Below are 121,896 nucleotides of genomic sequence, written 5' to 3' on the forward strand. Positions count from 1 at the left end.
TGAGAAATCAAGGTGACAAAAATGGAGCTGTGTATAATGAATGTAAGGAGATTCATTTCTATTCCTTTTCTTCAGTCTTCACAGTTCATGGATGATCTCACTTTAAGCCATGACTTAAAAAAAACAAATCAATATTTAAGATATTTACAATCATAGATGGTTATTAGGAAGAGCTAAGAAAGGCGTTTTAATATTTCTCAGAATGCTTCATTTTCGTGTCTTCTGATGGGATTTGAAACATCACTGGTGCATGATATATCCTCAGTGTAAATAAATACCAAGGCTACGTAGTGACTGCAGCAGAAAAAGAAGGAGAAAAACAAAACAACAGAACAAGGCAACACACTTTAACAATCTAGTGAGTAGTTCCCATCTACCCATTAGATAAAGTCTTCTTAGCAACTGCAAGCGTCATTGGAAAGGCTGATCACTTGGCCATGTAAACCCCTTAATTGGGTTTCTTGGGGTTTTTCTTCTCTTTTTTAGGCGTGCACATGTGCGCGGAAATTATCCCAAACAGAAAGAGTCACCATGTTGGAAAGCAGTGTTATTGGACCGTCTCCTTCTGGCAAAAATCAACTGCAATAGGCCCACCAAAGAGGTTGCTGATGTTGCGATTCATAAAACAAGGCTAGAAACTTGATGATCTAAGCCGTATTTGTTTACAATAGCACGTGGAAGGCTGCTATTTTTTATAGGGTATAAATCTTATTACTGTCCAAATAACATGTAAACAGTGGTTTTTAGAATAATCACACTTATGCAACACTTGTAAACACATTATTCTGTTTCCTGCCATTAGCCGAATACTCACAGTTACCAGGATTTGTGTGCGTGTAAACAACATTGTAAATGTACTTATGGAGGTGTATGTGGAGGTCATTGTAGTTCTAATCCATTATGTCTGCTATGTCCACTGAGCAACCCAAATGGCAGTCGACTCGGGCGGATCCGCCCTCATGTCGCCCTCAGTGTCTCACTCATTTCGGCCATGCGCCCAGGATACGGCCCGCCTACAGACTGGGCACTGTCAAACAGCGAACTCACTGCTGACACCAGGCGGATCCGCACATCGAACGCGCCTTTCCCCCCCCAGTTCAAGTGGCTGGTGCCGAGGCATAAAAAGTATTTTGGTTTACAGAGTATCTGCATGTCTTGAAATGTGTTATTAAATAAAAAACAGTTTTTGATATTTACGGTAGCATTTCCTTTTTTCAGAAATACCTATTCAATGTATTTACAGTCTGTAATGACCTCTGGTTTTGAGATTACCGTATAATTTGGCTTTTTGCCTTTATTAGCTAGTCAGGACAGATATACTGGAAAAGGGGAGAGAGAGAGGGGACAATATAGGCATAGTCCACCTTCGGATAAAATTGCGTATGGGATTTACAGGAAACAATGCATTTATGTTCCCCAGTGTAACTAATTTTATCAGACATGAGTGTCACTGATAACTGCTGGCTCTCTTACAACAGTAGCAGAGCTGTTAAATTACTGCTACTAACCCAATTTTTCTACTTCTGCTGCTTCACAGTAAAAGCATTTACCTGGTGAGGGTGGCTTAAAGGATAGGTTCAGATTTTTTCAAGTCTTGGATGAATTGAATGTTTTATTAATATTAATAAAGTCAGACTGGTTATAAGAAGTTTTCAAGCTCTTAAAGAGCAATCTAGATGTTGGTCAGCTAGATTTTTGATATTTCTGTAGCTAGTTTTGCCCAGAGCAGATCCGTAACGGGTCCGGAACGAATGAGCCACTTCATGAAGGGATCCAAATCGGATCCGGACCAGATGAGCTGCTTCTGATGATTCTTTCATGCAGCTGGATCCATGTAAAATCAACATGTGACATAAACTGGGGCACAGGAAAGTGATACAAGAATATGTTTTGTTCTCTTCGTAAAAACTGAATTAAAAGTGTCCAACAAAGCATCAGAACCATCAGTGACAGCCTCCGACAGCGACAGAGGGGTTGATATCAGAGTGCCTTCCTTGTCATTTCAATGAAAGTTCTTCACTTGAGTCTGTTAGTGTCATACGTGCGTTTGAGGAGCCTTCAGACCAAAGAAACGCCCTGCGTTGGGCAGTTAAGAGCTGTTACCACGTCGGACCTCTCAATGCGGGCCAGTGCAGAACAGAGCGGTCCCAGAGTGCAGCCTTCTTTCTGGGCCCAGTTAGAGAGGAGCGTGTGAGCGGGAGCCTCTCCGTGCCCAAACAGGTCCAGCTGTTCAGGCTCATAGCCCAGCGCTGCGCCCAGCTGCCTCCACCCCCGACCTCCTCCCTCCTGCAGGAGGCGCTCCACCTCTTCCTGTCTGTGGGGGGGTAGGTTGATGTACTGACGGTTGTCCTGCTTGCTGTCCCTCTTAGTACCTGTGGATACAACAAACAAAATTAGCTTACCATTTGGCTATTTGTACTTAAAAAATGATAGGAACCGATTTTCAATAATAATAATAATATTTAAAATATTATTAACGGATACGATACTCCAAATTAAATGACAGACTTAAAACACAGGTCTAACGATACCTCTTTTTAGAAATAACAAGTCCAACAAGCGTGAAATTAGAAAGCTTCCGTGCCATTTCTCTTGTGGGGAACATTGTGAACTTAAAGGTACCCTGTCGAGTTTCTCTTGTAAATAAACAAACTTATATAATTACTAGGGCTGTCAAAGTTAACGCGATAATAACGCATTAACGCAAATGTGTTTTAATGCCACTAATTTCTTTAACGTATTTACGCAATCAATCTTCCGGTGGTTCTAGCGGGCTCCGTTTTAAAGCTAGAGTGAAGATACTGGCATCATATGAAACTACAAAACCTAAGGAATCCATACTAACATGTATGAGGTTAAATAACGCTCCAAACTTGCACAACATTTTGGCAAGGAAAAACTGTCATGGCCATTTTCAAAGGGGTCCCTTGACCTCTGACCTCCAGATATGTGAAAGAAAATGTGTTCTATGGGTACCCACGAGTCTCCCCTTTAAAGACATGCCCACTTTATGATAATCACATGCAGTTTGGGGCAAATCCTAGTCAAGTCAGCACACTGCCATGTTATGATTTGAGCATATTTTTTAAGCTAAATGCAGTACCTGTGAGGGTTTCTGGACAATATTTGTCATTGTTTTGTGTTGTTAATTGATTTCCAGTAATAAATATATACAGACATTTGCATAAAGCATCATATTTGCGAGAGTATTAAATACTTGACAAATCTCCCTTTAAGGTACATTTGGAACAGATAACAAAATGTGTGTTTAATTTGCGATTAATCGCGATTAACTATGGACCATCATGCGATTAATCACCATTAAATATTTTATAATCAAATTCCTTAAATAATTTACAAAGCCAGTTTTTTTTTTTTTTAAAGTAAAGTTTATAAAAAAATGTAAACCTGCATTGATCACTAGCTAGCAGCGTTCCTCTTTAATGCCTTTTGTTGGCTCCGTTTTTGGTGCATTACTGCCACCAACTGTCATCATTGGAATAGCCTGAAGCTAGCATCATGAAAGCATGTACATAGGCGTCTTTGTGCGTTTGCATAAGATACAAGAAACAAATAGGAGACCAACTCACAAAAACACTGCTCAAATAGCGCTGCTAGTGGACAAATACTCCACCTTTAAGACAAAGTGGAGGAAAATAGTGTTCTGTCTGGAACTGAATTTCCCTTTATCTAATACAATCTGTTGGAAACTGTATCATGTCTGCCTACATCCCTAATGAGCTCTGAGAGCAGCCACAGGTGAGCGGAATCAGCATGCAATCAGTGCTCCCTATAAGTAGGAGTGGAGGAGAAGACCATTTCTCCGTTTGCCCTGTTACCAGCCATACCTGATCCCCTGCCTCCAGCCCTCGCCACTTCGGTCACTTTAACACAATCCTCTATATTAGAAAGTCCCACATCATTTGAGGTTTTATAAACAAGGACTCTGTCTGGCATACCTTTGCTTGGCTGGTTGTCCTGTAGGCTGTGAGAGTCCAGAAAAACGCCGCTGTCACTTTGGAGCTTTTCTCCCTCTGGAGACGCTCCCAACTCAGCTGCTCGGGCCTTAGAAAGAGCCCTCTTCTGTTTACATGATCTCCAGCTGAGAGGAGCAGAAGAAAACAATGTCAGTTAAGCTACCCACAGGGAGCTATTTTTCATTGCAGAGCCAATCGTATCATCTTTATTACTTCCATTTAAGGACCAGGACCCGTCCCTAGTGAAAACTCACCATTTATAAGCCACATAAAGAAGCAGGCCCAGCACCACGGCAGCCAGGACAGACACGTAGGCCAGAATGTTGTTGTTGCCTCCCTCGTCCTGCGGGGTAAACTTGGGCACACCAGGGGAAGTACTGGTCTCCCCCATCTCAACATCTGTCCAGCTAGGAGCATCAGACCCACCCAGAGGAGGACGAGACAGAATGTGCAGCTTCTTATCTGTTGAGATTGAGAAAAAAGGAGAGACGTGTCAGCGGCAACTGTATCTTTGCATCTGCACATGTGCACATCAGAAACACATTTGGGCTGCATAAATTAGGGCCTGAAATAATTCCACAGAAGCCTGTACGCCTGATGTAATGATAGCCTCAGTCATCCCGGTCCCCTGGGGTTTTGAAACCTTTCATTCCCCCTGTTTCCAGCCTCGTTCTGCCTCCTGCGGTCTGCCTATTTTAGGTTCAAACGCTACACGGTACTGTGCTGACCTCTCAGGGGTCAAAGGGTCATGATATATGGACCAAGAGTGTGTACAGATGACCTTACTCCTGGAGAGCGTGTGTAGCCATTTGGGAGCGAGTAGACTAGTTGTCAGGGTCAGCAGCCTCCCTTGGCCTTAAGGTTCTTGGGGGCAGTTAACCTTAAGACCTGTCAAGCTCCTACCAATTGGATTACAGCACTTAAGTGGGCTCTTTTCTCACTCCTCATGTTTCTCAGCTCAGAGTGTTACAGAGTGTTCAGATGAGGTGTGGATGCAGGTGTTGACCACATGTCCTTGGATTCTCACAGACCCTCCCACTCCCTGTCACCCTCCCTTTAGCTCATTCTTTTATCTTTTTATGTTTTACTATTGCTGCCTTCCCCTGCATTAGATATTTAAGGGAAAGGCTGGCACTACTACTGGAAAATCCCTTGAAAAACCAAAACCAACGATGCATTAGTCCGTCTTTCGATACTTTTCAATTTCCTTACGCCCATTCGTTCCTAGTGAAGACATACATTTTTAAAAACTGGTTACAATTTCCTGTTTTAAACAGCAGGGACGGTAGTTTTTAGCAATCTTTACTCAAACAGGAGTAAATTGTGTTTGTTGTGGACTATTTTCAGTTGCGTATTTGGTGCGCTAGTAAGAATTTACAGCAGCAGGACAATGACTGTAGGATTGATTCAAAATGAACTGTTTGTTTGTAGGATCAATTTATTGTTTCTTGTCCTTTAGAGACGATTAATCGATTAGTTTTCAACTATTAAATCAATCAATTCTCTGTTTCCAGCTTCTTAAATGTGAATACTTTCTGGTTTCTTTACTCCTCTATGACAGTAAACTGAATATCTTTGAGTTGTGGACAAAACGAGACATTTGAGGACATCATCTTGGACTTTGGGAAACACTGATCGACAGTTTTCAACATTTTCTGACATTTTATAGACCAAACAACTAATCAGATAAGCAAGAAAAAAAATGTAACAATGAAAATAATAGTTAGTTGCAACCCTAGTGTCTTTTCATGGGATTTGTTGACTTTTATAGAATGTCACCAAACTCATATTTAAAAATCCAATGTATGTTCTGAGTCTAACTCTTCCTTCCAACTCACCCATGCACAGTGTGTCAGAGTTGGGCATGCAGTGTCGGATCTCCACCTCGCTGTCAGAGCACTGGGTGCAGGTCTGGCAGGGTTTGGTGCTGATATGCTCCTCAGAAAATGTTCCCCTGCTACAGGTCTGGCAGTTTGTGTCTCCCTGTAGGCCACACTCCCGGAGAGCACCCTGGCCACGAGTGCATTTGGAGCACGGGGCACACAGGCCGTGGTCACTCAAAAAGAAATAGCCGTTGTCACATTCACATTGGGTGTCTTGAATGGCAGAGCAAGAGGCAAACATGGGAACACTGGGTGGGCATTTGGCGCAGGGACGGCAAGGACCGAGGCCTTCGGATATGGAAAACTTTCCTGGAAAAAACAGATAACAATATCAGTGTCAGTATGGAGAAACTGTGTTTCTCTCACACATATCAGAGATGAATGATGAGACATTACCGTTTAAATCTTCCAGCCTCTTGCACAGATGACAGACATAATGATAAGGCAGGTGAAACATACTCTACATTGGTGCAGTAACATTAGATTATAATTGCTTACCCTGTGGGCATGGTGTGCACTTGGTATCCTCTTTCCCACACTCGACCTCCACTCCGAAGCCAGCGGGACACAGACTGCAACACTGGCCCGATTCAGTGAACTGGCCGCTGGCACAGGCATCTCCCAGAGTAACCTACAGTAAATAAAATGACAGTCAGAAAACATACCACCACTGTGTGACTAAACAAATACTATCTTATGTCTTAGAATCAGCAGTCACGGGGTTCATATTTAACTTATGGGGCCGCCAAACAAGAAAACCACAGACGAGTTTTTTTCTTTGTCCAAGGAGTTTTCTCCTTTACACCACATGTGGGAAGAAAATCACACACACACATCCCGCCCCTGTGCAACTGAAGAAGCGGGGAACTGGGCGAACTGAAAATGGCCTTTTTTTTATCTTTCTATCTGCTTCAGTTTTCACCCTTAAAGTGCTCCGAGTCCTTATCTGCAAGTGGGTAATGGAGAGCCCAGCTTGAGTTATGACATGAGGGATAGATCAGACATTCCTAACGGCCTGTGCAGCGGGGCTGGTGCCTGTCAGGAGTGGCTGGCTTTAATCAGATGGCTTTAGACCAGTGGAAAGAATAAGATATAAAGGGGGTGAAGGAAAACACTCCGAAAAGGAGGAAGGAAGAAGTAAAAAGAGCTTCCGCCCTCCCACTCGTTCCAAATCAGCGCGAATGACAATGTGTGACTGTGTGTGTGAATACAGTGTATGTGTGTGTATTTCTTGACATCAGAAGGAGGCGGGGGGTTGGGGGGGTTATAAAGGAGACGGTTCCAGCCCCAGGCGAGGGTGTCAGTTAACCAAGGCTGCCCAGCATGCAAGTGTCTGTTTGGGTGAGAGAGGGCCTTTGAAGTCGCAGGTGTGTCTATGCGAAGGTCAGTATTTCGCTAACTCCCTCTGAAAGATGGCATCTTAAACATGCACACATTGAAGGCCCGCTCCGCCCGGGGGCTAACAAGAGCAAACAGATGTCTAACAACTAACCTCCTGCAAAGGGGAAAGTAACAGCTAAACAAGCCACGGATGTCTCTCTTTGTCTCTGAAGTCTGCCAACAAACACGTGTAACGTGTAGGGACCTGTAGAGCCTCCAACAAAAAGGCCATCAGCAGAAACACACACACACACACACACACACACACACACAGACACACACACCGTACCATGCCCCCAGTCGCAAAACACTGAAATGTTCCATGCTGATACTACAGGAGGAACAGCTTTGAAACGGGGCTCGCCTCGGTCCAAAAACAACAACCAGTTTTTTACTGCGGCACTCACAGAGGAGCCTGATGATATCTGAGCAGCAGCCACAGAACCCAGATCAGAGGTATTAAGGTGTCGGGGTGGTGGGATCCAGCAGGCAGGAACCAGTAGGATGTTTGGAGTTGGCAGACTGTGACCGAGCCTGGACCGTAATAACTTGTAGCACTGGTAACTCTGGTTGATCGTCTCCATGTGACAGATGGAATACTAACCAACCTCTTAGCCCTCAATCTATGCTTTGATAAACATTTGGTGACAGTAGCTCTGTAATTTATTTTTACCTCCAGCTTGGATTTCTGTCGTTTCACAAAGCCTGGTGGAGCTCTGTAAGCCTGCCTGGAGGGCAGGAACCGCCAAAGGTTTGGCACTTCACCCAGAGGTGCCCGGTGCACAATGAAATCTTTAGTACATGCCCCCACTAGAGACGAGTGGGAACAGTGATCTACTCAGTGGAGGTATGACTAAGTCATTATCTACTATTAGTGTTTATTGGTATGAGAAAATATGTGCAATTAATATTTATTACACTTAATACTGTAATGAATCAAAAAAGTTTACACTGTATGATTCCAAACTATCATTAGAGAAAATTAGACATAATAACCCATAATTAAATAAAAAAGTGAGTTATGCTTCCTTCCTTTTATGCTTTTTTTAGGTTTTGTAACATCAGAGGACAAAATCAAACTTGCTTAAATGTACTTTAGTGGTACATAAATCAACAAAATCCTACTTTGGTGTAATATAATTTGCATGCACCAAAGAGTATGTAGTCTTCAGAGAGTCTGGAGGGAAAGGAGGGGTGGGGGGGAGGCTGCAGTTGCTTTTTCCATTTAGGTAAGAAGCTGCAATCTGAAGGGATTCCCCAGTGAGAACAGACGGACCACCGAGGAGCACTGCTCAGTGCTTTCAATGGGGCTCTCAACTCCACCACGGCTGCCGGAGTCACTCAGTCATCGCGGATCACACACACACACTTCATTTCAGCCTCCTCTGTGCCTGAGACATTTTCTGTGCCCTTTTGAAGTGAGACCACTTTTGAAGCATGTAGGCTGGAGTTTTAATCTAATCTGCGTGAAAAATAAACACACAAAAGGATGCTCTCTCTCTCTCTCTGTGTGTGTGTGACGACAGTGACCCCGTGAGCCTTCACAAGCTGGCTGTGACGACGGCTACACACACAGAGGTATTTGAGCAGCCTGAGCTGAGGGAAAGTTGTCAAAAAACTGCACATCCATCCCGTCTGCACTGATTACTGTCATTAGTAGACAGGGAGCATGAGGGACAAATTAAAGGACGCACATGGGTTTCTCGTTTTTTTTTTCAGGCAGAAATGCTCACCCACAACTAGGATCTTAAATCAAACATGACAGCGTTTGTTAACCTTTTATCTACTGATTTTCAACTCACACTAAAGAGCTGAGAGGTGGTTCAAATTCCTAAATGATGCTGAAGTCTGCCCCCCAAAGAAATCTGCTTAACTACTCTATGGAAATTCAAATGACTGTGGTAATAAACTAAAGTACCCCCCCACCTACACACACATACTTAAACACACACAAACACACACACACACACACACACACACACACACACACGCACACACACACCACCACCACAAACTGGGAGAAAATTGTGATAATTGCTTTGCTCCGGATATCCAGACCCCAGAAAGCTGGGCCACGTTTTCACCAGGAATTGTCGTAAGCAACAAATATGGCAACATGTACAAGGAAATGCAGGCAAAATGAGTGAAGACTGTCCTCACATACTGTAGGACACAATCACCTCCTGCACTAAAAACACCCAGTGAGTAATAAGAGAATCATTTGCCTACACAAATACTTTTCAGTGGACTAAAGCGACTTGAAAAAGTCACTGTGCTCTGCTTGTTTGAAAAAACAACATCTTAGATTTCAAACAGAAACCCTTTTGACATCACACCCCTTATAATAGGAAAGAGATACACATCTTTCTAAAAGCTCTGAAGTTTTATCTAAATACTTTGATCTAACAAAAGTGCTTTGACTCCGAGGAGCGTGTCCAAACATGACTACAAGCCCCATGGGCTTTTTGAAGTAGATGAGTGTCAAATTATTGTCTGCAACTGTTGAGTCAGGGGCCTTCTTTTCACACTGATCCCGGCTTAATAATATGCTATGAAATGCCACTGAGGCTATAATTTGTTCATAAAATACATCATTTATCAGCTGGGTGGGTGCATAATCTTGGTTAATTGTGTGCTCCTGTGTTTTGTTCTTTTGGTTCCTTCTCTCATAGTGTCTGCACATACATATACTGCCAGGATATGTTTTGTGAAAGTCTGTGTAGATGTAATAATAATAATAATAATAATAATAATAATAATACATTTATTTATATAGCACTTCCTTAAAACAGATGTTACAAAGTGCTTCACAAGACAATAAAAGCAGATAAATAAAGTAAAAGATATGGTAACTGTTAAAACAGAACATCAGACAATAAAAGCAGATAGAGTAAAACACATATGGTAACATGTACAGTAGGTAACTATAGGCCACAGTCCAAAGACAAGCAGCAAAATACCTTCACTTTGGTTCAGTCATAAGAGACTTTACAAAGAAAGACAGGATGAGATTGAATCTGAAGTCTCCTCTCACTCTTTCCACAGTGATTTGCCAGCTATACAGAATGACAACAAACACATTGACCAACAGGGGCTGTGTGTGTGACACAGCAAGCCTTAATGAAATATGGCTCTGTGGTGTAAAACACATTTCCTTTGGGAACAATGGTGTAATAAGACTCAGCTCGGCGGGTGAAGCTCACAATGGCTGCTTATTATGGTGTTATGATGAGAGTGAGAAATAAGAAATCAGCACATGATATTGAGTAATGGAAGTTATATGTGTGTGTTGGTAAAAGCAGTAAATTAACTTTTTGCTTACGTTCAACAGCAGAAGCGCGCAGATGACAAACAGTCTCATGTCTGCAGTCTCCAAAAAGTCCTCCTTTGACTTCCAGACAGATTGGTGCGTCTTAGTTTTCAGTCTGCAGACTCAACAATCGCATAAAAAGTGGCATTAAAAGTTCCACTTCTTTAAATCTAAACGTGGAAATAAAACAAAGCAACTTGTTGGTTCCGCAGACAGACAGGAAAAGTTCGCTCATATAGTCCAGTAGAGATCAGATGTGTTTTTACGCAGCTTCAAAACGCGCAGTAATCCGCAGATTCTCCCATTTGCTTCTTTCAATGCATCCTCCCAGGCTGATACCGTGTAAGTTAACACAAAGTTTCTTCTGTTTCAGCTGGCAGGATGCACGGACTGCCACCTCTTCCCACAGCTTTGCAACAGATGAGGCAGGAAAAAAATCTCCCAAGTGCGAGCAGCTTCTCCAGCCCTCTCCAGATCTCCTGGGCCTTTTCTCCTCCCATCTTCTCAGCTTTCATAGCAGCTCTCTGATTGGCTGCATCACTGCTTGTAATAGAAGTACAATCAGCTCTGACTTTTACAGTATGTGTGTGCTCATATGGCTGTTATACCATCATACCTGCTGCTGGAATCAACAAATAGATGAAAATATTACCTTATATTATATTATAATTATTATTATATTATATTATTATATTATTAATTATGAAAAATACATGAATAAATAGACAAAATACCAGTGTAATATTGTAAAAAAAAAAAAAAGTAGGCTACATTTTACAAATTTGAGGTACTTGTACTTTACTTGAGTATTTACATTTGATGCCACTATTTTTCTTTACACTACATTAATTTGTCAGCTACAAAAACTTTGCAAGCATATTGTATTGTTATGTATTAAACTACCTAACATTATATAAAATACTTAAAATATATTACTTTGACATTAAAGCATCAGTAATCAAAACTCACCTTTTTAGAACTGCTTTTAATGTGTAATTAATATTGTGTGTTTTTATATTTTTATATTTCTATGATGTCCTTGTTTTTATGATAATTTTATCTGTGTAAAGTGTCTTTGAGTATCCAGAAAAGCGCTATATAAATAAAATGTATTATTACTATTATTTATTAGTAATAATAATTGAGTAATATAATGTATAATGTATATCACTCATAGTTGTTTTACTGCAGTACTTTTACTTTTAAAACACTAAGTACATGTTGCTTCATGTATCTTTACTTTAGTCACATTTTCAATGCTGGACTTTCAATGCTGGGAGCAGCGATGTAATAGAAGAAGTACAATCAGGTCTGACTTTACAGTATGTGTGTGTGATTATATTATATCTGCTCATATGACTGTTATACCATCATACCTGCTGCTGGAATCAACAAATAGATGAAAATATTACCAAGCAGTAATGTATGGAGGCCCAAAATGAAAAAATACATGAATAAATAAACAAAATACCAGTGGAATAATGTAAAAAAAAAAAAAAAAGTAGGCTACATTGTACAAATTTGAGATACTTTCATTTCATTTTTTCATTTAAAAATATTTTTCGAACATGTAGAATACAAAAAAATAAATTAAATAAAAATAAATAAAAAGAATGATCATACCAACAAGTGGACAGTCAGAAACAAGTAGTATTTACATACAATGAAAAGCACAAGAAAAATAAATAGTCAAACACTTGATGCCTTGATTTACATATTCGAAAAGGCTTGTACTTTACTTGAGTATTTACATTTGATGCCACTATTTTTCTTTACACTACATCAATTTGTCAGCTACAAAACTTTGCAAGCATATTATATTGTTACGTATTAAACTACCTAAACATTATATAAAATACTTAAAATATTACTTTGATATTAAAGCATCAGTGTATAATGTATATCACTCATAGTTGTTTTACTGCAGCGCTTTGACTTTTAAAACTCTAAGTACATGTTGCTCATAATGCTTCATGTATATTTACTTTAGTCACATTTTCAAAGCTGGACTTTTACTTGTAATAGTGTATTTTTTTCACTGTGATATTACTACTTTCTACTTAAGGATCCCAATACTTTCTTTACCACAGCAAAATATGTAAAAGAACCATGAAATAGTGATATAACATATTATAAAATGCTGCTTCCTTTCACAATAACATTTTGTCTCTATTTACTCATAGGAATATTTGTTTTATTATGTCTTATTTATCTATTTGTTTAATGTTTAACACTTTGGGTCATAGTTATATAGCATAATCGTTGCTGGCAGTGATGGAAAGTGATTAAGTATGTTTAGTATTGCACTTAAGTACAATTTTGAGATACTTTACTTGAGTAATTATTTCTGAATTATGACATCTTAAATTTCTGGTTACTTTGCAGATTCAGATTATTAATACAAAATATAATCAAATATCAATTATGATTTTTTTAATTTTTTTTTTATAGATTATACTACCCAGCTTTATATAGCGTAGCTAATAATAATGTAATGAAATGCACCATTCTGCATAATGAGTACTTTAACTTTTGGTACTCTCAGTATATTTGAATGCTAATACTTTTGTACGTTTACTCAAATAACATTTTGAATGCTTTTATGTGTAACAAAGTATTTCTACACTGTGATATTGCTAACTCTACTTGAGTAAAAGGTCTGAGTTCTCTGGTTGCTGAGACCTCAAGGTGTCCTGTTGGAGTTAAAACATATACTAAAGAATTGGAATAGATCTATAATTATGTTTTTAATTCATAGTAACAAAATGTGTGAAAAGTTTTTCATATTATGAGTTAAACTCTCAACTATATATATTCATCATAGTGAAAAAAGCCCATATGTGGATCCTATAAAAGCTCATTAAAGGGAGCTCTGTGACGCGACACCCTTTTACAGCCCTACAGGGACACTTACATAGAGCTGTGATCAGTTGTTATCAGAAACAAAAGAGAGCATGCGAATCAAACAAGATGCTCTTAAGAAGAAGCACATGTTTGATCTCAGCAATTCAAAAGATTAGAAAACCAACGCAGGCTAAATTACACACCTTGTAAATTCTAGTGAATGCATGGCAGGGGGGCCGGGAGACTTCAGAGGAAAACAAATGGAGAGATCTCTCAGACACAATACTACTTGCATTTCAAAGCCTGCCGAGGGACGAGAGGAGACGGAGAGGACGTTCCTGCTCTGATAAAATCCTCAAGCCATATTTACAACTCTCCTTTCTCTCATTCATACACACAGACAGATAACAAACTCTTACTTACTTACTTAATTTAGATTATATGATCCCTTAAAAGTTAGTATGCATGGCTTAAGTGTCATCCACACTGACGCTTATCAAGCAACTGGTGTTCAGTATTGAGTCAGAAAAGTCTTATTTTCTTAAAACAAGTGAAAAAAACTTTGTTTCTGTTTTAAATGTATATGCTTATTTGATAATATATTATATGTTTGCTCAAATTAATTGTAAAATTTCCATCTTGCCAAGTATTTTTTTGTCTATTATTGGGTTTTGAAATGTCTTATTTTGACATGTTTCCAATAAAAACTAATTTGCTTTAAGATTAATTTTAGAATAACGAGTAATTTTTTAAATTCTAGCGCAGCCTTATTCTGTCTCGCTTCAAAATATTAACACTCATTTCTGGAAAATTCTTAAAGCAAGTAGATTTTTATTGGCAACATGTTGTTGTAATCTTATGACACTGATCATTTTTCCCACTTGTTTTAAGAAAAAATGGCTTTTAGGATAAAAACCACTTAGTAAAATGGAGTTTTTTTTGCAGTGCATTAGAGAAAAACATCAAGGCAATCACACAAATAAACAGTTCCCCTCACTTCTTTGTTCTTTACATCATGTTGCTGCAGGGCTGCAGACTCTTTATCTAAGGGCCGAGTTCCTCTGTGGTCATACATGGGTGGGAACGATAAGGCAGCTATAAAAAAAACATGATCTTGTTGTCCTCAGGCAGAGGAGAAATGGACCAGAGGGGTGGAGAAGAAGGAGCGGGGGGAGGGCTGAGGTCGTTGACGTAGGCCTGTTTGAGGGCTGTTGCGGTTCTTGGCAGGAACAACTTGAACAACACCAAAATTGCAGCATTTCATGTCATCCGTCCCCTCCGCCTGCTCTCAGGTCTGGAGGGGTCAGAGGGAGATACCGCCAATAACCGAGAGCGAGGTGTCAACCCCTCCCACCATTGTCAGTGGAGCCACATCAGAGTGACTGCATCCCTCCTACTCCACTTCCCTTATTCACTATTCTGTGGTCTGTATTTGACTGGGGGTCTAGAGGTCGGGTTTTATCACCCCTCCCCACCCCTCTGAATTGTACCCCCGGAGGTGTTTATGGGGAGGCCGACAGGATGTTCGGCCCACCAGGAGATCAAAGTCTCCTCTTCAAGTAAATGTGCCATTGCTGCTCGCTGTGACCTTTTCAACTCAAACAGGGTTAACATCACAGACGCATGCGAAGGCTGGGATTACAGTAGAGGAGCTGGATGATCTGCGTTGTGGCAGCGGATCAGTTTCCTTCCTGCTGTGGTTCACACACAAGAATCAGAGCTCGTTTTTCAGTAATGGGCTGATCATCCTCAGGATATGGGCAGCGGTTCACAGAAAAGAAGGATTCCTGAATAGAAGTCACAATTATTGGCCATATTAGGACAATTTCAAGAAGGAGCATTAAGACTCAGACGGACAGACAGTCACTGATTCACCCATGTTTACGTTACAAGGAGCACAGGCTTTTTAAAAAGTAAAGTGTATTTTCAACATCTTCCAAGAACAATACAAAAGCTAAATAGTCTAAATACAAGGCAGTGCTTTTTTGTAGAACTGAAATCAGGACATTTAAACAACAAATAATACCAAAAACATCATCAACCCACGTTTGTGATTGTAAAGACCCAATGCTGAAAGGAAGCCTCTATTTTGAGCTCCATAGATTAATCTAAAGACTCTGAGTGTTACAGCATAATTAAGTGAAATATCACATTCATGACATTAAGAGCAAAACAGAGCAGCGTCAACATGAATTGATATCAGTTTGCACAATGGCAAAGTAGATGATCAAATGTGTAATTGAGCAGCTGCTGATGCAAACAATCCATTATTTTCACAGATGAGATGAGACACAGTCGATCTCATCTTACAGTTGAATAAAATGTGATCTTAGACAGGCTGAATGTACTGATTTTGTGATTTCCCAGGGTGGAAAGCAGATGAAAGTAAACACCATTTCAAATACAAGTTTCTTTTATACTTGCTTACACTAAAGGTTATTCTGAACATCCCTTCCAAAGACTAGGTAATTTGTGTGTATGTGCCATGTTATGGGTATTGCATTCGCCCAAATAGTTCCCTTTGTCTCCGTCCTGTCATGACGCTGCATAACAACTACTTTGTTCCGACCACAGCAAAAGAAGCTGGCAGGAAGTGAATTCCTCTGAAACTCGCTCACAGACTTTGTGCTCACATGTTTCAGAGTCATCGTGTCTTCAGATGTTTTTCAGCGCTTCATAAAACAGAGTACAATACCAGTACAGGCAAGTATGTGCGTCCAGCCAACAGTTTACTGTGTTCATTAACAACATAAGAGTCATAGTAGAGTAGTAAAGTGGGTTTAAATCAGATCAGCAGGGGTACAGTCTGACATATATAGTGATCTTACATAGATGATTGGATTTCAGTGTTTATACATGGCTCTAGACACAAGCTAAAAAAGGCACTTTTCAGAAATAAAACAGGGATATAGTCGTGTGGTGAACAGTAATAACAAAAGACACATGTGTAAAGGTCTTTACTCCATTGTGTGTGTAAGGCAACAGGAGGCACTCCTCTTGAGCTGCAATGCATCCAAGCTCCACAGTTATGATAAAAAAGTGAATATATTCACATACTTGACCATTAAAGCAGTTATTGCTTTAATTGTAACAGTTTTACATTGAGCCTAGAGGAATGCAGGATTATACACTGTGGTATTGCGGTGCACTTCTGCTGCAGCAAATCCTGATGTCGACCGCTGAAGATCACAACACAGCATCGGTTCACTACAGTGATCAGTTACCTCCTGTATATCTTTTTTTTTTTACAATCCCCCGTGTGGCATTCACCAGTATTGCAATATGGAAATCTCGATTAACATCTACAGCAGTTTTCAAGTTTCCAGGAGTTTTAAGAAGATGCCATCGCCAAACCAATGACTTTGGGACATTCAACAGACAGCACATGGCTCGCAGCTGCTCCTCTGACAAGAAATAAACCAAGAACACGGAGCCTGGAGAGTTCACGGCATTACTCCTCTCTGTGTCTGACGCTGCGTGTGCATCAGCATGAGTCACATCCCTGAAACATGACTCACTGTTCAACAGTGGGTTCAAACACCGAGCTCTTGTCCACCCACAAAAATAAGGCCACTCTTTGGAATGATGCTGATTAAAAAACAGTAAATGAAATACACAATAAAATATCAAATCAGTTAAGAATTTTAAAAAAGTGCACAGTGTATAGTTGCTCTCTCAGAGAGATCAGTGGCTGAGTGAGGAGGAGAGTTTCCCAGCGTGTAAAGGGAACAAAGGCCTTGTTGAGTCTGGCGAGCATCTTGGCGGGCGTAGGTGTATGCAACCTACAGAGTCCTCAGAGTTCCTCCACCATTGCTCATCTCATTTGCCAGCATTCCCAGTGGGATTATACTCGGTTTCACCAGCCGACACCTGAGTGATGCGCCGTGTGGAGCCCCAAATGCGACGGGAGAATTGTCCTGAGCGAACCTGAGGACGGGAGCGGAAACATGTTAATCTTCACTGGAGGGCTAGAAACGGAGATGTCAGACAAGAGACGCTCAATTATCATCTGAAAAACCTGGTTTTCAACAAGCACTTAGCATATGATTACCCCCCCTCCTCCTCCTCCTCCTCTTCCTCACACACTCACACATACAAACATACACCGCCACCCAACTCATCTCACAATCACTTGATGTTCTCACCTCCTCTGGCTTCCCGGCCCCCACCACAATCAACTTCCCGTCCTCCAGTCCCACCAGGATGTGGCTGCACTCTTTAGTGACAGACACGCTCCTCACGGGAACCTTCAAGGCCAGGGGCGCTACCGGAGCGTTCAGGCTGTCAAACAGAGAAGAGTTTAGCATGAAGAGCTAAACTTAAACTTAAACTATACGTGCAGCATTATGAACAAACTATGTTCTCTTTACCTGCATAAATCTCGTATGTGGAGGCTGCCCTCCGCGGTCCCCAGGATGATGTGCTCAGACACCAGGTGGAGAGCAGTCACCTGCTCCTCCATGGTGATGGAGGCCAGCAGACAGCAGTTTACAGAGTAAACATGAATGGAGTACTTGCCCTGTAGGGAAGAAGCAGCATTTTGGTAATGGCATAAGCAGGTTAAGAAACTTGTGTGTGTTTGTATACGCACAGTACTGTATATATATTAAAGTACCTTTCTATTAGAGCGTTCCTCCAGCGAGGTCTGCACCACTATGTGGCCCTCCATGCCCACCTGGAGCTCAGAGATGTGGGCGGGTACACAGCTATCACCAGGAGGCCGCAGCGTTCGCAGGAACTGGCCTCGTCGGACCGTGTGCACTATCACAGTCCCATCCTGACACACAGTGAACAACAACGGAGGGTCAGTTAAGATGCAATGAACTGTTCTCTACTGTTTTGTATGTTTTTTAGTTTCACTATGCAAACCAAAGCCACATGGACTCACAAGTTTATTGGAGTCTTGGCAACCATGCTACAACTTTTGGCAACAGAGAGAGTCTTAATAGATCAACGTAAAGATAGGCATAATGGACTTGTATGTATCTTCTCTAATTTAACCCGTTAGGAGCACAAGAAAAAAGCTCAAAATGAGATTCAGCCAAAACTGTGGTTACACTTTCCAGGTTTGAACAACGGCTGTGCTAGAAGATGGCAACATCTGTCTCTTCATACCTATAAAGTCTGTGTTTTGGGGTTGTTTCCTGTAGCGGGTACTGTACAGATTACATCTCACTTTTAATGAGCCACATCACAGTTTGCTTGGAGGACATCCAATTTGTGTTTTCACACACGTAAAAGTTATTGACGTTGAACAGCATTTTTCACACCTGCACAAAAGTTTTTATATAATTTTATAGTTTACTATAGAGTGGAAAAGATTAGTCGATTAATCAATAAGGCAATCAACAAAAAATTACTTGTGGAAAAGTGAAGCTTCTCAAATATGGGAGTTTAAAGCTTTTCCTTGCCTTTCATTGTTATAAACCAAACGTCTGATTAATGAATAATGAAAATAATCAACATTATTATTTTCTTTTACTTATTTGTGCATATTCAGTGTTTCGCATCAACGTCATAACTGTTCATAGAGTGTGATATCGCTGACCTTCGACCCTGAGACAGCCATGTCCAGTTCAGTGCTGATGGCCACACAGGTGACCTCCTGGTCGTGGCCACAGAGAATCTGCACCGGCCGAGGAGACAGACCGCTGGAGAAGCCACCCTGAAGGACAAAAGAAAAGGAGAATCCATATGTGAAGCCACAACTTCTTTGACTGCTGCTTCTAATCATGCAAATGTGAGTGAGCCTAGATGAAGACAGACAGATCTGAAGATGTTTACCTGCTGTAGAACCTGCCATACTATACAGGATGTGTCCCTTGAACCAGAGATGAGGTAGATGCCACACAGATCCAGAGCCAAGCAGGTAACAACGTCTTTGGGGAACACATCAAAATACAAACAAATATGTAACATATGTCGAAACAAAGCACATTTATAAATTATATATATATATAAGTTAGACATATGACACTAAGAGCTTACCGATGTGCCGGCAGATCCTGCCCACCAGCTTTCCCTTCCCCAGCTGGGTGACACGGAGACTGCAGTCCCAGTGTCCTCCACTGAACAGCAGGCGGCCGTCGTTGGACACCACCAGCACCTGAGCGCTGATGTCCACCCCGGGAGAGAACGGTCCGCTCAAGAATCGCTGCGTTCTGCACCACAGAAGGAAGGTTGGAAAGATCAAAGTTAAAAAAACAAGAAATGAGAGTGAGCTGTGGCCTAAAATGTGGAGGAGATTTATAATCGGCACATTAAACTGTCATGACATCTGCAAATTACAGCCTGCAGTGTTCAAATGGTTCTGATTTATCTTGCGTTTATGTGATCCAGGTTCAAGGTCAGTTTAGAATATTTGAATTAATTAAAACAGATGTTACGCTTCCATCCAGCTGTCAGGAAACTTTTAAGCATCTTTTGAAATGACGTTAAGTAAGTGGGTTTTCACTGACTCGGTTGAGAATTCCTGAGTAAAACTAAAAACATCCATCAGATAAATAGAAGAAGTAAATAAAGTACTAAGAGGCTTGTTTTATAAAGTTAGCTAATGACATTCCTGGGAGATTTTGGTAAACAGATATTTCACAGATAGTCATTCTAGAAGTGGGATGATTGTGTAAACCACAAAAACTTAGATATGGGCGTGTGTTTCCTGAGGGCACTCACTTGGGATTAGTCATGGTCGGGTCCTTAGTGAAGGTGAAGTAGTTGGCGATGTTTTTGTCGTATGGCAACCAGCTGTGTGTTCCTATCAACCCGGTTGAACTCACAGTCACCTGCAGAGAAAAAGTGCCATAATATAAAAAATGATAAACCTCAACTATTTCAAATTAGTGTGTTGTTGTTGTTATGTCTGTGTTAAGTTTAACATGTGGCTCTTATGAAATCTTACCAGTATATCTGATCCCTGGATGATTGAGGAGCGATTCTGGCTCTTTGGTACCACCGCCTGGATCAGAGGAAGGCCATCGCTTACCACCTGAAGCACACACAAACACACATGTTAATACATACAGTTTTTTTTGGGGGGGAATAATGAGATTGTGACAGAACCCACCTCCACAAATGGCCGAAGTTTGTCAAGCTGCTCAAAGATGTTCGGGGGCAGAGTGTCCAGGCGGGCCTGCCGCCTAGCTGCGTTCTCAGATGACATACGAGGAGGATGAGGCTCCTGGTTCGAGAAAGAAACATGATATAAAGCTGCTGCTTTTTATGCAGAATTGTATTGATAATCAAGGCTGTGAATTAGTCTGTGAGTTCAGTTGTACCTTAAGGAGCTGACAGGGAGTCTGTCCAAAGTTGCTGATGATGCCCTCCAGGGCCTTACGCTCTGTCTCGTTGGCAATTGCATCCAGATCTACGGCTCCTGCAGAGGAGCCAAACAAGAAGTCTCATTCAAGAGCACAGAAAAACACTGTTCACTGTTGTTGTGTAAAAACTGAAGGGAAATATGGGACATCAGGAGAAAACACTGTTGAAAGAAATCATCACAAGACTAGCAGATTCCATGCATCACTAATCAGTAAGACAGAGTTTTTACCCTCGTATGTGCAGTAGTAGAAGACATTGAGGGCATTCACGGCCTCTTCGCCTCTCTGCTTGTAACCAAAGATCAGGTCAATCCACTCATGGAGGTGACTGGACACATGCTCACATTCCTAGATATTTAAAATACAAGTTGTTGTCATCTTGAATCTTGAGTACATCTTAATACAGTATGTTAAAAAAGTTTTAAGACTCTGTATACTGTTTGTGTTGACTCACCAGGGCTTTCCTGTGTTGCCTGATGAAGTCTTCTCTTGATGAGGCCCAGCGAGGCAGCAGAACATCTGCCACCGGGTCTTGAGATATCTGCAAACGTCCCAGGTCGAAGCCTACAACAATAACGCAGCAACGATGCATTAGATCCTTTCAAATATTTGTATCAACATGCAACAAAACGAAGCAGATTAATTTGCTTCCTTACCGTTCATGTTCTGCAGGACTTCTGGGTAGTAGAAGAACTCCGGGATGAGCTCTTTGACGTCAGCTGGGCTCTCAATGCGAGCCTGCCAGGCCGCTGCCACAGAGTGGAACTGTCTGTCTGCGCAGTCAAACCTAAACAGTGAAGACATGTTCCGACATGAGACTGCAGAATAGCGGGACTTTTTTTTTTCCTGAAATATAATGCAGTAGTAGCCGGCGTCCCCAACCTGCCACTCTGCAGCTGGATATGCAGAGTTGTGAACGGCTCCATGCGGATCATGTAGTGCATGACTCCTGCTGCATTAGAGTAGTGTGTGCCATAGTGGAATTTGTCGATGGTGCCTGTTGAGTCCTCAAAGCTCTCATACCTTTGGGATAAACAGAAGAAATGATCATTGATTAAAGCATTTTAGCTCCTTATCTATAACGTATGTTTCCTTGGTTGGCTACTGATCTGCAAGCCTTTTTAATAAAACCAAAATCCCATCGTTATATAACCACTTACTTTTCTCTGACATTCTGTGCATGGCGTGCGTTGACCACACCGATTGGTTTGGACAAGTCTCTGAAAACTGATGGGTCCTCCAGATCCAGAATGGGAGAGGTGTAGTCACACAAGATCCAGGGGAACTGAAGAGAAACAAAAACACAACTGCAACATGATGCCTTTTCACACTGGAAGTGGATAATCTTTTGTAACCATAGGATACAAATCTCTGCAACGTCCAAATCAGTTTGTTATTTACAATATACATTAATATAGAAATGCACTGAGCTATATCAACCTATATACATTTATTTTATTTTATTTGAATTTAATTTAATTTAATTTAATTTAATTGTATGATGGGGGGTGGATTGTGGGAATGTTAAATATTATATATATATACATATATTTAAGTAGTGCACACTGTCCGAGGAGATGGAGTGTACTTACCACAGGATACTGCGACAGGTCATTGTAAGTGCGTCCAGAAATGGTGTTCAGTTGCATCAAGTACTCGAAGTTGGAGATTTCTCTGCAGACCCATTTCTGTTCAACGCATCAACATGACATTGGTCCAACACAATAAGCAAAATTCTGATCATAATAATAGAGATGATTGAATTAAATAACTACCTGTGTGAGCCCAGATGCCTTCAGGAGCTCTTGGGGGGAGCGAGAGCCGAAGTAGAACAGGTTGGGAGGCCGCAGCCCCAGGATCCTGGAGTACACTTTGTTTCGTACCTACGTAAGAGGGCACACATGCAAGAATTAAAAAAAATTAATTCTAATTACAGCACAGAAGGAGTTACATTTTGAACTGACCATCACCTTTTTCCTAAAGTTGATGAAGTAATGAGCCTGGTCTATGAAGAACAGCTCCAGTGCAGAGCGTCGCAGGTTGTAGCGCCTCAGATGGACTTCTCTGAGCTGAGACAGCGGTCTCTTGAAATCAAACCCGATTCCTAATGACACAGATATTATTCACTTCTGTAAAGACCCTTTGAAGAATAGTGAAGGTGTGATGTTCATGATCACATATCTCCTTACCTTCCTCTGTCTCTTCTTTCTCACTGCTGCCATCGTAGAAGTAGAGATGGTGCGTGGTAACCTCCAGACGACCCGGCACGACCGCCACGATGGTGATGAGCTCGCAGTCCTCAGACAGAACCAGTTTTTCTCTCTGACTCTCGTCTTCTCCCTCCACCCTGACAGTACGGGAAAAAGATTAAACCTTTACATATTATATATTGTGTTTATGGCCCACAGTCATGCAGTAAGCTGTAGGCACTGGCACAAAAGTCATGCGACTTAGAGACTCACTTGTTATCCAAAAAGACGATGTCCTCTTCCCCTAGCTGATCGTCCTCCATGTAGCTTACTTTTGCCTCCTTTGCAACAGCCAATGGGAGGGGTTCAGAGCTACGAGGGCTGTCAGCTCCTGGACATCACAAAAACCAAAACATCTTTACTGCATTTTGCTTTCATAACAAAAAGAGCAAAGATAATATGTTTATACCCAAGAACATACCCATGTTGTCCCTCAGGGCACTGGCCTCAATGTGAGGATCATAGTTGAAGTTGGGAACAAGTTTGAGACGCATCTTTGAATATGTCTCCGCATTGGACAATTTCAATTTCACCTCTGGTTGAACTCTGGCAAAATAAGGCAAAGGGAAAATGACAATTTAGCAGCGAAAGGACAGTATAGTTTCAGATAAATGTCTCCTCTCATACTGATATTCATGTAATTCTTGGTCAGAGAGATTTTTGAGAAAAAATACTGATTAAAAGTCAGAGGTTGTCATACTTGTTGGCCCATGCTCCCCTCTCACTGGTCAAAAGCCTGCGAAGAGCTCTCCAGTGCTGCCACACCACCCCCTGCTGGCTGGAGCTCAGCTTCTGCAAGCTGTAGTACCTGCTGTTCTCACTTCTGACTCGCTTCATACAAGGATCCACGATCACTTCCTGCTTCCACACAAACAGACGCAATGTTTCAGTAATGTGAACGGTTTAACTCAAGCTGTTATATGACAGTGTTTGTTGCATGAAGATTGAAAGTTTTATAACCTGAAACTTGGACTTGCTGTCTGATCTTTCTTTGTCCCGTCTAAAGGCCGTACTCATCAGGTCATCGAAGCAGGAGTTCCAGAAATTGGACATGATGTCGTGGCTCCTCCCAAACGTGTCCTGCTCATACTGCACCATGGTGGGCTGGACCTGGAGGGGGATTTACAGACATTAACGTACACACTAGGAACGAAAAATGTCATGGACATCTCAACAAAGTAAAAAACCTTGATGCAAACATCAGGATACTCTAAAAATGTATGTTTAAATATGCAAATGAGGCATCATCTAATGCTAATTTTTGGTGAATTTAGGAGAAATCTACACGTGCAAATAGACAAAGTGTTGTAAAATATACACCTAAATGTGTATTCTGGATGTTTTCTTTCCAGTAGTCTGAAAGAAGACATGTTATGGAAGCAAAATAGCCCAAAATCTCACCAGTAGATGAAAAACAATGTTTTTGCCTGAATTGTCTCCCCTTAACAAAAATAAAATTACATACAAATTATAACTTGGACGATAAACTTACACTTTCAAGTTTCCCCTAAGCCAGAGTTTAACCTGGTTCATTATTTTCTATGTAAAGGTACCTTATATCAGTTCCTAAAGGAAGAATACTGCATGTTAGATGCATAAAACTCACTGTAGTCTCACTGTACAAATGAGAGCTGGAAATACACTTACCCCTTATCTATTTATTGTAATATTAACTACTACACTTCTTAAACTCCTCTCACTGCCTTATCACTTCATGCTAAAAACATGAAGTTGCATAAACACACAGAAACATATACAGAACCTATACATTCATTTATAACAAATAGGCCAAACACATAAACACTTAGACATACATGGTTGAGAAATCAACCTGGGGCCAAGTTTCAAAAACTGTCATTGGCAGCCAAAGTTATGTCACACTGGATAATGTATTGCGGGATCTGTATACAAAAGTAATCTAAACAAAGCAGATTTATGAACGTGCACTGTCACACAGAGCGATGATAAATCCACCCCTCAGCTAGTGGTGAGCACGTCTGGCATTCAAGTTTGAGTATAAACTGGTCTCAGCTTAAAATACACTGAGGGTCAGCTGGAAAAGGCTTTAGGGAGTTCAGGGTTGTTTGCTCTACTTTCTAAACTTGTGATAGTAGTTGTAAAAATTTGGGATTAGATTTCTCAGCCACCCATCAGGAGGCAACTGATCACACCAGGAGGCAAGATTGTGAAAATCCTGAATGTACACTAATGTGACAAAGAACAGAACCAGCAGTATCTCAGAGAGGATGGTTGATTAGTCATACCAAAGACTGCAGAGGAGGCTTTCTAGACTCCCTAAGCAGATGATAAATGGCATCTATTTTTAAATGCACAGCCAAAACACTCACCTGCTGCTGGTAAAAGCCTTGCCACTCCGCTGTGTGACAGAAGGCCTTCAGGTCCTCGGCGAAGGTGGTGCTGCCGTTAGTGATGGGCAGGTTGGGCAGTAGCTTTTGGATGGTGACGGGGTCAGCGTGCTGGTCAAGCAGCGTGCGCACAATGGGCACAAGCTGGGAGAAAGTCTCCTCATGTGCACTGTCTGTTTTGTCCATTACGCCTCCTGGCCACAGGGGGGCACCCAACTGCCCCAGCAGGAAGCACACCTCCTCCCAGCTCAGACACAGCACAGTCTGGAGGAGGCTGTGGAGCTTCACGTAGGCCATCACACACACCTGGAGAGGAGCAAGAGGCAAATCAGAACATATCCATACAGTGTATAAACAAATCCATCCATCCATTACATCCATTTTCTGTAATCACTTATCCTATTCAGGGCCTATCAAAACAACATGGTAAAAATACTCCACTACAAGTCAAAGTTCTGTGTTCAAAATTATACTTAAAGGTCTTAATGATAAAATTTTTATGTAGAGAAATATAAAAAAAAAGAAAACAAACTTTTATAGTAGAAAGGTGCCGAAAAAATATATGAAAAAATAAGAAAAATATATAAAAAATATTATGATTGTGAATCATTTTAAAACTTTTGGCGGGTCCAGAATGAACGTTTTGATTATTTCTTTGTAAGCTATCTGACGTTTGGTTCCCACTTGTAACAGGGCTTGGGAGCCAATATTAAAACAACGTTGGTATCTCTGGGTTGTCGGTAGTCAGTGGAAAAAACGTATAAATGGCTGAGATTGACGGTAAGTGCCTGGCAACGACTTGTTGTGAAGTAAATGCAATGGAACGGGGGAGGGAGAATGAGACATCTACTGACTGAATGTTATCAATGTTATCAACAGCACCTTGAAGTAAAAGCACGCCAGTATAATCAGCAAAAATGTGCTTAAAGAAATAAATCATAGATTAGAAATATAAGCACTCATGCAGGAAAATGGCCCCAGTGACTGTTATATTATTATATTTAGTATTATTGAATTGTTAATACGGATGCATTTTTCTACAAGCAGTATTGTATTGATGTATTTAGACGAGGTATAGCTATTTTTTATATGTTGTATAGTTTAATCTATAACATACGATCATATTGTATAAGCTGATGATATGCTTTATATGAAAAATCTCTATCTGCAAAGTAACATGTTAACTACAGCTGTCAGATAAATATAGTGGAGTAAAAAAAGAGTATAATATTTCCCTCTGAAATGTAGTGAAGTAGAAGTACAAATCATCCTAAATCTGAAATACAAGTACCTCATAATCATACTCAAGTACAGTATTTATGTACTAACTTTCATTCCACCAGTGGAGTTAATAAAGCTATGTTACTGTCTCTTTTATTTGTATATTTCTGGCTTGTTTAACTCCCAAGAGACGTGTAGCTGTGATGTCAGGGTGCAATTAAGTTAATTTATTTCAAACCTGATACTGTTAAAACCAAATGGCTTAAAGGGGGAGCTGTACTCTTTTGGAGATGAACAGCAGCATGTGATGGAAAGCCTTATGGTCAGTTCATTTATGACCCACAATCCTACAGCGAGAGCAGCAGCAGCAGCAGCAGCAGCAGCAGTCATAACTCTGAGAGGAGCTGCCCTTTCATACAGAACACTCCCTCAGAGGAATGACGACAATGTCTTTGAAAAGAAACCCGTAGAAGGCCTGGTATTTCTAAACTGGCTTTATCTGAGTTCGCTTATCGACTAAAATAAATACTGTACACCCCTTTAGATTTATGTCCAGCAAAGTTCAGTCGCACAGGTGTTTGGGGTTGTGAAAGACATGTACGGTGAGAAACGTTTTATGGTTGGTGTACTGGCTGGGTGATGGACAGGACAAGTTGTGGTGGCAGCTGACCTGTGAGTGCTGCTGTCTGATGTATCCTGTTATTATACGCAGGCCGATCTGGGCCATTTCCTTCAGTTCGGTGTTCCCGGGGCTGCCAGGGGTGCTATGCCAGGCCTGTAACTTGTCCAGCAGGTTCACCACCCCTTCAAATATCTGCAATACAACAACAACAACCGTCAACAAAGGACTCAAACAAAAAGGCAAGACCTGTTTCCACACCTTGCGTCATCTACGACAACCTAAACCCATTCAGTACATTGAACACAGCTAAACCCGCATTTAAAAAGGTGATTCAGACGCTACCTGTCCTACACCCAACCATCACTCTCCACCCTTCAGCCAGTAAGACAGGACGGAAACGTTTACCCATGACGTTAAACATAGTAACAAACCACACCCTGCAGCTGCTCTGTGTTTAATGTTGAACTTATATCTCTGATGTCTTCTGCTTTACTTACCCATAACCAACTAAATTACATCAGCACATACTGTCAATATAGTCTGACATTCAAAGATTTATTGTGTATCTTAATAATTTTATTTTATAGCCCCAACATTAATTATAATAGCTTCTTTAAAAACTAAAGTCAAATGACGCCATTACTTGGAGGACAACACCCTTGATTGTTCGGCACACCGTGTCTGGCACCGGCTCAGTCACGGCAGGAATCTGCTGCATTTTTTTTTTGGCAAGAAGACATTGAACTGTTGGTCTGACTGGACTGAACATTTGTAATTCATCAGTAAACTAAATTCCACTGGTGTTGGATAAGTAGGCCTATTTATAGAAAGCAAACATGCAGCCTGCCTTGCATTGGTATGTAGTATGTAAACTCCTACTGTCAGTACTGCACAGACACTGAAATCACATGACTGCTTCTGTCGTACTAATGTAATTCTCAAGGTCTAAAGTTTACTAAAGATACCCAACATGGTGAATGTTTGTGATTCACTTCTTATCCCAGACCCAACAAAACTAATTAAAGGAATAGTTCAACATTTTTGGATACGCTTTCTTGCAATAGGGTTAGATAAGGTCATGTCTCGATGGTAACCAAAAATGGGGGAAATTTGCAAATACTTTCGATTTGCAACCTATCCTGACCTTAACCATTCAATGTCAATGCCTAACTTTAACTGTTCAAGGTCAATGCCTAACCTTAAGGAGAGGAAAACATGCACATTCTCAAAATTGTTTGTGGTGCTGGGAGTAAATTCCCTCCAATATGTACTTTTTAAAAAAAAACGACTTGCTCCCGCACACACTTTTCTCTGCTTTATTAGTCAACGTTTCGGTCAACAAGGACCTTCATCAGGACATTAAGAAGATACAATTGTGGTGTGTGTTCTTTTAAACACCACCAAATCAATGTAATTGGATGATTGGAAGTGTCTGCCATCCCTATTGGTTGAGGAAGTGACATAATCACATATCCAACATGCCTAACCTTAACCATTCAAGGTCAATGCCTAACCTCAACTATCTGAGTTCAATGCCTAACCTTAAACGTTCGAAGTCAATGTCTAACCTTAAAGGATAACTTTGGTATTTTTCAATCTGGACTATATTTTTCCATGTTTTTGTGTCTAAGTGACTAATGGGGACACAATGAAACTGGTCCAGTATTGAGGGAGAACTCTGCAGCCACCAGCTTCTAAACAGACTGTAGTTTAATCATTCGGGGCAACCTGGCACCGTCAGATTACGTCCAGTGAAAGTGCTTGTTTTGGCCAGTGACGGGCTCAGATTGTTATTATAAGTGTCTGAACATTATAGAAAGAACCCTACAGAGAAATGAAACCTTTTTTTCAAATATTTCGCTTCCTGTTTGTCGGAAGAGACAACAATGGAAACGTGAGTGAGAGTAGAGAGAGGAGTTGTCAGAGTTTGTTGTTTTGGAGTAATGAAAGTGTAGCTTAGTGTTATCTAAAAGAGTTTCGATGTCATGGTTGAATAGTTAGATGATTTCGACAATATGCGAAACAGCGAGCTATCAGCTCCGTAAGTAACAAAACAGGCCTGCCAGAACTTAATGTAGTTTTTATTTCTTGGCAAGACGTGAGAGAGTGGTATCATTCTTCTCATCTAACTCAGCAAAAAAAGTGAATAAGTGCATTTCCCAAAATCTCCCTTTAACATCTTGAGTTTAAATATAAATTTTTGCACATTTCATTTTAGTAATCCATTTATTTTGTTTGTAGACTGCTTTATGGTGGTTTAAACTAACTATGAACTCAAACTTTTCTCTCTTTTGAGATATCTGATTCACATATTTTATATATATATTTCATATACTAGAGTTGAGCGGCATCATAGCCTGTTGCTGCACTGTATGTGGACAAGATAAGGTTGAAAGCTGAAAGCATGTATGAGGAAGTACAGCAGGTGTTATTAGGTCCATACTGCTGTAATATCATTAGTTGGTTTTGGTTCGGTTTGGTTTATTGACAATATTCTTATATAGTTGTACGATATAATATCAGACTTTGTCTGGGATAAGAGGGCTTATATCCTTCACTGTCACTTGTGTATTCACACAGTCAACCAGACTTTATCAAGAGGGCTGTTCGATAGTCATGAAATTAGCCAAAGCCCAAGCAGGATATGTCAGTGATATATTTGTGATGTACCTTTTCACTCCACAGCGTGTGGTTGTCTGTTCCCTCAGCAAACAGGACGTCCTGCAGCAGCCTGAGGAGCCGAACCAGACTGGGACAGAAAGGCAGAGTCACTCCCTGGGCGTCCCTCAGGTCTGACAAAGACGACTCCAGCATCATCTCCAACAGACTGGCACACAGAGTGACAAACACAGTATGAATACATCGCCCCAGTGTGACACAATAACATTTCTGGATATGTACACAAAAGGTAGCACAGCTGAAGGTGTGGTTTAATTTGTTTTTCCATTGCGGGACAGCTTCACTGCCAAGTCAATGTTGTTTGTTCAGGAGGAGTAAATTAGAAATCATTGTCACTGACCTGCGTTTGATGTCATCAGGAGGGCGGACCAGTTGGCAAGAGGAGCCCAGTTTGGTGAGAACAGAAAACACCTGTCCTCTTTCTCTCCAAACAACATCCTCAGCCACCTCCGCCCCGCTGCGGTTCCACAGCACGGAGAAGACGATGTTGGTTAGCAGGTTGCACAATTCCTCCTCAGGGGTCTGCTGTAACACAAACAAGACTCAAATAACTTACAGAAAGACAATAAACTCTCATAAACTAATACTAGTCTTGATGTGTCAGTGATATCTGAGCCGAGGAAGCAGCCATACCTGTGGGTTGGACGTATTGGAGATGGTGTCTCCAGTTGGAGGGTCTGTCCCGTAGCTGGTATCGTCCAGCACGTTGGACAGACTGGAGCTCTTCCTGGGTCTGTCAGGTGGAAAGGCTTTGCAGTGCTCGAGAGGAGATGGAGTGTTTGTCAGACTATCTGCAGGAGTGTGTGTGCCAGTGTCTCCCATGCCGCCTAGCTCCATATCAAACGGGGTACCAAAGGGGGACTGGGGTTGGTAGTCTCTCCCCTCCTCGTCAGGGCGAGACGTGGGGATGTCAACCGCATTGGAGGACGAGTGGCTCCCCTGGTCCACCGAGTCAAACGACTTGAAATGGAGGGAGCCGGTGAAGTTTTTAAGCGGACCTCCACCTCCGCTTGGAGGCGACTGGGATAAATCAGAGAACTCCTCAGAGTTGTCCCGTGGGCCACCTTCATCCTCCTCCTCCTCGTCCTCGATGTCCTGCGAGGTGTGGTACCTCATGAAGATGTCCGGGTGCGCGTCCTCTATGACCACAGCCTGCTCCTTGTGCAGCGGCGGCCGGTAGTTCGGCTCGCAGGAGCTGTGGGAGCTGGAGCCTGCGATGCTGGCGGCGTGGGACTCGTAGCACTCTTTCACGTAGAGCTTGGTCAGAGCATCCTGCCAGCCGGGCTGCTTGGCGAGCTGCTTCACGTAATCGTCGTTGGAGTAGATCAGATGGAAGAGCTGGGGGTCATATCAAAGAGGAAGATGATGATGATTCATAATGGAGATGATGAATATAGGATGAATCTTTTGACTATGGTAGTTTTAGCAGAGTATAAATGGTGTGAGCAGACTGACCTTGCGGCAGATGTCTAAGCGGACAGTGAGCTCAGCTCGATGGGACAGCCAGACCACAGCCAAGAGGTCTCTGAAGTTAGGAGTCGCATCTGTGGGGCAGCAGCAAATTTCATTGCATTTTAAAGTTTACATATATTTTATTTATTTTATGTTTCTGCTTGATTTAAGTTGCTTATTGTACAATTGCTTTTGGGTTTTATATTTGCTTGTTTGTTTACTTTTGTTAATTACATTAATTTTGTATTTGCTTATTGAAGTGAGATTCCTTATATAAGCCCCTTGGGGTAATTTAATCTCACCTGCACAACTACTTTTCTTTTATTGTTGTATTTCTGCTGCTTTGTTTTATTGCGCAAACAATAAAAATAATAATACAATAAAAATCTCAAATCTCAAAAGTCCTTGGGAACCTATTTTAACACCTTCCTAAACCTTCATAAATTCACTTATTATCTTCCAGAATTAAAAGGATACTGGTTAAGATTTCTGTATTTGTAATTTTTCAACGCTGTTTCTCATCAGTTTTCTAAAGGTAATATCAGGTATTTCCAACATTTATGCACCAAACACAACTTAAAGGTAACATTTACAGGTTCGCTATTTCCTATTAATGTCTTGGACGTTTTCTGTAGAACCTAGATCCTCTAGAAGAACGATGTAATTTAATTTTATAATAACGGGAACATCAAGACATAGTCATGAGTCTGTTAAGTTACCAGGGAAACACAACTGTCAATAACACCACACAGTCCTGATAAAGCAGATGAGTTTTTGAGAATAAACTCTTTTACTTTTATCTTGAACTCTGACTTTTGCTTATAAAATGTTATTGAGAAATACTTAAGATTTTAAAGCAAATTTCCAGGTGCTTTAACATTTATAAAGGTCTCTTTTGTCATCCATTTCTAACTCACTAGACTAGAGACACAGAGCTGTTTTGTTATTACCTGTCGCTAGGACCTGCTCGTACAGACATCGCACTGTGGTCATGGTAACCGGGATTTCATCAAGGAAGCAAACCAGGCCAAGATATCCGAAATCCTTCAGCTTAATGCGCTGCTTGTTGCGCTCAGCCACTCGCTCGCTTTTGAGGATTTTGTATAAAACCTGCAATATCGAAGGGAAATTGTTTAAAGAGATTTTTTTTTCTGTTTTGAAAATATAATCACATGGGAGTTTGCAATAAAAGGCACAAATCTGCTCTCACCCTAAAAACCCTCTCTCTGGCCTCGTCTCCGTAGCTCGGCGTGAGCAGCAGGCAGTACAGTTGCTCCACGCCCCACTCCAGCAGCACGGCTTGCACCAGCTCACGAAGAGGGCTGCTCCTCATGAGGTCATAGAGCACATCCAAGGCCCTCACCACCTGATTGAGAGAGGAGAGAGGCATGAGGAGAGAGGAAAGAGGTGAAGGAGGTGGAGGATAAAATACCAAGAAATGTGGATTAGGGAGGGTAAAGCTTTAAGTGGTACCAGGACGAGTTTGAAAGTACGGAGATGCCAAAGCATGAGAATAAAGCAGATGGATGATCAGGGAGGGTTCATTTGGGGATTAGAAGTGAAATATCACGCTGATAAGGTCAAATGATAACAAAATTAAACACAGATGAAACATATGAGCACTACCTGCTTCTCCTCTCCGACAGTCAGGATGTAGGCGAGGACACTGTGGAGCTCCTCTGGTGAAGGAGACTTGAGAAATTCTTTCAGCAGGGAGAACAGAGAGGACTGAATCGTCTGCTTTTCCTCAGACAGAGGGCTGCCATCTTTCTCCGCACTGTGACCAACGATATGAGTAAAGAAATAAATCAATTATCTTCTTGTGAAAAGATAAACACATGGTTTAAAAAAGATAGGAACAAGTATGTTTTTATTCTAACTTTTAAACCACTAAAGTCTTAATATATATTGTGGTGGACGTCTGTGTCTTATTTTGAAGGTCAAAGGTTCACCTGTAGTATGTGCGAATGGTATCCAGAACATATTGGACCCCGTACTTCCTCTTCAGGCGCTGCTTGCCTTTGTGTATCACAGACCCCAGGTACTGCATGTGGGCTGTGGGAAGAAAAAGAATGCTTTAGTCATCTCCCTCCAATGTCTTTGACATTTAGAAATGTCAAACCAATAGGCGAGGTTGTACCGAAAGAAGTGCATTCATTTACAAAACAGAGTACAGAAGTGCAGCTTCAGGCACAGATTCACTTTGAATCCTCGCCACAGCCTGAACTCGACACATTAATGTATTCGATCTCTGCTTTTAGCCTCTCTCTTGCTCCTTTCAGTCTTGCATATACACATAAAAAGGGACGCAAACAGCTTCGGCAGACATGAAAAGCTTCACAGGTGTATTAATCGACAGCAGAGTGGCTGCGTGTGCCTTTACCCAGACAAACGGCAAAATGGCTTTTAGTCCAGATGCGGAAATCAAAGAGCAGGTGGTTGTAGAGCTGCTGTAGAAGTTTGCTGTTTCCCTCGTTGAAAACCTGCTCCAGCAGCAGCTGACAGGCCATTAAGACGTTCTTGTCGATCATACTGCCGGGAACCTGCAGAAGAGGAGGCACAGAGGAGGGGTGTTAAAGTGTGTTTTCATTTATTTTATCAGTGCACAAGGGTTTGTGTAGCGCCTATTTTTAGTAACACTTGAGGCCGAAGAAGTGTTGAGTGCACAAGTGTTTGTGTTCAGTGTATACCCTTATGTGTGTTTCTGGCTTTGCCACTGTCAGACATGGCAACCCCCATGTGATTATTGAGACATAGCTTCCTAACAGGATGCTCCACCTTAACACCATGTATTTCAACATATCCTGTCAGACAAAAAGCACGTCTGTGCTGCACCAACGTATCACCTGATTGGCTGCTACCAACAGAGATTCACATTAACGCTGTGTGACAATGTAAACTACTGAACTCAAACACATGTTATCATCAATCTGAAGAAATCATTTCTACTACAGATGCTGTAATGAATTAGGCCTACTGCACCTTTAGAGGGCTCAACAAATCAGAAAAACTGTTGTCCATCACAAATAAATGGTGGTTTGTCTTTAACGTAGCTCAGCATCAAATACAGCTGCACTTTGCCATCATGGTGTACTTCACAATATTACTCAATAACGTTTTTTTATTCAAGTTACGCTCGCTTGAGACCCACTAAGCAGATTAGAAACTGACATTTATCAGCAAATTATTAGACCAAGAATTGAGAACAGGAGTGACAACAGTGCATCACAACTCACTGTTGCTTCCATGACCTTCATATGAAATGTAATTTTTCGATTTTGTTTTAATCTACATATCATCATTTCCAAGCAACAGATTTCATAGTTGACACCCTTTGTTCTCAGTCAGAGAGACCACGCACTCTGCATAATTTCCCCACACAAGCATGTGATACTGTCATTTTCAAAGCACCACTGCGGTTTCAACAACACCGTACCCACTCATTACGCAGCAATTACACAGCAGAATTACAATGGGAGAGGTCAAATATTCACTCTCAGATGCTAATCACTTCTTCTCGCAATTAGTTCCCACTTGCTAGAGCGCTTACTTTGCTGAGCATGGCTCCGATGGTGCTCGGCCCGTGGCAGTGCAGCAGGCTCTCCTGATTGACGGGGTGATGACGGATCAAGTTTTTCACCATCAGCAGGAAAGCAGCGATGCTGTTTCTCTCTAGTCTGCCCTCTGAGAGAGAAAAACAAAATAGAGCAAAACAACTTTTAAGATTTCCTGTGTTACCCACAGTTGTATTCCTGCATTATTAAGCACTTTACTGGCATTAACATATCTCAGGATGAGTCACTGTTTGTCTCATTTATCTCATTTCGTTCACGTTAGACTTTATGCAGACTAAGGTGCACTGGGCCACTGAACTGCAACTCTTCAAGCAAATGCATGCTGCTTCTGACATTTAACCTATTAGCATTGATTTCATAACCTTTGCTATGTTTGTCTGTTATATATTTTAGTATGTGCCTCTTATCTGACTGTCTTGCACCGCCTGTTTGTCCTTCGTCGTGCACCGTGTGAAGACTCTGACTCAGAACTGCACTGACACTCATATTTAGCATTTAACACGTAGCCTGGGATTACAAATGAACAAAAGGAACCAGGAACAACAACACAGTTAGCCCTCAAAATGCAGGAGATAATGTATTCATGATACCACAACATTGTTTGACCTACATACATCTTATATCCAGACATGAGGGTAGTTTTGTTTGATTTGCTCAGGTTTTGAGATACCTAAAAACAGCAACATCTCCTTTCAGAGACAATGTACCTGTCCCTATAAATTTAGGTGAAGGCATTATCACTGCATCTAATATACAGTGCAAGAAAAAACTAATACTGTGTGTGATATCTGAGCTAAACATGACCTGACCTGGTGACTTGTTCAGTGGCAGCAGCATGGCAGTGGGCCCTCTGGGGGAGGTGAGCTCTGGTCCCAGCAGATGGTCGGAGATCTCCTGACTGCCGCTGTTAACCTGCTCGGCCTCACACACCTGTTCCAGCAGGGGCAGCAAAACCCCCATACCTCCCAATACGTTTATAACATCCTGCAGGGAAACAACACACACAATAGTCCTATTTAGACCAGAAATGGAATCAACAAAGGGGAGCTGTCCAAAAAGGAAGCAGCATGACAGCAAATAATGGAATTATTTATTATTTCACTTCTTCTTTTTTTCACCGCAGCCGAGTTGAATCATACAAAAGGAAATGTTTCATATCTAACCTTGATGTCCCAGTTCACCACCCTGTGTCCTGTGAGCCTGCCATCATATTGGTGATTGGGCGACAGGTCCAGACATATCTGGCTCTTGAAGGCCTGGAGAAAGCATCATGCACACATGTAAACATGAGTATTTTACTAGTGTTGTTTATAATTGACCTGATAAAAGCAGTTTCAGTGGGTCACCTGTGGAGTGTAGTAGAGCAGAAGCCTACTGTTGAGATCAGATAACTCGCCCTCCGCTTTGAATAAGGACACGTGATTGGGGCCTGTGATGGAGACCAGAAACCAATGTGGGTCATTATGCAAACATTACTTGATGTACAAGAAAAAACTACTCGTAGGAGTATTCTGTGATTTTCTTTGCTTTCCTGTACATGCGATTGAACTCTGGAAGAGCGAAATGCTGAAAAAGTAAAAAGTCTATAATGTGAACAATCACTTTTGCATTGCAGCGGAGCGTGACCTACCTGCAGCATGCAGCGCTCTTGTCTGTGTCGGCTGCAGAACCTCGTGGCAGATGAAGGCGGTGCCCAGGAGCCCATCCAGAGACGTGGGTGTCCCCCACTCGGTGTCCTGCAGTCCTGCTGGGATGGTGTGCACCTGGGACTCTCCCATAGGCCCCCAGCGGCCTCCTGCAAAGGTGGCTGGGAAGGACTGGGAGCGGATGAGGGAAGGGCCATAGGAGGGGAAGGCAAACTCGGAAGACGTTGGGCTCGAGGACGAGAAAGAGGGCAGGTTGGGGGAGGTGGTGGTGGTAGTGGTCCGGTGGCCTGCAGATCCGATGCAGCAGGAGGTAAAAGGCTTCGGGAGTCAGGTTCAGGTCGGGGAGAGAAAGAGGAAGTTAGATTAATAGAAGGGAACTACTCAGTTTATGGCCAGGATACATTAGACACAAGTTTCAGTTACCTCATTGAGAGATGGGAAGCGGAGCTGAGCAATTTTACGCAGCTCTCCATCGATGTAGATGTTGACCAGGTTCTGACCAAATGGACGACGGCCAGGGATGTGGACTATAGCCACTGAATGCTGTGACATGAAAGAGCAAGGACAAATTTCTACTGGTGACAACACTGACAAATTGGGTGCTTACAAAGATACATTTTTGTATTGAGAAACTGGAGCAACACAGTCTCACAGTCACAGTTGACAGCTTTTATTTAACCATATTGATAGACCTCTCTAGCGCGTTGTCTCTTCAAGAGGTACACTCTTCAATTTCTTACAGTAATTACGCTCCAAGGTGACAGGCCCAGACAACGCCCTTGTGTTTATTTATCCTTGATCGAATCTATTTTTATTTGGGACAGACTAAATGAGGACAGATGTTGGCCAAAACCCTGGCTGTACTATGTGTGTCACACTCACCCAGCATGAGTCAGCTAGTGGGTACTCTGGCAGAGCGACAGCCATGTAGTCTTTCTTAGTGCAAACAGCCACCACCAGAACTGCCTCCATGGTGAAGAAGGCCTCCAGCCCGGTTCCACTTGCTGTGAAGAAACTTCACAAAAGAAAACATATCCTGTCAAAGAAATTGTACAATGCAGCCAAAACGCATATAAAAGCTTGCAATTCAACACAAACGTGTCTTTCTACCTGTAGAGCTGCTTCCTGCGTGGTCCTTTTCCCATTTCCCCTGATACAGAGCAGGATCGAGGTTTACGCTTGTTGGGGAAATCCATGTTGAGGCAGAACCAGGCGTGAAAGGCAAACCCGCTGCCTGGCCAGCGCTGGACCGTGGGCACCATAATACCAGCCATGGGGGGAGTGAGATCAAAGTACTGCAAGGCGCTGTCCTGGCCTTCTCTGGCCGCCATGGCCGAGAGCACTTGGGTGATGCGAGCGCAGTAGGGGTGCACCTTCCCCACCACTGCATCATTGTCCTGATCCACCCGGAGCAGTCTGAGCAGGCTCTTCAGCTCCTCTGGTCTCAGACACAGGGAGCCCAGGTCCTGCAGGAGGCCCAGCAAGGCGTCCGCACACTGCCAGTCAAGATTCTGGGGCTGTGAGAGCACTTGCAGCAGTGCACCCACCATGTCCGCCTCCACGGCCACGGTGCGACAGGATAAGGAGCCACCACAGACGGTGGCCAGCCACTGGGCCACCAGCAGCTGGAGGTCCCTCTGACCCGACAGGTCAGGCAGCCACTGCAGGAGCAGCAGCAAAGGCTGCTCGTTACTAATGCCAAGGTGATGGGCGTGGGCGTGCTCGCCTTCCACTGCCTGGAGACAGAGAATGACAATAAGTTGTGGTCACATGGACAATAACTTCAGGTTAGCTTGCAACACCATTTAAACAGGAACAAGGTCATCAATAAGAGCTATTTGACTGAGGAAATGTGTGTTTCACCATGTTCATCAGCTCCTGCAGCAGCCGTTTGGTGGGTTGACCTTGACTCTTCAGCACATCAAACAGCTGGGAGTAGCCAATTCTCTCCTTGAAAACCTCCTGAGGGGGAAAGAGACAGAAATAGGCTTGAGAAAGCTGCTCCACAGGGGATAACTAGTTGGCACACTTCCACACATTGGAGGGAATAAAATGAGATTTCTTAAATGCATGGAAGACAGCTTTCCGCATCAGGCTCTCATAGTATAATATGCTTTAAAACACATGTACAGTAGTATGAAGGACATATGATAGGACCATAGAGGATCATAAAGGGCCTTACCTTAGCAGAGGGAGAGTTACTCATTATGGCTGTGAGGACTCCTAAGGCGTGAACTGTAATACTGTCTGATCCTTTCTCCCAAACCTACATCAAAATAATGATTGTGTTAGAATAATGTTCATTGTGGCATGGCAGAACTACAAAAACGTGCTTCGTCATGAGCTGACGCCAAAAGCCTGAAAAAGATAGAAAAACAATCCAACTGCACCAAAAGAAAGAAAACAATTCTGAGGAAATCTTCCACCAAATGAATGAATTATTATTCCCCACCACAATTATTGGAGCCGACTGGGTCAAAGTAAGTGCACTGCTGGATCGTTTGCTAAACAGTCGCCCCTTTGTTAAATCACTGATAGTCACATCCCAGCATGCATAAACCAAAGCCAACCACCAAGAAATAAAAAGACTGAGGCAATCCCCAGCTGCTGCTGGAAATTAGGCAACATCAACACCCCAGGACACGAGCCAGGTCTTTCACACAAGCACAACCGAGCAGCCAGAATACGAGGAAAAGAAGGAAAGACATGCATTTAAAAAAACAACCATTTCATGCATCATGAAAAACACAGCATGCTCTTCTCGCCTTGTGTTGTCAACAGGAAATTCAGCCTCTAATTAATGTGGTAGAAAATCAACACTACCACACAAGCGAAAGTTAATCCTCCAACTGATAAGTTGAATCTTAACTTTTCAACGTGCACAAAACCAGCGCCAGCTTGTCCTTTAGTGTATTTCAAGTTGGATTCAAAATAACAGTAAATCACATGTAACACAGGCTGTTAAGTGGATATTCCAGATGGACAGATATGACAGATTAAAAAGGGAACTCCAGACAACAGTTATCACGTATAGCCGCTTCGCTACCTGCTTTATTTACAAATGAGTGTAAGCCAGACTTCCTGCCCAAAGCTTCCTGTGTAAATAGCTCAGAGCAGCTAATGTGTAGAGAGAAGGCTGAGTTTCCTGCTGACAGACCAATATCAACACCAAAGTGGGAGGGAAAGTACCTGGTCCACTTCGACCTCTGAGAGTAAACATGTAGTAAGGTCACATACAACCTCACACTCCGGGTTTCGCGTGTTGCTCTGAAAGAGCTGCAGGACATACACACACACACACACACACACACACACACACACGCACGCAGGCACACAACACAAACCAAAAAGACAGACAATTAGACAAAAACTGTCATCTGTGAGAGGTAATGGAGACAGGTATGACTGGTCTCACCGCAGCTGCAGAGGGGCACAGGTGCTGTAACCATGTGGGGAAAACAGAAGCAGGAAGCATACACATTTTCTTTGTGATATTTCACATTGAAACAGCAGATGTGACATCCAGGCGAATAAAAGAAGAAATAGACATGACATAAATGAATAAAAGAAAGGGTGACAGAGCAGACAGACACATTTTAGACGGACGGGGGGTCTGACCTTGCTGTTCTGAATGAGCCTGAGGATGTGTTCAAAGCAGTTGTTGTTGAGGAACACGGCCTGCAGAACGGGTCTGTCAGAGCACTGCAGGATCTCAGGAACAGCAGCTAAAATCGACAACAAGGAGGATATTTACTATTCTCAGACACTGGGAAAATTGATTATTTGGCCTTCATACTGATTGAGAGAGATAAAAAAAGCAATGCTTTATGCTCAACCTAGTGGTCATGCTCTTACTTAGCATTTGTCTCTGGAGGGAGAGGAGGCTTTCTTCCCAGCTCTGCTTCTCCTGCTGCTCGCTGCTAAGCGGACGATTCCAGTTGAGGAGCTGGAAGTAGCTCTCCAATATCGTCCTGATCTCCACCTGCCGCTCCGCAGGGCTGCTGGAGTGCAGGAGGTGGATCATCGCCGTCAGGCACTGCAGGGTCAGCCGCGGGAGCGCCGTGCTCTTGGGTTCAGGGGAGGTTCGGCAGCACCACGCTCGCAGGACAGAGAACAGGTCCTCAAGCGAGTGAGGGGTGATGAAGAGAAGGCCATTCTTCTGGGAAGAAAAAAAATATGGACAACGTTGTAATCAGTTTTAATCTGCACTTGTAGTGTTTTAACAATAATCACTGATGAAGAGGACAGATTGGCTAGCAGACCTTTCCTCCACTGATGACGGCACCCTGGAGGTGAACAAATCGGAGTGTGAGGAGCTCTGGGATCTGATCGCTCTCCTGGAGACTTTCTGTGAACATTATTCAAGCCAAGAAAACAATGTTATGCAATACTTTCACTTAACCACAATACAGAAAACATTAACACAGCACTGTCAAAATAAAGTGTACTTTTTTATTTGTAGTAATAAGAATAAGTGTCAAATGTTCATGGTACAATGACTCAGCAAAAACGTTGTGAAAAAGACAAACCCAAAGCCTTGCTAATTGGCTAGGAATTACACAATTAGCTCTTAACATTTCTAATTAAATGTTAGTACAGTTCAATGTCCCTAAAATTTGGACATACTGAAACTTGCCTGGGCTGAGATTTCCCACATGGATAATAGATTAGTGCTTGCTGATCAAATGGGCTTCTATAATTAGAAATGCTTGGACTCTGGTGATTGAAACATGATAATTAGATGCTGAATAATTAAAGTTTTTCAGCCAAAAGCGAACGCTCTGACTGACTGGACTGACCAGTTATTTTTCATTATAAGCAACACAGCGAAGAATGATTTACTAGATTTAGAGAAAAACGAAAGGTCAGGGTGTTTCACGTCAACGATGACAGATGTAAGCTTAGCGGTGGGAACAGTCTGATTCTTGTGGTATGTGAGGTCTGTCAGAGATCAGAATGGTAGAGCAGACGAGAGGGAGTGTCTCACCGTGGAAGAGAACCGGCAGCTCCTCTGGCAAGGCCAGCGGGGAGAACTTGTACTTGTTCCTCTCCGGCAAGCTCACCTCCTCCCTGCAACACACAAAGCATCAAGTCACCGCATTGATTCACATCACGCCTAGTCAGTCAAGGACTGCCTTGAATACTGCTGGCACTAATGAAGCATGACTTCGAGGCTTAGAGGCAGCAAGACACCACACAAAGGTTGGGCAAGATGTTAAATGCACAAGATAGTCTTTGGGTCTTCTCACACATTCACACATCCGATCTCCAGGGCGAAGTAGCACCCACTCACCCTGCCAGGCGTCTCCTCCACGTCTGATAAGGGTCAAACAGACTTTCACACAGCACGAGTCCATACTTCACAACCATCTGCAGAGACGACTGCTCCCCTTGTCCCTTCTTCAGCTGTCCAAAAATAAATAGTTAGGACACACATTCATATCTAACTCACAGATACACCTGTCTTGGACAGTCGTCATACGACAAAACAACACATTCCAGTATAATGAATAGAAGGTCGACTACACCCACTTCTCTTTTCAGTGTAAACTAGTTCTGTTACTTCTGTGTGAGAAAATTTTACTGTAAGCACAATGCATTCTGTATAGCTTTACTATGTCTCTACTGTATAGCACATTTCTGTACAGGTTTGGCTACAGGGGCGGCGCGTAATAATCTTGATATAGTGAGCATGCAGTGGAGCCAAGCCCTGTCATAAATCACTGAAATCTGTGTCCTGTTTGAGCTACAGTTTATAATAGCCTTACCTGGTCCAAACACAAATTCACAAGCTTGATGGTCTCAAAAACAAATTCAGGGGTCTCTTCTGGGTTGACGTTCTCCATATTCCTAGAAGTAGAGAGGAACTTGTGCAATTTAGTGTTAAGAAAATCTGCCTGATGCTTACCCAATATGCAAAAGAAAAAGAAAAAAAGCAGTGCAGAGCGGCGGCTGTGAGCCAGCCAGTGGGGCACGCTCACATGCATGAAAAGGCATGCGCGGCCGGCACGGCGATGTCAACAAAGCAAGGAGAAGCTTGAATTACAACACACAGAGAGAGAGAGCGACTGCTCAGGTAGAAATTACTCCTCTATATCTTTACATAGCAAATAGTTGTTTACTGCCATATTAATGCTCTGGATATCGTATAAAGCGCCAGCATAAAGGAAATTGACAAGACAAAATGACCTCATTTTGTACATTACCTCAACTCAAGTACATTTTTATTTACAAAAAAGAAACGGTAGTCTCTTTAGTCTCTGGTAACCGCTTGAATATTGTTTTACTACAAGCAGTACTACCACAAGGGAAGAAATGTTAAATGACCTGCAACTGGCATATACACAGCAGGCTGGGAACCTCACCTGCAGACAATGATGAAGAACTTGATGAGGAGCAGGGGGTGAGGGGTGGTGCCGTTGGGCTCGGCGGGGTCGGAGAGGTGACCTGTGCTCTGCCGTAGCTGGTTGCCGAGGATCTCCAGGACCTCCTTGGGGAGCAAAGGCACCTCCGAGCTGCACTCCTCCAGCCTGGGAGATGGGAGAGGAGGATGATGGGAGGCAGTAGCAAAGAGGCAAAGGTCATTGTAATAGGGGCTGCGTTTACACATAACAAAAACATGTCAAAATGCTATCTCTACAGAAAGGTCAGAGTTCATCCTGCTTTGGGGAATATAAACTGGTGGGAGCTTCTCAGTGTGGATTGTAAATAACTGTTACTACTCACCCCCGAGGCTCCAGTGACTGCACATCGATGAGCGTCTCAAAGGATGCCACGAACGCCTCCAGCCACTGCTGCAGATAGCTCACGTCTTTCTGCAGGAGGGAGGAGAGAACGCATGAGCCAAGGCCTTCACGCCTCCAGGCATATGATATGCAGCCTGCAGTGTTAGTAAATAATAGTGAATGTGGAAAAAATGTGTGCAGTTACACAAGAAATATCAATGGAACATGCTCTTCTTTGCTTGTGCTCAGTTGTGCGAGCATTTAACTGTGACACACTGGCTGAGAACATAGTACTGACTAAACCATATGACCTGTTTTTGTAACAGGATGTTGCAAAGAGATGTAACTCACAGACACATGAGCCAATTCTTTCCTTTTTCAAAACAGGGAGGTTGAAAGAAACACAATGTTCTTTTCTTTTACGTCCATTTCAGTCATAAATTCCAAACATTCATTACTCTCAGTATACATAGGTCTCGCTGTACGCACGTCATTGTCTTGTCATTGCATTACTGTGTCCTTATAGTATAATTTAAGACGGTCTCAATTGTATGTGAGGATGTTTACATACAAACAGCCGTTATCACGGCTTTAATCAGCTTCTGCAGCGCGACATATCCTGCCACTCTTCCCTCCTCACGTCACTCTCTCAATCTTGCATAGACCAAATAACACAAACGTCACACGGGTCACCGGAGAAACATCTTTAAACTGGATATAAATATTAATGAACGAGTCCCAGTGGTGCTACTCGTGGGAACCCAGTGTTTCAAAATCAAATTACAAAAACACAGGATATCTAGAGATGTTCCTTGATGTACCGTGTGATGGAACAAGCAAGTAAGACACTGTTGCTGATATATGAGGCAGCTTCTGCAGAGCAGGCAGCATGAGTTGTCTCAGGCTGACTGACTCATTGTGCACAAATAACACAGAGTACAGCAAAGAGCGCATGGTATCACAATAAATCAGGTACTTCCCCTTTAGCCAACAAGCAAATAGGTCAAATTTGAGCAATGTGTAGTGTGCTGCAGTTGAGGTACGGCACTATGACAAAAAAAGTATACAGCTCCAACATACATACTGTAACTGTAGTTTAATGTGTTCCTCTAGAGAAATGGAAATGCAGTAAACTCTGAAAACATTTCTAATGCTGCATTAATGTTAAATGTACATTACCAACTGGCATTGACTCATGAGCCAGTCCATCTCTCATTGTATGTGGCCGAACAGGTTGCCAGGTTCCTGTGAACCCGGTCTCAGATGAGCCTTCGGTGTATAGTCTCCAGCCAGCAGCTCAGAAGCTGCACACCGCTCTGCTAAACCAGCACCAGCGTCTGACTCACTGCGTTCTGGCCTTCCAAACGTCAAGCGAGCAACCAGGAAATGACATGTCATTTTAACCGTTGCTTATTTCCTTCATATGCCGCCTCCTCATCAAACCCCTTCCTCTTTTGATTCTGCTATAGTTGTAAGCAGATATGAGGGATGTCTATTTAAAAAAAAAAACTTCCCACATCAACAATGAAGCACTGGGACTGTGTTTATGCTTTCAAAACTTAAGATGTTGCAGGAGAAACACTGAAATTCAGTTTTCTCTGTTGGAATATATGACACTGACTGAGCCACACAGGCTGACATGTGATGAGTTGAAGGAAATCTTAGCATGTACTCTGAGAAAACAGGAAATGTAACCAAGCTACCTATTGTTTTGTGCCTCCAACATCTGGACAATCAGGTATTTGAGACTTGATTAGGCAAGGACACAGAGACATATTTGCAACGCCCCTTCAGCTTTGTTTTACTTTCCAATAAAAGAGTCAGTAGCGGAACGACTGAATCCTCCCTAAGGTTAATCATGATGTAATAACAGGTTTTGTTAATGACACTTAATCATCCTGTGTTGTTGTTGTTGAGGATGATAACCTGCACAAGTCATCAATTATTCCTGTCAACTAGAAGTCACAATGTACAAGGAAACAGAATAATAATAGAGGTTAATTGAGTGACAACTTGGAATGTAGGAGTTTACAACTATGTATTATATAACAGCCTTTTTTCACCTTGTGAGTCTGTGTGTGTGTGTGTGTGTATGTGTGTCATCAAAACGTGGTCCTGGAGTGGGAACTACTTCTTTTGTGTGCCTTGCATTGTCTGTCTGTCTGTGGACATATTTTGTCAATGAGATAGCGTCACAACCATGCAAGATACAGTCATAAATCTTTCCAGGTGCGCAGTTGAGATCGAAATGAAGGCTGAGTTTGAAGATGGGTGTGGTCCGAGCAAGGACGCCTGGAAGCAGGGGTGTAGGAATTGGGGCAGGGCACCCTTAAACACTTTACGCCCCTGGCTCGATTTGGCATCGCATGGCTAAATGTAGCAAATAAGCTTTGCTTTCTAGATTTGCAGGAAACAAAGTATAATTTGTTTCTGTTGCTTTGGCGTATTGTTAAAGTACACTCAAGCTGCAGGGTGTAACTGGCTCAGCTAGATTTTTAGCTCGTAATAAATTAGATCACAGATAGGAAGGGAATCTGGTTTGCTAATGAGAAGTGAAACCAGGGGAAATACATTAAGCTTTTCTGCAATTAAATTGGTCCAGACACCTGGTTTATGTCTGCACCCATGACCTAAAAATCACCCCTTACAAAATGACTATTGATCAACACCTCAGAAGAAATACACATACTTTGCATTCAGTTTTTCCCCTCAACATCGCCCATAGCAACTATAGCTCGAGGATGTGTTCGATAAAGACGCTGTTAGAACAGATGTCACAAGCCAACCATGAGGCACCAACCCCTATAAACTGTGTCATTTATCTCCGTTTTCTCTGCACATGGCCGGGCAGCTGTGCCGCTCTCTGCTGCTTGGCATTCTGCTTCGCTCCAGCTTCCTGCACAAGTGAAAGCAAAGAGCACTTTGATTTTCCTGGTTGGCCCTTCTGTTGGTAAACAGGGGAGGTGGAGGCACACGAGGGATTTCAATCGCAGGACTCAAAATGAGCTGCAGGGATGGCTGTTGTTGTTGTTGTTGCATCTCTCATATTGACGTGAATCATATCAGTAACTGAGACAAATACACAGTTTGGTGAGGGACAGCGTGACGACAAAAGCCAGGAAATGTGACTTGTTGTCTGTTCAGAGCGAGTAGAGGAGGTGGTTTCACAGCTGTGTGGCTGGGTTGCAGTCTGGTTGTTACTGTGGTCCATCACTACCGCTGCAGGCTTTAATTAGTTCCTCTAACGGTCTCTTAAGCTAATGATCAGAGGATAATCACACACTATTTCTGTGCCTTACATTTAACATATCAACTCTGTTGGGAAAAATGCTTTTTCGTGTCTCAGTTTCATCCAGAAAGTGACATCCAGAGGGTCTGTAGTTTACCTCAGTGTGTCTTCAGTCAGTAGACATTGTGTTAACCACATGAGCTCAGTAAAGGCGTTCTTACTGCATCACTGAGTCACATATCCTGCTTACTTAAAAAATTGCCCAAGTTGATGTCCTTAAATAGCTTGTTTTGTCTGATTAGCAGTCCAAAACACTCAGAATATCAGAATATTCTCACAACTGACAAGCTGGAACGAGGGATTTTTGTCAATTTTTTTGCTGAAAAATGACTTTTTTTCAATTATCAAAATAGTTGAGATCAATTTTCTGTGAAGCGACGAATCCATAAATCGACCAGTTGTTTCAGCTCTACCTGACTATTGATGCATGACTATTTTGCGAAAAACCTACCAGTTTATTTAAGAAACTAGTCTTGATTGAATTGCCGTTACCGATAACCATCAATAGCTGAATTGATTGGTTGATTCAACTATTTTAACAATCTAACTTTTATCCAGTTAAATATACCAAATATTTTCTGATTCCTGCTTCTCAAATTTGAGGCTTTGATTGTTTTTCTCAGTTTTATACAACTGTAAATAGAATACAAGTGGATATTCTAGCAGTTTTAGGACAAGACAGACAACATGACGACACAACTTTGGTAACTCATCACCAACACTTGTCATTAAATTGGTCACAGTTTTGAGCTAAATTACCTATTAATTAATTGCTAAATTCATCCTCAAAGTAATCAATTTAAAAAACAAGCATTAGTTGCAGCCCAACAACCAGCAAAACAATATGGATTAAACCGTTGTCAAGTCTAACAGTGTTACTGTATTATCCCAAAACGATACCCGTACGGCTGTCTTCAGACACGATCTGACAAGTTGAGTTACTCCCTCGGTGATTAGATCACACTCTTCTGTGTACGTGTATACCTGTCAGGCACGAGCATTTTATGACGGTCTGAAAGCCATTCTCAGATGAGATATGGCGCTTTGAATTGTGCCAGTGAGGTGGTATTTAACTCCAGCAGAGACGGAGTGTTGATGTGCACTGAGCATCGCTTGGCTTTACGTGCTCTCATCACACTAAAAACTGCAAAAACCTTACAACAAAGAAGCATTTCCTGAGTGAACATTGTGTGTTTACAGTAATTTATAATGCTTGTCTATGACGATACAATGTATCCATACACCATTGACGTGTCGATAGCAAATAATCAACGCTCTGGAAGCTCTTATCCAGAAAACCATATACTGTATCTATCGTTGCCTCCCTGTTAGACAGAAAATTTCTCATTTTGGGCCAACTTTATAAATAAGATACGGTTCTACTTTATCACAATGGCTGTTCAGTCCTGAACCTGAGCTGGTCTAACAATCTTGGTAGGGGTGTGTGTGATTTCTTGCACAATCAAAGGAAGCAGAGCTCCTTTATCACCGACAGGCCGGAGCACGTTTTGCTCTCTTATTGCAAATACAGAACGACGGCATGTAGTACTCAAACATGTTGGATTAATCGCAGCTTTATTAAGTTCTGTAACTCCCATAATCTAATCTTCTAATGACTTTACGACTGGAGATGCTGCCAGGATACAGAGGCTGATGAATGCAGAAAAAAAAGAACACATGAAGACATCTGAGGAAATCCCATCATAAACAGAGATGTACAAGACTGAGATATTTACAGCCTCCAGGGTGTGTTTGTTGTGACTCAAACAGAGTGTCAAGCCATTGTCACTATACGTAAAGGCTTGTTTGCATCACTAACAAAAAGCTTATTAAACAGAACTCAGGTCTCTTGTCCGGTTTGACTCATTTGCAATAGTCAAAACTTTCCTTGATGATGTGTGACCAATCATAAAACAAGGCCTGTGAGTCGGAGAAGGGAGGTGTCATCATTAAAACACCATGTTAGTTTCTACAGGAGAGGCTGGCGATTGTTCTCTGAAGTGGTTCTGCTGCCTTTCTGCAGCCTATTGTGTTCCTATGAGTCACATAAGGTGGTGGCGTTAACTACTGGGCTCTATTAAATCCCTCTGCCATCCTTCATCGCAGCTTGTCAGTGAGGGCAGGTCATTTGCACGCATGCAAAATCTACAAGAAAGCTCGGAAATCTGTCGTTCTCTGGTGGGAGACTATTATAAACTTTGTTCCTTTAGCCTTGAGGGCAACTGATGAGAAATAGCTGAGAGCCAAGACGCAGCTTAATAAGGAAGTGTTCTCGCACATGGAAATGCTAGACAGCTGTCACAGTCACATTCAAGGGCACACCAATTACTCTCTCTAGCAATGGGTTATTTGTGACAGCGTCTATAACTTGTTATGTTTGTTAAAGACTGACACAAACAGGAAAGTCCAGTAAATCTGAAGTCGCACATGCAGCAGCAGCCGCGGGGAGAAGTAACAGGGTGGATTAGAAACACACTTCCTCTGGGATGTGTCCACAAGGGTAGTATAATGACAGTAAATGCTGCAAGAGGTGTGTCACTCATGCAATTAGAGCACTTTTTTGCAGATATTCCAGCACTGACTTCTGCCCTGTTTATAGGATTTGGCTTGTTTCCTAGATTGTAATTAATTCTACTCCCTAAATTAAGAGATATGCATGACTAGACTGTATCCTTGTAAAGAAACATGCCCTTTAGATCCACTGTGATAATAAGAGAGGAGTATTACAGACAGTGCATGCATCTTGTTTTCTCTGTCCGCAGGCATGGAAGACAGATTGCAAACACATTAAATAGTAATACTTAAGTTATTCACAGCCAAAACTGTCTTTTTCCTTCAAGATGGCATGAAAGCATATATGTGCAATACCCTTTCACTGTTCACTTGTTTACATGGTTATAACTGAGATGTTGCGCCTTAATGAACCAAAGGAATGAGCTGCAGTCACACCCACAGGGGGGCAACATTTGAGACCAAAATACACTCAATTTAGGATATTATACCAAAGTAGTTTCCACACCAATTGTTGTTTGTTATTTGATTATATTTTTTAATTCATAGCCTGTTTGACCATATATATATATGTATATGATAAGAGTGTATAAAAAATGAAAATTTGATTATTGCATAAAAATAAAAATAATTTTAAAAAGTAAAAAAATAGAAAATAAAATAATAAAAGAGAGAAACATTTTTGTTATTAAATAAAATAGTGGACTTAGCTTAAAAATAATTATAATTTTAATATGGTCAGAGAACACCCATACGATAAGAGTGTGTGGAGATAAAAATTGGATTATTGCATTTTAACTTTTACTCAAATAAAACATAAATATGGGGAAAACTATAATGTTTCTGTGGAATTACATTTTCAAGTCATTTTCATTTAGTCTCCTATGGGCTTCCAGGAACAAGAAGTAGCCTCAGTGACAGGATCAAACACACTTCATAAAGTGTGTTAATCTGCTTCAAAATACCATTATTAGGCTATACTTAATGCTTTTCAATAACTTGAATGGCTCAGTGACACAATCATATGATATGATACGAGTGTTAGTAGGCAACATTTGAGACCAAAATAAAAAACACCCAATTTAGGATATAACCAAAGTAAAGTTTTGACACCAATGTTGTTTCTTATTTGATTATATTTGAATTCAAAGCCTATATTTGACTCATGGAGGAAGGAACGGGAACAGGAAGTAGCCTCAGTGACACCTGCATCACAGGTATACAGGATCAAACACACTTCATAAAGTGTCTTAATCTGCTTCAAAATACCATTATTAGGCTAAACTTAATGCTTTCAATAACTTGAATGGCTCAGTGACACAGTCATATGAAATGAAACTAGTGTTAGTAGGCTATATATGCACAGGGCAGCTTTCCACCACTTGGTAAATAAACAGCTGCTGTACAAATAAGCGACTTCCTCATGTAAAACCGTTTACAATAAACGATATGACAAACAACACAGCAGCAGTAACAGACCCAGATCACACACACACAGACATTATGATCATGCTATAAACTTGAGGCAGAGAGAGAGAGAGGAGCTGCAGCAGCAACAGGTGTCACAGTCAGGTCTTTCGCACACTCACCTTGGTGTAATATAACATCCACAGCTCATACAGCCTTTCTTTCGATGCCATCCCGCCGCCCTTGTGGTTGCTCATTATGTCCCTTTTTGTGTTTTTTTTTTGTTAATAAACCATGAAACTGGTGAGCATGGTGGTGGTCAAAGCCTGGAGGGCTGTTTGAAGTTGTTTCCTACAAAGGCAGCAGCAGCAGGAGGAGCAGGAGGACGCGACACGCTCCTGTCAACCATTCCTGCAAAATTACAGCCACAAATAATCCACTTTCTGTGTCAAAGTTATCAGGAAAAAAAGCAAAAACATGCGTGGCCCACGGTGCTGTCGAAATTATAAAAGCAGGAACAGAAATGCGTGGAGATGCATGTCTGGAGGAACACCCATGTCCGCATTTAGAGCGAGCTTGTTGCTGCTGTGTGATGTGATGGTTCCTATTAGAGAGAGTTTCCCACGGAAGAGACTGATGCCACCCGATCGACACCAAGAAATGATCTGCTCTGCCTCGAGTCAGTTCAGTCAGCAGTCCCGTGTTATGTCAGTGTGTGATGAGCAGCACATTATCATCAACTAGTGTCTGACTCTATATTAACAAGACATACAGGGAAGAGTTCACTGTAGATCATGATGCTCTCAGGTAGGCTGGTATTCTTAAAGACACACACACATAAACACACCTCCTCACAGGACTCCTCGAACTACCTGACACAGGGGAAGTTTAACTGCATGCATTTATAAAACATTATCAAAAAAAAAGAACTTATTTGTTTATTTACTTTATTATTATTACTTTCTTATTTTTATATTATTACTGTTTTTTTTAATTGTATTATTATTATTATTATTATTATTTTATTATTTATGTTTTATCATTGTTATTATTTCTTTTTTATTATTATTATTATTAATTTTCTTAATTATTTTTTCAATTTTGAATGTTGAAGTTGTTTTCTCCAATGTACTTAATGAGTTAGTCTATAAGCTCAACTACTTAAAAAATTGGTTTATAAACTATTGTAATTACAACCTATAAATTGCATAATAATAATAATAATAATAAAGAAACATATCAATAGGAATAGACAGCCTGTGACCACACATGTACATGCAATCATATTTTTTCTGAATTGTGCAATTTCTTTAGACTGAGGATGAAGCTGTGACTTTGCACAGCAAGCAACATTCAGTACTGATAACATGAAGACACACAAAAACACAACTGAACTTCAGACTCTAACAACTACTCATGATGGTTCCTAGTACATTAACAGGCTGTAATAAATCATTATTGCACATAGTTTTATCATATTGCTGATGAAGACTGTTAATCAATCATCCTGTAAACACCGAGAGACCTAAATTGTTATGTACAGTAACTGAAAGATACTGAAAGCAAAATATAGGAATATATACAACTAGCCTATTACTTCAGTAAAAGTGGGTAGCAGTAGAAATATACACAAATGTCAAAATTAAAAGTGCTCATTTTGAAGAACGGTCATTTCCTCACTCCCTGTTTTTTTTTTTTTTTTGGAAATGCATCAACTTTTAAGAAGTATTTGGATGTTTTAAGTGTTTCTGGTGGTGTTTTGGCCAAACTGTAAACCCGTTGACATGGTCTGGCAACAGCTTACCCATTTATCCAAAACACTTCACACACCTCTCTAAAAGAAAAATTATTATGATATGATAAGACAAATATATTGAGTGTGAGCTGTTGTATTTATTTTAAATAAATTCTATTAAAAAACACTTCTTGCAAGAGGAGTCAGGTTTATTGAATGCAGTTGGGTAATTTCTCTCGAACTCTGACAAAACATCATATTTGACGAGTTTATTATATATATATATTTTATATTTAGCCATGTTTTTGTACGTAAAGCACCTTGCAAAGTGGCAATTGCTTAAAATTGTACTAAAGCAGAGAAAATGCACTTTTTCTATAGACAAGTGGTGTGTCTGTTGTACTGAGTGGATAGTTTAGACAACTTTTTCCTATCTGCTATAGTAAACCATAATATAACAGGAGTTAATTCCTCTCTTGATGGACCACTATCACGTACCACAAATGGGCCATTTATTGACTTATTATTATCATGATCTTTAACCTTGTTAGGACCTTTAAAACAACCAGGTTTGTGTTGTCACACACTTGGTCATTAGGAGGATGGACACAGTGAAGCTCGAGGCAGCTGTATTACCATGGCGATGGCCTACATTCCTAACCAGGACCTGACACTGTGACCATCAACAGGCGGGACAGTGTGCCAGTCTGTCCTATGGATTCCCTTTAATGTATAGGTCTGCTAATAGTCCATAAGTATGTTTAATTACTATTCAAAAATACCCCATAAGCTACTGAAAGTTAAATTAATTCAAGTATTAGGCCTACTCCATGTGCCAATATAGACCTCAACATAATTGATCTTGTTTTAAAGGGACTGTTTGTAACTTCTTACACGTATAAATCAATCCGGGTCGGTGTCCCATGCGCGCTCGCGTGTGGCTACGCTGTTCAGACAAGACTCCAACACAAACTACACGGAAGCACCAAAACTGCAAATTTATATCTAGTGAAGCCCGTCTTGCAAAACAGTGTTGGCCGCAGTCGGAGGACATGGGGAAGACTGTAGCTTTGGTCTGCAGGGCCGGAGTCTCTGCTGTACTCTGCTCTTCTGCCTGCCTTTACTCACGCACCGCACTCGTTCTCGCTATTTCGCTCCACACTCACGTGCATGCGCGCACACTACACACTGCAGGAGAGTTAGTTTAGCTTTGACAATATCTAGTGAATGTACAGTGGACGTTTGTGCAGAAATAAATGCTGCAGCTCCTCCAGACCAACAAAGATCTCCTGTGTCTTGTGAAGTGACGGGGCTCCGCAGCGAGAAGCGTTATCGTCTCCGACTAAAACTCTCGTGTCTTCCCTGTTCCCTCCGGTCGCGGTCGGGAGGCTGAAGCAGGAAAAGCCAACACTAGGATCAGCATTGATTCATGGAGAGACCTTCGTCTGGTCAGCTAACATTACTGCCAAGCAGGTGAAATATAGAGTGATATTGTGGTTTTAGCTGACGTGTGTCGCCTCACTGTTTTGAGCGACGCTCGTTCATGTCTATGTAGAGCGAGCACAAGCGTGAGCCCGACGCTGACTTTCATTGACTTAACAGCCACAGGTGTCGCTGTTAACAAGCATTTCTGATTCTTACAAACAGTCCCTTTAATATTTGTAAAATCTCATTATCCTAAGTAGGAATTTGATTTTCAAATACTCCAAATTCATTCAATTTAATTCATGATTTTAAAGACATTTGTCAACAAAACACAACAATAATCACATGATAAGGCAACAGGCCACTGCAATCGATGTGCTCGACGGTCGTTTCTACATCCTCAGTCAGGGCCGTTAATGGATTTCAGAGCGCATCAAGCGGCGTGTAGAGATAAACATGGAGCGAAATGTTGGGTCGCTTCAGGAGCAGGCTCTGAAGAGAAAAGAGAGGCTGAGAGCCATCAGAGACAAACAACTTTACGTAAGTATCTTGTTTTCTGGTGTGTGGTTTCGGATAAATGCAACATATCCTCTAGAAAACGCCTCGTTTTGTCTTTAAGGTAACTTTAGCAGACTTAGCATGTAGCTAACGTTAGCATCATCATGTAGCTGGCAAATCAATCAATAACTCTGGTTCTTAGCTTTATTGTTGTGCTGTGAGAGGATGTAGGTTTAGATATTTAATTCAGATCTAGTTAAGTTCAACATGTATGTTGTTTGTAGTTGTAGTTTATCTGGTTTTGCAGGTGAAGCTAATTTCTGAAGCTAACTTGTGTGGATCAAGCTTCAACTAGTGATGTCTGGTGAAGTGGTGTTACAGTCAATTAAGATGATCAATTAGCTTATAGATCCTCTGTGTGAAATAATATAACCAAACAGAAATCACATGTTCAACAAGCCTCTCAACAAGGCTCTTGATGGTATTTAATATCTACTTGTGTGGTCTTTTTTTCCCCTTAGAGACAATAACAAAGTGATTTAAGCTCTACTCATGTATCACAGTTAATATCTTAGCTAAATCTTAGTTAATAAGAATGAATGAGAACTAAAAACGATGTTTTTAACTGCCACGACAATGAAAAACACACCTGTGGATGAATATGATCAGCTTCAACTAGTGATGTCTGTTACAGTCAATTAAGATGATCAATTAGCTTATAGATCCTGTGTGAAATAATATAACCAAACAGAAGTCACATGTTCAACAAGCCTAACTTGTGTGGTCTTGTTTCCCCCTCAGAGACAATAACAAAGTGATTTAAGCTCTACTCATATATCAAAGTTAATATCTTAGCTAAATCTTAGTTAATAAGAATGAATGAGAACTATAATGAAAAACACACCTCTGGATGAATATGATCAGCTTCAACTAGTGATGTCTAGTGAAGTGGTGTTACAGTCAATTAAGATGATCAATTAGCTTATAGATCCTGTGTGAAATAATATAACCAAGATTCAAGATGTTTATTGTCACGCCGGTTATACAGGTACAAACGTGTGAAAGGCTTTTTGCTGGGAAGCTTCATTAAAATAATAAGTTATATTACAACTATAAAAGGAAATACTTTGTACAAGGCATATTAAGAACATATACAGTATATACAGTATAAGATATATGATTGAGGTACCAAACAGAAGTCACATGTTCAACAAGCCTCTCAACAAGGCACTTGATGGTATTTAATATATACATATCACATGTTAATGCTCCTCTACAGACTGAGCTGAAGCAGCAGCTGTATTTGCTTGTAATTTAAGACAAATAGTTGATGTTCAGCAGTGCCTTTAACAGATAGGTCCTCAATATCTTGCTGAAGAGGCTGGTGGCGACAGGGAAGGAAGATCTGCTGCCTTAAAGAGATAGGAATAATTTGATTTAAAAGAAAAGGTGTCTGTTTTCAAGTATTTAATGACAAAAGCACACCTTTTTTTAAAATACACCAGATATTTAGGGCTGCCACTGGTCATTAAGGTCTTGGAATTTAACTTGTAACACATAGATATATTTTTCAGATGGGGAAATTGGAGAATTAGTAAAATAATCTAGAGAAAGTCTGAGGGAAATTTCCACTGATCAGGCAGTTTCTGAAGAATATAACATCTATTTTGCAACTTCTATCACAAACTTATTACATTAAACAGCTGTTTTTTTAACAGTTTTCTACACAAACTTAACTACTCTTGAGATGTTTGTCGACTTCATAACCATCTACAATATTTATTAGGGCTGAACGATTTCAATAATTGGGATTATTTTGACTGATATTGCGATATTAGGAGAGAATGATAATTTTGACGTCATTCTCATTTTCATTGAAAAACATAATAAAATTATTATATTATCTTTTCAGGGATCTGTAACAAACAAAAGATTTTTTTTTAAGCCTGTAGAATATGATGTGTAGGCCAGGACATCTCTGCAGCACGACAATATTTAATTTAAAATGGTATTTTGCCACACTTTTAACTTTTAACAAATATTGCACCTTCTGCGATTTTAATATTTCAGTAGGCCATGTTGCTATTTAGATAAAATTGTGATTAAATGTGCAGCACTATTATTTATGAAGCTGAAAATAACAATAGCTGACCAGGATGAACACAAGAGAAAGACCCTCCTATGCCACTCAGTTTTAAACTGGACACTGTGACAGTAAAAACACACTTATTGTGGAAGGTGGAGGAAGCTTAGTCAAAAGACAGAAGTGAAAACTGAACTTTTACTGATGCAAAAGAGGATTTGATTGAAGAATGCATGAAAAGTGCAGATGAAAAACTGTGTAGAATCTGTGAAAAAAAAACAATAGCAACTACAAAGAGCAAAACAATAACAGCACATCTCTGTGTCCACTACCACACACTGAACAGTGAAATTTGTAAGAAGTGTTTGAGAATTTTATCGTATCAGTTATTATCAAGATGACGTATGCTGAGCAAATGTTACCTGTGATTATAGTACTATCAGAATGCCATATCAACACACACCTTTGGTCTTGACCCGTGTATTATACAGGTCTGAGAGCAGATTGTTGCACCAGAGTTTCAGTTTCTCAGCTGGGCTGCTGTCTGTGTTGAATCATATAAACATTACACACAGTTATTCTGCTCCGCTATGACAATCTTTCAGTTCTAGATATGAACTCTTCTTGCAACAGGAAACACTTTTCAATGTGCAAGCCACTGTTTTGGCAGTTAGGGTAGCTTGTGTTAAGCAGAGGCATAATGGCTAGCAATATTTGATAAATGACTCGACATTCCTGAAGCCGGGGGTTGTTTTCCTTTTGTGCTGCAATTCAGGAATGAGTCAGTCCCCTGAATTGTTCTAGCAGGTGAACAGGAAACCTCTTCAGGAAAATGCACAATGGGAGGGGTTTGATATCTTTGTTATCACTTTTCACTGGGGGTCAATATCATTTTTTTCTGCATTTCTGCAAGCCTATTTCATCATGTGTTTCCCCGTTGTTTACGTGTGGTTGGTTTAGTCACTTTAATGATGGCGTGATGATATTTCAACAGGGGCGAGAGCAGGAAGATGGGGAGCCAGAGAACAAAAAGGCGTCACTAGAGGAGCCTACTGAAGTAAAGCACAGGTTGGTTCATCACACCACACACAAAAATGTTTATTTGTTTGTTTTTGTTTTATTTTTAATCATATTCTTAAAAGCATATCATGATTTGTTCAACTATATCTTTCTGTAGCTCGTCCCTTTTAGCTGAGTTTTTTTTAAAGCTGCACAAACGGCACTGAAACTGATATGGAAGTGTACACCATCAGAGCATTTATCTGAACACCGTCTTCATGTAACACAGTGCAGGTCATGAGATGCAGTGTTTACACTGGGCTGGATCACAGCCTCCTGCTATTAGCTGCTCAAATATCCTGCAGCTCACTCAACTTTGTGTTAGTTAGTTAGTCGGTAAGAAGGAGCAGCCATCGTTCCCGTCCTACAGGACCTTCTTTTTTCCATTGTTTATATTTAATGACTGCACTGACGGCACCGAGGGAGTGCCGCTTTATTTCCTCCAGTCCAACAGGACAGATCTCTCTCATGAGAATGAGAATAGCAGCAGAGTTAAATGCTTAATTTAGACAATTGTCAGTGAAGAGAAAAGTTCAGTGTTGAATGTACTCTGGGGTTTCTTTCTAATCGGTGCTTTGAGAAATCAAGACACGCATTTGTAGCAGGGTGTGAGTGTAATGTATCTTGTATTAAAATTTCATGGGGGATCAAATTGCCAAACTCAGGCATGAAAGAACACAACAATCAACATGTTTGCCCTAAAGTTATTGCTACTCAAATGAATGAACCGCAAGAAAACAGTAGAACTGTACAGTCTTTTTTTATATCCCTGTGTGTTATCATACATTCCTCCAAGCCTATTCCACAAAAGGCACCAACTGCACCGTGCAGCTTTTCCTGTTGCATCTTGTTTGGTGTTGTCATGGCTGCTGTTTTTATTTTTAGATAGACAGACAGGTAAGTCAAATATGATTCAAGGAAGTTCAAAAGCCTCTAAAAATATTGATATGACTAATTACATGTTATCTCTGTAGTCTTGTGTGTTAAATGAAAAGGCTGATGGTTGTCTGGAGTTATTTTTTGCTCTGGTGAATGGAGCAGGTAGCTTGATATCAGAGTAAACATTTGAACACTGCTGCCCCTCCTCCTCCGCCACAGTTCACTCTAAACCTTTTCAGAGAGCCACACTTGGGTCAGCGCTCTCAATTCATCACTGGCTCTCTTTGATGCCACAGCGTGCTTGAAGTGGAAATGTGTAAACACACTTTAACGCTTTGGACGCATCAAACTAAGAGACGGTTCAGAAAAAAAGGAAGGCAGAAAATTTACACACGCACACAGTCTGTACATCCTGTTTTTTTTGTCCTGCTGGTGGTGGAACATTTTTTAGTCTCTGTTGGATGTTAATGGCCGCAATCATGTCAAAAATGTATTGACTTCCACTAATTATCCATGACAAAGGATCCTAAAGATTATGGCGCATTTGAATCTGCTGTAATATTCACAGTCCTCATATGATGTATCTTAATGTTATGGTGACCTCTTGACCTTCCCTTTTGCACCACAACTTCCTCCAAAGAGGACCTTTGTCTATTTGCCTTATTTACTCTTTCATCCAACACCATCTTTAGACCAAACTATCAATTTTGTACGAAAGATGAATAACTGCAAGAATGTAAATTTCTCTTCTCTGGCTGTACAATTAATCAAAATTTGATCGAAATCGCAATATGCCATACTGCATTTTTCGCAAAATTTGTCAAAGAGAAGATGTGTCAAAATACCATTTTAGATTAAATATTGTGGTGCTGCAGAGATGTCCTGGCCTACACATCATATTCTACATATTTAAGAAAACATCTTTGTTTGGTAGATCCCCACAAAAATCACATCATAATCATTTTAATATGTTTATCAGTGAAAATGAAAAATGACGATGTCAAAATTATCATCCCCTCTTATATCGCAAATCATATCTCAATATCAGTCAAAAATAATCGCAATTACATATTTCTTCAAAATCGTTCAGCCGTACTTGATAGTCATGGCTCTTTGCACAAGTGACACCCTTCCACCAAAACGTCCACTTCCACACAATGCGTTTTTATAATGCAGCCCAATTGCAATTAACCAATAGAAAATAATGCTAAGATTGTGCTGAGTACATTCATGCTTCCGGGAGGAAAAACTTGTTGATGACATATTGTGCGCATCCTTATTTATTTATGTTTTTATTTCATCACAATATGATCTATTGAAGGCTGATGGCTTATTAGTTAGTTCTGGACAGATGCCTTCTGGCGTCTCCAAACTCCACGCTAAGAAACTTGCTGTCAGGGCATCTGGACTTTGTAACACTGCGACTGTGGAGCTTAGGTTGACAAAATTATTGAAATCTTTAAATTCATTTTTTAGGCCCTTAGGACAACCATTGACGTAGTTTCCTTCTGTTTATTTAAAGAGGACCTATTTTGCTTTTGTGCTTTTTCCCCTTTCCTTTAGTGATTTATATCGTTTTTTGTGCATGTAAAAGTTCTGCAAAGCCCAAAGTCCACACCAAATGGAGTTACTCTCCCCCACAGAAACACCGCTCCTGAACATGCCTGAAACACCTTGAAAAGTCCCGCCTTTTTATTCCATAACGTGGTGATGTCACCAAGTAACACATTAGCATAATACCTGCGTAGCGGCTAGTTTGGCACGCCCTCAAACAAAGCTAGTTAGAGCGGAGCTGGAGCGGAGTCCGAAGAGTTTAGTTCGGTTGATCGATCACAACAGAGTGGGCCAGCGGACCAATCAGAGCAGACTATGAAAAAATTAAAGCATTTGCCCCTGAAAATGAGAATAATAGGTCCTCTTTAATTAATTTCATTATAGTTATATAAACTCAGTTTATCCAATATTTATATTAAGATTTTGCTTTACTTCAAATAAATTGTTTAAAAAAAACACATTTTATTATTTGATTAATTGTGACTGAAATATGATTGACACAAGAGTTCAATTTAAGGATGAGATGGATAGAAGGACATAGTCCTCTTCAGGAGGCGTAGAGAGAGAGAGCGATGTGTGAACTAAGAGTGGCCCTCAGTCAGCCAAAGGCAGAACATGACTAGCATTCCTGCCCATACCCATACAAGGCATCGGTCTGTCTGTTAGCAGCAGGGGTGTGATGAATGTATCAAGAGTGTACTCTCTCGAGCCTCATCACAAATCCGTGTTAAGCTCAGAGCAGCTGATAACTCTCTTGGTCCGTGCCTCGGTCAGACAATAGTTTACCTCTGCTTCTGGACTTTCTGTATAATACGCAGAGATGTCAGCTAAGCTTGCCAAGAATTCCTCCGTGTAGAGATGTGATGAAAGACTGCGTAATTCAGCATCAAGGACAGCATTCCTCAGCTGTTTGCTGCTCTCCGCAAGTCTGTGCCCAGGAGCAGGTGGAACATGTTAATCAGACGTGTTCATAGGAATAAAGAGGGACATTATGCCCAACTTAGACATTAGATGTGCAGCTGTGTAGGGTTTGCAGATGGTCTTTTATGCGTCTTAATCTCCGGTGGCATAGATTTGCCTACACTGCCACCTCCTGGATGGTCACAAGAATGTGGGGAAAAGAGTGTTAGCTGATAATGCGTATTGTGATTTGTGTCCTCAGAGAGCTGAAGCTGAGGAATTACACTCCAGAGGATGAAGAGCTGAAGGAGAGGCAGGTTCCCAAAGCCAAACCAGCATCAGGTGAGAACTCTTCAATCAGATGATTTCAAAGTCACCTTGCTGTTGAGTACTGTTCATATCACATTGCCTCTAGGGAAGGTCATAATACACGATCAGCTACTTGAGTATTGCTCACAGACTCCTGCTGCTGTTATCACATATTATAAATGACTGATGATAAATATTCTTTGTTTGCAGTGGAGGATAAAGTAAGAGACCAGTTAGAGGCAGCTAATCCAGAGCCCATCATTGAAGAAGTGGTGAGTACTCCTTTCTGTTTAGATGTGATCTCTTTTGTTGAAGAAGCGTAGTAGTTGTTGTTGTAGTAGTTGTTGTTGCCAAATTCAGCTGTTTTCTTTCCTCAGGATTTGGCCAACCTCGCCCCAAGAAAACCAGACTGGTAAGATGTTTTTGAAAGTTATTGTAAGGTGCATACAAACTATAATTAATTAATTAATTATAATTAAAGATAATTTGTTACTGACGTTGTGTTTTCATTGTGATTCTGCATCTAGGGATCTAAAGCGTGATGTGGCAAAGAAACTGGAGAAGTTGGAGAGGCGAACACAGAGAGCCATCGCCGAGCTCATCCGTTAGTATATTTTCCTATTTTGTGTTTTTGCGGTTTATCACTGACTTTTCCTTGACACCACAGAGACGAGCATGTCTGAGCTAGGGCGTGAATTATTAGGCTAATTGCTTTGTGGTTTCCAGATTCCTCAGAGGCTTGAAGCCATCAGATAACATCAGTGGTGCGATTCCTCCACCGATGTGTGATCCACGTTCTAATAATAGGCAGGAGCTTTCATGGAGAGCACAGAACACGTTTAAATGTAAATTGGTTTTACCTCGTTTTCATGTGTGACATTGAGAGTACAGGTAGCCATATTTTGAATTAACATGCGAACTCACAATAACCCGATAAATATGTTTATCGTGGCATGTAAACACAAACCTCTTTCAATTTGGTTTTAGCTTTCTGTGCATACTCAGACAGCCTTACAGCTACATTTTGATATAAATCTGCCAGCAGTGTGTACTGTCTGTTGGTGGGACAACAGGGACGCTTGATTACAGGGTGTCAACGATGCACTAAACCTGAATAAGACTACATGTTGACCGTACAGGTTTTTCAATGGCCGATGCCGATATTTAGAGAGCAGGGCGACTGATACATAATGCCGATATCATCTTTTTCTTTTTTTTTCATCTGATAAAATACAACAATTTCATAATTGAATAACTTAATATAACCCAATAATTTAACAAAATTGCTGAATGAACATTTATTTAACACTGTTATTGTCTGCATTGTGTCTGTTTGCTTAAGTAGATCTGCATTCTGTCTGCAGTGCTCTTAATTTAAAGTAAAAAAAAAAAATCTATTAACTAAATTAAATATAATCAATAAACTAAACCTATGTAAAAAAAAAAAATTTATGAGTCAAAAATAAATAGTGTTTTAGTGCACTTGTCAGCAGATAGCAGCATCTCCTTGTTTCTGAGAGAGAATGAAAATTTGCAAACTTAAATAAATAAACAATGTTAGTTTAGTGGCCTTCCCTGGTGTAGGCTAACTTCGTTCCACAGTAACCACATTGAGAAGACTGCCTGCAGATGTGTCTGCAGACCTGCAGCCTGTCTGCGTCTGTCAAACTGGCCTCGTGAGTGCAGGCATTGGCCAATGCCAATGATCTCAAAATGGCATTAATTGGCCCTATTAATCGTTACTACTGAATAAGACCGTACCCAGAGTTATGGCCAGTATGCAGGATCTACACATGAATGCAACTAGCGATTGATTGATTGATTGATTGATTGATCAGACTGACAGTGAGTGTTTGTGTGTCCAGGGGATCGTCTCCGAGGCAGCGAGGAGGAGTTGGCCGAAGCGGTGGGAGCAGTAGGAATGGAGGAGGGAGACTCTGACTGAATCCAGGATGTGACGGGTAAATGAAAGGAGACGACAAGAGGGATGGCCTCAGTTTACTGGGACTGTGTTGTCACATCTGAGTTGTGCTCAAAGAGACGGACACTTTTCATCACTGCAGGGAGTAAAATAATGTGTCAGGTCTTCATATTTCGTAGTGAGTCCTGCTTCATTGCATTATTACATATTATTATGTAGTAGTACATTCCGTGTGTGTAGTTTATTGATGTGCATTTGTAATGTAACATCAATATCTTGTAATTTTTATATTTTCAAGTAAAATATTGTGAATTTTTTCAATTATTATTTTCATGCATTTTTCCTTTATTTGAAAGTTGGGGTGGGCGATATGGATAAATCCTTTATCACAGGATATGTATTGAAATGTCATATTGATATATTTTGTGATATTTACACTGACGCCAAAATCATTAAGGCTGCAACTAACGATTATTTTCATTGTCGATTATTTTCTCAATTAATCGATTAGTTTGGTCTATAAAATGACAGAAAATGGTGAAAACTGTCGTTCAGTGTTTCCCAAAGTCCAAGATGACGTCCTCAAATGTCTTATTCTGTCCACAACTCAAATATATTCAGTTTACTGTCATAGAGGAGTAAAGAAACCAGAAAATATTCACATTTAAGAAGCTGGAATCAGAGAATTAAAAAAAAAAAGAATTACTCAAATTGATAATCAAAATATTTGGCGATTAATTTAATAGTTGACCACTAATCGATTAATTATTGCAGCTCTAAAAATCATATAAAAATCTTTATAAAATAATAAATTAAAGATAAAAATATTTCCAAAAGCTAATTGTTTGCCAAATTGCCCCAAATGGCCTCATACATCCAGAGATGCTTTTGTGCTACGTGTCACGCCTAATTATATTATTAATGTTTTGTTGTTGAGCATCTAATAAGAGAAAAGACACTTTTTAAATACATCATATTTATTCAGAAAAGTATCTGAAAATTCACTCTCTAGTCATCAAGTGACCCCTAAGCACTCATGGTAGTTACTGCAACATTAATTAATGTCTTGCTACTATTTAATCAAGTTAGCTTTGATCCAATGGGTGATAAATATGATGAACAGATAACAATAAGCTGTTTTTGGTATGACATTCACTAGTGATATCTATTGCAAGCACCTAAAAACCTGTTCTGAACTGAAACGCTCCTATTCTTTCACAATAAAGTGCATCTTATATCGTCTCCGTAGGCCCAAACTGTCTCCTCGATTAGGAGGGTATTGCACCGTTCATTATATTACCACTCTTCTTAATACAAGGCCACCTGCTCCCTTCAATCGCTTTCCTCTGTTCTCAAAAGGCTCTAAAGAGAAACAGAAAGCATTCAATCACTGCTCTTCCAAAGTTCACAAAAACTACACTAATATGTGACTTAAGTGTCATTGAAATGATTAATAGCCCATACTTTGACTACAAAACAGATTCTCCTACACACTGCAGTCTTCAAAAACATTGGAGGTGAAGCTCACAAACTACAGACATTTATAGCAACATGATTAATACTGCAAAAAACGGAGGTGTTGATATTGTGGCTCTGGAAGCTTGTTGAACGTGATGCTGCTCTAAACACTGTGATGATCAGCGAGAAAAGCCGATAAGATAAATCCTGGATTTTGGTATTTAATAAAAGGAAACTGATATTGTAGTTCAAGGAAGCATCTAATCTTAGACCTTGGGGGAGTCGGAGGTTGTTTTGGCTCTCAGAGTGGAAGAATAAATACTCCTGCATGCAGATTAGCTGATGATGATGACGGGTTATCGCTTGTCAGAAGCAGAAAATGGCAAAGAGGTGGCCTCAATACCGAACCTCAATCCGAGGCTGGCGTTAGGGTGCCACACAGATTTAGCCCTTGAGCAGGATTGCTGTTGATTTTGTTGATACTGTAGCGTTATGGTTGGTTGGTTTGGTAGGGTGGGTGATAATCTGACTGGTGCATTCATGGCTTCCTGGTAATCACTGGGAACAGGGCTTTCAGTCGCACTGTCCTCCACCAGATTCGATCTTCCTGGCTGCAGGACCCAGCTCCACCTTGCACACCCTCTGGGCAAACTTCAGTGAGCACAATGTCTCTCCCACATTACTATCCAGAGCAGACACCTTTTAGTAGAAACAAAACAAGCATCAACAAAGACTCAAAATGTAATTTGCTGCAAATATGTCACACTTCTAAGGCTGAAAATCGATACATTTGGAGCAGTAATCTCACCTGCACCACCATGACAGTCTTGCTGCCTTTGCCCAGGGAGTCTTGTAATAAGTACGTAAGGCGGGAGTTCCTGAAAGGGATGTGAGTCTGCCGAGCTCTCAGTGCCTGAATGACGTCCCCCAGTGACAGCAGGGAGCGGTTGATGTTCTGGGCCTCTTTCAGCCTCTCACCCTCTGCACCAGACTTCCACACCCTCTCTGAGCCAGCCAGGTCCACCAGGTTCAACTTGCCTGAGGTAAGAAATGTTAATTCAGAGTTATGGTGAAATGATAAAGAGAGAACCCACATTGGTCTGACTGAATCCTGATCAGAAGCTTCTCTTTCTCAACCTTCCTTCCGCTCAAAGACGGCAGATATTCACCATGGTATCCCTTGGGAAATATTGTTTTTATTTCAGCATTATGCAGTAGTAGCTCAGCCCTCAGCTTTAATAAAACAGGGATTCAAAGACGAATGCCAAAATCTCATTCAGATTTATAGCAAATATTAATAATAAATGCACTTTCCCTGTATAGAAGGAGAAATGCATTATGTGTGACTGACCGGTGGTTTTGGAGCCGGTGGCGAGGTCAGTTCCCTGAACGGTGATGCAGAGCAGAGCGTGGGAGCGGGAGCTGTGCTGGTTCATCTGAGTGCCGAAGGTGATCCTGTTCCTTCGGGCTGTGGCTAAAATCTTCATAAAATTAAGAATAATCAGCATAAATGTAATGGTTTATTTTTGTAGCAATTGGTAATTCAGTATCATATCAGCAGTGGTGGAAGAAGTACATTTTCATTGAGTAGAAGCAGTAATACCATAGTGTAGAAATACTCTTTTACAAGTAAAAGTCCTTCATTCAAAACAGTTTACTGAAGTAAAAGCACAAAAGTATAAGCATTCAAATATACTCACAGTATAAAAAGTAAAAGTAGTCATTATGCAGAATAATATATTATATTATTGGATTATAATTGTTGATGCATTAATGTGTTCATCACTTTAATGTTGCAGCTGGTTATGGTGGGTCTTATTTTTTACTATATATACTGCCGGGAATCTTGTGAACTTCCCGCAGGGATCAATAAAGTCTTAACTTATAATAATAATAATAATAATACTAGGGATGTCAATCGATTGAAATATTTAATCACGATTAATTGCAAATTAGTTGCCCATATTTTATCTATTTGTCAAGTATTTAATACTCTTATCAACATGAGAGTGGAAAAATATGCTTACTTTATGCAAATGTATGTATATATTTATTATTGGAAATCAATTAACAACACAAAACAATAACTAATATTGTCCAGAAACCCTCACAGGTACTGCATTTAGCATAAAAAATATGCTCAAATCATAACATGTCAAACTGCAGCCCAACAGGCAACAACAGCTGTCAGTGTGTCAGTGTGCTGACTTGACTATGACTTGCTCCAAACTGCATGTGATTATCATAAAGTGGGCATGTGAAAATCACAAAACCAGTTTTTCCTCGCCAAAATTTTGCACAAGTTTGTAGCGTTATCACATTAACTTTGACAGCCTTCAATAATACATCATAATTTATTTGTTGATTACATTTTGTATTATTTATCTGAATCTGCAAAGTAACGAAGGGTTTTCAAACAAATGTAGTGGAGTGAAAAGTACAATATTTTTCTCTGAATTGTAGTGGAGTAGAGGTATAAAGTAGCATAAAATGAACATACTTAAGTAAAGTACAAGTACCCTAAAATTGTACTTAAGTACAGTACTTGAGTAAATGTACTTTCGACCACTGCATATCGGTATAGATTGTTTAAAACAGGCAGTGTCACCTTCTTGATGTGCTGAAAGCTCTTCACTTCGATGACCCTGAGGCCCGGCACATGCAGCTGTCCTGTCCCGTCCGGGTTGATCTTAATGTCCAGTTTCTCTCCGTCCTTACTCAGCAGGTCTCTGAGAAACAAAATATATAACGCCAACAATAAAACGAGCAGCTAGTAGTAGGTCTAAAAGGAGATCCAAAGAAAAGTGCAGCATACCGTACCTTAGCACCTCGTTGTAGATCTCCACAGAGCTGACGGTGACCGTGTAAGACCACATGTCCTTCCTCTCCTCGATCTCACTGAAGAGATGTTTCAGGGCTCGCTGGTTGATGCCTGGGTTCTCCACACTGCCCTGAGAATCAAATGATACTCAGCATGCAGCTTACATCATGGACCGAATACCTGTACTGGTATGTCATCACTCTTTTCCTCCAATAATGCTATAAAACTAGAGAGCATACCTCCATTGTATGGGTTTTTCCAGAGCCAGTCTGTCCATAGGCAAATATGCAGACCTGGTAGCCATCGATGCAGGACGTCACAAGAGGCTCAATCTCCTGAAAGACCTGAAGAGAACCAACGAAGGGTTAGGAGTTCTTGTTACGGATATATTTCCTGCATTATGCTGTTCGTTTTCACACCTCTTCCTGCGACGCCTGAGGGTGGAAGACCTTGTCCAGTTCAAAGATGCGACCCTTTCCTTTGTTCAGCACAGTGAGCGAAGACTCGTTGTTGGAGTCCGTCGTCACCACCACAGACTGGCCCTCCTCATGCTGGTCCTCCTTCAGCACAGGCTTCACACGACACAGCACCCGGATGTTTCCTAAAACCAGAGGGGGCCAAGTTAATGATGCAGATTTATTTTCTGCAGTGAATTTTATTTTGTCTTCTCTGCATACCCTTAAGCTCCACCAGCTGCTCGTGGTACTTCCTGCGCAGTGCCACCTCCTTCCTATATTTCTCCAGGAGGTCTTTGTTGGCTTCAGACATCTCACTGAGAGCTGCTGTAATCTGCCAAAGACAAAACACAGCAAAAAAAGTTCTTCACTAGGCTTCGCTTGTCCCCTAAATACATAGAGTAGACATCGTGATGTGACGTCATGTACGTACCTGTTTCTTTGCATCACTGATGGCTGCTCCGTAAAAGTCCGAGAAGTTTCGAACCTGACTCCTCAGACTGGTGTAATCGGTTTTCATGGAGCGTAAAGTTGGAGGGAGTGCTGTCAGACGTTTCTGCAAGCCTGACAAAAATAAAAACGCCATTTAGAATCACGCTCAAAAAGAGTTTTGTCTCGTTTGGCATGTTGGGAAATGCACTTATTCGCTTTTTTGCTGTGGGTTGGATGGGAAGATTGATTTTGACTATTTAACATGTTATATTGTGTTTGTTTAATCTGTATAAAAAACCAAAGTGTAAAACGTCAAGTTGCGTTTTTATACATGGGTCATGTGTGAAACTATTTCTTTGATAGGTGCTGTGACTTCCTGGAGTCTCCACTGGTTGCCTGGCAACCTCACAGTGATGACAAGGAAGTCCAGGAAGTCATCTGCTTCTGGCCAAGAAATAATCAATCAAATAACTCCCCTGTAAAAGTATGTTTCGTTTTTACACTTTGGTTTCTGTGTGAGGAGATATAACATGTTAATTAGTGTGATTGAGAGGTCATCTAACTCTCCACAAGAAAGCGAATAAGTGTATTTCCCAAAATGTTCAACTATCTCTTTAAAGACATTTTCTCTTTCTTCTCCGCCTGTGGTGGTTTGATCATTTTAGTGTAACTCACTGAAAAACTGGTCCTGCAGGTTCTGAAAGTGCTCGGCTGAGCAGGTGGCTGCAGCCTTCACAGCCTCCTCCTTCCTCTCCTCCAAGTGGCCGATCTCTTTCAACAGCTCCTCCCTCAGTTTACTGATTTCTCGCTCATACGCTGCAATCTGTAAAAAAGGTTCAGCACAGCGATTTGTCAATCTGTCAGCTCGACTGGTCCAATCTGTGCAGGCACAGCTCTGTAATGAGTTCATCTGTCAATGAAATTGATCCGAGTTGTGAATTTCCAGCAGCAAAGTGGAAACTTACTCCTTCTAACTCTTTGATTTTCTCCCTTTTGATCATCTGTTCTCTAAACACTGTGCGGTTTATTTACCCCTCTGGACTTGTTCAATTCTGTCACTTTCAGATTTTTTAAATCAGATTTGATGGCATCAGGAGGAACATCTAGGATTTGGTGCCAGCTTCCTCGCCTCCTAGTGGCCAGCAGCCTTCAGTAACAATATGTGAACTGATGGATATTTAGCATTATTATGGAGCATTATTGTCAAACTCCCACATTACAATTTATGTCCAGCTTGTTGCTGCCTGGGACACGTTCAAAAACTGGTGTAGCACAATTATTTACTTCTAAAAACATAGACCCAAGACAATAGTTTTATACAGCATGTTAAAATCTGTGTATTAGTGTGTATGAACACTTCACAGCAGATGTGACAGATAAGAATTCCCACCGAACTAGTTAAGCGTGAATGGCTTGGCTTCTGTTTGTTACCTTGTGCTGCAGATTACAGCTGTATTCATCGGACTTCCTGATGTGTTCCTCCAGCTGTTTGCACCGCTCATTCTGATTGGACAGCTTATCAGACAGCAGCTCGTTCCTCTGTCTGGCTTTGGTCAGCTGCTTTAGTGTGGCCGGTGATTCCACCTCCACAGTCTGGGTGACATACTGAGAGAGAGAGAGAGAGAGAGAAGATATCAGATTAGAGTCATCTACTAAAGATAAGGAGGCCATGTGTTAACAAATCTCACTCTCAGGTCAGATTTACCTTCACTGCTGGCTCCTTGCCTCTCTCTCTATCCAACTCCAGCTGCAGCTCCCTCACTCGGTCCTCTCGTTTCCTCAGCTCCTCTCCTCTCCTCCACTCGCTTTGTTCGCTCTGTCGCTCCAGATGTGAAAGCTGATCAGCACGCTGCTGTAGGGACATCTCCAGCTGCTGCACTCTGCTGCGGAGGCTTTCATTCTCCTAGCAGAGCACATAAAAAAACAATGTCAATTTTAAAATATGTGTGTTTGCAGTCACTTGGGTAGCACGTCAGTGAGCTCTCAGGTGTGCTGGTGTGTCTCACCTTGATGAGCATGGTGCTGGACTGGGACGGGATGGCTGACAGCTGCTGCAGGAGGCCTTGGGTGACGCTCAGGTTCTGCTTCAGACTCTCGTTCTCTGCTGACAGACACAGAACCCGCTTCTCCGAGTCTGTGGCCCCCTGAGGACATGAAACATGAGGTTCAGCATAACAATGAGAATGCATCAATGCAATTTCAAAATGCTATTCTTCTCATACATGTATATATCTTTGGAGATGAGGGTTTCTTCATCATGAATTTATATTAAAGGTGTTATACAAGGCATGCTGACTGTTGTGTGACTCTTTTACAGCATTACATTTCATTCAGTGCGTGTGTGGGCAGATGTGGCAGCTTTGCTGATGGCGTGGAAAGTGACAAAGACTTAAGTGACAAATGATTAAATCAATAGTTCACTGCGCTTACGGTGGCTGTTCTCAGTCTTGACAGCTCCTCCTCGCGCTCCTCTATGCAACCCTTGAGCTCATCGATCTGTGCAAGAAATGAGAGGGTTAAACCTTTAACGGAGGACAGTTTTTAGTCCCACAGCGGGGAAATTTGCAAAATTTCCTGTGGGATTAATAAAGGATTATCTTATCTTATTTTTGACTATAGACAAGTTTGTCTCCCTATTTCATTCCATTATTTATAGCACAATGTGAACGTGATTTAATTCTGCAATTCTGCTTTATTTATAAAGATATGCACGTAATTCTATCTCTATAATTTTCTTTCCAAATTCTTATGGGCATGAAAAAAAGCACATCATAAATTCTAATCATTAAAGTCATTTTTAGAGATTTTGTAATGAAATATAAATTTGAACTCAATAAACTCTATTTTTGATCAATTATTTATGGACTTCAGGTAACAATTTTTCCTAAATTAAATCAATATGCAGCTGCCTACCTGCTGGTGAAAGGCCTGTATACGAGAGTGTCTGTCCTTTTCCTTCTGCTCCAGCTGTGAGTGCATCAGGCGGAGTTCTCCTCTCAGCTTACTCCTCTCACCCTGCAGACCGTACAGAGACTCAACCAGCCTGTGGACCCCAGCTTGGGTCCCTGCATCACTGCTGGACTCACCTGGGGGACATAAATAATAAGAATCAGCCTCTCCATCATCATCATCATCAGCCTGAATACTGACGGCATAACTAACAGAAATCATATTCTGTCATCTTTGGACCCATATTCATATTAGGCCACCCAGAAATAGAACCAGCCAACATCCTCTGACCTGTTTTCTATATGTTTTCAGGTCTGACTAATTTCTACAGTACGCTTGAGTGCTTGTGTGTAAAATTAATGAACGTTAAGTTTGCACTTAAAGCTCTTTCACACACCATGTAGCCACCGTGCATTGCAGTGAAGTTAACATTATCGTTGCCGTGTTTCAACTCTCATGTCTCCTGAGCAACTTCTCCTGCAGCTTCTCACGTGCAGCCTGGAGCGAGGAGAAGGAGGAGGAGGAAGGTTTATACGATGCAAGTTGCAACAACCTGCTAAAACTCCTCTATTGTTCATCAGACAGGAACCTGAGCAGCATGCTCCGACAGCATTTTAATCACTTTCTTCCTCCTCAATGATTTATCAGCCTCTGTCACCTCTGATTTTCATTGCAGGGCCTTATTCTAATTCTATCAACACGCCATGTCAGGTTTGCTGTATCACAATGGTGCAGGGAGAGGTGGTGATGCCAGGAAAAAAAACATGGAGAGGCTACAGCTGTGCATCAGGGGTGTTAAAAGAAACGTGATAACTCTGCAGAGGCACGGAGATAGCTTTTTATATTTGAAAACCGCATCTTGAAATGATGAAAAACTTGTTTCCTCAAACTGAAAAACAGATGATGATCTCTTGTTACATTCTTGATGAATGACCACTGAATGGAGCCCTAGCCATTCATTTAAATCAAATACCGAATAGAAGATCACAACACAGCCAAAATGCACATCCAAGAGACATCACTCCTCCTCCACTTAGGCCTGCACGTTGCATCACAGTAAACAAACAGACCAAATGGCCTTGTAACACTCGGGACTCCGGGCTATATTTAGTCCAACACAAGTACACGTGGCGCCTTGCATGTGCCAGACCTTGTAAGTGCATTTGCAGGGAATAAAACAGCACTCTCAGACTTGTTTTATTCATGACAGAGAGCCACGGAATCACTATCCAAGTACTAAAGACCCTTGCCACAGAATTATGTATCTGACGTCCTGCGACTAATGAGAGCCAGTGAGCACGAGGTCCTCTCCTTAAACACGCCTACACACTGAGATTCATATAACCCGGTGTGGTTATCACACACGTTGTCATACATAATGAAATGTTTCTCTGAGGCTGCATCAGTCAACCTTGAGGACAGAAAGCTGATCTGTCTACAGCGTCATGTGCTTGTTAACATGCATGATGTAAAACAGTGCAGTTGGTACGGCTATACCTTCTGCTCCGAGGTCAAAGAACCATCTGGTCAAATCTGAAACACAGCAGATACCCACATCTAAAGCTTTGAGGTCAGTGCTAGTCTGGCCTCTTGACTTAAACAAACGCCCACATAAATCTAATCAGTCTGCTCTTCTGCTGATGACTCTATTCTTCTATAAAAAGGTGTACTGGTTGAAAAAAATCTAATCTTGAGTGAACCAGCAATGGATAAAACATATTATAGGACACTGAGTTGAACTACGTAATGACTCCCTCTCAACTCCTGCTCACGGTTTTATACAGTAATGTAAAATTATTGGATTTCCACAACTGTAAAACGCTGGAACACTCTCATGTATATTATGTAAGCCGGTGGATATACACCTATTATGAGGAGAGTGTGAAATTGGCTCTCTTTATTCATTGTCCTCCTAATCCATCTTCCTCCATCCATCACATGATCTCATCCAATCTCAAGTGTCATATCGATTGAAAGATATCTCTAGTCCGCAAAGTGCCATTTTCTGCTTCTCTTGTCACACCAACCAATCTATTTCTGTGTTATTAAAACAGCCTCTTGACCTCTCTGTTTTTCATCATGTAAACCCATCCATCTTGCCCCTTAATTTCACCCTCCCCCGATCCTTTCTTTCCTCTCTCCTTCCTCTCTGGGACAATTCCCTTCCTTCCTCACCCTCGCTCAGTGGACTGGGGGTCTGCTGCAGGCTGATGGCCTCCTCCAGGCTGCTGATGATGCTGCTCTTGTCCCTGAGGCGCTGGCGGTAGGACGCTCGCAGGGCCTTCATCTGCCGTCGGTGCTGGATGCGGTGCCTCTTCAGCTGGACGCGGTACTGGTCGGCCTGCTGCTGCAGCTGCTGGAAGTGGGAGTACTGCTCCAGAAAAGTCAGCAAGTGGGACATCACCGCCACCAGGGGAGACTCCGTCAACTGGGCAGCACAGACACAAACAAAGTTAAACACAGCAGAGGCTCCTGTTTGGGGAATTTATGCATCAGGTGAGCAGCTCACTCAAGGTGATGACACAGTTTCGTTACCTTTGCTGTTGTTTCCAGCTGCACCTGTGAGGCCCTCCTCTTCTCAGTCTCCTGCTTGAAGGACAGAAAAGCAGCCAGAGGAGTGCATGCTGGCATGTCTGGGCCATCCTCCTCACCTTCATCACTCAGAGACACTTCATCACTGTCACTGCTACTGCCTGGATGACAACAAAACACATAAATGTTAAAGAGTAAAGGTATGTATGTACTAAATAATCAATTAGTAGAAACTCTCCATATCGTTAAATGTTGTATGATTCTTCTATATCATATGACAGCCTTTATGTTGGACTATAAATAAACGCTATTTGAGCACTCACTGGATTCACCATGCCGAACATAAGCCTTTTTTCCCTTTTTGGAGGTGTGGCCATCTCTCCTCCTGCTCCCTGTTTCCATGGAAACAGGTCCTTGCTCCTGAGCCCAGCAACATACATTTAGGGTCAGACAGTTATACACAGGCAAAATATTTACACATTTCATACAAAGAAACGCACACAAAAGGCAGAACAATGACACCACTAATTTCTACATCCTTTAAGATTGAGCCTTTTTTGAACTGTCAGGTGGGACATGACGCATGCATGTTCCCCGTAAAAGAATATATTTATCCTGACAGAGGACCCCCGAGGCTGGACATGATGTGGCTAGACCTACGTCTGAGGAAGATCCCTCCAACGCTTCATCCTCCTCCTCCTTCTTAAAGACAGTGTAGAAGATGTAGACTAAAAGGGAGTAGAAGGCGTACATCTCTACGCCGCCCAAGAGTCCCTGCAAATGACAGATTAACTCAGTAACCACATAGATCTCTAACATGCAGCAGAAAAGCAGACAATATTCAATTTCTTACCCTGATATTACTGCAACACTCAAGTCTTGACGATGATCAAAAGGATGCATGAATGTAAAAACGTGTCTCGACACATCAGGACTTCTCCAGAGACTACATTTATTTTCTATTTTAACCATCACCCCATTCCATCACGCTGAAATCTCTTTTACCTTATCACATATCTTGTCCTCTTTGATGATGAAGATCTGACATCCCAGTCATTTGTATTCCCCTTTCACACTCCATCTGTGCTGTCAATGACAAAGCTTCCCATGCAGCCCTTGTTCTCAGAGCTGCAACAGCATCCCAGCTCCTGTGTGACTCCCTTTCTGCCGTTCTCTCTCCTCCCCCTTTCTCCTCCTCTCCACTTTGCTCCATCTAGAGGCTGCATCTGCCGCAAGCATGCTCAGTGCAGTTTCCTGATCCGCTGCAGTGGTGGAGTGACAGATTCGGTATGGAGACAGATTGAGCCGGGTGATGCTGATACCAGCGGCCAGACACAGAGGTTGGAGGAGATGTGTCAGGTTTCCAGGTGCTCATAAAGATCAGAAACTGCAGCATATATACTGAGATGTTTGCAAGGACTCTAAAACAGCTGAACACTTGAACATGAGCCAAGAGATCTTTGAAATGCAATGTGAAATGACATGACAGGAGTGTTTTTTTGATAAACATTTACATTATTTATTTAAGTCAACTCAATCTTCTTTTAGTGTATATTCACAATTTCTGTGTGCAAAAAGCAATTACATAAAAGAATAAATAAAAGTACAAGTAGTGACATTTTTAAAACACAACATGAACTCAATGATGAATCATTAGAAAAAAGCACAAGCACCACAATCAATCTGGCACCCCTAGCTCACAAGTGTGCACAAAATGATTAAATGCCTTGTAAATGTCCCTGGTCACCTGTGCCCGGCAGGTCTGACAAAAAGCCATTGTCCCACAAACAGGAACACAGGCCACAGATACTTGTCGTTATACTGCAGTAAAACTGCTGAGGCCGCTGCTCACAACTCTGAAATCCTGAGAGAGAATCTGCAGTGTCCACTACAAATCTGTGGAAAGAATATGAATATCTTGCAAGGACAAGACTGTGGACAAAGAGTTTCACAGATGAGGTCATTCCTGTTAACATTACAGCCACTAAAAACCAAGGAGGTAATACAAAAAAGTGCATTGATAAGTATCAAATGGGCATGATGAGGTAAGAGCTTAGACCACTGCAGATATTGAAACAGTGATACTGCTGAGGCTGCAGAACAAATAGGACTCTGAGGCAGCTGGATGTTTTTGGAATCTACAACACAAAGTGTTAGAGAGATGTGCCGGAGGATGTCAGTGGAAATTCTTGGAAAAAAGATCACAGCAAATTAAAACGCCCACATGCTGGCTGCATTATATTCAAATTGAACAGTATAATAAATGCCAGCCAGGCACTCAATATGTCTGAAAAAGGATATTGCTGCATCACAGTGAGGCAGAATGTCCCAGTGGGAACATCAGTTGTAAATGTGGTCATGTACTCTTATGCAAATGAGTTTGTTCAGTGGTATCTGTGTCTTGTCTAATCTTGTGCTTTTATATTCAAATTCAGTTCATATGAAGTTCAGCCAAGGTGTATGCTTAGCAGATAAGTAAATTACAGTAACACACACAATATGGGACTTCATTGGTACTACTTGGGAAATTACAGCTCCAGTTTGACTTTTCATTACCATGTAGAAGATTTGACTTTTTCACTTTTAAACACAAAGTGTGATACTGTATGAAAAGCAGCTATCATTATATTCATTTTTCCATACATCTCAGCCCCAATGTTTTCGCTCAATAAGAACTGCTTGTATTCTGTCCTGAAACATCTGTATAAAATATAAAAGCATGTTATTCTGTAGTGCATGTGACCTCCAATTTAGTAACTAATACTGCAACTAACATGTTTTCCCTTTTTTGATTAATCTATTGATTATTTTTTGGATTCATTAAATAATCAAGTCATCTACAAGGCATACAAAAATGTTAAGAATGCCTGTAATTTTATAATAATAATAATAATAATAATGACGTAACACAGAGAAAAACTGAATATCCTCACATTTGAGAAGCTGGAAGCAGCTATTATGTGGCATTTTTTCCAAAATAATTTAAATTATTGCCTTTTTTTTCCTGACGACTGACTAATCAATTAATCAACTGTTCAGTTCAGCACTACTGGAAACTTACGTTAAAATATAAATGTATTTTAATATGTTACTTATGTTTATAGTGGTATGTTGTGCTCTCTGTTCTGTTACACTATGAGCTTTTTTTTATGAACGTTTGTTCTAATGGCAACGGGAATATAGTTATGCAGCCCAACTAAAATCTTCCTAAAAATGTCCTGAAATGTTTTGAGTTAGGCACATTAAATTTGCATAGGTCAGTTTTGTCACTCTGTACCACTTGACAGACCATTAATATACACAGATCCTGACTAATCATGTCAACTGATTTACTAAATTGTCGGTCACGTCCAACAGAAACTTGCTGAGGGCCCGTGTAGAGGCCCAACAGCCAACAGACATGGAGCCCTTTAACAGCCACTTGATGAGTCCCTCAGTTGCAGCTGGAGAAATGAGCGGAGCAAAAGTGTCTGTTCTGACCCTCTGAGCCACGAGCAACGGGAGGCTGAGGGCCACACCGCCAAAGCCCCCTAAAGCATTACCGGCAAACAGACACACCGTCAGGCAGCAGGACAGGGAAGACAAACCGAGGCAGCGTGTCATCAGTGTGAGAGCATCTGCTGAGAGCCAGTCACACAGTCCCAGCAGCAGACAGGAGCCACACAGGAGAATATGTGCTGTGTTGTGGTCTTCACTGAGCCACAGGAAGTCGAAGGAGACCAGCGCTGGAGCCAAAACCTCGCTGGCCCACTCTGCTTCTCTCTGGATAGAGGCGGGGTAGGAGCTGCTGGAGGGGTGCAAGATGTTAAGTGCTGCAGAGAGTCCAAGCAGAAAGAGGCCTACTGAAGGAGCCCTGTGATCCTGCAGACAGGTGAAAAATTACAATGTGAGAAATTTTACACATGGAGTTATTGATTCTCTATTTTCTAACTAAAAGTAACAGAGATCTAGGCCTTTTTGGTGGCGGGTAAACAAATCTATCACAAGAAGGTGGCTAAGTCCAGTACCACCCTCATTGGATGATTGGTATGGGATAATCCTTGAAATATTTAAAATGGAAAAGTTGACTTACTCTTTGAGGACCCAAAAGGGCAAATTTTACTGGATTTGTAATAAATGGATTGAATTTATAACCCCCATAAGAGTAGACTTTGTATGACTCCACTGACTTTTTTTTTCTCTTTTCTTCCTTTCCTCTTCTTGCTGAGAATACTAAGAATGTAATGTTAGTTCCCATGGTTCTATAGTTATGTCTTTAATAGAGTGTGAGATAGGCATATGTAAGAAAGCTAAATGTAACTGCTGATAGTTTGATTGAGAAGTATGCATGGGCATGTAGGCTGTATACGCGTGAGTATGCAACTGAATATCGATGTGTATATGTGTATATGTGTTAAATATGGACTTGTGGAACGGTTTACATGGCCACGTACTTCAGAAAGTGAGGTTGGAGGGACCCACAGTTCTCCAGAAGACTGAGTTGACCCACAAGTACGGTGGCATCCGCATGCCTCTTTTTGGGCATATGCATATAAACTGTACATGTATCTTAAAACGGGAAAAGAGTTAAGTATAACTATCTGTAAAGTTTTTGTATACACTGTGATAATGCCTTTTCCAAAGAAAAAAAAAAAAGAGTAACAGAGATCTCAGCCCTGGGGTGACCAGAATACATACAGTACATTCATTATGTATTACAAATAAATATGGCAATTTAGCTGCATTATGCCCAACAGATGAAAAGTATCAATTATCAATTAGTCAATTAATTATTATTTTTCTTTGATCAGTAGATAGAATTGTCAATAAAATGTCAGAAAATAGTGAAAAATGCCCATCACTTTTCCCATTTTCCCAGAGCCCAAAGTGACATATTGAAACTACTTGTTTTGCCCAAATAACAGTCCAATATCAAAAGATAAACATTATTATTATCAGTGGTTGTTGTTTTTTTCAGTAGATTGACTTTTAATCGATTTTCAGGCCTAAAAGTTTAAGTTAGTAGGTTGTAACATCATCTACATTGGCACTACACTGAATGACACCTACCTTAAAGAGTCTGTAAGAAGAGAACAATGCTGTGGCAGACAGAAGGATGTTGGAACAAGATGTGATGAGCTCTGTTACACAGGACGCCATTGATCCTGATGAGTCCTGTATAGAACCACTGTGTTGTTTTTAATGAACGTGTCTGAGGTTAACTACTGAAACTGTTGCATGTATCTGAATGTCGGATAGTATGTTATAAAGTCAGATAAACGCAGAGCAGAAAAGAGCAAACTTTAGCCAGGAACACTAGCACGTTTGTTTTGACACGTGACAGGTCCGGATGTGTACAGTGCGCAGGCTCCAGAGGATGCCTTCAATGCTGCTCGTAAACTCTGCTATTATATCAGCAGGATCAAAAATGTATCACTGGCACAAAGTGGATTTCTGATTTTAACTTATGTTCTATGAATCACTTGAGGATTGATTTCTACTGTTTTATCATTCTCTGAAGCAATTTTGCTTTTTTTTTTTGTATGAGACTGTGCTCTACAAATAAATTCTAACTTGAAATACATTTTAGTCTAGGCCTATGTACGTAAGGCCTACATATTTATAACAGAAAGCTATCTATATTTTGTTAAACCAACATTTTAAATAGTGCTGTTGCCTATACATGATGATAAGCTAAACTTTTTTTGTACTAGGCCAGGGGTCAGCAACCTTTACTATCAAAAGAGCCATTTTAGGCAAAAAAAAATAAATACATAATCTGTCTGGAGCCGCAAAACATTTGATAATTGTGATGAAGGTAACACAGTTTATAGTGTAAGTATAGTATATATGTCTAATGCAGTGAGGGCCAAACTGCAAATATACTACGGAGTATTAGGGCCACATTGAGGGAAAAAAATCATAGATTTCCAGAATAAAGTCATAATATTACGAGAATAAAGTCATAACTTTACGAGAAAAAAAGTCGTAATATTACGAGAATAAAGTCATAACTTTACGAGGAAAAAAGTCATAACTTTACGAGGAAAAAAGAAAATAACACGTAACATTTCTACTTTAGAATATTATGACTTTATTCTCATAATATTATGACTTTATCCTCGAAATCTCAGATTTATTTTTTTTCCTCAATGTGGCCCTAATACAAAGCCTCTCGAGATAACTTCTGTTAATTGATTTGAGGCTATATTAAAATAAATTGAATTGAATACACCGTCGTACTATAGACCTACAACAATGATAAATAAAATTGAAAATGTAAACAAAAAAACAGTTTTTCATTTCCACTATTTTTTTTAGAAACCCACAGGGAGCCACTGCAGAGTGGCTAAAGAGCTGCATGTGGCTCCAGAGCCGCAGGTTAGTGACCCCTGACCTAGGCCTATTATTTTTAACTCTGTAAAAAAAAGTGTCATTGGATTTCAGATCATTAGCAAGCAAAACCGCCTTATCAGGTTCTGTGAATTAAAAGCAATTTTCATATCTAGCAGTATGGCAAACATTATTTTTTTTTTGTAGAAAACAATAACTAGTCAGTAAAAACCAGAGGGGGTAATAATGCAATAGGCTCAGAGGAAGATGTTTTGTTATATCCTCCTCTAGTAGCGGTACCTGAATGCAGCTAAAGTTTGAACAGTATGGCGGCGGAGTGCTTGACGACCATCACAGAGCCTTGGATACGAGAGAGACTGCGACTAAAACACCCCTTTCTGGGTGAGATATCTCATGCTAACACACACGCTGTGTAGGAGGGAATACCAGCTAACTGTACGGGTTTAAACCGTGGCGTGTTTAGCTTTTGTTTTGTAAAACAAATGACTTTCCTGTTAGCCTTAGCATCAGCGGCTAAGCTAACCACAGCTAACATAACTGTCACAGCTGCTACAGAGCAGAAGCACATACACAGTCTCATTTATACAGACGTTATATCCTTTCAACAGGTGATGTCCGCTCACTGAGCCTCCCGGGGACGTATGAGGAGAAGATTAGACATCTGGGAAACGCACTGAGTAACTTTGTCCGTCTGAAGTCTCTGGATCTTTCCTGCAATGCGCTCTTCTCCATCGAGGTGCGTTCAAAGTCCTCAATAACATCCTACAATAATGGAACCAAACTGGGAAAACAAAGTTCGGAAACTTGTGTTTGGTGGATTATTTCTCTGTTGTTCCAATGCTAATGGTCATTGTATTTTACATTGTTGGAAAGCCTGTTTATTTACCTTTACAATGATGTCCAACTTGTAAGGATCATGCATTTGTGGGATGAGCAGCACAGCTGATTATATGGGTAGCCCACAAGTGAAATTTGCCAAAATGCTCTGCCAATGGTAAACAGTGTATTCTCCTGTTGGTATTGACTCTTGTTTTGAGTTGTTTGGTGGATTGGATGATTGAACTCTCTATCAGTAACAAGGAACAAACAAGACTTATTGGCTATTTTACACTTTATTCATTTAATACACCGTCAGGAGCCTCAGTAGCGGTGGAAGATCCATACGCAGCCACAACAGCCTGGCACCTCCTCCTCATGCTGGTTACCAACCTGGTCAAACGTTGCTGTGGGATGGCGTTCCATTCCTCAACCAGGATTCACTGCAGGTCAGCCAGCGTGGTTGTGTTGGTCACTCTAACACGTACAACACGTCCAAGCTGATCCTACAAGTGTTGAATTGGGTTGAGGTCTGGACTCTTGGCAGGCCGTTCCATTCTCTCTACTCCCACATTGTGGAGGTAGTCTGTGATAACCCTGGCTCTGTGGGGGCGAGCGTTGTCATCTTGGAGGATGAAATTAGGTCCCACATTGTGGAGATATAGGATCGCCACTGGCTGCAGAATCTCATTCCGATATCTCACTGCATTGAGATGGCCTTCAATGATGACAAGCCTTGTTTTGCCAGTGACATCATTGAGGGAACACACAACCACGCTGGCTGACCTGCAACGAATCCTGGTTGAGGAATGTAATGCCATCCCACAGCAACGTGTGACCAGGTTGGTGACCAGCATGAGGAGGAGGTGCCAGGCTGTTGTGGCTGCGTATGGATCTTCCACCGCTACTGAGGCTCCTGATGGTGTATTAAATGAATAAAGTGTAAAATAGCCAATATGTCTTGTTTGTTCCTTGTTACTGATAGAGAGTTCAATCATCCAATCCACCAAACAACTCAAAACAAGAGTCAATACCAACAGGAGAATACACTGTTTACCATTGGCAGAGCATTTTGGCAAATATTTCTTGGGCGCTACCCACATAATCAGCTGTGCTGCTCATCCCACAAAAGCATTATCCTTACAAGTTGGACATCATTGTGAAGGTAAGTAAACATGCCTTCCAACGATGTAAAATACAATGCCAATTAGCATTGTAACAACAGAGAAATAATCGACCAAACACAAGTTTCTGAACTTTTTTTCCCCAGTTTATGTTACAAGGTCAACGTCCAGTTATCCCCTTTTATTTCCTTTTTTGTTACACATTATTATGAACGTCATCTTATAATAATTGTTGGCTGACACCTTTTAAAACTGTATTGTTTCCTCTTTAGGGGGTTCAACATTTGAAAGTGTTGGAGAGGCTGATCTTATACAATAACCGCATACCTTCCCTTGAAGAGGTTAAGGTGTTGTATGAGCTGCCAGCTTTGAGAGAGCTAGACCTCAGGCTCAACCCTCTGACTAAAAGTTACCCACAATACCGCCCTTGTCTGGTGCATGCAATGTCCAACCTACGCAAACTAGGTAAGATACTGTATAGCCATGTTTTCCCAGATTTTGCTAATCAGTTTTCAGCTTAACTGAGTGTCCTCCCTTGCTTTCTAGATGGCTGTTCAGTCAGAGACACCGAGCGCAAAGTTGCCATAATGCAGTTCTCCTCTGACTTTCTACCTCAACAGAAGAGCTCATCCTTGAATCAGGTTGCTGACCAAAGGTACACCGATTATCAAATGCTTGAGTTTAGGTGTTTCAGCTCAACTTTGACCCAATAGAAGGTCTACCAATGATCTTGAGAACATGGAAAACAAACCTAACTGATTTTGATGTTTCTTGGGTCTAAAATAGAAGCTTTGGGAATGTTTGTATGGGTTGTCTGCACAAAAAAGGGAGTGACTCAGGACAGGTGCCAGTTTTAAAGAGCAAAAGTGTTGAATCCCGGGTGACAAAAACACCCACTAAAAGTTGCATTTATCAAAATTAACTCCTTTCCGCTATTTGCTTGCGCTCTATCTTTGCGGTCTTGCTTGTGGTTCCCAGAAGCAGTGATCAGAGACTGGCTTTAGTTGACCGCTTAACCAAGAGGCTCTCTCTCCTGACCGACACTGATGATATTGTGTTGAATTTTGTTGCGACGAATCATGGAAGCCAAAGTGAAACTCAGTCCCACTCGGTTCACAAGAAGGCAGAAGGTGAGATGTCAACTTCGAAAAGCAAATTCTCAAATGAATACCAAACCAATAGTATTTTTGTTTTGTTTTCAAACTTCTATTCATTTCAAACTGTCTCCTGTCTCAGAAAACAAAGAGGACGAATCAAATGATTTTACAGAACAGAGGAGTTCTACTCCAAAACAGGTGATTTTTATTTCATTGTAGGTCAAACAATATTATCAGTAGTACATTTACATTATCATATATACTGCATGTGCTATTTTTCTTTCTTTCTTTTTTTTCTTTTTAGGAAAATGCTAAATCCATCCTCAGGTATCCCCCTACAAGCTATGGTAAGATTTTGCAGCGCTTTCTGAAATATAGAATTAGTCAAGTGCATGTTAGTGGTTTATTAGGACAATGGAGATTGCAACAGTTGATATGATGGGTACAAGACTTTGTGGTTCAATGGTAACTTTCTCTTCTTTAGCCCCAGCTTTCTGTGGATCAAGTAAACCATGACCCATGAGAGATTAATCAAAAATTATAATTTTTTGTAATTGTATTCAAAATCTGATTTAGGGATTTGAATAGGTAATCCGAGCTGGGTGAACACGGGATAAAATGTGTTTTTTTGGAAATATAAAATATCAAAGGGCACTAAATCACAGTTGTATCCTGTCTTATCCACTAGGTGGAGACAGGAGACAATTTGTATTTATTTATAATCATGAACATCAATGGTAAATTAATATCAGTGTTTTATTATGTCATTTGTTATTTGACCAGATAACACAGCGTCCAAAGGGCCACACATGAAAGAATCATCTCATAAAAGAAGCTCTACACCAATAAAAGAAACTGAAAGACCAAAGGTGTCCTTTGGACCCTATGTAGAGAAACACAGACCTGTGCTTGGAAAACAAAAGCAAAAGGACTTTCCCAAACAAACCAGACAAGCAGCCAAGGGACATTACACCCCTAATCCTGGTAAGAACAATGTTTGTACGTAAAACAATCCTTTGTCAGACATTAATACCCATCCACAAATACACTTTCTTGGCATGTTGTTGAATGGGTGTTTTCAACCTTTTTCCAGATCAAAGTCATCGTCATAGTTCTTCATTAGCTAATATCCGGCCTCCCAGTCCACGTCGTCCTGGTTTTGACTTGTCTGACCCCTCCAACCCCATCTTACATCCTCCAAGATTGACCTACTCTAGCTTCAACAAGACAGAAGGGGGCTCCAGCCTGCCGCAGCAAGGGGAAAAGAAAAAAAGGGTGGGAAGTGAATTTAGTGTTACTATTTCAGATTCTGAATACTTTTTAATTTGTTCTTACTACTTGTAAACATCTTAGTCGAGGTTGTTTTTTTCTCTCATATCAACTAATCTCTTATCTCGCCTCCCAGGGTAGTTATAGGAAACCCCTGGAGATGCTCCTCAACCTCGTGGACAAACACTGGACGGGAGAGAGATCGCTGCATCATAACAACAACTTCCTGTGTGAGTTGGGAGTTTGGTTTTGGGAATGTGGTATCTGATTACAGGAGCCTGAACATAATGAATGTCTTCTCATCATTTCTATTTTTGGCTCTAGCTCAGGCAGTCCAGATCCTCTCTATGATGGAAAATGATATTTCCAGTCGGGAGGCTGAGGTCAGGACCTTAAGACGGGAAGCTGATGCACTGAGCTTTCAAGCGGCTGCACGGGAGGAAGAGCACAAAACTGAAGTCCGCAACCTCTCCGGTCAGATGGAGGAAGCTCGAAGTGCAGCTGTGAGTGGATTCAGCACCAGAAAACAATGTTGAGCTTTAGGAGGCCTTAATGGTTTGATGAGCATACTGTATTTATTGTCTTTACTCTAAAACAGGGCAAACTAAACGAGCAGCTGAGGATCGTCTTGGAGGAAAATGTCGCTCTACAGAAACAGCTTATCAAGTTAGAACGACAGTATCTCAAGTCTATGATGAAAAGTTCACCCATTACTCAGATTAAAGGTGGGTGTAACCGCCAGTGGGAGATGCATACAAGTGATAACTGCTGTTTTCCTTTGAAACTCTCACGCTTTGTGCTTGCACACCCTTAGAAGCTCAGACAGAAGTGGAGGAGCTGAGGAAAGAGATCGAGGGGTTGAGGGAGAAAGTGCAGGAGGCTGATAAAGTCAAGGATTTGTCAGATATGCTGCAAGAAAGCCACAGGTAAGAAGGTCTGGCCATCTTAGTGTTGGCACTTGCTGTATCCACACACCCACAGCAATAATGTTCTCACACCTAAACCAGCCCTACTTTGTTAGTTGTATGTGATTTGTGTCTGTGTGTGTGTACTGCAGATCCCTGGTGGCTACCAACGAGTGTTTGCTAGCGGAGCTGAAGGGAAGTGGGGAACTTTAAAGAGGAATTTGAATGAAAAGGATGCACACTGGGATGAAAATATCAAAGCAAGACTATGCCGAGCGTCATTAGATTTGCATTAGCTCCACCAGGCCCAGCAGCTACAGACTGTTTTTTAATCATTTTTACTTTATATCACTGCAGTGTACATTTTTGTGTATATTAAGTTCCTCGCCCTTTTGAAAAATGTATTTATATTTGAAAAAAATCTGTATAGGCTGCGTTGATGTAAACTGTAACGGGGAAAGGCAATTCATTCAAGGAAGTTTGTGTATAAGTGTGTGACAGGGCTGTTATGTTAAATGATTTTAAGGGGGGAAATGTTAGTGAGAAGGTCATGATGTATTTCCTGGATCAGTGGCAAGATTGTGTCTCTTAGCAGCTTTCTCCCATTTTTTTTTTTTTTTTTAGGTCACTTGTGTCTCCATCTGCTTTGTACGCTGCAGTGGAATGAATGCATCTAGATTCCAGCTGCACTGTGACTTTATTTATACCTCTGCCTTCAGGCTGGAGAGCCACACACACACACACACACACACACACACTCACGCACGCACTTTCCTCTTACAAACACTAATGCAAGACCTGGCAAACCAGGTTAGGATGTTGATGCTGCTACATAAACTGAATGTAGCTTTAGTTTTTATGTGACTGTTTGCAGGTCACTGGCTGGTGCTACTGGTGTTCCCAAAAAAGCCATAAGCAAATAAAACATTGTGTTTTGACTGACACCCTGTAACCTACTCAGAAGAGGTTCTGGGGTGTGTTTTTTATTTTCAGTAATGCACTACAAATCATGAACACACATTAAGAGGTCTAAAGAACAAGAACAAAAACACACTGCATGCACTGGGGCACAATAGTACATTAAGAGTTATTCGAAGAAAAAGAAAAATAAGACAATATTGTTCCTGCACATTAAAGGTGCACAATATTTGGCATTAAGCACAGAAAACAGATCGAGCTACTGCAGCAGACGAAAACTAACACACTGATAGCTGCTAGTTTTTGCACTTGACGCATGATTCTTCATCAGCTGAGGCTACAGATAGTGTGTGACACAAACACTGTCACTATGTTGGAAAAATATTCTACAAAAGTATATTACTTGTTTGCAATTTTCCCTTTTATCTCATACATGTATGTAAGGATACAACCCTGCTTTTGTTTTCAGTTGAATTTGTGCCTTGGATGACAGTACCACACATAAAAGGTACTCTAAATCTTTATCAACAGTCAAATATAATAGCATCAGAGAGTAGCTGACTTTGTATGTACAAGTTGATACATATTGATTTCAAGCAATACAAGATTTTATCATGATCCCACAATTTCATCACTTACTATTTTTTTAGCAAGAAAATATTTAAGTCTGTCCAGTAGTGTGTCCTCACAGCAGTTCAGATAAGATATGACAACCTCCTACTGTCATCTAAATGCTTCTGAATCAAATGCAATATACATAAACATGCACAAAGTACAGCAATACAGAAAAAACAACAAATGAAGCCAGTGTCATAAATTAAGCCATGTGGCTATAACGTTTTAGAATATACACAATCTTACCACAAATATATTAGAACTACTGTATAGAAATCTGACGAGGAAATATAAGTAAAATGTTAAAAATACAATCTTGTACAACTGAGCTCATATATGGTGGTTCGAGCTTCCTTCTTCAGCTGAATTCACCAATTTAAAAATTCAAAATGCATGTTGGCAAAATGGTTTGTGGTCTGAATAACGACAGTGTGGGAGAAAATAGATTCTCCTGTTGTATTATTTTTTTGTTGAAATGTTATAAGCAGGCATATTTAAAAGGTTTGCATGGTAGGAGCTTTTAGGTTTCACAAAAGTAAGAAGATATGGCAAAAATGTTCAGTTAATCGTATACATTTTAAAACAAGTTGACAAAAAACCCTTAATATATTTTCTTGGTTTGAGCTGAAGGCAAATTATTCAAATGACAGTGTGAGCTTATGCAATAATAATAAAAAATGAACAGCAGATTTCATAAAGACTTAATAACAGTTGACAAGTGGGGATGGCAAACAGACAATTAACACTGAAGATGGAAATAAACATTGATAATACCTCTGTCAGAAATGTGCCAATTGTCACCGAAACTCTGCAAAACAAATTAAAAATGCATTTCTTCGGCTAAATATGGGATTAGAAAAATTTCCATTAAAAAGTGCAATGTTGTTAAAATCATCAAAGTGTGTCCCACTTTTGTTTTTCTTGGCATGTTGTTCATTGTGCTCAATAAATATTATAAGGCCCTATCATAACAACAAAGCTTCAATATTCATAGCATAGCAGTTTTCTCTCATTTGTTCTCTTCAGTGTTTGGCAGTAACTTGCAATCAGACAGGAATGTACCGGCTGGTGATGACTTAGTAAAAATAGATGTAAACAGTTTTCCAGTTCTCACACTTCTCACAGAGAGGAACTCAAAAACATTTCTCTCTCGCACACACAGACACAACATAGATGGGTGGGAAAATATATGAAATCCTATTCTTTTGTGCTTTCTTTGAGTATTCTTTTAATAGAAAATTATCCTGGTAGTTGATCAAATGTTTATTTCCTCGCCCCCTCACATGGGTTTGCCCTCGGTGGGTTTATTCACTTTCTTTTCGTATGACCCTCGATGTTTGTACCCCGAGACGTATCCGGAAGTGTCAACCATGTCCACTCGTCCCGCCTTACCCTTCCCGCGGCCGCTGTTGTCAAAACGCTCCTTGTGTGACCCTGTAAACTTGGTGGGGTCCGTGAGACGGCTCACTGTCGGGGATGCCACGGCTCTCTGTGAAGAAGTTTAGAAAACATTTGAGTTTATTCTGTGAATGCTGGTATGAAACGTAAAGGGCTCTTAGTCAATTAGTCGACTAATCGGTCGTTTTGGTCTTAGTCGACTAAGATTTCTTTAGTCGATTAGTCGTTTTTAATTCTCTTTTCATGCTGAATGATTTATTTCCAAGAATATATGAGTGCATCTCTTAAAGTGGTGCTTTTGTGTGATTCTTTGTGGAGAAACTCAGTTTCACAGATCTGTCGATTAAGTCAACTAACCGATTAGTCGACAAAATCGTATGAGTGTTAGTCGACAAAGGATTTCTTTGGTCGAGGACAGCCCTAGAAACGTCAGTAATATTCACGCTTTGCATCTCACCGTGACTCCTGCGATGACAGGTGTCTTCCCCTCTATCAGCTGGAAGACCTCAGCCTCGGCCTCCTCTCCCGTCTTTTCTTTATATTTCTTCCTGGACAGCTCTCCGAGTGCCACCTTGAACTCGTCGTATGTGATGGTGCGAACGGATTTCTTCCTGAAATGTAGGTGGGAAAGGAGCTTAAGTTACACTTGTCACAGTATAGCACACAAAACCCCCTGCAAAAATGTATCTCAACTGCTGTATTTAGGCTTGACTTATCAACTTTTCTACAGCCTCTCAGTAGAGTTTGAAAGTGTAAAATGAGAGCAGACAGTAGTGTACACAGAGCCATGTGTGATCACTTCAACATGCCAGATGTAAGACACAGCATGGAGATGGTATCCTGCTGAGATAAACAATGAGGAAACGTTATTACCTCCCCGTACTTAGCTGTTGTCTGAGCAACCCCACAGACTTACACACACACACACACACACACACACACACCTGTAGGCTGTATATGTGACTGTCTCATCATATCATGTATCATATTGTGTCCAGCTGTTTAGTTCAGCTGCAGTACTCCGGACTTAGAGCCCTGATGTTTTTCATTCCAGCTAGGGACATTCAGACCTGCTGAATCCCTGTTTTCCCATTTATAAGATCAAGCTGTTGTAACCACTGACAACACCATCATCATCATCAATCATTCTCCTTCTGAGAGTGCTCCAGTTGTTTAACTGGCCATGTGCCCGTTTCACTTCCATGTAAAAAGTGCATAGTAACACAAACACAAACAGCCATTGCCATGGTGATAAATCACCTAAACAACAGCCTATAAAAGCCTGCAGTCTTCCTGGGCAACCTGCTGTCATAGCAACAAGCTACAGTAAACAAGGATGTTTGGCTTTATTATTAATTTGACTCATCCAGTGAGCGGTTTTGTTTGGGCGATCCATCAGTGTTGAACATTTGAGAGCTCCATTCCTCTGCAGCCTGTTCCATGCTGTCTATTGTCAGAAGGGAAACTTGACTTCCAGCTGCCACTTCTGTCTGAGGAAGACAACTGTGTGTCCTCCGCAGATCTCCCCATACTGAGCTATTCAATTCTCTAACGTATATAAATGATTAAGCTGTGTAAATAAACAGAAAATCACAATCTGAAGAGGTTAAGAAGGACAAAGGTCAGAGGGCGAACGGAGCTTTGTCTTATTTCAGGATACTGCGGTAGCTGACCTGCTGTTTATTTACATAGTTCAACCATCTGCAGTACATGATCCATATGGATCTGACACAGTAGTTGGCTGAATCTGTTTCATGCTAAAATGCTCCCGCACCGCCTCCGATCATGTTCAGTGATGAGGAAATACAACCAAAGCCTAGAAAAATGAAGCCATGTTAGTAATTAATTAGCCCACACCAGATTTCTACTTCATCCATAGCTTATGCTGTGGTGTTCTGGCTCCAAGCAGCCAGACAGCACAGCACAGCAGAGACTCAATGTGGGGCAGCAGACCTCCATACCCACAGTAAATACAAACTCATTCAGCCATACTGTGATGAGCCAGTGCTCATTAAGATGTTTAATTTTACGTGTGCAAGCAAAGAGCTTTGACACTGATTAAAGGGAAAGTGCAGATCTGCATCTCTGGCATTGGCAGCCCTGCCCGGCTCAGTCATGCCTGGAGTCAGAAACCACATGAAAACGAGCCCTTCCCCCAGTCTGTACCTCTTTTTATCCTGTGGCTGGCTCTGAAGTGTTCGCACACCACACGCTTTGTTCGGAGTCTACTGTAATATCCTCCTCGACACAGTTATGGTTCAAAATGCATGCTGGACTAGCAGACGACAAGCAGCCTGCAAACTCACATCCGAGCATCTAATGTATACAACACTTCAAAGATTGACCGTGAAAGGCATTTATGACAGAGAACGTGCTTTTTTTATCCCTTAAAGGCGTTGCACCATGTTGTTTGCACATTTCTAAATATTGCTCACCAATGGACTGAGATGTGAACAAGCTTAAATCCTGCAGTCAGTAAATTTCCTCTGTAGTATTGCCAAGAAAAATGTTCACAGCAGTAAACAATAAACACCCATTGCCATGCCAACTGTGAAGGTGTTGATGTGGGTGATTAAAGTCCAGGAAAACAAGGATACTTTCAGCAGAGAATATGTATAATAAAAGATTCAAATATGTGAGTCATTATAAGTCTCTAGCATCTGGAGCCACATTCATGGCCTTTGGTTGGCTATAGTTGAGGACTGACTCCTGCCACAGCCTTTTTTTGTGTCTCCTGTAACATATTTTGTTAGTTTTTAATTTAGGAAACTAACAGGTGCATAACCAAATTGATTTCAGAGTAGAATACTTAATTTCAAATACCTTCAAATATCTATCTATATATAAAAACAGTGGTAGTCAGTAAGTCCTAGTTTTGTGGAAATACATTTTTAGGACTTCAATACTACTTGAGCTGCTTTTTGAAATGTTGTATCTTTCCTGAGCACTCTTGTTATGAAGACAGGAATAAACAGTTTCAAACTGAAAAATCACACTAAAAACCATTTTGGAATCTCCTATATATAAGTGTGTACACAAAGTGACTGAGATTGAACTATAGTTACACACCAGCAGAAGATGGAAAATCCACTAAATCAATGTGAGATTTTCACTCCTGCAGCGAGACTTGATTATGAGTGGCTTCAAGCCATGCTCTTCTATTCTGGTGCTGTCTAGCAGAATAATCTTTATTCACAACATTCAACCAGGATAAAAAAAAAAAAAAGCTGCTTTGTGTATGAATGAAGAGAATCAAAATAATCCTGCACAAAAAAGGCCGGTCCTTTCCTACACCAGCTTTATTCTGTCACTTTACTGTATGTGGCCAAAACTATATGATATCAGCCCAAATACACTCCGTGTACACTTGGTAAACCTAAGCACAGCTGTACAGATGAAAAGATATTGTTCTTTGTTGAAACACCATTGAGGTCACAGCCTTTTGTTAGATTCTACTTCACTTAAATCAAGCAGTAAAGGATGAATCAATCTGGCCTGAGGAGACACAGGATGAGCCATCCTGGCCTCTTGCTCTGGCTGCTGCTTCTGATTTACAGCCGAGCCAACTTAACATGAGAAACAAAAGCATCTTCCAAAACACTGCCTGAAAACATAGGACTCAATAATTACAAAATATTATGCACCTCAGACTTGTTTCTATCAAGCTTTTGCTCATTTCAGTTTGACAAACATTATGGTTTGCTTAATGTTCCATTGGTGCAGACACTAATGAAACAGCTGACACCTTAATTAGGTGTTATTAATAAGGCTGGTGCCCGTTATACTTGACTGCTTGCTAAAGACGATTCCCCTGATTCAATTCTCTGAACTCTAATTAAATAGAATAGAAATGTTATTAGAGTGCAGTCCAGAGACAGTTTTCCTCTCCTCTTCTGTGTTAACAACCGCAGTGCTACCATGTTTGCACCACTTTAGTGGCCTTTTGGGCATGCTGATCTGGCTGACTAAGCCTGTAGTCATCGCTGCCGCTGCAACAGTAAAGTAATACTATGTAATAGAAGAATCATGTAGTGGCAAGCCTTTTACAAGATCTTAGCTGGCACAGATGGTGGCAGATTTGGCAACAGACCTTTTAAACAACGTAAGCTCAGATAGACTTAAATTGACAGCATTTCCTTTCTTACTTGACTTTGCTGAAGACGATGTCCACGTCAGTGAGGGTGATGTTCTTGCCGTCAATCACGCCACAGTCCTTGCAGATCTTGGACCAGTTCTTGCCGTGCATGTCCTTGCCCGTAGCGCGAGTGTCACCGTGGATGGCGAAGCGGCGAAACGCCTCTTCCAAAGCGGTCACCTCCACTGGTGTGGACGAGCCCGCGCCTCCGTCACTGGTCCCATTGGACTCAGTTGAAAGCCTTTTGGAGAGCCGGTCTTTAGACTGTTCACTGTGCGTCCGTAAAGGGACTGAGCCCATGTTAGGAGGATGCTTGGCTGTCTGGACTTTAAAGTCGTCTATGTTGTCTCTGAGGGGGAAAGAAGGGTGTACACAGCAGTTTTCAGCTGAGGTGATATAATGGAAAATGTAGTACATGCACTGAAGCCACTCTTTTAAACAGACACAACTGAATATTCAGTTTACAAGAGCTCCAATTGGCTGTACATCAAGTGACATCATTAAACAATTCTTATCAAGATTTACAGGAAAAGCTAATGGAGTTGATCAAAATCAGTAGATGAAGAAAAGGACATTTCATCACAGCCTGTACACCAAGGAGAAAGCGCATCTGATCTAACCCTTCTCCGCAAGACTTGCAACAGATAAACTTCTACAGAAAGTAAACAGTACGTCATGCCTTTTAACGTCAAGACACAGCTTGTTAATCTGTCTTTGACTGTCCCTCTTTCTAAGGTACTTCTGTGTTACTGGCACAATTAGTTGTGTTTCTGTGCTCACACTGCCTGTGAATGGGCTTGTGTGTTCTGGCACAGAGGTGAAGGATATAAATAGATCTCTGTGGAATTCAAAAGGTGCACAAATCAAGAACCAAGAGAGCAGATGGATGGTTTGAACTAACGCACAAAATGTGAGGTGAAGGGTCATAACGTGACTTCTATAACTTACTTCTGGTCTGCCATGCTTGTGCAGGAATTTGGTTCCTTCTGTGCAGTGCTTGGATTAGCGTTTGGCTTTTGTTTTCTCTTTGTGCTGTGGAAGAGATGAGAATGGAGGTGAATAGTGTGAGAGGATGTGTCTGCACATACGTGGGTGCCAGAGAGTGGAAGGGATGATAAAGTAAAGAATAAAATCAAAGAAATTAATGCAGTTCAACAAAAAGTACAATATTTCACTCTAGTCCTTGTCAGTCTTAAATAATCACGCTCCAATAAAAACACAGTTATTTATGACATAATGTCTAACCCAGGCTGACACAGACAGAGCTACATTTAAGAAAAACTTTCAGAATGGAGTGAATAATAACCACAGAAAAGGTCAAATCCTTGTCATCATCATTAACACCAAATAACTTCCAGATAACATCTGGGTTTTAGTTATTGTCTGTTGTGACACATATTTAAAGGTTGGATTAACACGCTGAAAAAACAACTTCACTTCCCTCTCTTGCTCAAGATGATTTCATTCGGTCTGAGTTCAGGAATTCCTCTCTAAACACATCATCCTGATTTGCATCTCTATGTACAGACTAAGAGGCATTTCACCACTCAGCCTCACACTTTGACCACATCTGAAGTCCTTATATTAGTCATTATTCTCTAAGGTCACATAACTGCCACACAAAAAAAGCCCCTCTGATATTTCTATTAAGAAAATGTAACCCTGAACTATATTTGTAGCAAGTGATGGTTCTCTGCTCACCTTTCAGCTGTTCCCATACTTAGCTCAGCATCCTTAAAGAACATGCGTTGCCATGGCAAAGTACCACCCAACAATGTCTCTAAAACCAGTTGCACTTGCTACAGTTACAAGATACAAACGAGATGCAAACTGGAGAGAGATGCCGTGTCCCGTGGACCAAACAGTCTGCACTAGCTAGAAAAGTCTCAAGCAAGTCCCTCAAGTCGTCAATAAAGTGCTTTCACTCACCCCCAGTGGCACCGTGTAAAGCAAAGGGTTTTGTTTTCACGACCCCGTGGCCAACAATTACAAATGTGACCTTGCTCCGTACAGGCGACACTTAAATGGGTACAAAAGTTCCAAGATTGACACTGCATAAAGCCATTATAATCAGGATGTCCATTCTTAGGGGAAAAAAAGAAGAGATTATTAATGTCTATGAATAATGGCATTCAGAGCGACAGACACTGGGAACCCATTGTCCAATGCTCGTGGCTTCTCTGTCTGACCCAGGCCCATTTAACACACATACACGCGTGGTGACATCGCAGAGTACCACTATTGATGGCAGGGGTTTTGTAGTCATATGTCATCGAGGACTCGGGCCAAGACAATTCAGACAGAGTTATTGAGGTTGTTGAAGCCTCAGTGTTTTATTTCTCAAGTGTACACATCACCAATACAGTACACATGTAGAATGTATTTACATATGACCATCATTCTTAAAGTCCTATGATCGATCTTTGTAACTGTGCCTATTCTCAGTGAATATGTGTACATTTGCACTGTAATGGGGATGCTGGGGTTATAAATGGTACAGTTAATTTCCCTTGGTTGTCTGTTTTGGTCCATCATTTTATAACAGTGGAATGTATTTACAATTCAGCCTATATAATTTGCACTTTAAGCAATTTAATATTAAAAAGAAAACAACAGCACATGTAAAATAAGAAAAAAATAAAGTTCAAAGCATAAAGTGCTTTCATATCAATGAAACATAAGTATTTATCTGATTTAATCTTCAAGATTAAAATCCAATTTAATCAAAATAGATGAAATCGAAAAAATATATATATTAAATTGGGAGATCAGTGCCATTATGCTCTGCACTTGGAAAATGGGTTTTTTACTTACTTTTTATTTAATTACTTTAATGCTGATTAGACTGTTAATTTTTTCTGCTTTATCATTTAGTCTATAAAATGAAGATTATATCTTTAATGTACATGTTTTGTACAACCAACAGTCCAATACCCAAAACCTATTCAATTTGAGATAAAACATAAGCAGCAAATTCTCATGTTTGAGATGCTGGAACTAGAGAATATTTGGCATTTTTGCATGATAAAAAATTTAATTTAAATTAAAAAAATTGTTGTCAATTCATTTTCTGTCGATGGACTAATCAATTCATCAACTAAGTGTTTCAACTCTTATTACATCACATCATAGATCAACACATGTTGTGTTTTTAGTAGTGTACAATTCTACGATTATGTGGGGAATTTATTAATTTGTAATCAATATAATGATATTGTAATCCAAAGGAAATAAATTCTGTTATTACAATTAATAATCTACATTACATGGAAACACAAATCAAGAGTGAAATCTGCTTTGTATTTTCATGTGATGCTTCACACTGAGGTTCCATCATTATTAACTTTACTTTCAGTGGGGATCCACATCCTTTCAAATAGAGTAGCTACTTGCTGTGTGTTTTCCTTTGTGCTTCAATGACAAGCAGCAAAATCAATGTGAAACAAAGGAATCTTTTCAACTCTCCTCCAATTTATAGTCAGTAGTTTCAAGTGTCCGAGTCCTCTGTACAACGAGCCTCCTCAAACCACATCATGTTCAATGCATGAGAGAGAGGTCATTAACACAGTTCAGTAGCCTCAAGTAGAACACATAGTGAGATGAAAGGAAATATATAGTGCTCTAACAGAATACTGTATCATTATAAACTGTATAGACAGTAGAGCAGTAGAGACCATTTGGTGCAGTGGAGCTGTACTAAACCAATGGGGTTTCTTTTGGCCAAATTCCTCTGATATCTATTTGAAAAAGACAAATACAACCATCATTTTTTCTGCCCCACTTTGCCACAAACAAACGAGAAGCCATTTGGTTAAGGGCAGATCTCCAGAGACAAATCTGTGACTGGATGACAGCATGCTTACATACACTCGCCTTCTGGCAACACACTGCACAGATGAGTGCTTTAACCATAAATTGACCCATTTTGAACCACATCTATTCATAGCAACAATACGCAGCCATGGCTGGAACATTCTATTCATTCTCAAGGGAGGAGATCAGCCAGTAGACAACATGCAGGCTAACATACCACAATTACACAAAAATTGGGGGTTTTAACTGTTAGTTTGGCAGATGGTGTTTAACTCATAGAATGATGACACTGTTGTCAGAGTGATGCCAGTGTGAGTATGTGTGTGTGTGTGTGAGGAGAGTGTTTAACAGAGGCTCACTCCTCCGCCATGCCACCGTGGTGAGTGGGCATTCAGAGATCCCATCTGCTTTCCTTCTAGATCAGTGTCCTATCCAGGCAGCTGCTCAGGAATGTGACGGTGTCAGTCAATCAAAATGTAAAACAGAGACCATCATTACCACACTGAAGACCTCCCAGTGTGCTCAAAACCATCTCCATCTATAGTACACCATGTCTGCCAGCTTTCTGCTACATATACTAGCGACTACTCCTCTGTGCCTTACCTCCATTATTGCCCTAAAACTCTTAAAACACATCAGTGAGCCATAGAACTGCAACGATTAGTTGATCAAAGGAAAATTAATTGTAACTATTCAATCTTTCGAGCAAAAATATGATGGTTCAAGCTCCTCAAATTTGAGAATTTCAAATACATTTTATATTTTGGGGGTTTTGTTTTGACTGTTAGTCAAACAAAACAAGAAATTTGATGACCTCACCTCGGTCTAAAGGAAATAGTGACAGGCATGTTTAACTGTACTCTGTGACCAAATGATTGATTGATTAATGATCTGTAATAAAAATAATTGTTAGTTACAGTTACACATTCCTTCAATGCAATGAATGTGTGCATTGTAGTTTATTTTGACATAAAATCCCACATAGACCATTAGTAAACTAGTGGGGTTCACAGTGGTTTAAAGGTGCAGTGTGTAGGATTTGGCGGCATCTAGTGGTGAGTTTGCAGATTGAAACCAACTGAAACTTCTCCCGTGTGCCAAGTGTGTAGGAGAACTACGGTGGCTGACGCAAAAATGTGAAAATGCAAGTGGCCCTATCTAGAGCCAGTGTTTGGTTTGTCCGTTCTGGGCTACTGTAGAAACATGGCGGCCGGCTCCGTGAAGAGGACCTGCTCCGTATGTAGATATAAATGGCTCATTCTAAGGTAATGAAAACACAACGATTCTTATTTCCAGGTGATTATACACTAAAGACATACTTATTCATATCATATTCCATTTCTGCCAATAGATAACCCCTATAAATGCTACACATTATTCCTTAAAAACGCGTACCATATCATCTCAATGTCCCCGGTTCAATTCCAGCAATGCCTCTCTCTGAATCGCCACTGTAAACAATCTAATAAAGGCAAACAAATTAACCTAGTAATATAACTAGTCTCTTGTGCACCAAGGGTGCATTACTATGCACCAGAAAATAGTCCCCAACAAATGCTGTTTACTGATGTTTGAGCAGTGGGCAACTTACAGGTCTTAAAAATGAAGCCAATGCTGAAGTGCCTTAAACTTGCATTCTTTCTAATAGCCAGCAGGGGGCGACTCCTCTGGTTGCAAAAATAAGTCTGATTGTAGAGAAGTCTATGAGAAAATGACCCTACTTCTCACTTGATTTACTACTTCAGTAAAGGCAGGGTGGGTAATCTTGAGGAACTAGCAAGAGTACACCAGTTTTTTTTAAAAATGATTCAACTGAAAAACCGCTTCCAACGTTGTCAACTCTTTTCCAATGAAATTAGTCAGCAGCACTAGCTGCTGACTAATTTCATTGGAAGCACTTTATTACAGCAGCACTAGCTGGTGACTAGCTCCAAAAGTCCCTGAATCTAGCAAGAAAAGTCAACAAGTCGGCAGCTTCAGGGCTCCCTTACAAAGCCACTTCCCCAAAATTATCATTACGAACATTAAACATATAATGAACGTGAACGGCGAACATGGTATTGTTAGTGCAACGTGTGGAAGACTCTGGTGACGCGCAATGAGTGCAAGCGAAATGAGTGCAAGCGCAATGAGTGCAAGCGCAATGAGTGCAAGCGCAATGAGTGCGCGCAGACAGGCAGGCAAAAAGGTAGTCTGTCCAATCATTACATTCGGGCCGAATTAAATTATTGGATGGGTTTATTACAGTCCTGTGACAGCCACAGATACCAGATTTTTTCTCATTTTTTCCAGAGCATTTGATTTATTGATTTCTGTCGGGATGTAAAGATAAATTCAACTAATATAAAAAAAAAAATAATAATTCTAAAATCTTTACCAACCCTGCCTTTAAACACACGGACAGCATGGCAAAATATGGAAGCCCTATCATTCAACATGGTCTCAACATTGTTTCAGGATTGCACCATCTGATACCACTAAATACAACCTCTTAACCATTTCCCAGTTTGGCCACAGTCCCCCGCCCACACTCTCCCCCCAAAGACACAAGGAGAGAGGGTATGACATCAGCATGCTGCAGACCGGGTCTGAGGTCACCACCACGCTGTCTCTGTCAGTCCTCGCCTCCCTAAACCCTTTAACTGCTCTGTGAGTCAAAGATCTTGGCAAGCATTGTGCAGTAGAAAAAACAAGATGTTTGAAACAAGCAGCTACAGTGGTTATTGTTGGCAGCAGCAGCAAGCCAAATAGAGGTATAAGGCAGTGTAAAGACAGCCCGGGGGTCCTTATGCAACCCCACATTTGTGAGGAATACATGATGCCAGAGACAGCATAAGTGTCCCTGACATGGCTCGGGTGGAGAGAGGCCTGTTGAGCCAGCAGCAAATTAGCTCTGAGTCTAGTTTTTAGAAGCCAGACTGTCTTGTATAATGTCTCACTTAATTAAAGCTAGCTTTGGTAATCTCCTTCAAAAACATTTTTGTTATATTAGTTGAATTTCTCATCCCATCCTGACCTCAATCGATAAATCAAATGCTCTGACAAAAAAGAAAAATCTGATATCTGTGGCTTTAATAAGCTAACTGCCGGTCTGCTTGTGAGTACTAACAATAGCCATGTTCGTTATTTTACGTTCATTGTGATATGTTTACGCTCATAATGATAATTTTGAAAGTGTGGCTTTGGATTGTTGCAGACTTTCTTGGCAGATTAAGCGACTTTTGGAGCTAGTGCTGCTAGCTACTTTAATTGGAAGAGTTGGCAACACTGGGATTGTTTTTTTGGTTTGATCATTTTTTAAATCTACCGTACTCTTGCAAGTTCCTCAAGATTACCAACCCTAGCTTTAATTAAGTGACTCATTTTTTTCTAATGCCATGGAAATGGCATCTAGTGTCTCTGTTACAACATTTTTTTTCTCCAGCAGCCACAAATGCTGAAAGATGAAACACACAATGGCAACTATTCCCTATAATGTTAATTAAGGTCAATGTGAAAAAAAATATTTGCCCTTTGGTTTTGTGTGTTACCTAAAGAAAATGCTGTCGGACTACAACGCTTCATTTTGCCCAGAAGCATTCCCTTTATTTTGTAAACCTGACCTGAATTTGAGTCATCACAAACAAAATAGAGTAATTTACACTCTGAGGTTAATTGTTTGTGACAGAGCCCGAAGGCAATTGAACCAATGCGATGAAACCTAGAACAGTAAAAATCTGGGACAAAGTCAGTGACTGTGTCTTCTTCTCATGTATACCTAATTCAACCTATGGGGAGAACGCAGCTACAAAACCTATTCACTGAGAGGAAATAAAACAGGTGTACACACACCTTAGGTGTGCTATCTTTGAACTGCCTCCTATTTATTACCCCTACCAGCTCAATTCACAGCTAATCATGAAGCTAATAAAAGAGGGCATGAATCTTTTTTTTTTTTTATGCATAATTATGTAACTCCCTCCATGTAACCCAGCAGCTTGGAAGGCATGAAGGCTGCTGCCACAGGACAAGTGCATTGTCTATCATCCTGTCTGACCAATAACGGTGCTTATTATTGGAGAACCCTTCTCTCTCTCTGTGACTCATTGAGCCCACGTTTAAAAGATAAACAGAAGAGAGGAGGCTCCTGTTTGTGTTACTGGACATGGCTGCAGCAGAAACATGTTACATAAACTTGCAAATGCCAGATTCACACAGTGAGTCCACGTGATCAGGTTTGTTGTTGTCAGTCAGCCCCCTATAATGCATGTTTGCCAATGCAGAACATGGCATCTTTATAGGTAAACACCCTTTTTGAAATTTGACTCAAGTATATGGGGCATGCTGCCACACGTCCTTACAGCTTTAAATGCATCCTATTTTGCAAATTCAAGTACAGGAAGCATGCAGAGATCATCAAAACACAACAGCCAGGAATCAGCTGAAAATTGTGTGGGCTGACAATACAGTCATCTTCCGTTTTGTCATATTGTGAAAACATGCCTGATGCGCCAAAAAAAACATGCAACAATTGAAGAAATCATGCAATATTCCGTTTTTATTCACCTGGTGATGTTATCCTCCACCTCCCTTGTCAAATTCACAAAAGCATAATTGCGCGTCGTGGAGTCTTTTCAGTGTCTTTCCTCCTCAGCTGCCTGAGATCAAGTCTGCGGACGGTTCAGTCGCTCCGAGATGCTGAAGAGAAACCAGCCCGCTGATTGGCTGCTGGTTTCCTGTGAGAGACTGAGATCTGTTTTCTTCTTGCCTCGGTTGGTGTTGTTGTTGTCGGCTGTGATGGTGCCACAGTGGTGCTGCTCAGTGGAGCGCTGATAAACAAGCTCTGAGCATCTTTTTTTTTGGTGCTTTAAGAGGTGGAGATGGATGATGTAAACAAAAGGAAGGTTTTTATATGGGTCATTACTGCTTCATTCATAAACAACCCATGTGTGTGGGATCACGAGAAAATAGAGGGAGGAAATGAGGGGGCCAATGGTCACATACAGTAGCAATAAATATTATTTTTTAAACTGAGTGCACCCTGATCCTGGCTCTTGTCCAAGCACAACATGTCTTAATGTCCTGTTGGTGGCCACAAGGAATTGACTCAAGGGACTATACCCTTAATATCATGATGAGAAATTCACAAAAGGATGCTTATCCTCCCAAGACTGCTGAACTTTACTAGTCTGATGTCCAGTAATGTGTTACATAACCAGAAGTATAGCCTAATGGTTGGACATAGATGGACATTATGTAACCTTTAGCCTTACTGATGGTTCAAATGATACATTAGCTTTCACATATATAATTAAAAGAAAACTATGCATGCCTGTGAGCAAAAGACAGAGCTGAGATCATTATGAAAACAGCCTGGACTGAGTGAAATCACTTGATGACATAATAGTCTATATCTCAAGCTGCTTCAGTAGCGCCACTGTGTGGTTAATAGCAGCCCTTACCCCATTTTTAGAGTTTCTCAGTAATTTTCCCTTTCATGGAAAATAATAAATGGAAGGGAAAAGCATTCATATTTGCTATTTTTTCCTTTCACACTAGGATTATTACATTATTATGACAAGGAATGAATAAAATGCTCTGGACTAGTGGCTCAGTGATACACTCTACAACACAGTAACCACCCACACTTTACATTATTACGTGGGATTTGATAAGTGAAAATAACTATATCTCCCAATTTGTAGAACAATATTTAATTCGAGACGTTATAAGAATTTACTAAATAATGTTCTCTCATTTAAGGTAGGTCACATCACAGCCCTAATTAAACACTCCAATTTCCTGTTCCCTCATCTACTTGAATACCAGCCTTTAGCCCTATAGAGGTTCAAATATATGTGACAGCTTACAGATGGACAATCATTACAGTAATACACAGACAACACTTGAATTGGCTGCTATAATCATCTGTCAAATTCTTAAGTTAAAATAGATGTGTAAATATATAAAGCAATATATGCAATAACAGCAAGGTGGATCACAGATGACATGAAGTCCCGTATGGACCAAACAGAGAAGCCTGCTTGGATTACTCGCTGAGGTGGACGATTTACTGTTCTTGAGAGAAAGCTGGATTGAATCATATAAATGTCACTGGCAGCAAACATCTGAGGGGTCTGTAAAAAATAAAAAAAATAATTAGTCAATTAAGAGTTTGTGTAGACGTGTCACAAAATAGAATAAAAAAAGCTAAACACATATGTCCAACCTCATTGTTAAATTGGCGATTAGCTCAGTTCTCTCTGTGATGCCACCAATCACTATCCAGGGCCATCAACACATCCTGCGCAGCAGCCACAAGCATAAAAGCCTCCAGGTGCTGTTGAGTTAAAGTGCTGCAGAGCTCAACCTTGACGAGTAATTTACAAGCTGCAGCAACACAGTGGACACTTTTTGTGCACCATCTCCAGCTCAGCTTTATTTTCATCAGGTCTATCTTTCATAGTCCTGGTTGTGTATTCTTCTTCTTATGTGTATTCAAGGTATGGTCTTCTTCCAAGCCATTTTCAGTGGTAGAATGATCTCCAGTTTTCTTATCCCATTCCTGTACCTCCCTGTTGACCCAATAGATATGTCTGCTACACTTACTAATCTTTTGCCGTTCCTCTGTATACATAACCATATGATTAGCAGTCGGGACTTTATTGACTGACTTTTCTGTCTTGTATGGCTCAAACAGAATCATCACAAGTGCCTTATCTGGATTTCCATGCACCAAAACCCTCTTCAATGCTTTGTCTTCAACCCAACATTAGTCTCGTCTATTAAAGTGTTCATATGTTGCTGGCATTTCCAACCAGTAAATACCTACGTTCAGCTCAGAATATAGACAGAAAATCTAAAAACTTGTAGAAGCTGGGACTTTGGCTGTCTATAGTGCCACTTTGTGGTCAAGTAGGCAAAGAAGAAATAATGCAGCATACATGAAAATGTAAATCTATAGTCTTTACTATCAAATCTAGCTAAAACAGTCACTGAACACTGCCAGCTTTGTGAAATCAACAGTTAATAAAACAGCTGTAGAGCTGTCCTCTTTTCAGCCCAGTATATGCTCCACTACTTACAGTTAGACAATGAATTTTGCCATAAAAGGCTCTCTTTGGCCATCGGATAAAATGGCAACACGCTAAAAGTTACAGTCAGTACATTACTTGATACCCATTTGGCTTAGAATATGAACAGTAAACTCCAGTATCATGTTTCACCCTTTCAGGAAGATGCCAAAAAACATTCATCAATCGGTCCATATCAGGTTAGTAGAACAGAGGCTAACCTGGAAGTGGGGTTGGACTTTGGCTCTCTTACAGTGAGATAAAACAATGCTTTAAATAATTCAACCGTTGTCATAAAAACACATAGTGTAGATAAAGAAGGAAACAAAACAGTTTATCAGGCTGCATACAAAATGTCCACTGGATGAAATAACGGTTCTAAAATAACTATCAAACTGTGGTGTCAAGTCCAATACGTCCTCTGTACTTATCAACAATCCTCCATGGTTGTGTGGCTCAGTTTCATGATGTATATCTTCATAATAAATTCATAATTCCTCAGAGCAGCATATCCTGATGCACCGTCATGCGGACATCAGTTACTGCTAGGTATCGTCTGGAGTCATAACTGAGCTGCCCAGAGGGTCCTGCACTCCAGGAACACGTTGAACAGACTTCACACCGGCGCTCTGAGCCTCTTCACTGTCAGGTTTCCAGCTATTGACGCTTATTTCTCCTTTCAGACACAGAAAACAAGGAGAAGTATTATTTACAAACTGCTTGGACTAATGTTCTTTGGTAAACTATACTAATGTTCCGTTTGTTGTGTTTATTTATGTCTATGTTAAGCGCCCTTGGGTTTCCTGAAAGGCGCTATATAAATCCAAGTTATTATTATTATTATTATTATAATAAACTTGACTGACAAAGGACCCATAATCTGTGTAAGGGATTTGTATGCATACTTTATTTACAAGTCATTTACACACCAGAAGAACAGAAAATTATATTATTAAAAGGTTCTCTATTCAATATCCGGAGCATTAACACAGCAGCAAACAACTATTTGCTACGTAAAGATATAGTGTAGTAATGTCTACCTGAGCAGAGAATGAAGTCACTCTCCCTCTGTGTGTGTTGTAATCTGAGCTTCTCTGTGCTTTGTTGACATAGCCTGCCCGACTGTGCGTGCCTTTTAATGTATGTGCCCCACTGGCTAGCTCACTGCGCTCTGCCATTACACCCACCCTCCGGTTCCCCCCCCCCCCAGGTTAACACTGTTAGCTCTGTCAGCGATGCTGCAGTTGTTTTCACTGTTAGCATCATTAGCCGTGAGCCACCGACTCAGCCTTCGCCATGTTGAGAGCCGTGCAGAGTCAATAAATATCTCACATTTAGCACCTTTAATAATGTGAAACGTTTCCTAAGCTGTAGTTTGTGGTTCTGTCTTTTATTGTGTTGCATTCTAATATCTTCACTCCTCCATCTTTGCAATAATGATAGTCAAATACTTACTTGTTTCTGTGTTCTCTGTGGGATTCTCTGTGCCATAATGGAAACTATTCACTTTATCTGATGATTTCTTAAAGTTTTCCAACTACAAAACAAAACAAGATTCTCAATGCAGTATTTGATGCATGTAAAGTCCTTCAAAAAGAGATATAAGAAGGCATGCTTACCTCAGTGCATATGGACTCTGAAAGTCGGCTTGTGAGTGGGCCTTTATCGTCAAATTTGCAGGTACTGCAGGAAAACCAGAATGGCATTAATTCTCTACAAAATTAGCTTTGTTAATAACCAGAACAGGAAGGAATTTGCTTTACCCTGAACTCTGTGATAATGCTGGCTCACAGTCAATTGAGCTCTCTTGATTCTTTAAAAAAGGAAGAAAATCAATAATTTTTACACACATGACTGAATGAACAAGTGACTGACAGTGAGAGGCAAAGGTCAGGTCTCACCTGCGGGGCCTTGTTATTGATTTTCGCGTCTTTTGCATTTCGTGCTTCAGTGTTTCTGGCTTCTTTCTGGCGTTGTCGCTTTACATAATCATATGTACTCATGCCTTTATAAACTGTAAAGCCAAGAGGAGAATGGTGAGGATTAATGACTGGATGAAAGGGAAAAGAGCCCCATAAAAATGTCTGTCTTGAGACTCACAGAGGTAAAAGTGGAAGCCCAGCAGATGACTGAGCAGCAGCAGGCAGGTGATGCTCAGCAAAGCTGTTATGAAGGCTAATATAAGGAGACCAGCTGAACTGGTCTCTATAGGTGCTAAGGGTAAAAACACCAGCCAGGTATCATTGCCCAGCATGCCTATAGAAAGAAAGATAACACACAAACAGCTGTTAATGATAACAAAAATATGATCAAAGCTGTTTCTAAGAAAGCTCAATATTATGGTGCCTCACTGTGAAAATGCGGGGAAGTCCGTAGGATGTTTGGATCCAGGTAATGCTGGATAAATATGAACAAGATGACAACAACGAGCAGGAGGACACCAAGTGTAGCAGAGGACAGTGCCACAAAGAACCACCTGAACGCAACACACAAAAAACCTGATGTTAGTTTATCAAGCATTTCAGATACAGAGAGGCCATCCCAAACGTTGTCTTACCAGTAGTTTCTGCCACCCACACAGGTGTTCAGCCATTTGCAATGGTGATCAAAGTCTCCCACACACTTGTTGCAAACACCGCAGTGTTTCACTTTGGGGCCACTACGTGAAGATAGATTGTGTTAAACATCAGTAAACACAAGTTTTGCAAAACAATTGCCAAACAGTATCACTATTAAAGGAGCAGTGTGTAACATTTCAGGGGGATCTATTAGCAGTAATGGAATATAATAGTCATAACTATGTTTTCATTAATGTATAATCACCTGAAACTAGAATCGTGTTTTCGTTAGCTTAGAATGAGCCCTTCCTATCTACATACCTCTTCATGGAGTCTGCCATGTTGCTCTAGCATGTTTCTACAGTAGCAAACCAAACACTGGCTCTAGCGAGAGCCTTTCCCGTTTTTTACGTTACCTGAAGGCCACCGTAGTTCTCCGACACACTCTTAAAGTAGTGTTATTATGGTAAGGATGGCCTCTGAGCGAGGCGAACAGCATTACCATGGTTTTAGAAAGGGAGGAGGGACCGGAGGGGTATTCATTCAGTTGGTTGCAATCTGCAACCACATCACTAGATGCCGCTAAATCCTACACACTGTCCCTTTAATTTAAAAAACAAAATCCCATTAGAGACTACTGCTTTGGATACGTACACCTTGATGTCACATAGATAACAGTGTAGGTCCTGGATGACATGTGATTGCTTCGTCCCGTCAAAAAGCGGCATCGGACTGGAATAGCTCCGTTTGGCCCTCACACTGACATCTGCTGGGTCTATAGTCGCAGCAGCAATATGGGTGAACAAATTTACAATAAAAGCTATGCCTGTCAGCTGCACACAACAAGAGTCAAGGAAAATAGCAATAAGATTGGGAAAATACCTCAATGTGTGATAATATAGTGCAGAATAGTAAGTGGCACGAGTACACACAAACAAACTGTTGCGCACAAGTGGATCTTTTGTGTCAGTTCTGAAGAAATCAACCGTTTTTATGCTTAAATGAACCAGTGTTGACATCATGCAGTATTCAACATGTGACAAAAACACCACTCATTATGTCTTTTAGGCTTAATAGAGACCACAGTAACAGAGACAGAGTCATGTCTGGTGTGACTGGAGCCCATACAGACAGCCCACACAACAACAGCCTTGTGTTGTCCATCAGTGCAAACAAAACCGTAGCAGAGACTAACGTTGGCTCCATATTCAAATCTGAATTGCTGCACACTTAACAGTCACAACAGTAAGGTTTCAGCTGCATGTTAAGGATACAGCGTAGACCACATGGTTCCACGGCAGAGGCAGAAGAGGGATATAGATGCCAAAGCTGACTATGGCGAGGTAGCTGTACACCAGCCAGCCAACCACTTGGAAAGCCTGAGGGGGCCATGACCAGCCGTTCATCCTGGGAGGCTTGGAGGGGACCAGCTCATTTCTGCTGCTGCTGCCAACGCGCATGGGAGATGTGCGTCTCAGCCTTTGACTGAAGCAGTTCATTCTAGAGAGAATAGACACAGTCAGATGAGAAAAAAAGAGTCCTCCGGGCGCCTTCAAACATCCATCCACACGTTACACGTACACAACTCAAGTCTAGCTCCGGCAGAGTGTGACTGCATTTGCTGGGGAAATGAGTTAGGAAAATGAGTTGAGCATAATGATAGTGACTGTTCAGCCATTATAGACTCAGATAGCATAGGCATATCTAACACACTAGCAACTAATACCTTACCTCATTGGTATGGGGTGGACAAAATATCAGGAATATAGGTCAACAGAAGTACAAAAAGACCATAAAGTTGAATCAACACCTTTCTCAACAAAAACTGAACATTGTAAACTTCATGAATGCATTACCAATTAATTTGAGATAACTTTACTTAATAATCTGGCAGAGCTGTATTGTGTGACAGAGGCACTTATACACAAATGATAAAAGACACCACTGCATAAAGCCTAAGGAGGATATTGTCACATAGCCTACAGAAAACAGCTGATCCAGAGTAAAACAGTTACAGATAAAAAGTGGTACATCCCCTTCTTTACACAGGGCCTTGTAATCACATGTTTTGCTTCTGGCACCACATTATGCTCAAAGTTCACCAAATTAGCTACAAAACCTGGAAAGAAACAACAATTTTATGGGCTTTTTTAACAATTAATAATGATTTGTTTACTCATCACTGCATTAGAACAATGATGGGAAATGTACTAGTTGTGAAAGAGGTAATGTTTGCTAATAAGCTTCTGGCTTTTTGTCTTCCTGATCGTGAAACTACTGATGTTGAGTTAAAGGTTTCATCTCCTTTCACCTTCATTTTGTGTCAAATTCACAATTCAAATATTTTTTTACAGCTTAAAAAAACAGACAATAAAATAATGCAAACAATAACCTATATTATAATAGGTATGTATTACATTTTAATCCATGAATTACTTACTTTTGTACCGTTGAAAGACCACAAGATGACAACAAAATGCTCCTGTTCAAATACAGACGGTGATTTCCATGATTAGTTTATCAGCAGGTGATCCAATAAGTACAATTCACATGATGAACAAAAACCACAATGTTCGGACAAGGCGAAACAGTTAAAAAGCGCACAATGGTCGTGGATAACTCGCTCCTCCGTCCTTGGATTTGTGTCCCCGAAGGACGACAATCAGAAGTTGAAGAATCAACTCAGCAGGTCGGAGCGGCGCTATGGAAACTGTCCTGCTGCTGCGCATGTGCAGTACAGCTCTCCTCCAGATCCTCCAGCTTTATACTGTGACCCTTCAGTGAGACTGCATCTGCGCATGTAGCATGCTTACTTATCACTCTTTGCAGTTCTTTGTCATAGTTTTAGGCCCTGGAGAATATAAACCCCTCAGAGTGATTCCCATGAGAGCAAGAGAGGAAGTGCACATGATACTTCTGCTTTCATAAAAAATTCTTTCATCTTAAGTTTCTCATGTAACATTATACTGAATGTAATATCCTGCATGCATATTGCTTTATTTTCACTTCCCTACTGTGTCTCACACATATTGAGACAATTGCAAACGTTGCTCAATTAAAAGGCTATGGATGGAAGTTTACTGCTGCACAAATCTGAGGACTCAGCAGTGCATCTTTTTCTGCAGCCAGATGATCTTACAACATCCTTTAATTGCAAAATGCACCACACAGTTTGTGGATAACTATTACTGGTTGACAGTTCCTTTGTTTACAGCTGCTCCTCTCACTGCTTTTTCATAGGGATGCACCAGATACTGACTCAAATAGCTGGATCGGGGTATCGGTGACAAATGGCCCCAATCTATTCAATTCAATTCTATGTTTATATACTATATCCATTATATACTGGCATTTTCATTCCTGTTTAAGTTTTGATCCAATTTGTTGCTGCATTAAAAAGGTTTACATCTTAATTGTAATTCCTGTTAATGTTGTTGTTTTACCAAGTTGCTGGTATACGATTTATTATTGAATAATAAAGAACATTCAGTAAATGTATATCTATGTATTTATTTGTTATATTTTGTTTTATAAAGTTAGGAAATCACTGTTTAAGTCAAGCCTGATGTTGCTTTACACATAAAAAAGTTATCCCCGTCACTTCCACACAGTGAGGCATACAGCTTGCGATACAGGTATCGCTATCGGGACTGAAAAAGTTGGATCAGTGCATCCCTACTTCTTAATCTGTTGTTGGATTTATTCCATTTCTCCTAATTTATTTCAATTCTATCTTTCTTTTATTATTTTATTGTATTATATTATGTATGATTGCCTTTTATGCACCTTTCTATGTCTTTATGTATTCCTGTATTGAGGCAGATCCTAACCCATCTGCCTCTACTTTAAAGCACTTTGGGTCAACTTCTGTTGTTTTTAAATGCGTTATATAAATAAACTGACGTAACTATATAATGCAGCTGATGAGTTTCTCATTTGCTTATTCAACCACACACATTTATACAGGTGCAAGTATTTATTTATTGCACTCATACAAAACCATACAATTACACTACAAACACTCTGTACAAATCATATTCAGTCTTTAACACAGGTCAGAAGCTCCTGCTGTCTCCACGGTGTTTGAACAGTCCAAGACCGGGTACCCAGTGCTGTTAACACCAGGATAAGAAAATGGCAGTGTGTGTGGTCAGCTGTTGGCTGCGCTCTCTGGCTCTGGAGATTGCAGAAACTCGTAGGGATCATGAACCATTTCAGACTGGTCCCCGACGCCCAGGTGTGACGGGCTCCCTGCGGATTAAAAGAAGATATGGCTCTTATGTATTGTCGTTGCACTGGTGTTACTGTTCTGTGGAAAGCAATGAACACTTTGCAGAAAAGTGGATGTGTGACATTTAGTTGATATCTAGCAGGTTGAGCAACACAGTATCAGGGCTTGTTAGCACACTAATGACAATAATATGATGTGTAAGTTGTAACTAAAAAGCATTAGCAGTGCTCCTTTCTGAGCATCTAGTTTTTTAAGTGTTACTCCTATTGCAGATACCTAAGTGGTGCTGGTCCCTCTCTGAGGCATTAGAGAGGGAGGACAAGTTGGACGAGGGTCTGGAGCCGACTCTGTCCACCTGAGCCTCCTGGAACTCCTGCAGGAGTTTGTCTGCTTCGTCAAAGTGCTGCTGGCCCTCCTCATTGCCCGGCTCCTTTTTCACTGTTTTATCTGATAAAGAAAGAAAGAAGATAAGATCATTGTAGGACATTAAATGAACAATGCCCTTCAGTATTGCGACTCCACACTTCTTACTCTTGTTGCGCTTATCTGCGACTAAGGACCTAATCCCATTAATGCAAGTACGGTGTTTCTATGGACTCCACCTTAGCTATTTTACTACCTTTATTAGGTTATGACTGGATTATTGGTGTACATGTAAATGCAGTCACTCAGAGCGTTGATGGGGATAATCACCTAATGAGTTCAGCATGGATATATCCAGAGACATATCAGGATAGTTCTTCATTGACATGAAGTCCAGGACTGAGCCACTCTCTCCCAAGCCAGTGCCGTCTGTCATCTGAACAAAAATACACACCCTTCAATCAGACAGTCAGGCAACTATTTAAATGCACCATCACTGTTTTCACAAACTACAGCATACCTGCATGTCACAGATGTTGGATTTGGTTTCATCAGGTTTTAGCGTGATGTTTCTTTTCTGAAATGGAAGAGACCAGTCAGTGGTACAATTGGTCAAGACAACCCTGAGAGAATGATGAAAGTAATGTGTGTAATCTTGCTGTCAGATACCTCTCGGATTTGACTGACAGCTTTAGTGTGATCGTCTGCGGTCATCTTGTCCAGAAGCCTGTCGACCCAATCCTTCGTGACATTTCCGCAACCCTTGACAAACTCCTGTATGCTACGGGGGGAAAGTGAACACATTACAAACTGGGAAAATGGGGACAAATTTATTTTCACATGATCGTTTCAAATCTAAGTTTGACCTATGACAGAAAAGTCCTCCTACCTGAGAGCACATTGTACCCCTGTGTCATCTCCATAGGCTGTATAGAGCGTGTCCACCTCATCAGGTAGCAGGTCTGGAAAGACGGAGTTCTTCTGAAGGGTCTGAGTGTTGTAGGCACTGCTCAGGAACGTCACTACACAGAGCAAGAAAAAAGCATGATCTGTTATAAGTCGTAGACTTTGTGGCAATTTTAAGTAATTGTTATTAATTAGATTAAAAGGACTAATATGAATTAAATCAACAAGAGTGCACGTTATGCCATACCTTTGTGTCTCCTGTCATCTTTGAAACCCAAGGTTGTTAAGCCAGGCAGAAGCTTATTTGACAGAGAACTAAGGTCCACTTTATGAGTCTCCTCTTCTGCTAAAAATGAAGAATACTTATACAGTTGTAGTGCAGATCTTGTGTGAACATACGTTTTTGAAAGATGTTTAAAAGACTGATAACAAACCTTCTGCTTCAGGATCAAGCTGATTTACAACAGTGTATAGAAGAGAACTGTCTTGCTCTTTACGCAAATAGCCCATCTGAAAAAACACAGAACAGAGAAAATATATAGTCACTACAAACTACACCGAAGAAGTAACTCCTTGAAGCCTTACTACCACTTTGTCATTTTATGTCATAAAATATAGCTATAGCTGGTAGAGACAGTATGTATAAATGAAACTGTATACACAATGAGTTAAGAGGAAAACCTTGGAGTTGGGCATGTATCTGTTGATCCGATCTCGAGCTTCATCTGCAGAATGCTCAACGAGTGCCAGGACATGCTCCTCTGCTGTACTGTCAGTCAAGCTGCACGCGTTCCCCTCTGGTTCAAACAGGTAACTGAGACGACGGAAGTCACAGTGTTACCGGATCATTATACTGACAGGGTGCTGAATCACATATCAAATGCTCATGACTTCCCTTCTGGTCTTTCTGACTACATTTCATTCCTAGAATGTACACAAAAAGGTCACATTTAATCTAGATATTACATATAAGGAATACCTGATGACTTCACTGTCTTTGGCTGGTTGTTTCTTGGATTTCTTAGCTGATTCCACTGGGGTGGGGATTATCTCTGGAGCAGGTATATCCGCTGTAAGGTCTTCATCTCCCAGAATAGCTGCCTGCTGGTTATAGTCCATTTCCTGCATGAAAGACATGCTGCGTTTCAGAGCCACCAGCCGTTCCTGTGTACAGGGCAGAGGAAAAAAGAGGTACAGTGATGTTAATCAAAAGCTAAAACAAAGGGAAGTTAAGCACTAATAGAAGTGTCTCAGTAAATTACTTTTCAATGAAGCCAAACCGCAAGATAAGTAACGTGGACAAAGTTGGTGTCACAAAAAAACAAACAGATAAGTGTTTTTATCTTTAGTCCATTTGACCTCGTTACCTTGCTCATCATCTTGAATCCTGTATGGAGCAGTTTCTTGGCAGCCTTGTAATAGACAGTCTCCGGTCGGTTGTACACCATGGCATTGTCACACATCAGTTTAAAATCCGCCTGAAGGCAAAAAAGTGTTCAAGCAGGTGTGAAGGCAAATTCGGTTTACGCACACTTATTATACTCACAAAAAATATACATATTCCCCCATCCCAACTCTCTCTTTGTGTTTAAGAGTATCCTCACCTTAAATTCTGTAACCGTGTTGTAGTCATTGTTTCTAATCTTGTCTTTCATGGTGCTGAAGTCCATAGGATGTTTGATGATCATTGAGTAACCAGGAGCAATTGCATCCGTTACTGGAAATGAGAAGAATCCATGGGGGTCTTTCCTGGAAAGACAATTAATGCATGATGTTATTCCGTAAGGCAACAACCTCTAGATTTGTTTAGACTTGTCTTTTTGAGTGCAAATGTTCTCATCTGATCGCAAGTTATCTGTCAGGTCAATACGATCAATATATGAATGGAAGGACAGAAGGACGACATTACAGGTGGATGCAGCAATTAGACTGGATCAGTGTTTCTCACCTCTGCAACTGCCTAAGAAAGTGCTCCAGCAGTTGTTGACGAGGAGTGGATTCACTCTCTGCATTGGGCAAATATAAAAAGTACAGATATTTATGAACACATTTACAAGTGAATAATTGCTTAAACAAAATGCAATGTTTAATCGTCAAAAAAATGTGATATTGTCCTCATAGACAGGGCTTCTTACCTTGTTGTGTCCTGCATGCTCGGACCGGCCTGTCTCCTTGCTGATCTGGATCCGACTTGTCATCGGGGTGAAACTCATCCTCTTCAGGCTCTAGCTCAAACTCTCGCTCTCTTTCTCGCTCTCTTTCTCGCTCTCTTTCACGCTCTCTTTCTCGATCTCTTTCTCGATCCCTTTCTCGCTCTCTTTCTCGCTCTCTTTCTCGATCTCTTTCTCGATCTTTTTCTCGCTCTTTCTTCTTTTTCTTCTCTTCCGGCTGATGAGATAGATGTCATGATGTCAGTGACTTGTCAGTGAAACGATTAAGAATGTACTGGTCAAATTCTCAGGCTTAAGTTAAGTTTACTCACCTCTAATCCGATACTTATATTTTTTGGCAACGTGAAAGGTTCAACAGGCACACCAGTGTTGGCAGCAGTAGAAGCTCCTGCCTCTGATTCATTCTGTTCTCGCTCTCTCTTCTTCCTCTTTTCCTCCTATAGGATGGGATGATTTTAACTTATAGAGGCAAAAACACAGATGCATAAGGTATAATGTTCTCTTGTAAACTTACCTTCCGCCGTCTTCTCTCGTCATCATCCACATATTTGTCTTTATCCTTTTCAGACTTTTTCTTCTTCTTCTTCTTTTTCTCTTTGTGGCGTTCTCGCTCATGGTCTGATCTGTCATCGTAGTAACTGGAGTCATGGCCCGAACCAGAGAGCTCTGTCACCTCACTGCCTCCAACTTTCAGCACAAGCTTCAGGGGTTTCTCACTAGCCTTGTCCTCATAGTCTAAAACCAAAAAAAACAACAACATGAAGGCGATGGGTGAGATGGGACCATACAAGGTGAAAAGTTGTGGGAGGAGGTGAGCATGTGGAATGATTTTGGCAGAAGTATGGTAGGAATGCTTTAATTTTTGTCTGATATTACACACCAAATAGGTTGTGTATTGCAAAAAGAGTAGCTATAATAAGCCGTAGCTTCACTCTCTGCAGAAACCCTTCTACTATATGCTGTGTGATTGGGTTGTATTGTTGGAGGTAATTCAATTTCATAGCTAGTGTTTTTGCTTTTGCTTAACCACGTTAATGTAAATACTTACAAACCAAACTACTATTTATTACAATTTCAAAAATGGTAATTCAAAAATATTAATAACAGATATATGTTAAGTAACATGCAGGCCAGGCTGCAGTGTGTCATCCGTGCTGCAGAGAGGGCGATCGGCTGCAACCTTCCCTCCCTCCAGGAGCTGTGCACCTGCAGGACCTTAAGGAGGGCAGGGAAGATTGTGGCCGACCCCTCCCATCCCGGACACCATCTCTTCCAGACTCTGCCATCTGGCAGGAGGTTAAGGTCCATCAGGACCAAAACCTCACGCCATAAAAACAGTATTTTCCCCTTGGCAGTGGGGCTGTCCAACAACCCCTCCGCCCCCCTGTGACTGTCTCTCTCTCACACACACACACACACCACTGCCCCGCCCACACTGACTCTCCCCCTCTCTCAATACCACCCCCCTACTGTATCCCTCTCTCAATTCAATTCGCTTTATTGGCATGACAAAGCGTCAATTCAATAATAAATTAAAATGAAAGAAAGAACAAAATAAAAATAAAAACATATATATACACATATATACAATTCATTAAGCAAATTACAATATATAGATATTTATATTATTTATATATTTCTCTCTCTCTGGTACCTGATTGTTTGAACACCTGATTATTTGCTCTATCTGTTTATATCATGTTTATAGCTTATATTGTATATTGGTAGAATTAAAATTTTTTATTCTGATTTTATTCTAACGTTTTTATCTATTCTTTTGTTATTATTATACTGTTTAACTTGCACCAACAAAACCAAATCCTAGTGTATACCTCTTTACACCTGGCAATAAACACAATCCTGAGTCTTAACTAGGTTATAACTTACTGGCAGAGCCAAAAAGCAAAAGTATAAACAATATTTAATACATTGGACTTATAAGGGAATTATTAACTCGTGATTTTAGCAGGACATTTCACCAGATAGATGTGGGATGTGCAGCGTGTTGGTAGATTTTTACAAAAACAATGCAAGTGTTTTGCAGCTGAGGCTAGGCTAACAGAGAGCTAGCTGGAACAAAGCGCTGCTTTAACTAATCATAACAACATGAGCTCAGGTACCATCAACTGTTCTCCACTCCGGTTTATGTTTCTTGTGTTTTTTCCCCATCTCGCCGTATTTGTATCCGCAGACTATTCCTCTGGTCGCTCAGCGATGTTGTAGCAACTCTTTATAACAACAAGATAAAGCCAGCAGCAGCAGCCGGAAGTGATACCCTAAAACAACACATGTACTTCCGGTGTAAACAAAGCGCGCTAAATTCGAGTGCCTGTCTGTCGAGTCTGACAGCAACACGAGAACCGTCGAGAGTTTCTTTGGTACCGAAACTTTGGTCGACGCAAGTAATCAGGTTGATAACGTAAATGGTTTAAGGTATGTTTTTAGCTGTTGTCGATGTAGCAGAGTGTTTACCTTTTACTCTTTAAAGGGATGTTAACGTTAGATAGCTATGTTAGCTTAGCTACAATGTCATCAACGTGCTTAGCTGCTTTTAAAGTCCTGAATGTTGCTCTGTTGTCCATCTTCTTCTTTATACATCCACATGTTTACAGGGATGGACGGTGACAGAATGGAGGTGGGACACCAGAAAGACAACATCCATGTGGAGGTCCATGTTAAATCTCACAGGTTGGTTCAGTGAATACCTGTATGGAGATCAAACCACAGAGCCTACTATGAATACACCATGTCAGTGAATACCTGTATGGAGATCAAACCACAGAGCCTACTATGAATACAGAAAACACACTTTGGGGTATTTGTGTCAGCCGACCATTTAACAACTAAATAAAAGTCACATTTTCTAAATTCAATTCAAACTTTATTGCAGACTCAAGGTCCAGATAAGAAAAAAAAAAAATAACAATAACAATACATTACATATAATACATTACAATACAGGAAGCACTATAAAAAGTCATGATTAAAAGATATTACAAATATAAATATTAAAAATATATATACATAGGCAAGGCAGCTTTATTTGTATAGCACATTTCAGCAACAGGGCAATTCAAAGTGCTTTACATAAACATTCAAGAACATTGCGACAAAGTGCAAAAAGAACATTAAGACATAATTAAAACAGTAATAAAAACATTAAAGATTAGAGAATAAAAATAAAAGCTATAGGATAGAAGCTAAAATAGAGTATAACACACAAGCGTAAAAGCTCTAGTGCAGTATAAGATCATTATCTGGTTTAATAAAAGGCAGCAGCAAACAGGAAAGTTTTCAGCTTTGATTTAAAAGAACTAAGAGTTGGAGCTGGTCCTGCAGGTTTCTAGGAGCTTGGTTCATAACATAGCAGAAGTTCAGAAATGTATTTTGGCCCTAAACCGTTTAGTGCTTTGTAAACCAGCAGGAGTATTTTGAAATCAATTCTCTGAGAGACAGGGAGCAAGTGTAGGGACCTCAGAACTGGACTGATATGATCCACTTTCTTGGTCTTAGTGAGGACTCTAGCAGCAGCGTTCTGAATCAGCTGCAGCTGTCTGATCCATTTTTTAGGAAGACCAGTAAAGACAGAGCCAAACCACAGAGCCTACTATGAATACAGAAAACACACACACACTGATAAATTATGTTTTGGGGCATTTGTTTCAGCCGACCATTTAACAAAAAAAAAGCGCACCAGAAGAATCATTTACTGTTTGTTCATGCATGTTAGTTGCATTAAATACTCTTTTAATGCTTTCTTGAAAGTGGCTCTGGTATATTAACAATCACAGGTGGGAAAAATAATCAGCTAATATCCTAATGATAATGAAATGATGTCATTTCTTTTGTCTCTTTAGCACAGCTAAGCTGTGTGAGGTGAGGATGCATATTCTGGCTCTACTGAATCGCCACAGCATGGTTTTTGGAAACTACAGATGGACAGAGTTTGATGAGGACTTCCTGCAGAAACACGTGGAATCTGTGACTATAGTTGATCTCGAGGAACTGGTAACACAGGTCTGTTATTTTGGTTTGCTTTGTGAATATTTTCTATCTATCTTCTTTTTTTTTCAGAGCCAAGTAATGACGCTTTCCAGTTGTTTATTTGTTCTTTTTTCATGAACTGTTTTTCCACTCAGCCCCTTGATTTGAAGAGCTGCTCTGTCTCCGTTCACATCTTCACTCTGAATGAGGATGGACCCAGCACGCTCAGTTTGGAGGAGGATGAGGAGCTTTCAGCAGCCAATCACTGGTTGCTGCCAGCAGGTGACGTCGGACATTGCAGATGGATAGCATGTTGAATAGAACATCATGTTGAGAAAATCTTGCTTTCTTAGTTTTATTTATTTCCAGCTGAAGTGGGACAGCCAGAAAAAGACTTGGTAGATAAGTGATCATTTTACAGAGTAAACCAACGGTTTATCATTTAGGCATGTTATTCAGTATGACTTAATGTGATACTCGACCAAAAATGACCCAAAATATATGAAAAGAGGTGGCTGTAAAACGTTTGTAGTTCTTCATCGAGAAGAGATGCTGTGGTCAGCTTGGATTCATGTGTTCATGCTGTCCATCTGCATGCTCAGTATGTCACAAAATATTATATTTTCACCTAAATATCAAGCTCACAAGGAGGCGTCTATGGTAAAACATATGAATGTGCCTGAGCCTGTTGCAGCAGCTCTGCTTGTTTTTCTTATTTTTCAGACTTTCACTATGTGTATCACGAGCACTTTCTTATTATTTATTTCTTATACTTTACCTATTTATCTTTACTATTGCTATCTTCGTGCTGCTGCAACGACCCATTTTCCCTGCTGGGGTTGAAAAAAGGTTTTTATTTTATTTTTGATGCCTATACAGAGAGTTTAACAAATCTGATTACAATATATCAGCTGATGGTAATTGTTTTTCATAACATAAACAAGACAGTGTTTCCAAATTTACCTCCAACCTACTTTGGCATTTCTTTACTGTAATTTCTTCTCACTTATTGGCTGACATATACACCAATTTCCATATATTTGGAATAAGCTGATATCATTGGAATCCATTCTAGTCAATGTGAATCCAACCTGACCAAAGCCTCCTTTCTCTGTTATGAAGAAATCTACAATTGTTTTATAACCACCTTTTTAAGCTTACAAGAGATGAGTATTCTATAATTGAAAGCGAGGTAAAGGCTGGGTGAAGCATTAATGTAACGGCACGGTTAAAGTAGTAATGATTAATGAGTCATATTTTATGTTTCATTGTATTTTTTATATTCTGTTAGCTTTGTCTTATTTCAATTCTTCAATCTTTGCTGAATATTCCTCTAAAATGACTTAATCTCTGTTTAACAGCTGAATTCCATGGGATTTGGGAGAGTCTAGTATATGAAAGTGGAGTCAAAACCCAGGTAAAAAAAAAAATAGAAGCTGAGAGATGAGAGAAAATGATTACAAAACCTTTTTTCACTTCTCACTGCTAAACTTCACATTGTTTTAATTTTCCTTCAGCTCCTGGATTACGTCACAACAACAATTTACTTCTCAGACAAAAATGTCGACAGCAACCTGATTTCGTGGAACCGCGTTGTGCTGCTTCACGGTAAATAACGAATGAGTCATTTTTATCGGTTGAGGTCGTGTCAGAGATGATGTGCGTAATATAACTGATTTATCACTTTATGTATGCCCACATTCAGGACCCCCAGGCACAGGGAAAACATCACTGTGCAAAGCTCTCGCCCAGAAGCTGTCGATCAGACTGTCAAGCCGGTAAGACAATCTTCATTTACGTGAAACCGCTTCAGCAGTAAGTGCACCTGCTCTTTTCATTTCAAAAGACACTCCTCTCCCTGCAGGTATTCTTATGGGCAGTTTGTGGAGATAAATAGCCACAGCTTGTTCTCAAAGTGGTTCTCAGAGGTACACCTGGCACCTTTTATTGTTACATTATTTAATTGGCGGATGAAGGGATATTATTTTCATCATGCCTCTTTGTTACAGAGCGGTAAGCTGGTCACGAAGATGTTTCAAAAGATCCAACAACTGATTGACGACAAAGACGCTCTCGTGTTTGTTCTGATAGACGAGGTAAAAAATCAGCTTCTTGGAAATCAACTTATTGGAATCTGTCTTTTCTGAGCCCCATAAAATTCATTTATTGATTACATTCATTCATTGATTTGCTTCCAGATTCACTGAGATAAAACAGAAGGCCGTCTCGTGCACTTGTTGTACAAGTTATCTCATGTTTAAGAGTGTCTTTGCTGTGACGTAAGGCTGCTCCTTTTGTGAACATGTTTTTATGGCGGGTAGGTGGAGAGTCTGACAGCAGCTCGGAGCGCCTGCCAGGCGGGAACAGAGCCCTCTGACGCCATCCGAGTGGTCAACTCCGTTCTCACTCAACTGGACCAGATCAAACGGTCAGGAAGCAAAATAGTCTATGTACTGTTTTAAAACCTCTCTTACACCATATGACACTGGAAGCCTCAGTTTTGCATTCTAACAATCACTCTTAATTACTGCTTTCACTGAAAAATCCTTCCATCAGACTTTTATTTTGTCCCACTCCTCCAATTAGTTTGTTTTGTGTTGCCTTTTGGGCTCATATTTCAGACATTCCAACGTCGTGATCCTGACGACCTCCAATGTGACGGACAAGATCGACTTGGCGTTTGTGGACAGAGCTGACATCAAGCAGTACATCGGACCTCCATCTGAGAAGGGCATCTACAACATCTACCTCTCCTGCCTGGAGGAGCTGATGAAGGTGACCCAAGAATCTATCTAGCAACATTTTCTTTCATTATTTGTAATTATTTTATATATGCAAAACACATTTGCATCAACGAGTCTTAACAATTCCATGTACAACATTATTTTTCTTAAGGAAAAACACTTCAGCGCAAGTGGGTATGATGGTTTTACTAGTTTACGGGGGGATTGTCTTTTTTTTGGGAAATTGTGTAGGTCATCATATCTTGACACAATGAGGTGCAAGGCTCAGCAGGTAGAGCAGGTTGTCCACTTATCAAAGGGTTGCCGGTTCAATCCCCGCCTCGTCCTGTCCACGTGTCAAAGTGTCCTTGATCAAGACACTTGTCCCCACATCCTCCCAATGGTTAGGTCAGCAACTTGATAAAACAATTTGGATAAAAGGGTCATTCCATTTGACAAAACAGAAAACGCAACAATTCACAAAACATGACAGAGGACTTTCCTGTGATGGAAAGGTGGAAAAACAGCAGGGCACAAAATGTAGAGTGCTGCACTAATATCAAGTCAAGTCAATTTTATTTGTATAGCCCAATATAACAGGGAAACAAATCTCAGGAAGAGCAACAGATGACGGATCCCTCTTCCAGGACAGACAGATGTGCAATAGATGCCATGTGTACAGAGTAACAACATAATGAAAATACAACATAGACAATCCATCAGGAAGACTGCATTACAGAAAATCTTGAAACAAAACAAAATCGAATTTCAGATTTTTTGCCTTTTGTTTGCATAAAATAATTTTTTTTGACTCAATAATGAGCTTTATTATATCCCATGCTTCAAAAACAGTACAAAGGCAACACTTTAAATTGAATAGGGTGAGTTGATACATTTCCCATATATTTATGCTTCATGATGTGTGATGTGCGCAGTGCCAGATCATTTACCCCCGGCAGCAGCTGTTTACCATGTTTGAGCTCGAGACGATGGGCTTCGCAAAGAGCGAGGTGTCCGAGCACAGTCTGAACCTGAGGAACATTGCTCTGTGAGTACAGAGCCTCCCATAATGCAATAGCACCCAAATTACACCGTCTCCGCGCTCTCGTCATAACATCGAGTGCCAGCGAGAACTGAAACGGCCCGAGGCTAATGTTTTGTTTTTCTTTTCATTTCCAGAAAAAGCAAAGGTTTGAGTGGAAGAGCACTCAGGAAGCTACCATTTCTAGCCCACGCACTGTTTGTAAGGGTAAGTATTTGATTTTGTTCTACACAGTGTCGGAGGAAAAGCGTCATATTGTTTTTTTTAATGTAGTTTGTTTTCGCCTGCAGACACCGACGGTGACTCTCGAGAGGTTCCTGGAGGCTATGGACCAAGCAGTGGATAAACAGAAGGAGGAAAAAGCTAACCTGGTCAACGGTGTCTGAACTTATTACAATGCCCAAAGGATGACGCATGATTGTTCATGAGCTCTCAATCCCTTGCCTTGTTTGTCTGTAGTTTGGGGAACTAACTATACGAATATGCTGTTTTTTCATACACTGTTCAGGGTTATGTGTTTTAAAAAGGGATGTTCCTCATAGACCATCACTTCAAATGTCCAGTTATATTTGTCGGTTCTATATTTATCTTAACAAGAAGTCTTCTTTAAACTCTTTGGATTCATGTTGTTCCTTTCCACTTTATTTTGTATATAACTTTTTAATAAACATTCCCACTTACACTTGTGTGTGTTGCAGATGCATTTTATTTTAGAGATTTTAACAAAGCCTTTGGGCCACCACTTGGTGGCGCACAGATGCTGTCATATGGTTTTAAACTGAAAGACTGATTTTATATAGTGTATTTTATGAGATAAGTAATAATCACAATAAGGGCAGTGTGTGAAAATGCCCACAGCTATATAGCCAGATTGCAGTTGACCTTGAGCCTGTCTCGTGTCGGTTATCTAAATACCTTTTGTTGACTTAAACAATAAACCTCCACAAATATGAAATGTACATTTGCAAATCTGGAAGTAAA

General features: G+C 40.8%; 10 protein-coding genes across 21 annotated transcripts; 3 read left to right on the forward strand and 7 right to left on the reverse strand.

Moving 5' to 3' along the window:
- Nucleotides 1–1,582: 1,582 nt before the first annotated feature.
- nradd (neurotrophin receptor associated death domain) lies at nucleotides 1,583–10,968 on the reverse strand. Its single transcript, XM_074653814.1, has 6 exons — nucleotides 10,563–10,968; nucleotides 6,359–6,491; nucleotides 5,816–6,169; nucleotides 4,232–4,439; nucleotides 3,960–4,102; nucleotides 1,583–2,372 (listed from the first exon to the last, which is right to left on the reverse strand). The coding sequence occupies exons 1-6, from the start codon at nucleotides 10,599–10,601 to the stop codon at nucleotides 2,059–2,061; spliced, it is 1,191 nt and encodes a 396-aa protein (XP_074509915.1). The 5' UTR covers nucleotides 10,602–10,968; the 3' UTR covers nucleotides 1,583–2,058.
- Nucleotides 10,969–15,297: 4,329 nt separating this feature from the next.
- nbeal2 (neurobeachin-like 2) lies at nucleotides 15,298–51,238 on the reverse strand. 4 transcript variants are annotated; one of them, XM_074653816.1, is made up of 55 exons: nucleotides 50,635–51,236; nucleotides 43,247–43,335; nucleotides 42,886–43,050; nucleotides 42,289–42,370; nucleotides 41,814–41,926; nucleotides 41,508–41,590; nucleotides 40,783–40,868; nucleotides 40,376–40,679; nucleotides 40,139–40,245; nucleotides 39,710–39,796; nucleotides 38,703–38,786; nucleotides 38,384–38,482; nucleotides 37,631–38,256; nucleotides 37,403–37,535; nucleotides 36,944–37,063; nucleotides 36,505–36,838; nucleotides 36,221–36,303; nucleotides 36,038–36,130; nucleotides 35,684–35,858; nucleotides 34,850–34,983; nucleotides 33,683–33,842; nucleotides 33,252–33,354; nucleotides 32,926–33,076; nucleotides 32,510–32,665; nucleotides 32,250–32,409; nucleotides 31,303–31,391; nucleotides 30,481–31,185; nucleotides 30,188–30,369; nucleotides 29,839–29,995; nucleotides 27,217–27,360; nucleotides 25,308–25,631; nucleotides 23,920–24,069; nucleotides 23,660–23,817; nucleotides 23,381–23,505; nucleotides 23,173–23,290; nucleotides 22,900–23,057; nucleotides 22,681–22,814; nucleotides 22,486–22,593; nucleotides 22,303–22,398; nucleotides 21,871–21,995; nucleotides 21,593–21,733; nucleotides 21,367–21,497; nucleotides 21,165–21,274; nucleotides 20,941–21,058; nucleotides 20,669–20,766; nucleotides 20,458–20,571; nucleotides 20,293–20,379; nucleotides 20,067–20,176; nucleotides 19,383–19,555; nucleotides 19,179–19,273; nucleotides 18,943–19,059; nucleotides 18,010–18,171; nucleotides 17,765–17,913; nucleotides 17,540–17,675; nucleotides 15,298–17,321 (listed from the first exon to the last, which is right to left on the reverse strand). In XM_074653816.1, the coding sequence occupies exons 1-55, from the start codon at nucleotides 50,707–50,709 to the stop codon at nucleotides 17,214–17,216; spliced, it is 8,424 nt and encodes a 2,807-aa protein (XP_074509917.1). In that variant the 5' UTR covers nucleotides 50,710–51,236; the 3' UTR covers nucleotides 15,298–17,213. The 4 variants fall into 4 exon arrangements, with proteins under 4 accessions (XP_074509917.1, XP_074509916.1, XP_074509918.1 ...); XM_074653815.1 differs by having other exon boundaries at nucleotides 30,188–30,372; XM_074653817.1 differs by lacking the exon at nucleotides 39,710–39,796 and having other exon boundaries at nucleotides 30,188–30,372; nucleotides 50,635–51,238.
- Nucleotides 51,239–53,992: 2,754 nt separating this feature from the next.
- Nucleotides 53,993–63,136, forward strand: ccdc12 (coiled-coil domain containing 12). Its single transcript, XM_074653828.1, has 7 exons — nucleotides 53,993–54,152; nucleotides 57,188–57,261; nucleotides 60,848–60,927; nucleotides 61,105–61,166; nucleotides 61,272–61,306; nucleotides 61,422–61,498; nucleotides 62,760–63,136. The coding sequence occupies exons 1-7, from the start codon at nucleotides 54,069–54,071 to the stop codon at nucleotides 62,837–62,839; spliced, it is 492 nt and encodes a 163-aa protein (XP_074509929.1). The 5' UTR covers nucleotides 53,993–54,068; the 3' UTR covers nucleotides 62,840–63,136.
- A 1,301-nt stretch (nucleotides 63,137–64,437) lies between these two features.
- Nucleotides 64,438–74,709, reverse strand: LOC141779147 (kinesin-like protein KIFC3). Of its 3 annotated transcripts, XM_074653821.1 has the most exons (21): nucleotides 74,468–74,709; nucleotides 74,316–74,340; nucleotides 74,123–74,236; nucleotides 73,786–73,882; nucleotides 73,466–73,623; nucleotides 73,106–73,358; nucleotides 70,895–71,067; nucleotides 70,412–70,477; nucleotides 69,988–70,125; nucleotides 69,687–69,884; nucleotides 69,413–69,586; nucleotides 68,657–68,804; nucleotides 67,983–68,113; nucleotides 67,772–67,883; nucleotides 67,514–67,695; nucleotides 67,334–67,438; nucleotides 67,094–67,224; nucleotides 66,882–67,002; nucleotides 65,625–65,754; nucleotides 65,082–65,311; nucleotides 64,438–64,972 (listed from the first exon to the last, which is right to left on the reverse strand). In XM_074653821.1, exons 3-21 carry the CDS (start codon nucleotides 74,213–74,215, stop codon nucleotides 64,847–64,849), a joined length of 2,766 nt encoding a protein of 921 aa, XP_074509922.1. In that variant the 5' UTR covers nucleotides 74,216–74,236; nucleotides 74,316–74,340; nucleotides 74,468–74,709; the 3' UTR covers nucleotides 64,438–64,846. The 3 variants fall into 3 exon arrangements, with proteins under 3 accessions (XP_074509922.1, XP_074509921.1, XP_074509920.1); XM_074653820.1 differs by lacking the exon at nucleotides 74,316–74,340 and having other exon boundaries at nucleotides 74,468–74,706; XM_074653819.1 differs by having other exon boundaries at nucleotides 74,316–74,701.
- A 247-nt stretch (nucleotides 74,710–74,956) lies between these two features.
- LOC141779151 (transmembrane protein 276-like) lies at nucleotides 74,957–80,528 on the reverse strand. The gene is made up of 3 exons (XM_074653827.1): nucleotides 79,839–80,528; nucleotides 78,512–79,151; nucleotides 74,957–77,323 (listed from the first exon to the last, which is right to left on the reverse strand). The coding sequence occupies exons 2-3, from the start codon at nucleotides 78,599–78,601 to the stop codon at nucleotides 76,778–76,780; spliced, it is 636 nt and encodes a 211-aa protein (XP_074509928.1). The 5' UTR covers nucleotides 78,602–79,151; nucleotides 79,839–80,528; the 3' UTR covers nucleotides 74,957–76,777.
- cep72 (centrosomal protein 72) lies at nucleotides 80,049–87,430 on the forward strand. Its single transcript, XM_074653822.1, has 14 exons — nucleotides 80,049–80,176; nucleotides 80,404–80,531; nucleotides 82,008–82,200; nucleotides 82,282–82,390; nucleotides 82,714–82,865; nucleotides 82,972–83,030; nucleotides 83,137–83,179; nucleotides 83,616–83,816; nucleotides 83,926–84,107; nucleotides 84,238–84,331; nucleotides 84,426–84,604; nucleotides 84,700–84,826; nucleotides 84,916–85,027; nucleotides 85,159–87,430. The coding sequence occupies exons 1-14, from the start codon at nucleotides 80,101–80,103 to the stop codon at nucleotides 85,217–85,219; spliced, it is 1,716 nt and encodes a 571-aa protein (XP_074509923.1). The 5' UTR covers nucleotides 80,049–80,100; the 3' UTR covers nucleotides 85,220–87,430.
- tppp (tubulin polymerization promoting protein) lies at nucleotides 85,934–100,709 on the reverse strand. 4 transcript variants are annotated; one of them, XM_074653825.1, is made up of 5 exons: nucleotides 100,431–100,708; nucleotides 93,021–93,104; nucleotides 92,083–92,421; nucleotides 88,395–88,548; nucleotides 85,934–88,028 (listed from the first exon to the last, which is right to left on the reverse strand). In XM_074653825.1, exons 2-5 carry the CDS (start codon nucleotides 93,032–93,034, stop codon nucleotides 87,819–87,821), a joined length of 717 nt encoding a protein of 238 aa, XP_074509926.1. In that variant the 5' UTR covers nucleotides 93,035–93,104; nucleotides 100,431–100,708; the 3' UTR covers nucleotides 85,934–87,818. The 4 variants fall into 4 exon arrangements, with proteins under 4 accessions (XP_074509926.1, XP_074509924.1, XP_074509925.1 ...); XM_074653823.1 differs by lacking the exon at nucleotides 100,431–100,708 and adding an exon at nucleotides 94,002–94,226; XM_074653824.1 differs by lacking the exon at nucleotides 100,431–100,708 and adding an exon at nucleotides 93,774–93,961.
- Nucleotides 100,710–102,983: 2,274 nt separating this feature from the next.
- On the reverse strand, nucleotides 102,984–108,049 carry zdhhc11 (zDHHC palmitoyltransferase 11). Of its 2 annotated transcripts, XM_074653829.1 has the most exons (11): nucleotides 107,936–108,049; nucleotides 106,770–106,995; nucleotides 106,150–106,328; nucleotides 105,495–105,596; nucleotides 105,289–105,413; nucleotides 105,038–105,193; nucleotides 104,839–104,951; nucleotides 104,701–104,750; nucleotides 104,557–104,620; nucleotides 104,393–104,474; nucleotides 102,984–103,613 (listed from the first exon to the last, which is right to left on the reverse strand). In XM_074653829.1, the coding sequence occupies exons 2-11, from the start codon at nucleotides 106,992–106,994 to the stop codon at nucleotides 103,483–103,485; spliced, it is 1,227 nt and encodes a 408-aa protein (XP_074509930.1). In that variant the 5' UTR covers nucleotide 106,995; nucleotides 107,936–108,049; the 3' UTR covers nucleotides 102,984–103,482. The 2 variants fall into 2 exon arrangements, with proteins under 2 accessions (XP_074509930.1, XP_074509931.1); XM_074653830.1 differs by lacking the exon at nucleotides 102,984–103,613 and having other exon boundaries at nucleotides 104,312–104,474; nucleotides 104,729–104,750.
- A 1,403-nt stretch (nucleotides 108,050–109,452) lies between these two features.
- On the reverse strand, nucleotides 109,453–115,445 carry brd9 (bromodomain containing 9). Of its 3 annotated transcripts, XM_074653833.1 has the most exons (18): nucleotides 115,287–115,445; nucleotides 113,681–113,901; nucleotides 113,478–113,603; nucleotides 113,337–113,383; nucleotides 113,131–113,300; nucleotides 112,944–113,001; nucleotides 112,600–112,744; nucleotides 112,363–112,473; nucleotides 111,975–112,159; nucleotides 111,677–111,809; nucleotides 111,430–111,505; nucleotides 111,243–111,338; nucleotides 110,979–111,111; nucleotides 110,759–110,870; nucleotides 110,610–110,666; nucleotides 110,420–110,525; nucleotides 110,003–110,173; nucleotides 109,453–109,746 (listed from the first exon to the last, which is right to left on the reverse strand). In XM_074653833.1, exons 1-18 carry the CDS (start codon nucleotides 115,333–115,335, stop codon nucleotides 109,646–109,648), a joined length of 2,097 nt encoding a protein of 698 aa, XP_074509934.1. In that variant the 5' UTR covers nucleotides 115,336–115,445; the 3' UTR covers nucleotides 109,453–109,645. The 3 variants fall into 3 exon arrangements, with proteins under 3 accessions (XP_074509934.1, XP_074509933.1, XP_074509932.1); XM_074653832.1 differs by having other exon boundaries at nucleotides 111,243–111,335; nucleotides 113,131–113,383; XM_074653831.1 differs by having other exon boundaries at nucleotides 113,131–113,383.
- Nucleotides 115,446–115,471: 26 nt separating this feature from the next.
- trip13 (thyroid hormone receptor interactor 13) lies at nucleotides 115,472–121,595 on the forward strand. Its single transcript, XM_074653834.1, has 14 exons — nucleotides 115,472–115,599; nucleotides 115,771–115,854; nucleotides 117,024–117,183; nucleotides 117,306–117,432; nucleotides 118,512–118,567; nucleotides 118,668–118,758; nucleotides 118,856–118,928; nucleotides 119,015–119,078; nucleotides 119,160–119,246; nucleotides 119,472–119,578; nucleotides 119,772–119,925; nucleotides 120,809–120,921; nucleotides 121,053–121,122; nucleotides 121,206–121,595. Exons 2-14 carry the CDS (start codon nucleotides 115,781–115,783, stop codon nucleotides 121,299–121,301), a joined length of 1,272 nt encoding a protein of 423 aa, XP_074509935.1. The 5' UTR covers nucleotides 115,472–115,599; nucleotides 115,771–115,780; the 3' UTR covers nucleotides 121,302–121,595.
- Nucleotides 121,596–121,896: the final 301 nt, after the last annotated feature.

The sequence above is a fragment of the Sebastes fasciatus genome, chromosome 12 (genome assembly GCF_043250625.1).
Source record: "Sebastes fasciatus isolate fSebFas1 chromosome 12, fSebFas1.pri, whole genome shotgun sequence".
Taxonomy (NCBI): Eukaryota; Metazoa; Chordata; class Actinopteri; order Perciformes; family Sebastidae; genus Sebastes; species Sebastes fasciatus.

Coding starts and splice junctions, on each gene's coding strand:
- zdhhc11 (XM_074653829.1), bottom strand. CDS start 106,994: ATGAACTGCTTCAGTCAAAGGCTGAGACGCACATCTCCCATGCGCGTT. Junction 106,329..106,769: donor GGAACCATGTGGTCTACGCT/GTATCCTTAACA, acceptor TGTTGTGTGCAG/CTGACAGGCATAGCTTTTAT. Junction 103,614..104,392: donor CACAGAGAACACAGAAACAA/GTAAGTATTTGA, acceptor TGTGTCTGAAAG/GAGAAATAAGCGTCAATAGC.
- LOC141779151 (XM_074653827.1), bottom strand. CDS start 78,601: ATGGCGTCCTGTGTAACAGAGCTCATCACATCTTGTTCCAACATCCTT. Junction 77,324..78,511: donor CTTCTTACAGACTCTTTAAG/GTAGGTGTCATT, acceptor ACCTGTCTGCAG/GATCACAGGGCTCCTTCAGT.
- cep72 (XM_074653822.1), top strand. CDS start 80,101: ATGGCGGCGGAGTGCTTGACGACCATCACAGAGCCTTGGATACGAGAG. Junction 80,177..80,403: donor ACTAAAACACCCCTTTCTGG/GTGAGATATCTC, acceptor TCCTTTCAACAG/GTGATGTCCGCTCACTGAGC. Junction 82,201..82,281: donor GTCCAACCTACGCAAACTAG/GTAAGATACTGT, acceptor CTTGCTTTCTAG/ATGGCTGTTCAGTCAGAGAC.
- ccdc12 (XM_074653828.1), top strand. CDS start 54,069: ATGGAGCGAAATGTTGGGTCGCTTCAGGAGCAGGCTCTGAAGAGAAAA. Junction 54,153..57,187: donor TCAGAGACAAACAACTTTAC/GTAAGTATCTTG, acceptor ATATTTCAACAG/GGGCGAGAGCAGGAAGATGG. Junction 57,262..60,847: donor CCTACTGAAGTAAAGCACAG/GTTGGTTCATCA, acceptor TTGTGTCCTCAG/AGAGCTGAAGCTGAGGAATT.
- tppp (XM_074653823.1), bottom strand. CDS start 94,204: ATGCCATTATTCATAGACATTAATAATCTCTTCTTTTTTTCCCCTAAG. Junction 92,422..93,020: donor ACAAGCATGGCAGACCAGAA/GTAAGTTATAGA, acceptor TTTCCCCCTCAG/AGACAACATAGACGACTTTA. Junction 88,549..92,082: donor ATCGTCTTCAGCAAAGTCAA/GTAAGAAAGGAA, acceptor CCTACATTTCAG/GAAGAAATCCGTTCGCACCA.
- nbeal2 (XM_074653815.1), bottom strand. CDS start 50,709: ATGAGCAACCACAAGGGCGGCGGGATGGCATCGAAAGAAAGGCTGTAT. Junction 40,680..40,782: donor CCGTCATCAGTGGAGGAAAG/GTCTGCTAGCCA, acceptor TTTTCTTCCCAG/AAGAATGGCCTTCTCTTCAT. Junction 37,064..37,402: donor CACTAGCTGACTCATGCTGG/GTGAGTGTGACA, acceptor TTCATGTCACAG/CATTCAGTGGCTATAGTCCA.
- LOC141779147 (XM_074653821.1), bottom strand. CDS start 74,215: ATGTACGCCTTCTACTCCCTTTTAGTCTACATCTTCTACACTGTCTTT. Junction 71,068..73,105: donor CCCCAGTCCACTGAGCGAGG/GTGAGGAAGGAA, acceptor TATGTCCCCCAG/GTGAGTCCAGCAGTGATGCA. Junction 68,805..69,412: donor GCTGTAATCTGCAGCACAAG/GTAACAAACAGA, acceptor CCTTTTTTACAG/ATTGCAGCGTATGAGCGAGA.
- brd9 (XM_074653831.1), bottom strand. CDS start 115,335: ATGGGGAAAAAACACAAGAAACATAAACCGGAGTGGAGAACAGTTGAT. Junction 110,871..110,978: donor GGGGTACAATGTGCTCTCAG/GTAGGAGGACTT, acceptor TTCCCCCCGTAG/CATACAGGAGTTTGTCAAGG. Junction 110,526..110,609: donor CCAACATCTGTGACATGCAG/GTATGCTGTAGT, acceptor ATTTTTGTTCAG/ATGACAGACGGCACTGGCTT.
- trip13 (XM_074653834.1), top strand. CDS start 115,781: ATGGACGGTGACAGAATGGAGGTGGGACACCAGAAAGACAACATCCAT. Junction 117,433..118,511: donor TCACTGGTTGCTGCCAGCAG/GTGACGTCGGAC, acceptor TCTGTTTAACAG/CTGAATTCCATGGGATTTGG. Junction 119,079..119,159: donor TCTCAAAGTGGTTCTCAGAG/GTACACCTGGCA, acceptor TCTTTGTTACAG/AGCGGTAAGCTGGTCACGAA.
- nradd (XM_074653814.1), bottom strand. CDS start 10,601: ATGAGACTGTTTGTCATCTGCGCGCTTCTGCTGTTGAAC. Junction 6,170..6,358: donor GTGCACACCATGCCCACAGG/GTAAGCAATTAT, acceptor TGTTTTTTCCAG/GAAAGTTTTCCATATCCGAA. Junction 4,103..4,231: donor CTTTATGTGGCTTATAAATG/GTGAGTTTTCAC, acceptor TGCTCCTCTCAG/CTGGAGATCATGTAAACAGA.